The sequence below is a fragment of the Cyprinodon tularosa genome, unplaced genomic scaffold, assembly GCF_016077235.1.
Source record: "Cyprinodon tularosa strain WSP-4 unplaced genomic scaffold, ASM1607723v1 ctg40, whole genome shotgun sequence".
Taxonomy (NCBI): Eukaryota; Metazoa; Chordata; class Actinopteri; order Cyprinodontiformes; family Cyprinodontidae; genus Cyprinodon; species Cyprinodon tularosa.
The window spans coordinates 2,790,861-2,935,039 of record NW_024039119.1 but is presented as its reverse complement, the minus strand read 5'-3'; the positions used below and the strand labels follow the sequence as shown (position 1 = coordinate 2,935,039).

General features: G+C 38.2%; 2 protein-coding genes across 2 annotated transcripts; one reads left to right on the top strand and one right to left on the bottom strand.

The window, feature by feature from the left end:
* Positions 1-18,571: 18,571 nt before the first annotated feature.
* On the top strand, positions 18,572-20,782 carry il10 (interleukin 10). Its single transcript, XM_038298133.1, has 5 exons — positions 18,572-18,935; positions 19,086-19,151; positions 19,579-19,743; positions 20,197-20,259; positions 20,356-20,782. Exons 1-5 carry the CDS (start codon positions 18,639-18,641, stop codon positions 20,452-20,454), a joined length of 690 nt encoding a protein of 229 aa, XP_038154061.1. The 5' UTR covers positions 18,572-18,638; the 3' UTR covers positions 20,455-20,782.
* Positions 20,783-48,986: 28,204 nt separating this feature from the next.
* On the bottom strand, positions 48,987-112,839 carry mapkapk2a (MAPK activated protein kinase 2a). The gene is made up of 10 exons (XM_038298097.1): positions 112,079-112,839; positions 74,306-74,445; positions 61,565-61,629; positions 61,374-61,453; positions 61,157-61,283; positions 59,832-59,907; positions 59,617-59,741; positions 55,613-55,698; positions 53,875-53,955; positions 48,987-50,535 (listed from the first exon to the last, which is right to left on the bottom strand). Exons 1-10 carry the CDS (start codon positions 112,289-112,291, stop codon positions 50,404-50,406), a joined length of 1,125 nt encoding a protein of 374 aa, XP_038154025.1. The 5' UTR covers positions 112,292-112,839; the 3' UTR covers positions 48,987-50,403.
* Positions 112,840-144,179: the final 31,340 nt, after the last annotated feature.

The following is a 144,179-nucleotide window of genomic DNA, read 5'->3' as shown; positions in this document are numbered from 1 at the left end:
AAGCTGATTTGAGATCACATGATCAATACTTGTGTTGGAAAGCCCACCGAGGCATTGTTGCGTCATAGCAGATCTCAGGTATGGTTTAATGGGTTTAAGCTTGGGAATGCTTATTTCAGCAGCAGCAACTGTAACAGAAAAAGCAGCAGATATTCTCAGAGAAAATTACATGTTGGGGTAGATTTCTGTCAACGTCTTCTCATGCAAGAAGGTCAACACTCCCATGTTTGTTGGATTCTTTGATGGGAAGTTCTGCATTCCCCTTTCAAGTTCTGTGACTTCAGTTAGAGGAGATGGCCAGTCAGCAGGGCCTGTTGCATCAGAGTTTACTCCTAATGCTGCATCACCTGATTGTTCTCTGGTGGACGCAGCAGGTGTTTTTTTTTATGTTCATGAAGGTTCAATGAATGAAGATGGCCAAGGATGTCAGAAGTAGAGTTAAAGTATTTTAACAGCAGAGGAAAAAAAGGGTCAGGGAAATCATTGGGTGCTTTTTTTATTCCTGGAATCCTATTCTATTATTAGACTCTAAGAGAAGTATGATTTTTTTACCATGCTGCAAATATATAACACATTTTTTTTCCTGACCTATTTCTTTAGTTATGCTGCATTAGGCTTAGGCTTCTGGAGGATATAGGGACCAGGGGTGTAAATCACACCCATCATGGCGATTCGATTCAGTATCGATTTCCTGACCCAACGATTCGATTATTGTCAATACTCAAGAATACACCACGGTACGATTTGATTCATTGGTTCATTTTTTTTTTTTTCCACCTTACACGCTAGACAATGTTTCAAATTTGAAATAAATCAATGAAAGCTGTAATATCGTTATGCATTTTCTTTGAGAACAACAGCAAATAACAGAAGTAGAAAAGTTGCACTCCACCTATTCCTATTAAAACCTCATTCACTGAAAAATAATAATGCCCCTGTGTTATAGATTCTGAAAGGCCTTGCATCAAAAAATACTGCACAAAATCAGTGCAATGAGTGCAATGCAATACCTCGGCTCCAGATGTCCCCGCCCCCTCCACAGACGCTCCGCTGCACCTCTCCCAAAATGTAGCTGAACGCAGTGCCACAAACAGGACGCCGGCTTGCTTTGTTTTTATGACCGAAATTGTGGAAAACAACTCATGAAGTTTGACCCGCTAGAAGAAAAAGGTGCGCGAGAACGGTGGGACCCTTTTTCCACCTGGATCTCCTACTTTTTGGCCCTCATGTCGCTCCGTTGTGGAACTAAACTCGCCCCCACTTCCTCACCGCCTCGGCCATATCTAGACACATAGTGTGTGACTCAGACCACGCTTCAATATTGAGCATAGGTCTAAAATGTTTGTGTCAAGCTCACTGTGACACATTGCTGCTGGAGTATAACCAGGAAGCAAGGTAGGAGAGCAAAATAGGTTTAGCGCCACCGCAGCATGGGAGGGAGAATTACGCCCAGGAGCAAATGGATAAAAATAGACCGGAGGAAAAAAAAAAACTTGAATCGATACTCTTGCGGACGTATCGATGCATCGGATCATCGGCTGTTGGATCGATTAATCGATACAAAACTATTGTTATATACACCCCTAATAGGGACCCCTATTTCATCTTTCTACTTCATTTTATCTCTATTCTCTCATTCTGCAGAATCTGTTCGTTCAATGTCTAATGTTCTGCTCTCTCCGCTTTTTCTTGTAGTAGCTTCATCTTGTCTGTTTCTGTTTGGCTGTGACTCCATCCTGGAGAGAAATATCAGCTGTTCTGCTTCCATCAACACCTTTGTTTATAGATGTTCAAGATCGGTCTGTTTTCCAGTGTAGTCCTGTTTCAATGACTGTGACTGGCTGGATGTGCTCTCTTCATCCTCTGACATGGGAGCTGTGACGGAGCTTGACCGCCTGGCTATGTTTCCTGGACCGGGCCGCCTTTTACAGCTGCTTTTTGGATCTCTGCTTCTGTCTCCTTGAACCCCAGTCGGCCTCGGCATATGGCCGCTCACACTGAGCCTGGTTCTTCTGGAGGTTTCTTCCTGTTAAAAGGGAGTTTTTCCTCTCCACTGTCGCTACAAGCATGCTTAGTGTGAGGGATTGTATTCGAGTCAATGAGTCAATGCAATCAACTGGTTTTCTTTAGATAGAAAGCTGGTCTGGTGAACTGTAAAGTGCTTTGAGATGACATGTGTTGTGAATTAGCACTATATAAATAAACTGAATTGAACTGAATTGTCTGATACACTATTTACATTAGTTAACTACAGTATATTATGTATGTGAAAGTTGAGCTATGAAGAATTAACATTAATGATATGCATTTTAACATGAATCTAAAGTTTAACTAAAAAAATTGTAACATTGCATATATATCTCGGCTCTTTCTTAACCAATTAATTTATCCATTATCCAGATGTCTTTAATGAATATAAAAAAGTTTTTACTTCTTCTAAATGTAAATTGTCTTGTTCCATTGGCAAAATGTCTTACCTCCTCATTTCAAGAAAAAATGCACTTATTTAAAAAAGAATGACTTTCGAGTTTTTCCAGTGTATTTTCATAGAAATGTTTTAAGTCAGGAGACTCTTTAGAGTTTACATTATATTCAGTAACTGTATTCAACCTTTGAAGCTGGCAAGAGATTGTAGCCACGGCTGCCCTGGGGCACACTGACAGGATTTCATTTCAATTTATATCTTCAAATAATTATTAGAATGTGTTTAAGGTATATTTACTTTCTTTTAGTTTATGAATATTTACTATTTTAGCTCTTTTTCTAATACAGTTTTTGATTCTTTAGTTTGTCCCTGAGTGTTTGTGGTTCAGTTCTTCACGCTGTTTGCTACATAAAATATCCAAAAAACAAGCAAATATGCCTCTATGGCAGTGGTTCCCAAACCTTTTTGGCTCAAGGTACCCCTACACATTTTTCCACCCAGCCGTGGTACCCCTACACTGAAATTATTTTATTTCACATTCTCCTCTTCATTTGTGCAATATTTTTGTTATGTCAAGCATGACAGCATGTAGGAACTTTTAGAACTGTTTTATTAAAATAGTAAACTGATTGTAACAACAACAAAGATCAGCATTTTCCTAATAAACAAAATATATCCCAAATGGTGATATATTAACATAAAATTTTAGTTCCAAAAACACTTGAAATAAGTTATGCCAATATAACCAGAACATAACAAGTATGGGCCTCAAACAAATACCTGTACTATTGCAAAAAATGGTGTCTATTTCAGTTTGAATGGGACACACTGATGGCACTTTCTAAAATAGAGGGATACTCTTGTCTTACGCAGAGGCAAAATGTGTCCATTGACAGTTCACTGTGCAACCAGCGGACCTCAGTGTGTAATAAGAGACCCAGATGTTCAGATCCCATTTCACTGCAGAGGGCGCCAAATAGTCGTGTCTTAAGAGAGCGGGACATAATGCATAAGCATGCAGTGTGTCACTCTTATGGTGGGATTTCTGTCTTTTGCTTTCGTCACAAAGCCTTTAACTCGGCCCGTCATGCACGCAGCGCCATCAGTACATATGCCTGTGCACATCTGCCAGTTAAGGCCATTTTCTATGAAGTAATCATTTGTCACTCTGTATATCTCATCACCCATGGCATGATTTTTCAGTGCCTTACAAAATAAGAAGTTTTCTGTTATGCGGTCCTCATCGATGTACCTCACGTTAGCGATCAGGTGACAAACGGCACTTGCATCGGTGGAATCATCTATTGGAGGTGAAGATTTTCCGCTCTGTCTTAGTCTGTCAAAGAGACTAGCTTCAGTGTCAGCGGACATCATCAATGCGGCGTTTAATGGTGTTGTCAGAGTTGGAATCGTATCGATTATTTGGCAGCGTCTGGTCCTAGCATTATTTGAACAATGTTTTGGCATGCCGGTAAAATTAGCGATTCTGCAATGGTGTGCGGCTTTTTAGCTTTAACGATGATTTCAGCTACCATATAACTAGCCTTCTGTGCTTTCTCTGACACACGAACATGGGATGTTAACTCTGTGTGGCATTTTATGATTTTAGCCTTCTGAAGAAGTCAATGTCTTTATTTTTATAGTCCTGGTACTTTGTGTCAAAGTGCCTTGACAGTTTACTAGGTGCCATAGCGTTGTTTGCTAGCGTTTCCCTGCAATTAGGCATCCAGGTGTGGGACACGTAGCATCCCCACTCTAAGAGAATCCGTATTTGAGATAACTGTCATTGTAATGTCTTATCTTTGGCCTCTTTGCTCCCCCTGACTCTTCAGGAGTTGCTTTGGGTATGTCCAGACGCGAAGGATCTTAACTGGTTCGCTCCACAAACTTGTTCAATGTTGTTTTGTCTCCACCGCGGACACTGTCATAGCGACGCTGTCTACAAGTGATGCCGCCACGCCTCCTCAACTGAAATGCATTATTTGATAATAATTATTTTTCTGTCATTTTTTCAAAGTAGTAAAGAAAACATAAAACGAAGCCCCTTGTCCTAGAATATATTTGCCTACATCAAAATAAATTTACAAAATTGTTGTTAAAATGTACATTCAATATAAAACTCTCATCAATCTATGAAAAAATCCTGCAGCACCCCTGTAGTGACCTCGCGGTACCTCTAGAGGGCATCCCTGTAGTGACCTTGCGGTACCTCTAGGCAGCTCTCCCGTAGTGACCTTGCGGTACCTCTAGGCGGCTCCCCCGTAGTGACCTCACGGTACCTCTAGGCGGCTCCCACGTAGTGACCTCGTGGTACCTCTAGGCGGCTCCCCCGTAGTGACCTCGCGGTACCTCTAGGCGGCTCCCCCGTAGTGACCTCGCGGTACCTCTAGGCGGCATCCCTGTAGTGGCCTCGCGGTACCTCTAGGCGGCACCCCCGTAGTGACCTCGCGGTACCTCTAGGCGGCACCCCCGTAGTGACCTTGCGGTACCTCTAGGCGGCACCCCCGTAGTGACCTTGCGGTACCTCTAGGCGGCACCCCCGTAGTGACCTCGCGGTACCTCTAGGCGGCACCCCCGTAGTGACCTCGCGGTACCTCTAGGCTGCTCCCCCGTAGTGACCTCGCGGTACCTCTAGGCGGCACCCCCGTAGTGACCTCGCGGTACCTCTAGGCGGCACCCCCGTAGTGACCTCGCGGTACCTCTAGGTGGCACCCCCGTAGTCAGTGACCTTGCGGTACCTCTAGGCGGCACCCCAGTAGTGACCTCGCGGTACCTCTAGGCGGCACCCCCGTAGTGACCTCGCGGTACCTCTAGGCGGCACCCCCGTAGTGACCTCGCGGTACCTCTAGGCGGCACCCCCGTAGTCAGTGACCTTGCGGTACCTCTAGGCGGCACCCCAGTAGTGACCTCGCGGTACCTCTAGGTGCCGCGGCACCCACCCCTGCTATATGGTCTTCACTTTTGCCTTTATTTTTTACAGCTACTATTTGGGTCCCACTTTAAAGGTTGTTCGGTCAGTTTGAAAACCATGAAACATGTTTTTTCAGACAAAATAGTGAAGCTGGGTCATTACTCAGGGTGTATGCCAAAGAAGATGGCAGGAAGCCTAAAATTAATAGCAATTTTCTTTTGTATGACCAGATTTTTTTATAGTTTTGCTTTTACGTAAGTAAAATCTCCCTATAAAAATGTTTTAAGTACTTTATGACCGCTATGATGAAACCCTTGTGGGTCAACTCACTAATACAACATGGTTGCATGAGATTAGGAAGCTTGTTTGGTTTGAAGCTTTTAACCAAACTCTACCTGTATTTCAGTGATGAATAAGATTTATCCATAAGGTAGAACATAGTGACTAATACAGCTGTGTCACTTAAAAAAACACCCACCTGCTTTGGGCAATGACTAAAGTTGTTAAAATATTCCCCAATTGGTTCCCCAAAGAGCAAAGCATGCTTTCGATAATAAAACTGCGTAAATGTTAAAACTTGACTGGAATTTACGCTTTGATCTTATTAGTCAGACTGAAATTGAGGTTTTCGGCCAAGAAAAAACAAAACCTCAAGGTGAATCTGAAAGAATGGAAAAGCAACTGATGTGTGAAGCAGCATCTATGATTCTCTGGGCCTCTTTCTCCTCAAGGAGAGACCCGACATCTTGAACGCTCTGGAATACAAATAACACTGAAAAAATATCAAAGATTACAATAGACTCAATAGTCAGCTAAAGGACAGTGGTCCACTAGACACAGAGCCAGACTGAAAGAATAACTGAGTCCCCGGACTTCCTGTAGGAAACTTGTGGTGTGACCAGAGGATCAAGATAAAGAAAGGTTAGAGTAGTGGCTTCTGTGACGGCTTTATGAAGTACTGTCATTATTGTGCCAGTAAGTGTAGCAGGAGTCTGAGGTTAAAAAAACTTGTAGATTGTATTTTTTGCTGGATTAAAATTGTTACACTGGAAAAAATCGAACCCTAAATAAGTCATTATTTGTTAAAATAATTGCATTTCTTCTTGTACTGAGGAGGTAAAAGAGACATTTTGCCAGTGGAACATGATGATTTACATTTAAAATAAGAAAAACACAATTACATTGTCTTATTTCAAGTGTATATTATCAAATTATCTTATTTAAAGAGTAAAATTACTAATTCCATTGGCAAACTCATTTATCTACTCAAATTAAGGGTAAATACACTTAATTTAATGAATTTTAACTTATTTGCAGATTGATTTTCTGGTGTAACATTTAAGACATTAACAGCAGAAGTTCTCATCCAGACAACGGGTTGTTCTCATCAAAAATCTTCCGATGTCTCATTCCTCGGGGCCAGACTAAATAACACCTTTCATCTCCCATTTAGTCTGGTTTATCAGGCTACTGGACCCCATGACTAGAGAACCATCAGGGTGCCAGCAGACACAGGCATCTCTCATTAACGAGGAGCATACAGTAAAAAGGTGAAGATACAGGCCCTGCTCATACTTGGGGCCTACGATGTTCCAGTAGGAGGGGAGAGGCAAGCACTCATGGACAATTTTTTCGGCCAAACTTCAGCCTCATTGTGCGTCCTGTGTGGTGTAGTATACAGGAGGGAAATGAGGGACGATCAGCCTCTCACAACCACCTCCCGATCAGGAATCCTAAGGTCAGGAGAAAATTAAACATGTTTGAAATTCAGTCGGCCGTCATCAGGTATTCATGGACAAATCCTGCTGTTGAAGCAGAGCTACAAACCAATTTAGCTGAACCTTGCACATGTGCAAACAAGGGAGTTCTTCTTATTCCAGATTGATGAGTCCGACCAGTGGCATCTCCTGGCACTAAGTCCAACATCTGGTTTTTGGACGTGCAGTGTGAGCAGGTAGCTTCCATCAGAGCATCAGGCCATACAGTGTGAGAACAAACATTGTGAGCTGTGAACTTTTAAACCCTGCAGTTTCATTGTACAGTTTGAGTGGTAGCTGTGTGCAATGATTGAAGGTATAGCACAGTGTACACTTTACACGCCTCATACATACACTATCTAGCCAGACAAATGGCCTTTCAACAATGACCTAAAAGAACTCAGGCTTTCAGCACTTTTCCAACCTTCTGGGAGTTTGTTCCAGATAAGTGGAGCATAAGAACTAAATGCTGCTTCTCCATATTTGGTTCTAGTTCTGGATGTAAGAGTAGGCTTGAACCAGAAGACCTGAGTGGTCTGGGAGGTTGATACACTAACAACAAATCTGTTATGTATGATCGATTTAGGTGCTGATCAATTTAGCGATTTATAGACTAATAGATTAACAGAAAACTGACACACAGATACACAGGGCTTGATTTAGTCCTTAGTCATATAAGATATTGACACTAAATACACAGAAAAAAAAACAACTCATGGAGTCAAGGAAGTCTATTTAAAGACAAACGTCCTTTTTGATATAGTTGCAATATCTGTGTTGACTCAAGTTGTCATGATCTGGCCTGTTTGCTCCTCCCTAATTAGTAATTCCTCTTACCTGCCCTCTTCCTTCCCTGCCTCATTATGATTTATTCCTCTCACCTGTTTCCTCTGGTTTATATTCAGTTCAGCCTGAGCATTCAGTGCCTGATCATTGCTTGTCTTTCTGTCAGTCTTTCTGTTCAGTTTTATTTGGTTCATGTCCTGGATCCTAGCTGCCAGTGGAAAGAGGGTTTTAGTGTTTGTCTCGTCTCCTGATTGTCCACTGTTCCTCCCCCACGGAGTCCTCTGGGTTTTTGGCTCATTATGGGGGGGGGGGTTCAGTTTTTATCAAAGTAAGCCTGGCTCCAGGGAGGAGACCAGTTTAAAGTCCTGCTTCAAGTTCCGGTTCCTACGTCCTGTCTCGCTACCCTCTTCCACTGTGCCTGCCTGTCAGCACCTGATCCTGTCTGCTCCTGTGCGTGACCACCTGGTCATGCTTCTGGTCCCAGTCAGACTCTGAATCCTCCTGGAAGCCTCTGGATGCCTGGAAGTCTGGATCCTGCCACCTGTTTCTGTTCCTGCCTGATCTGGATCCTGCCTGTTCCTGTCTGTTCTGGATCCCTGACCAGGATGACCTCTGGGACTGCAGCACTAGAGACACTCGTGGTCTGGACTGTTAAACCAGGTAAGTGACCAACCCAGATAATCATATATCAGTTTATCGTGATCACTTACCTGTGTTTTCCTCCCTAGAGTGTCTGAGATTGGGTGGTGCCCCGCCCCCATCCCCCGCCTGCAGTGTCCGCGAGCCACAGCTCCGCTTTTGTTTTGTTTCATTTAATAAACCTTTTGAACTTTCCTACTGACTGTCTCTCCTTCAATACTGGGTCCATCTGTCCTCGGTTCATGACACAAGTAGGAACAGTGTTTGTCACTGGAAAAACAACAATGTCCTTATTCTCATATGTTACTCCTAAAACTCAAAGGGACAAGATAAATAATACCTCCGATAAATTTGTTATATATTTTCTGATCATTATTTAAAACTTAATTAGTTAATGAATAGGGTGCCTCAAGGCACACTGCCCTGCATGTTTTAGATGTTTCCCAGCTTTCACACACCTGTTATCAATTGGTAGCAGATTATCAGGCTTTGCTGAACTGCAATCATCTGAATCAGGTTTGCTGAAACTCAGAAACATCCAAAACATGCAGAGCATGGTGCCTTGAGGACCAGGATTGAAAAACACTGGAGTAGAGTCCCTGCTCCTACATACCGAGAGGAATAGGCTGAGGTTGCCCGGGCTTATGGTTCAGTTGCCCCTGGATTTCTTTTCACTTCAAAAGAAGTAACAATGAGCCGACTGACAACAAATAAACCTCATACAGTAGGCAAACCAACTACTTCGAGTGATGGCTAAAATACGGCTCTCTCAAATCTAACCTGTGTGGAGTTAGGAAGCTGAGACAGAGGCAGTTCTTGCAAGAAAATTTTTTTCAAATTTATTTAACATCTTCAGATGGAGAGATATAGCTCTGACTGAGGCAACCTTAGTACATACATTTATACCTTACAAAAATCCAACACACACTCGCCCCAGGGGAACCAACCCACCACCTTCATAAAGAACTTTCTAACACTTTAGCATTTGGACAAGAAATAACTTGAGCTCATCAAGGCCGTTCGCTGTTAGGTTAATATATCTTGCCAGACGGATCTCTTTAAAACAACAGTCCTCCCCTTCACGCCATGAAGGAAGCCGTGTAACTAGTTATTATCTCTCATTATTTCGTTTGGAGCCTGTGAGGCTAATAACAGGCGCATTTCAATTTTTTACTCCACACCTGTTAAATGAAAACTTTGTCTCTTTGGACTATTCAGGTTTACAAATTATTGACTCTAAATCAACTTAAGGAAAGCCTGGTGATTTAGATGTGGCAGGTCAACAGTCCTTCCAGGTAAAACGGACTGTTCTTAGCACCTATCAGGACAACAGACACTCAAAACTCAGAAACTACATTAATGTAAGTTAGTTTTGCATTAAGAGAAAACATAGACAGGTTCCTCTTGATCAGTGATCAGTTTTAGCCCAAAATTGTGATTAATTAGACATTAGACAACATCATTTTGTGACAACTGGAGGTAGAGTTATCACGTTTGGGATTGCTTTGCTGGAGTATGACCTTGTCATCATGCCATCAATATTCCATGATTTCCTAAATGCATTAAAGGGTTTTTAAGGAAAATTTGACATTACCTATAAAACTGTTGACAATAAAGGACAACAGGACACAAAAAAACTAAAACAGACCAGTAAATTCACGAAGGTCTGTCAGATAATTAGAAAATAAAAACCCCTGATGTTTATCTCAATGTGATACTGTTAGTGACGTGATACATAAAGAGAGTACAGGAACTAGAATAACTTCACCAAAGTAATTTTAAATAGGTTAATGCAGGCTTTTTCTGGAACACAAGCACCCTGAAGGTTTTCTCAATAAGGAACCATGTTTTTCATGTTTGGTTTAATGAACAAAACACAGTTTATATCAAATACTTAACTGTAATTAAACCCCTTTCATTTCAAGTTAACATCTTTTCTTAATATTTAATTCAAACTATCATATATCTATCAAGTACAACAATGAATGTAGTGTAGGTATTATTCATAAGCTATACAGTATCTGGGTGTCTTTCAAGTTTCCAAAAGAAGATTGCTTTCTCAGTAAAAACAAGAAACAGAAAAAGCATTTCAAAAAAGGCTGACGTGTATGTTAACATGTGAGCCCATTGTTTTCAAATTAGGCAAAAAATTTAAAAATGAGCAGTGTAGCACAGAGTAGAGGAGTCTAAGTCATCATTTGGCCACTTATTAAGGAGTTCGCTGCATCTTTTCTTAAAATAAGTGCATTTTTTTCTTAATTTGAGGAGGTAAGTGAGACACTTTGCCAATGGAATAAGATTTACATTAAAAATCAGAAAGAACAATTGCATTGTCTCATTTCAAGTGCACATTATCGAAATATCTTATTTTAAGAGGTAAAATACTAATTCCATTGGTAAATCATCTTATTTACCTTCTCAAATTAATTGTAAATTCAATTAATTTAAGACATTTTTTACTTATTTCTAGATAGTTTTTGCATTGTATGGCAGGTGAGAAAGGGAACGTGATTTTTTTCTGTAAATAATAGCTAGTCACAGAATAACTCAAAATAAGCAAGCAAACACATTATAACATCAGTTAAAAACCATTCATCTAGAGCACGTTGTCAGAGCAAAAATATAAAAAACACAGATAAACACAGCTGACAGTGAGAAATAGGGTAAACCTCAGACTGATGTCAGACAATCCAAGGTAGCTACAAAAAGCACTGAGGATAAATGCGGGGAACCCCCAGGGCTGTGTGCTCAGTCCACTCACGTTTGCTTTGCTACCCACTCGACCAAACTGCTCGTGAAGTTCGCAGAAGACTCCAATGTGGTGGGGTGCATCACAGACAATGACGAGGCTCAATACAGAGAGGAAATCCACCACGTGACCCGCTGGTGTTCAGTCAATAATCTTCTTCTAAACACAGATAAAATTAAAGAGGGTTTTGTGGTGGATTTCAGGAAGTCTACCAGAACAGATTCATAGAGGGGCATTGCAACATGTTAAAAACATCAACCTAGAAGAGAGGCTCCTAAGAAAGCCAAAAAGAACGTTCAAGAGTGTAAAGACAATTCTGATCCTGAAAAGCAGAACTCTCTGTGGTCACATAAAAGAGACTGCGCAGAGGTAGAAGCAGCAAAAGCTCTAACTGAATAGGTCAAGATAAAAGATGGAGCTGATGGACAGTGCTAATTTACTTGGACAGTACATTAAAATCCCTTAGCAAAGTATGCCCGCCATGGAAAGAATCAAACACCAAAATGTAACATAATTGAAAATATCATATTAATGGTGAGAAGAAAAAGTAAAGGCAGTCCTCCGGCAGCCTAAGCTCACAGCAGCATTTCAGAAGAAGTTTAGGGAATTAGATAGCACTTCATCTACTGCAGAGTAAATTTAAGGAGACAGCAAAGGATGATTTAGGCCTGATTTTTACTTGATGCATGCAAGACTTCCACGCAACAAAAGTACATCATTTTAGCACTCATCCCCCTCTGCGTTTCGTCCTTGTGCCACGATTTTCCTCACCACACACGTAGGAAAAGTTACAACTACACAGATGTTATAAAAACGATAGCTCAGAGCATAAAAGCTGGAAAAGCTGTGTTAAGGGCTTGTTATGCTTGATGAACATACATTCCACGTGTACGCAACAGATTTTATACTCTGCTCTGCGGGGGGGCTTGGTCAGCTCAAACAGCAAACTCACAACGCCACTCTCCATGAGGAAATAGAAAACACAGACTTTTACAACTATTTCAAAGCACCTTCATGCCATCTAAGAGTTCCAGTCATTTCTTTATGAGCTATATTACAGCATGTCTTTAGATGTTTACATGTGCATAAAACGCTCACCAGTAGGAGCTGCTGCTTGCTCGCCATGTTTTCCATAAATAAGGTAAAAGGAATTATTTCTATCCTTAATGCTAATACACATCTTTAAAAAAAGTGTGACTTTTCTGAGACAAGTCAATGCTTTTTACAATTTCTCATTTAAAAAGCTCTCTGACATCACCATCAGACATGCCCAGAAAATCCAAAGCAGAAAAAGTAGCGTAAGATCCCATTTCCGGTACAGAGAAGTGATAAAACGGAAAGGATTTTAATGAAGTTATATTCTCAGGAAATACATTATTGACCTTTATTACATTAGAGTTTAGTACCCTTACTATGTTTAGGAAGGGAACAACTTAATTTAGGTATATTTTACAAAGTATACAAAGTTTTCAAAGTACAAAGGCGACCTGGATGAGTATATCTGGTTGCGCATGCGCAAATGTGATGATGGTATTAATCGTACTATTTGTACGAACCAGGTAGTGACACATCCTACATCAAAGCCAGATCCCGTCCCTTGATTGGTTGACAGGACGCAAAGTGTCGAAAACTTTCCAGTTTTTGAAATCCAGCAATTGCGGCTTGACATCGACCAATTCTGTTCATTACCTTCATGGACAGAATTTCTAGGCGCAGCCAAGGTGTTGAGGGGATCCGTTTTGGTGGCCTTAGGATTGCGTCTCTGCTTTTTGCAGATGATGTGGTCCTATTGGCTCCATCAGGTCGTGATCTGCAGCTCTCGCTGGATCGGTTCGCAGCCGAGTGTGAAGCGGCCAGGATGGGGATCAGTGCCTCCAAATCCAAGGCCATGGTCTTGAGCCGAAAAAGGGTAGAGTGCCTTCTCCGGGTCAGGGGGGGTGTCCTGCCCCAAGTGGAGGAGTTTAAGTATCTTGGGATCTTGTTCACGAATGAGGGGAAGATGGAGCGGGAGATTGACAGGCGGATTGGTGCAGCGTCTGCCGTGAAGCGGGCACTGTACCGGTCCGTCGTGGGGAAGAGAGAGCTCAGTCAAAAAGCGAAGCTCTCGATTTACCGGTCGATCTACGTTCCTACCCTCATCTATGGTCATGAACTCTGGGTCATGACCGGAAGAACGAGATCGTGGGTTTCCTCCGTAGGGTGGCTGGGCTCTCCCTTAGAGATAGGGTGAGAAGCTCGGTCATCCGGGAGGGACTCGGAGTAGAGCCGCTGCTCCTCCACGTCGAGAGGAGCCAGTTGAGGTGGCTTGGTCATCTGTTTAGGATGCCTCCTGGATGAATCCCTGGTGAGGTGTTCCGGGCACGTCCCACCGGGGGGAGGCCCCGGGGAAGACCCAGGACACGCTGGAGAGACTATGTTTCTCGGCTGGCCTGGGAACGCCTTGGGGTTCCTCCTGAAGAGCTGGAAGAAGTGGCTGGGGAGAGGGAAGTCTGGGCCTCCCTTCTTAAGCTGCTGCCCCCGCGACCCGACCCCGGATAAGCGGAGGAAGATGGATGGATGGATGGATGGATGGATGGATGGATGGATGGATGGATGGATGGATGGATGGATGGATGGATGGATGGATGGATGGATGGATGGATGGATGGATGGACCAAGAATTTTGTTGGCTATCTTTGGCCTGATTGCGCAGATCATATATAATCGCTTTCAGTGCAAAATACTACACATCACCTGTGTCGGGCATTTCACGTCAACCTTTGGTTGCAAACTTGACCTCTACTTCACCTAAACACAACAAATACATAAAAAATGAAGTGTTATCAGCAGAGATCAATCATTCCACTGCTAAAGTACACATCGACCAAAATAATCTGTGACTCACTTTCTATTTGCATTCAGGAAGGTTTTTTTTTTTTTTTAATATATGAATTACTTTCACTGATTCAGCATTCATAAGGTTTTAAAAACCTTGGGAAAATTTGAGCTGTCACAACAAACGGTGCTTACTTAATTGCGGTTAACACTATTTAATGCTGCTGGTCATATGCATGAATCTGCGTATGCATAAAAACTCGAATGCATAAGAAACTAAAAGTAGCATGGAAAAAGTCAGCAACACATCCGACTACTGAATATTAAAAAGACCAATGGAACAGAAATAGGTTACACTATTTTCAACAGCGCAAAACTGATGGCACCATGGGTCAATTGAATCTGACAGAGGAAAAAGACGTTTAGTCTTTCTGCTCCATGGGTGCTTGCTCAGCATGGTTTTATTTGGGTGAAGTTCATCGCTCTGTTTTGCAGAATTGATAAGGTTTCTGTTGTGGTTTAAGGAACTTATTGTGATATTACTAAAATTAGAGGGAGTTGGTGTTATCAGTAATGAATCAACCATGATGATGGAACAGAGAATAAGTCAATATGACTAAGGAATTCTTCTGAAGTCCATAAGGTTGCTCGATCAAATGAAACTATGAACAAATATTTTTTCTGCATAACAGCCTGAAAAGCCATACTCCCTACCACAATGATTAAATATGTGATATATGACCGCACCCACGAATGTGTGGCTGTCAAAGGACAACTGGTCAAGGCTGGAGTCCACCCTTAAAGCCCTTATAAAAGTACATTATGTAGAGTTTCCTGTTTTCTGTGAAGCTTTCACAACAGAAACTAAGAAAAGCCACCACAAGCTTACACAACCTTTATTATTTTATCCTTCCTAGCGAACAATCAACATAAACAATCACCGAAACAGTTGAATGGACAAACAGTGTGAAAGTGAAAGAGGAATGTGGTGACTCTGTAGGTAAAAAACAAATGTATTTCCTCTAAAGGTAACATCATGCAAATACAATATGTAGGAGCAAAATGTGCACAGGCACTGAGAATGTGACGCAGATGGGCCGAGGAAATGTAAAGGCACAGCTGCAGAACGTTTTGCAAGTCATCAGTTCTGCAGATCAAAAGGAATCTCACCGAAGACTCCTAAAAGCTGTCAGCTGTATACTGTGAAGCCTGAAAACATTTTCTACCACTTGTGATAACGGCAAAAAGTGTTGAGCTGAATGTAATATCGGATGTGTGGTTTCCGGTAATGTGTGGGAAAACTGCTGACGGTGGATTGTTGGAGCCCGTGCGACTCCATCAGAAACCTCTTTGGTTGTAAAGGGTCAAGGAGAGACGTTGTCGATCTTTATTGATCAGAAGCGTTGCACAGAAGTCAACTGTTTGGCATGATGGGAGGGATTTAGCTTTGGCCTCCCTCAAAAGAGAGACCATTCTGCAGATCACTCCCTCTGCAGCTGGACTTTACTCTAACTGGACCACCTTTATCACTGTTTCGTAACAACGAAACCAAAACGTCTCATTACATAAGGGGGAATACGTATATTGAACACAGTGAGATTTTCAACTCATCAACACGAAAACTCTGATGACAGCAATTTCCGTGAAGAGCTGACTAAAAGTCTGCTTACTGAATTAGCTGGTTTTCTGCCCACTTCACTTTATCTGGTCACTTGATGTGTGAACACATCAACCCCCTGTCAATCGCTGCTTTTTTTATTATTCTTAAAATACACCTGCCCCCACACACTGAAACAGTTTGAAACCCAATATTTAGAAAATAGCTTTATTCAAATCGAGTGGGAGTCAGACAAATGAAATGTTCGATCAGTCACAAGATAATAACATATTGGATAAATAACATTTTCACTAAAAAGGATTTATCCCACGAACTGTGATTTATATTCTTGTCTTTTGCAATAAGTAAATAGAACATATTTGAGAAATTCCCCCCGTTCTAAAATGAAGCACTATCATCTATTATAATGTTGTACATTTCTAATGTAGTAATCAAGTTATGCCCTTCAATTATTGACATGGTAAGTTTTAGAATTGCTTTGTTTTAGTTTTATTTTTTTAAATGAAGAACATTTAAAAGAACTTCAATCTGCTAAAGTCATTATTTTCCATTCATATAATTTGCCTTATGGGCTTTCATCAGGAAGTTCAGCCTTCCGTTGATTAAAAACTATTTATTGAAGTTGCATCAGCATGAAACTGATCAGTTTCTGTGCTGACTGCTTTGTTTTACATAAAGGCTTTGCTGAAACAGACTCAGCATTGTGAGGAACTTTCCCTAAAAACATTGTTAAAACTAACAGTGAGGACGATGGGAATTATATTCCAGGGTGTTACAATCAAAAATCGAAATCTAGATACGTCATTCTTTCTTAAAATAAGTGCATTTGTTCTTGAATTGAGGAGGTAAAAGAGACACTTTGCCAATAAAACAAGACAATTTACATTTAAAATAAGAAAACACAATTGCAATGTCTTATTTCAAGTGCATTTTATCTAATTATCTTATTTTAAGAGCAAAAATACTCATTCCATTGGCAAACTTTCATTTACCTACTCAAATTAAGGGAACATTAACTTACTTTAGTACATTTTTTCTTATTTCTAGATCGTTTTTCCAGTGTAATAATGAGAAGACATATTTCCCTACTTTTTATAAAAGAATAATTAAATATTTCTTCTGAATTTATTGGACTTTGAGCTATTCCAGCACAAGAATATGCTTTGAACCGGTTCTCTTTTAGGATAAGCAGCTATGTATCCATATTCATCTTCCCTGCACTATGATGCTGATACTATTTATGTTGTCTAACAAATCTCTTCTGTCTTCAATGAACAGCTGCTTTTATACTGAAGTTAAATTTCAGAGAGGTGGACTCACACATTTAAAAATGAGGTGACTACTGAGGGAAACTGGATGTCCTTTATTTCGATAAGGGGTAGAAGAAAAAGGGAGGGAAATATAAAAACTCATGCAGCAATATTTTCAAGATAACATCTTTAGATGAAGAACATATTTTAATTTTTTAGACCCCAGTTCAACACACCTGATTCAAGGACAGAACAGAACATACCGAATCCAATTCTCTTCATCAACACACTAGATATCTATTTTAGGAGTGGAAAAAAAAGGATTGAGTTAGAAAGTCCTCCAGCATACCAAGGTCACGGCAGCATTTTTTTTGTAATTAGCCAAGAAAATTAAGTCGGCTTTTCCCAAAGATCTTGTCCAACATTGGCCTAAATCAAAGACGACAACAAGAAAGTTGGCTCAATTAGCCTCCTTGCATCCTCATTACCTTCCAACCAGTTTCGGAGAATAGATAATAATTTACTGTCTATTTAGTACAAGATGAGGAATGTGTGCTTTGTCTTCTACTTTGAAAATTTGCTGTTTATTCACCCTTAACTTTTTTTCATTGATCAAGGCTCATTCAGAGATTCACTGAACTCCATACAGCCTTTCTAAAGAAAAAACTGACAAATTCCACATTGATAAAAAGTCCTTCTGATGCAATTTGTTTCCACATTAGCTGGAGTTCAGAGTGTACTAGGCCTTTCTGTTTACTGTATTTATTTCTTAAAATAAATAACTGTTTAATAAATCTGGGGTAACCATGCAAAGGTCATATAAGAGGCAGGGTTTCCCATCACCATCAACAGAAATTTAAAATTCTTGAAAAACCAGGGTTGCATAATGTAAAAAGGCTCCAGCTGATGGTGAACAGGGCAGACAGGGTGATGATAACAGAGGATAAATGGGCATTCCATAGAGTGCAAAAAAGCACTGAGGGGGAAGGAAAATGTACTTCTTCACGTGGTTTCTCTTTTTCAAAACATATTTCTCCTTCACTTCTGCATGCAGTCATAGAACATAGTGGAATTACAAGGCAGAAAACAGGCCTGGCATCTTCACTCTCCCCCACCCGCCGTTTCTTTTCTTACGTACATCTGACACACAGAGAGAATCCAAAGCGTCATCAAACTCAAACCACAACTCAGTATTATTTCCATATTGGGGGGGACATTTTCGTTTCATATTGAGAAGAAAATACTCTGAAATATTTACTGGATTTAACCAACTAAAGCTATTTTATATCAGTTCTCTAAAACAGTTTTAAGAGAACTAAGAAATGCATCAAAAAATAACCAATTAGAGCAACTATTATAACAGTAATTACTAATATTTCACAACTGAGCATAAATAAATACTAAAACAGTGAGAAAAAAGCATTAAAAAATAAAATGCAATGCATTTAAGTAATCTAAAAATATAATTGGTTTAATATCATAGCTTAGGCCAAAGTATGGTTTTAATGATAACATTGTGGTGGGTTCCTGGATACTTTTTTTTTTTTTTTTTTTTTTATCAGACATGGGAGGAGCACATGTAAGAAAATCCCCTGTATGTATGAAACATGTTTAACCGTTTTCCTTCCTGTAAGTCTCCACCCTTTGAAAACTCTGCTATATATTGACAGCAGAAATTAACCCCAAAACATGCACATCTCAGCTCTAAAGCAACATCCTGCAAGGAGCATCTTTTTTGGGGGGTGTCTTCTTGAAAATCAAGCCGTGTCTTTAATTCCCCGAGGCTCCTCTCTGTCCAGCATCATCAGCAGCAGCAGCAACATGACTCCTGGGTCTCTCCTCCTGTGCGTCCTGCTCCTTCTTTCCGTTTCCCAATCTGCGCGCTGCGTCCCCGTCTGCAACAACCAGTGCTGCCGCTTCGTGGAGGAATTCCCCGTCAGGGCGAAGAAGCTGAGGCAGGACTATAAACAGATCAGAGATTTCTATGTGAGTAGACGAGCTGAGCAGCGTTTCCTCTCCCTGCAGCATCATTTGCTGCGCTGGAGATCTCCATGGATGCTGCGCTTTGGTTCCCTGCGCGGCTTCAAAAGCTTCTCAACAGGTTTATTTATTTCCAATTTATTTATTTTTCATCAGGAAGCAAACGATGACTTGGATGAAGCCTTGTTAGACCAGAGCGTGGAGGATTCCTTGAACCCAGCGGTGAGTTTGGCTAACTAAACGGGAACTCTCACGTTTTTAATAAGTAAATATACCAGCATGTGGGAAGCCATTAGTGCCAAGTTTGACATCTTTTAATTTTTTTTATTTTCTGGAAAATAACATGTAAAATTTTTCTTAATAGGTAGGAAACATGTTTTTTTGCTTTTATAGTGTTTCTTAATTAATATTTATTTACGACCAAATAAAAGCTGTTTATTTTTCTGCAAATCAAAAGGCATGGATTGCATAAAAGTAATTCAGAAATATTCTTTTTTTTACATTAATAACTAACCGTTGCTGCACTATAGCTAACATTTTTGCTGTCTTTATAGCAACATTATTTTCTTTGGCACTATTGTGTTCCCGTAGATCCACGGATAAACCTGCAATCCACTTACCAGACTGGTTCTGCTTTTCTTTCCTTTAGAGCCCATTTGCCTGCCAGGCCATGAACAGCATCCTGGACTTTTACCTGAGAACGGTTCTGCCGACCGCCGTGGCCGGAGTGACCGAAGAAACCACAGATTTGAAACCTCACGTGGAGTCCATACAACAAATTTTCGATGAGCTCAAGAGTGATGTCACCAGATGTGTAAGTAGCTCAGACACGTGTCCCACTCCTACGTGTAAATACTGATAACACGCATCAACTGCTGCAGAGCTTCACGTGCAAAAATGCCAAATTTTTCTCTACAATACAGAGAGAAAAAATATTCTAAATTAACCCTGGTCTACTGTTGAAATGTGCAGAACTTCCAATCCCAATTTGCTGTAGTTGTTTGGGATTTAGAATTTCTGTCTATTTAAAAGCACTTTTAATAATCCTTAACGTTTAGGTCAGCCATCTCTGCAGAGGCATGCACACTTTATCCAGTTCTGCTTACAACAGAAGCACAGAAGCAAATCAATGTTCCTCCTTTCTGTTCATTCCTTCCTGTGTAATTACTCCTTAGTCACTGCTTATTAAGCTTTTTTTTATATATATCATACCAATCCCATCAAACCCATGTGTTAACGCCTTCTCTGTACTTTCCTAATTTTTCAGAGGAACTACTTCTCCTGCAAGAAGCAGTTTGACATCAAAAACCTAAACCAGACGTATACACAGGTGAGCATCCTGAGCAAGCTTATATTGTGTCCTGCAGACCTACGATCGGCTTCTGCTTTAGTTGTTCATGTGTAATAATCATGCATTTTCTTGCAGATGGAGAATAAAGGCATGTTTAAAGCCATGGGGGAGCTGGATGTGCTGGTCAACTACATCGAGATGTACCTGGCATCCAAGCGGCTCAGAGATCATTAACAGGGATCTTTATCACCGTTTCAACCAAAAAAGAGCATAAAGTGGGGTTGATTTTTAGATTTGGGACTCACATCTATGGACTCCAACAATTCCAGAACCATGAATGTAATTATCCAATTGCTGAACATGTCTTTGTTCTGCAAAGACCTTTTTTACTTGTGTTTGTCCCAAGGACAAGATTTTCTGCTTGAGAACCTATTCTGTTGTACACAGAAAGATCGATTAACTGTATTTTTTCAGTATGGAAGTATTTATTTATTTGTACATGTCTTAAAATGTATTTACATATTTATTGTACTTTTATCTATGTTGCCAGTAATAAAATAACATGAACAAAAATGTCAAGTTCCTCTGTTGACTTAATTTATTAAGATGGTTAAACACTGCTGTCATGTGAGTAATCTGCTGGAATGAGTAACCGGGAAATAGATACTTTTTCACATCCTGCAGATTGAATACATGCAGAACCAGTGTTTAAACTCGACATGCTGATTCTCTAACCTCAAACAGGACCCATATACATCACTTACCAGCAGCAGACCGAGCCTCTGTGACGGTTTACCGTAACTGTAACTAGCCAGCCTCACCCTCATGGCATATGCACACTTGCACAAAAAACATATGCATGCAGAACGAATCTCGCTTAGTCACACACACACACACATACACACTTATAGACGAGTATGGTGTGAGCTATAAATCGGCCATATATTGCAACATGGGAAGCCGATCGCCTTATGCCTGTCAAAATGATTTCAAAATGCATGAACAATAAAATGATATATATATATATAGATATAGATATATATTAGTTTCCCTCTTTGATTCAATACACACATTTTGATATTTAGCTTTTCATATGCAATTTTCCCATGATGCACTTCCTTTATCCTGAAGCTTCGACTTGCATTTTTGTGTGAATTTGGCCATTAAAAATAGAAACCAAACGACACTGTCTTTAGTTGAAAAGGCACATAAGCTCCTCTGTCATCTAGCAGATGCATTGTTTGAATATTAGTGGCGGTATCGCTCTGACAGAAGGGTCTGTAAACTCATGACTCGGCTCGCTCTATACTTGACTCAGGGCTTTGCACTGAAACTACTCCAAGGCGTCTCTTTAGTCATATGCTGAGTCAGTGTGGGCTGATTTTGAATAGTATCATTCCAGCAATGACAGTACTTACGAAAAAGCTATCATTCATAACATCAGTCCTACAAACCGTGGCTCTTTGTTTTTACCCACGGTAACTGCAGCTTTTTTATTAGCTTTATGCAAACAAGTCTTTATAAAAATTAATATCTTTATCAGAAGTTGACTCTATTATGATCCAAGCACCCTGTATGAAGAGTTAAGTTAATATGGCCTCATGTAGCTGTTATGGAATGAGTGTGAACCTCTGCTCAGACACCAAGGCTTTCAAACCAGGGTGGGAAAAGTAGAGCTGGTCATGTGAAACTCTGCAGAGAGAGCAGCAAAGGCATCTGCTATCTTTGAAGTCCCAAAGTAGCTTGCCCCTTTTTGGTAAGGATCTTAAATGTCAAAATATAGAAACTCTTAATAAGCATCTAGAAAGTTCTGCAACAAACCTTCCATCGTTGCAGTGGAAATATTTCCTTTCTGTTTTGAAGTAAATCAATAGTTAACATTTGAGGAGAAGTTTTGTGCTGTCTGCAGAGAAAGTCTCAGTTAAAGATCCCGGATGCACAGTTGGGCTTAAATGTTTAAATACCCTCCCTTTAAGCAAAATGAGAAATTCACACTTGTGGATCAAATAAGAAAAAACAGTGCAAGTAATAATAAATGTAAAAAAAAAAAAACTAAGTTCCAATTTAGTAAAATAAAAAATTTGATTTGGAATTATGTTCAAAAAACTTATTCTGAAAAAAAAAGAAAAAGAAAAAAAATGCCTTGCTCATGAACAGTGAAACAACATACCGTCAGCAGGTGCAGAAATCTGATTGAAAATGTCCTGATCATTACAGAAAAAAACCCGATTTCACTGATTGTTGCTCAATAAAAGTGTAGTTCAGGAGCTCCATCATGCTTGGTTTGTTGTTTTATGTATATATATTCCAAGTCTATGTCATTATTTCCATTTCTTATAACTTTTTTAATCTCCATTTATTTCACTGGCAGCTGTTTTATTTCTGTCTGTAATTGAAGGGTATGTAAACTTTACAGTACAACTGTACATCAAATGTACCGGTAAGTGATGTAAAAAAAAATATATCAAAGTCGAAGAATACTCTATTTTTATTTTTTTCTGCACACCGTTGCCCCATCTACTAATTTTGACGAATATGACTTCTTCTTTACTGTGTGTATTGAAGTGAGGAAAAGCCATACATACATTAACCAGAAAAACACAACTATATTTCTAATTCCCTGTAATTCTTAGCTGTGCTTCAGTTCAGACTCTATATTCTGACATTGATCCAGAACAACAGATACTGATTTGTTTTACTTTTCTCATAATTTCTGCTTCTTGTGTCTTCTGCACCAAAGTAATCTAGCATTGCCACATTTTCAAACCACCACAGGACATGCGGTATTTACATTAATATGTGGTAATGATAGGGAGAATGATAACTGTCTGGAGATGCATAGAGGGTGTTTTATTTGTATGTTCTTTTTTGCATATACAATGAGTCTGAAGATGATTATTTAGTATTAAAACTAATGAGGAGTTTATTCCTGGTTCATAAAAAAAAGAAAAATTGCGATTGTGTGGCTGGTTTATATTTATCAGGTTAACCAAAGGAGAACTGGTCGGTACAAAATACTTTTTCCTAAAAAGCAAGAATGGAATTTATAAAACAACTAGAAAGAGCGAGTGATGTAATCTCCAAGGAGATAGAAATTGTAAATAACTCTTCATAATGTATATGTATTAAATAACCATGAGACATGACAACAGATTTTGATAGAAATTATTATCTTACTCAGATCAGAGAAGTTGCTTAGAGTCACAGAAGGCAGCTGCTCACCAACCGGTGAACATTCACTATTAGGCAAACCTAGGCAGTTTCCTAGGGCTCCAAGTTCCTGGGGGCCCCATAAAACTCCTTTTACATGTATGGTTAATGTAGCTATCACTTATTTATGCACATTAATGATGTTTTTGTCAAAAATACTTTGCTAAAGTGCCACCAGAATGCATTAAGTGTCCACCAGATTGGATCAGTCCATTTGCTGCACATGTGCAGAAAGATCCAAACACAGCAACAAACCATCTGAAAACAAATGGTGCTGGCTTTCCTAGCGCCAAATCTAGCAGCTTTTTTCTGCTACTGGAGACTTTGGCGACACCATATATAAAAGCAGCAAACTCTGTTCTCCAGAGCAAGTAGATTGGTAACCCCGCCCCCTGCTCTCCTCTATCTTGTCTGCTGCAGCTAATATTTCATCCAATTTTTTTTTTTCTGTCACACTTCATCCATGCAGGGGTCATGTGGGGTGCTGGTGCCTATCTCCAGCTGTCTACTGGTGAAAGGCGGGGTACACCCTGGACAGGTCACTGGTCCATCGCAGGGCAACACAGAGACAGACAGGACAAACAACCATTCACACACACTCACACCTAAGGAGATTTTAGAGTAACCAGTTAACCTAACAGTCATGTTTTTGGACTGTGGGAGGAGGCCGGAGTACCCGGAGAGAACCCACGCATGCTCAGGGAGACCATGCATACTCCATGCAGAAAGACCCTGGGCCAGGAGTCAAACCCAGAACCTTCTTGCTGCAAGGCAGGAGTGCTACCCACTGAGCAGATCATGAGTTGTCTTCAGTGAAAAGAAGAAATGGGTTATTTACTTTTGCTATTGGCTCTTTGGAAACACAGGAAGGAGCAATCAGATGAGTAGTTCATTCCTTTTGAGACAGCATGAAAAGTCAGCTGAGCACATTGCCAATATAGAAAAAGAGACAAAAGAAAACAGAGAGGAAAACAACAAGAAAATGGATAAGAAGAGAGGGACAAAAAGGTTGAACAAATAATGTATGCCTATTCTATTGATATTTCTGTATCTGTATAATGGGTGTGTTTTATGTGTTGTCTTCTCATTTCAGAGGGCCCCCTGCCTGCCTTTGCCTAGGGCCCCGAATTTCCTAAATCTACCCCTTCTAGCCGCGCTCACTTCTCAGGAAGTTTCCATGATTCACAGTTAAATAAGTATTTCTTATAACTCCAGTCTGCCACATCCTCACATTATCACATCATACAAAATTGCAGCTGAGGAGACATCCATGGCTCCAGCCTTATCAACATATAACAGAGTATCCCAGATAAAAACTCACTGTTAAGAAACAACTCTGCATGTGCCCCCATTTCATTTCCAAATCTCTGTCAAAGGGGAACGCCATTTTTTTTTTTTTCATTGGGCCCTTGATTTTACGCCATTACATCATGCTTTACTCACCCATATGAGTTTTGTGTCATTTGGGGCTGTTCTGAAGATATTCCGTTAGGTTATATCCAAGTAACGTCTTCCTATGGGCAACGACTTGAAGGCACAAACTAAACTGTTCATAATTTATTCTTTATGGTAAGCCAGCATTCATAACATGTAGGAGAATCACTGTCCCCCAGACATCTGCGGTTATATTATTTATATTTATATTTTTTTAAAACAAAGTGGCGCGCGTATAACGTTATCCGCGCGCTGGCTACCATTCCTTCATTCTGTCCGCTGAACTGCTGCTAGTTTTCCTCACATGCCTGGAAGATGTTGAGTGCTGCTACCACAGATGATCTCGCTCTCCAAATGGAATTGAACGATTCAGATTAGCTAGAATAAATATAAGGGTTAGAGCGTAGCCGCCTGTGGCCCGGGCTGCCTGTCACAACTCCAGAACGGCGTTCGGATGACGTAAAGTGCCTTGAGATGACGTGTTATGAATTGGCGCTATAGAAATAAACTGATTGAATTATTCTCCAGTTGATGATTAAAAGTTCAATCTGAAAAACTCACACAAGGAGAAAAGACAATTAGAAGAAATTTATTCATACAATTACTTTGTCTTTGGCGCTCAGACCTCAGCAGGAAACATAGCGCTGAATTTTGATAGATATGCATGAACAGGAGCAAAGAACAGGGCTGTTTCCCCCCAGGCCTGAAACTGGTGGTGGAGTGAAGATAGATGAAGTTGGTCAGTCTGTAGACTGCTGGTTAGAGAGACGGTCTGCTGAGCTTTATGGGGAAGATGGAATACATCTGGATAACACAGGTTGAGAGAACCTGTCCATGATGAGCAAGCATGAAGCGACAGTGGAGAGGAAAAACTCCCCGTTGGGAAGGAACCTCTTGCAGAACCAGGCTCAACATGGCGGTTTTCTGGTTCCGGTTAAGATTAGATGCGGAATGCAGTAAGAGTCCAGGAGGAATGACACTCTGATGAAGCTTTAGCTAAGATGGTGGAGGAGGGGCTGCGCACAGGAGCAGACAAGTTGTGGATCTGAGGCCTTTAAAGATGAACTTTGGATGCCGATCGACTTTCATGGAGGTGTGGTTCAAAGCTGATTGGCTGCGTCGCAGGTGGATGTAGGAGAGCAATGAGTTTCTACAGTTGAACTTCCGCCTGAATCCATTTTACTAAATTAGTTGATCATTATTTCATTAAACAATTAATCCGATTAATTGTTTCAGCCCTAGTACTATTTAGATAAACTGCTTCGGAAGACATTAGTTCTGACACATAACAAACAGGTATTATTAGGGATTAACAGACTCACACATCATAATCCTAACACTAACAAGTTTTAAACTTGTGGAAGCCCGTGTTCTCCTTTGTTATTTATATGTGACCATTGCAACCACTGTCACAAACACAATTATGCATATATTTTGCAGAAAAAAAAGCTCTGAAACATCTTATCTTATGAACGACGAAAAGTAATACATGAGTCTATCTACATTTACATAGACACAAATGACCGGATTGAAGGCCTGATTAAATGTCATAATGCAGATTCTAAATTGGATTCAGTCCAATCAGAAAGACGTTTCTTTCCAAAAGAAAGAGGGGGGTGGGGGTGGGTTGCCAGGTATTGTGATTTCCATTCTGATTGCCATCCATGAACACAACTACTCATAACCTTGGAGTAAAATAATCCCACTGTGCATGTGTTTAACATCAGTGCGATGTGTTTCTGCTGTTTTTCTAGAAAATTACAAAGTTCCAGGCATGCTAAATGGAACGGGTCCTCGAGGGCCGCTGTCTGGCAGGATTTAGACAGCTGTTTTTCATAGATGGTTGATTAATTAACTTTTGCTAAACTCCAATCATTAGAATCAGCTGTGCTTAATCAGGGAAACCTGTAAAACCTGCAGGACCGCAGCCCTCCGGGACCGACTTTTGGCAGGCCAGATTTTATCTTATCGTACGCTTGGTACATGTACAGTAAGGAAAACATCCCTACTGGACGTCCTGCTATTTGGCAAGTTCTCCCACTTAGAAGTCATGGAGGGGTCTGAAATTGTAATCCTAGGTGCATATCCACAGGGAGGGACATAAGCTAAGAAAAATCACTATGTAAAATTAAACTATTTATTTGTGTGATACAGCTTAAAAATAAGTATTTGAACACCTTTCTATCAGCTAGAATTCTGACCCTCAAAGACTTTTTAGCCTGCCTTCAAAATTCCCACCTCCTCTCTATTATTATCCTAAATTACTTGCACCTGCTTGAGGTTGTTAGCTGCATAGAGACACCTGTGAACCCCATACAATCAGTAAGCATCCAACTATGATGGCCAAGACCTAAGAGCTACATACATTCAAATACATTTACAACAAAACAACCCTTAATCTACTAGAATTAAAATGCTTTCTTAAACAAATAGGTTTTCAGTTTGCAACAGAATCAAGATCTCCATTGGTCCTGTAACGAGTACGAGGGACCATGAGCAGGTTCTGGTCCTGAGACCTCAGCCTCCGAGAGGGGGTATAAGGACACAACAAACCTCAATGTAGGAGGGAGCCTGATCCTGAAAAGCTCTGAAGGTCAGCACCACGATTTTAGACTGGAACCGATAGGAGACTGGGAGCCAATGAAGAGCTTTTAAAACTGGCATATCGAAATAGCGTAGACGAGCCTGCGGTTCCTGGGGGCTCTGGCATGGTAGCGGCTGGTGGATTTCCTCAGTCTCTCCTCTCCCCTTGGTGGGGGGGGGGCTGATTTCAGCCGCTCCTGGACGCCTTTGCTCTGGGGATCCCTTCGGGCGTCTGGGCTTTTGGGTCCCCCGGCGCTTGCCTTGGTGCTCTGGGGGGGCGGGTCTTTGGCTCTTCACAACCGCTATTGAACATTTTTCCTTTGGATAAACTTTACATGCACAAGTGCGCTCTCACTAACAACTAGAGGGGCTTGTCTCCAAGTACTTAGAGATTCACTTCCATACAGAAATCCAATATTCTTACCTTCAGGTACCACAGTATACACTCACCGGCCACTTTATTAGGTACCCCATGCTAGTAACGGGTTGGACCCTCTTTTGCCTTCAGAACTGCCTTAATTCTTCGTGGCATAGATTCAACAAGGTGCTGGAAGCATTCCTCAGGGAGTTTGGTCCATATTGACATGATGGCATCACACAGTTGCCGCAGATTTGTCGGCTGCACATCCATGATGCGAATCTCCCGTTCCACCACATCCCAAAGATGCTCTATTGGATTGAGATCTGGTGACTGTGGAGGCCATTTGAGTACAGTGAACTCAGTGTCATGTTCAAGAAACCAGTCTGAGATGATTCCAGCTTTATGACATGGCGCATTATCCTGCTGAAAGTAGCCATCAGAAGTTGGGTACATTGTGGTCATAAAGGGATGTACATGGTCAGCAACAATACTCAGGTAGGCTGTGGCGTTGCACCGATGCTCAATTGGTACCAAGGGGCCCAAAGAGTGCCAAGAAAATATTCCCCACACCATGACACCACCACCACCAGCCTGAACCGTTGATACAAGGCAGGATGGATCCATGCTTTCATGTTGTAGACGCCAAATTGTGACCCTACCATCCGAATGTTGCAGCAGAAATTGAGACTCATCAGACCAGGCAACGTTTTTCCAATCTTCTATTGTCCAATTTCGATGAGCTTGTGCAAATTGTAGCCTCAGTTTCCTGTTCTTAGCTGAAAGGAGTGGCACCCGGTGTGGTCTTCTGCTGCTGTAGCCCATCTGCCTCAAAGTTCGACGTACTGTGCGTTCAGAGATGCTCTTCTGCCCACCTTGGTTGTAACGGGTGGTTATTTGAGTCACTGTTGCCCTTCTATCAGCTTGAACCAGTCTGGCCATTCTTCTCTGACCTCTGGCATCAACAAGGCATTTCCGCCCACAGACTTGCCGCTCACTGGATGTTTTTTCTTTTTCGGACCATTCTCTGTAAACCCTAGAGATGGTTGTGCGTGAAAATCCCAGTAGATCAGCAGTTTCTGAAATACTCAGACCAGCCCTTCTGGCACCAACAATCATGCCACGTTCAAAGTCACTCAAATCACCTTTCTTCCCCATACTGATGCTCGGTTTGAACTGCAGGAGATTGTCTTGACCATGTCTACATGCCTAAATGCACTGAGTTGCCGCCATGTGATTGGCTGCTTAGAAATTAAGTGTTAACGAGCAGTTGGACAGGTGTACCTAATAAAGTGGCTGTACATGTCAGATCAAATAATACTACTTATACTTCAGCAATAAGGTGATATTTTATATGCGTAAATCAAGCGGAACACTATGGCGATAGCCGTACTGCTCCAATTGTGAAAGGAAAAACTGTTGGGCTCTTTTTTGGCATCAAGACAATTACTCTTATTGCCACATCGCCAGACAGGACACTGTTTAAAAAAAAAGAATTGACATAATATGAGCCGTTTTGTTTGTACGAGTCAGTAACCTCGCTGCAAAGTTCTGAACCTCCTGAAGACGAGATAACTCCTTTTAGTTTAGACATGAGAATAAACTGTTAATAAGCTGCTTTGTGCCTCCATGAAAAAGCATTGGCCTCATTCAGGTCTAGGGACACCACTGCTTAGAAGACAGCCTTTAAAGTAAAAAAGTTTAAAAAAAGAGATACCATAAAAAAAAAAAAAAATAACGAGAGAAAAAAAGAGCCTTGTTAAAGAGGATGCAATGCTCTTGTTTTATTTTACTGGTGGAAGTGAAACAAACGGGAGGATTGGATCTGTGGCAATGCATCTGTTCCTTTTCTAGACTTTCTAATGCAGCAAACCGAGTCCAGATCTGGTAGACGGCATCCCACAATCCCCCTCCTCACCACCCGCACTCAGTCCTTCATGTTGTGCCATGCAACTCCCAAACCATACGATAAGTACGGACAAAATTTTGATTATACTGCTAAATAGTTTAGATCATAATGAGACTTAGAGACTTAGACAGGTTTATTTGTCATTTTGTTTACATAAGTGTAAAACAAACAGAAATTTCGTTTAGAACAGCTCTCTGGACAATTTCATTTTATAAAAGTGCAGTCTTGAAAAATAGTAAAAAAAAAAAAATATATATAAAAAAGTTATATAAACATATGGCTGTACATTTACAGGAATAACTTTTTTTTTTATGAGCCGTTTGTACTTGACTGTTGAAGTGTTAGTGTGATACAAAAAGTCCAAGTGATCTTATCAAAAGGTCAACTGCAATAACCGTAATAATTCTCTGCTTAACATTTTGTGGTCATATTTCCTATACATCATGAGTCAACTATTTGACTCTAATAATAGAATTTCTATACATACAAACGTTTGCAAGTATGTATACAGGTGCTGGTCATAAAATTAGAATATCATGAAAAAGTAGATTGATTTCAGTAATTCCATTTAAAAAGTGAAACTTGTATATTATATTCATACATTACATACAAACTCATATATTTCAGATGTTTATTTTGTTTAATTTTGATGATTACAAATGACAACAAATGAAAATCTCAAATTCATCATATCAGAAAATTAGAATATTGTGAAAAGGTTCAAAATTGATGGCCCCTGGTGCCACACTCTAATCAGCTAATTAACTCAAACCACCTGCAAAAGCCTTTAAATGGTCTTTCAGTCTAGTTCTATAGGCTACACAATCATGGGGAAGACTGCTGACTTGACAGTTGTCCAAAAGACGACCATCGACACCTTGCACACGGAGGGCAAGACACAAAAGGTCATCGCTAAAGAGGCTGGCTGTTCACAGAGCTCAGTGTCCAAGCACATTAATAGAGAGGCGAAGGGAAGGAAAAGATGTGGTCGAAAAAAGTGTACAAGCAAGAGAGATAACCGCACCCTGGAGAGGATTGTGAAACAAAACCCATTCAAAAATGTGGGGGAGATTCACAAAGAGTGGACTGCAGCTGGAGTGAGTGCTTCAAGAACCACCACACACAGACGTATGAAAGACATGGGTTTCTGCTGCCGCATTCCTTGTGTCAAGCCACTCTTGAACCACAGACAGCGTCAGAAGCGTCTTGCCTGGGCTAAAGAGAAACAGGACTGGACTGCTGGTGAGTGGTCCAAAGTCATGTTCTCTGATGAAAGTAAATTTTGCATTTCCTTTGGAAATCAAGGTCCCAGAGTCTGGAGGAAAAGAAGAGAGGCACTTCATCCACGTTGCTTGAAGTCCAGTGTAAAGTTTCCACAGTCAGTGATGGTTTGGGGTGCCATGTCATCTGCTGGTGTTGGTCCATTGTGTTTTCTGAGGTCCAGGGTCAACGCAGCCACATACCAGGAAGTTTTAGAGCACTTCATGCTTCCTGCAGCTGACCAACTTTTTGGAGATGCAGATTTCATTTTCCAACAGGACTTGGCACCTGCACACAGTGCCAAAGCTACCAGTACCTGGTTGAAGGACCATGGTATCCCTGTTCTTAATTGGCCAGCAAACTCTCCTGACCTTAACCCCATAGAAAATCTATGGGGTATTGTGAAGAAGAAGATGCAATACACCAGACCCAACAATTCAGAAGAGCTAAAAGCCACTATTAGAGCAACCTGGGCTATCATAACACCTGAGCAGTGCCACAGACTGATCGACTCCATGCCACGCCGCATTGCTGCAGTAATACAGGCCAAAGGAGGCCCAACTAAATACTGAGTGCTGTACATGCTCATACTTTTCATGTTCATACTTTTCAGTTGGCCAACATTTCTATAAATCCTTTGTTTTTATTGGTCTTCAGTAATATTCTAATTTTCTGATATGATGAATTTGAGATTTTCATTTGTTGTCATTTGTAATCATCAAAATTAAACAAAATAAACATCTGAAATATATGAGTTTGTATGTAATGTATGAATATAATATACAAGTTTCACTTTTTAAATGGAATTACTGAAATCAATCTACTTTTTCATGATATTCTAATTTTATGACCAGCACCTGTACCATCTTTCATTCAAAGTAAAATGTCTTAACTAAAAAATGGGTCAGGAGCAAAAACTCAAACCACCAAATACCTATGATCAACCTGAAAAGAGATGCTAAGGTCAAAAGCATGGGCGGTTCTAGACAGGGGCCAACAGGGGCCCCAGTAGATAGTGTTATGGCCCCTCTACTGAAGACAAAATACTCAAAGAGTTTTTAAGTTTTTATGGCACTAGTGGCTTGTTATTCTGACCGTAGACTGACAGGAAATAGGGAGAGACATGCAGCAAAGGACAAAGTAAAGGAACCCGGCGTCGAGGAAGCTGATTTATACTTCTAAACTAGGTCGTCTGTGTAGGTGTCGCGGTGAACAAAAAGACGACTGCACACCCCCTTTCGCAAACACTCCGCTGCACCTCTCCCAAATTGTAGCTGGCTGCAGACAGGAGGCCGGCTTGTTTTGTTTGTGTGATTGCAGTTGGGAAAACAACTGGTGAAGTTTGACCTGCTAGAAGAACAAGGTGTGCGAGAACGCTGGGACGCTTTTTCCACCTGGATCACCGCTCTTTTTGGCCCTCATGTCCCTCCATTGTTGGAGAAAGTTGCCCCCACTTCCTCACCGCCACGGCCGTATCTAGACCCACAGCGCATAGCGCAGACCACGCTCAAAATTGAGCATAAATCACACATGTCTGCGTTAACCTCACTACGACACACTGCTGCGGGGAGTATAACCAGCCTTCAGGCTGTTCCTGGGTCGTGCGCGCTAGCCGCTGTGCGCCACCTGCATGCCCATACTCAAAGACATTCTAATGATGATCTGCTCTGGAACAGACATGGGTACTGATAGGTCCTTTGGATCGATTTCATGTTTTTTCTTTACAAATTCTGTTTTACTAATTATTTCAAAACAATAAGGTGAAAAAAAAGTGATAGCTTCAGTGGTTTCTTGAGTTCTAATTCAGATTTTATAGAAAATTGTCATTTTATGTTAAATAAAGTCGAAATATGTAAAATTCATAAGTTATGAATGTATATTGACCTAATAAGACTTAGAATTTGAATTAAACCTAATTGAATAGAAATGTCACTTCATGCAGCTCTCTTAATACATTTGAATTCCTTTGCTCTGTTTTTTATTTCATGCTTTTCTGGACCCCATGAAAACACGCTGGGCCTCTGCTGGCCCTGCTGGCCCCCTGGTACAACCGCTACTGGTCAAAAGGGAAGCTTGATTTAAAGATTATGAGTGAAATCCAATTTTGCTTGATGCAAACTGGGTTTTCGGTGCCATCGTTGGATTCTTTTCCTGACGTTTTTCCTGTGTCTTTCTACAGAACATGTAGACTCCTAATAAGGAGTGACAGAGTGGTACTTTAAGTCAGAACTCACAAGAAGTCGACCGCATTGTTGTGCAACAAGTGGAAGTCTGGGTACTTCCTGAATATGGACAGGATCTTGTCGGGGTGTGACAGTTTGTATGTTGAACAGTTTAGGGTTTTTTCAACATGAAATCTTCACTAAACCACAGAAGAACATTTAAATTCTGGCAACTCTGGACATAACGCAAAATGCCTTTGGATGTTAATGACATTTACTTGCTCTGGATATACATTCATCTCAATGAATTGCTATATCATAAAAAAGCCTATTTTGCTAAATGTGTTCTAAACCCACCGAGATATTTCAAGTAGTTATTTGTTCATTTTGATGATTACGGCTTACAACAAAAAAACCCAACATTACATTTTCTAAAGATAACGTGATATTGCAGGAAGTATTAAAATATTTAGGCCTTCAGGATCATAGGGAGGGCCGCCGGTTTCATGTAGTGCACCCCACCCCCCCGAACCGCAACATCACCTGCCGGTTTATCTTTTTTTTTTTACCCTATCGAATTGTTATTGCATTTATTAAGCAAAAGAATACAAAAATATTTTCAAATGTATAATTTTCCCTCTAAAAAACAAAGTTCTCAACAATTCATTAAAGATAAGAACAGAACAAACTAAATTAACCTCTTATCAATTGTTGTACCCGCTCCAGAGAGAAAACGCCTATTACAGACATCCAAACACCATCCATTCCAAAAACTCATTTCAGGGAGATGTTTCAGTAGCATTGAGGTAGGATCCCAGTTTTCATATGCTAAATGTATTTCTTTTTTTTTTATAAAAAAAAATAATAATTAATAAAAAAAGGTCTAATTTTTACAGCTGAATTTATCAGTTTTCTTGAGCTCTATTTCAGATTTGGAAAAAAATGGTAATTTTAACTTAAATTAAGGGGAAAATATGTAAAATTCCTAAATTATGAATGTATATTAAGCTCTTCAGAAATAGAATTTTATTAAACCTAATTGAATTGAAATTTCCCTTCATGCAGCTCTCTTAAAGGAATAGTACACCCAAAACATGATTAGCCTTCATTTTCTACTCACCCCCATGCTGAACAACACTCTGGAGTACTTTTTTGATATCTCAAATGCATCTGGAGATCTGGGAGGCTTCTTGCTGTCTGCTGACATTCAAATAATGGAGGTCTATGGCGCCCGAGGCAGAAAGCTCCATAAAAGTCCACAAAAAACGTGTCAATATTCCTCCATACTGCTCGTCCAATGTATTCCAAGTGTCCTGAGTGGGTAGCATCCAGAATTTACTCGAAACGAAGTCATTTAGAATGTTTTTAAGAGCATAAACAGTAGTGTATAGGATTTCCTGAAAGCGCGCGCCTGCAAGTTCACGAGTCTACGGAAACCGCGGCAGACCAAACCGGATGAAAGTGCGCGTTCAGCTCGGCAAAGAACTCATGCTCTTCCTCAACACTGAAGTCCTCAGACATTTTTCTTTCGTTGTTTCTTTCTTTGCACAGGTAAACAGCACTTTCATCTGGTTTGGTCTGCCGGCTTCCGTAGCGTCGTGAACGTGCAGACTCGCGCTTTCAGGAAATCCTATACACTACTGTTTATGCTCTAAAAACATTCTAAATGACTTCGTTTCGAGTAAATTATGGATGCTACCCACTCAGGACACTTGGAATACATTGGACGAGCAGTATGGAGGAATATTGACACGTTTTTTGTGGACTTTTATGGACCTTTCTGTCTCGGGCGCCATAGACCTCCATTATTTGAATGTCAGCAGACAGCAAGAAGCCTCCCAGATCTCCAGATGCATTTGAGATATCAAAAAAGTACTCCAGAGTGTTGTTCAGCATGGGGGTGAGTAGAAAATGAAGGCTAATCATGTTTTGGGTGTACTATTCCTTTAATATATTTGAATCCCTTGCCATGTTTTTTATTTCATGCTTTTCTGGGCCCCTATGAAAACAAGCTGGCTCCCTCCTGGCCCCCTGGTACACTTGGTCTAGATCCGTCACTGTACCTCAGCTTCACAAGACGTGGATATACTTTAATATATTCTGCTGTAAAATTATTCCTATATTTTCGTTTTTTTTAATCAAGGATTCAACCTCTGCCGTTTCACAGGATGCACAGCTTTGAGTGGTGACTGCCAGAGAGTAAACCGAAGCTCACCGGACTGATCCAAGCAGCTCTCTGACAACCAGTCGCCTGGAACGCTGGTTGAACAGAGCATCGCTTTGGACAGACAGGTTTCACAAGCAACTTCCTCCCCACACTCCCCTCTCTCTTGTTGTGCTTGTGCAATCGAAGTCGTTCTAATCCACACACGGTGCACGAATTATTCTATTGCATTATAAAAACACCACTGTGCAGAGTCTAAAATCCGAGATAATTTATCCGACTCGAGGGCATCCGTGAGCAAATATCTATACACTGTGTGCAGAATTATTAGGCAGTTTAGTATTTCGACCACATCATCCTTTTCATGCATGTTGTCCTGCTCCAAGCTGTATATATAGGGTGTTGAAATGACATCAATACCCTATATAGGGTGTTCTTAAATATTAGACAATTTCCTTTACTTTGGCAAAATGGGTCAGAAAAGAGATTTGACAGACTCTGAAAAGTCAAAAATTGTCAGATGTCTTTCAGAAGGGTGTAGGAGTTTGGAAATTGCCAAGCTTTTGAAGAGGGATCGTCACACAATCAAGAGGTTCATGGCAAAAGGCAACAGGGGCGAAAGAAGCGTGTTGAAAAAAGAAAATGCAAAATAACTCCCCATGAGTTGATCAAGCGTGAAGCTGCCAGGAAGCCATTAGCCACCAGTTGGGCCATATTTCAGAGCTGCAACATGTCTGGAGTGCAGAGAAGCACAAGGTGCTCAATACTAGGGGACCTGGCCGAGGTAAGGAAAGCCGAAAAAAGGCCACCTTTGAACGAGACACACGAGACGAAACGTCAAGATTGGTCCAAAAAATATCTGAAGACTGATTTCTCCAAGGTGTTTTGGTCTGATGAAATGAAAGTGAGCCTTGATGGGCCAGATGGATGGATGGGCACCAGGCTGGATCAGTAAAGGGCAGCAAGTTCCTTATTGACCCCCGACTCACACCGACTCCGGTCTTACCGTTGCGGTGCGGTGGGTGCGGCGCCGCAGTGATTCCAAGTCACCGAGACTGTTACCGAGACACTCCGGCGCTGCAGAAAATTCAGCAAGAAAGCTATGCTTGCGGCGTGCCGGAGCCCTCCGCAACAAGCTCTCGCAAATATCCTTATTTGGGCCGTGTTATCGCGTGAAGTTACGTGAACTCAAGTGAACTTCTGTTCTCGCGAGTTAAATCTCCGGACCTGTTGCCGGAGCCGCACCGCACCGTAGTCAAAAGGGCGGTGTGAGAGGGGGGTGTGCAGGAGTTGCGGTCTCCGTCGAGCCACACCGCACCGTAGTCAAAAGGGCGGTGTGAGAGGGGGTGTGCAGGAGTTGCGGTCTCCGTCGGCTCGGTAACCACACCGGAGCCAGTGTGAGCAAGGGGTGACTCAGATGCCAGCAAGGTGGAGGTGGGGTACTGGTATGGGCTGCTATCATCAAAGATGAGCTTGTGGGACCTTTTCAGGTTGATGATGGAGTCAAGATCAACTCCCAGACCTACTGCCAGTTTCTGGAAGACACCTTCTTCAAACAGTGGTACAAGAAGAAGTCGCCATCATTCAAGAAAAACCTGATATTCATGCAGCACAATGCTCCGTCAGACACATCAAAATACACCACAGCATGGCTGGCAAGAAAAAGTCTAAAAGGAGAAAAAATAATGACATGGCCCCCTTGTTCACCTGATCTGAACCCCATGGAGAACCTGTGGTCCTTCATGAAATGTGAGATCTACAGGGAGGGAAAACAGTCCACCTCTCTGAACAGTGTCTGGGAGGCTGTGGCGGCCGCTGCAATGTGGATCACAAACAGATCAAGACACAGAATCAATGGATGGAAGGCTTTACAGCGTCATGGTGAAGAACGGTGGCTATATTGGTCACTGATTTGTTTTTTTCTTTTTGTTTTTGAATGTCGCAAATGTTTATTTCTGTATTTTGAGTCGTTATATTGGTTTACCTGGTGAAAATAAACAAGTCAGATGGGTATATATTGCCTAATAATTCTGCACAGTAATAATTACCTGCACACACAGACATCCTCATCAAATTGCCACATCTAAAAAATAAAAACTTCCAAAAATATGAAAATTTGATGTTAAAGAGTCTTTTTGGTTGATTGAGAACACAATTGTGGCCCAATAATAAAAATCAACCTCAAAAATACAACTTGCATAATAATTTTCCACACAGTGCAAGTGGGAGACTCTCGTTCCGGGAGACTTGGGATGTCTGCTATTAAACACGTGCGAGAGTGTGCACGAGCCCATTTCTCCTCGTGCACACTCTGTTTAAACTATGCTAATCTAGATTTTAGTTGTATCCTTCTTTTTGTGCACCATATACCATATTATTAACATGAATGGAAAAAATAAAACTCAAAAAGATGAGATTTATGTTTAAATCCAAATCTGAAAAAGTTAGCGCCCAGAAGTAGTGTAGGATCCCATTTCCCGTTAAGATCGGACACAGACGACTGATAAAACAGAAAGGATTTTAATGCATTTATTGTCTCAGTGAATACATTATTAAGCTTTAACACATTGTAATTTAAAAAACTTAATTTAGGTCTTTTTTAGAAAATAAAATAACCTGAATGTATATCTGATTGTGCATGCGCAAATGAGCTAATGGGTACCGATTGAGCCTCCGGGACGGATCGGGAAGTGACAAGCCGATTACCATTAGCAAATATTTACCTTACCTGTTCAGAAAGAAAGCCGCACCGTGTTTGTTGCTTCTAAGCATCATCTCTTCTGTAAGTTGTTATTAACGCTGAAAAGCTTTATATCAATTTAGTTTATTTCTATAGCGCCAATTCACAACTCGCCATCACGAGGCACTTTGCAACGATGATAAAAGCAGATCATACAGTCAGACAGATTCAAAGTTTTCCCTCTAACGAAAACCAGTTGTTTACCCTAATTAAGCTTGTTTTGTTTTGTTTTTTTCTTTACTTTAATCTGAGCAATGTAACACCATTTCTAGGCCCCATCCATTGTTACTTGGATCTGGCAATAACTGAGCTCCTCACGTGACTGGAACCCATTATTTGTAAAGGAGCTAAATCCTTTTGTGTTAATGTTTGCATCATAAGCAGAAGTAACCATTTATACATTTTATAAAACAATTATCAAAGTGCTTTTTTCAGTAAAAAAATTGTTTATTCGACATCCCTCTACATTAGGGGTAACCATTTAAAAATCATCAGGGTCCAAATAAAGACAATCATTAACCAGTAAAGGTCCAGAGACATTTTTAATTATAATCCATTACTTTAAACAGAATTTAACACTGAAATAAAATGAGGTGTTTTTGCATTCATGCTATACATTGAATTCTTAAATAAATAAAAAAAATAGAATGTTTTTCCATTTAAAATCTAAATAGTTTTTTAAATAGAGAACAACAATGTTTCAGTTTGGTATATAGACAATTTCCTGACTCACTATTTTTAATAAAACACCTGAACTGACCGTTTGTTATTTTTTTCTTTCTTTTTTCTGTCTTAATGAGAGCAGTGGGCTTTATGCTGCCCTGCAAGCCTTTAAACCTGGGTTTGAATGGAGACAAAGCCATTCTAAAGCACATATCAAGGAGCTCATATTTATTTTTGATTCTGTTCATGGTGGAGAATCCTGCTTCACAGCAGCAGGTTGAGCTAAACATCCTCTAAATGTGCAGGGTCATCTTTGAGCACCATTTCACTTTTCTTTCACCAGTTCACCACAGTCCTTCCAGCAGTCCACACTTTATCTGCTCTCTTCTTCTCATCATCTTCTCCTTCTTTCCCTTGCTACAGGTTTGCCTGCTGTGTCTAAAAGTAACAGCAGCACCAACCCAGACTGACAGCAGCTCATTGGATAATTAGTATCACGTGTAGCCTGGTGCCAGACGCTGCGGAGGGCTTTACCGTATTAACAGTAGAAGCGGCGCAAGTGAAGTTACACACTGACGTTGGACAACATCCAGTAATTTATAAATGTTTTAAATCAGGTTGGGTCCGTATTAGCCAGCAGGGGGGTCCAGAACCGGACCACGGTCCGCTAATCTGTGACCTCTGGTCTAGACCCACACAGAGGAGATTTAAATGTAGTTTTATCTTATAAATTAGGTTATTTTTAAAACCTTGAATTTAGTTCAGTGAATTTGCCCCAAAGTGAAACGTTAAATCTGCAATAATTAGTCTGAGGGATTCAAGGTGTTATTGCTGCTATTTTCTGCTTACAATAAAATAATGAGAGTGGTGGCCTAGTGGTTAGGGCATAGCGCTTGCAATCATGAGGTTGTGAGTTGAAAACCCACTCCCACAGACTGCCACTTTGAGCAAGACCCTTAACCCCACACTGATCCCCGGTCACCACACAATGGCAGTCCACTGCTTGCCAAGAGGATGTGTTAAATGCAGAGGTAAATTTCATTACTCTGTACTTGTGAAAGTTTAATGACAATAAATGCTGGATAATATATACAGGTGCTGGTCATAAAATTAGAATATCATGAAAAAGTAGATTGATTTCAGTAATTCCATTTAAAAAGTGAAACTTGTATATTATATTCATACATTACATACAAACTCATATATTTCAGATGTTTATTTTGTTTAATTTTGATGATTACAAATGACAACAAATGAAAATCTCAAATTCATCATATCAGAAAATTAGAATATTGTGAAAAGGTTCAAAATTGATGGCCCCTGGTGCCACACTCTAATCAGCTAATTAACTCAAACCACCTGCAAAAGCCTTTAAATGGTCTTTCAGTCTAGTTCTATAGGCTACACAATCATGGGGAAGACTGCTGACTTGACAGTTGTCCAAAAGACGACCATCGACACCTTGCACAAGGAGGGCAAGACACAAAAGGTCATCGCTAAAGAGGCTGGCTGTTCACAGAGCTCAGTGTCCAAGCACATTAATAGAGAGGCGAAGGGAAGGAAAAGATGTGGTCGAAAAAAGTGTACAAGCAAGAGAGATAACCGCACCCTGGAGAGGATTGTGAAACAAAACCCATTCAAAAATGTGGGGGAGATTCACAAAGAGTGGACTGCAGCTGGAGTGAGTGCTTCAAGAACCACCACACACAGACGTATGAAAGACATGGGTTTCTGCTGTCGCATTCCTTGTGTCAAGCCACTCTTGAACCACAGACAGCGTCAGAAGCGTCTTGCCTGGGCTAAAGAGAAACAGGACTGGACTGCTGGTGAGTGGTCCAAAGTCATGTTCTCTGATGAAAGTAAATTTTGCATTTCCTTTGGAAATCAAGGTCCCAGTGTCTGGAGGAAAAGAAGAGAGGCACTTCATCCACGTTGCTTGAAGTCCAGTGTAAAGTTTCCACAGTCAGTGATGGTTTGGGGTGCCATGTCATCTGCTGGTGTTGGTCCATTGTGTTTTCTGAGGTCCAGGGTCAACGCAGCCACATACCAGGAAGTTTTAGAGCACTTCATGCTTCCTGCAGCTGACCAACTTTTTGGAGATGCAGATTTCATTTTCCAACAGGACTTGGCACCTGCACACAGTGCCAAAGCTACCAGTACCTGGTTGAAGGACCATGGTATCCCTGTTCTTAATTGGCCAGCAAACTCTCCTGACCTTAACCCCATAGAAAATCTATGGGGTATTGTGAAGAAGAAGATGCAATATACCAGACCCAACAATTCAGAAGAGCTAAAAGCCACTATTAGAGCAACCTGGGCTATCATAACACCTGAGCAGTGCCACAGACTGATCGACTCCATGCCACGCCGCATTGCTGCAGTAATACAGGCCAAAGGAGGCCCAACTAAATACTGAGTGCTGTACATGCTCATACTTTTCATGTTCATACTTTTCATGTTCATACTTTTCAGTTGGCCAACATTTCTATAAATCCTTTGTTTTTATTGGTCTTCAGTAATATTCTAATTTTCTGATATGATGAATTTGAGATTTTCATTTGTTGTCATTTGTAATCATCAAAATTAAACAAAATAAACATCTGAAATATATGAGTTTGTATGTAATGTATGAATATAATATACAAGTTTCACTTTTTAAATGGAATTACTGAAATCAATCTACTTTTTCATGATATTCTAATTTTATGACCAGCACCTGTATAATATCAAATTAGAAAGATAAAAGTATCTTGAAAGGTTTTTTTCCTAATGATTCTCTAAATTAGGGGTCTTCAAGGTTTTCCAGGCCAAGGACCCCCAAACCAAGGGCAAGATGGAGCGGGGACCCCTAATCATACATGTACGAAATTGTGTTATATCAAACTGCTCCTATAGTCCCTCTATTACAGATGGAGTAATGTAATGAAAGTAATGTCTCCCTGGGATTATTAAAGTATTTCTGATTCTGATTCCTGGTCGATGGGACAGGTGTTGTGAATGAAACGGTGCCCAGCTTGAAAGAGCTCCTGTGTGTTGCTGAATGTGGGCATTGATAACTGAAAGACAACTTCTGCCTCCATTTATCTGTTTACATCAGTGTCTTGAATTCATGTTAATATGTATTTAAACACATTTCAATTTGTGGAAAAAACTTTCACGACCCCCATGCAGTACCTCTGCGGACCCCATACGGGTCGCGGACCCCCTGTTGAAGACCTCTGCTCTAAATCTGACAAAAGGGCCTCATCAAAACACATCCTAAGTCTAATTTATCAAATATAAACAGCTCTAGCACATTTCTTCATAATATACATACAGGTGCTGGTCATAAAATTAGAATATCATGAAAAAGTAGATTGATTTCAGTAATTCCATTTAAAAAGTGAAACTTGTATATTATAATCATACATTACATACAAACTCATATATTTCAGATGTTTATTTTGTTTAATTTTGATGATTACAAATGACAACAAATGAAAATCTCGAAATTCATCATATCAGAAAATTAGAATATTACTGAAGACCAATAAAAACAAAGGATTTATAGAAATGTTGGCCAACTGAAAAGTATGAACATGAAAAGTATGAGCATGTACAGCATTCAGTATTTAGTTGGGCCTCCTTTGGCCTGTATTACTGCAGCAATGCGGCGTGGCATGGAGTCGATCAGTCTGTGGCACTGCTCAGGTGTTATGATAGCCCAGGTTGCTCTAATAGTGGCTTTTAGCTCTTCTGAATTGTTGGGTCTGGTGTATTGCATCTTCTTCTTCACAATACCCCATAGATTTTCTATGGGGTTAAGGTCAGGAGAGTTTGCTGGCCAATTAAGAACAGGGATACCATGGTCCTTCAACCAGGTACTGGTAGCTTTGGCACTGTGTGCAGGTGCCAAGTCCTGTTGGAAAATGAAATCTGCATCTCCAAAAAGTTGGTCAGCTGCAGGAAGCATGAAGTGCTCTAAAACTTCCTGGTATGTGGCTGCGTTGACCCTGGACCTCAGAAAACACAATGGACCAACACCAGCAGATGACATGGCACCCCAAACCATCACTGACTGTGGAAACTTTACACTGGACTTCAAGCAACGTGGATGAAGTGCCTCTCTTCTTTTCCTCCAGACTCTGGGACCTTGATTTCCAAAGGAAATGCAAAATTTACTTTCATCAGAGAACATGACTTTGGACCACTCACCAGCAGTCCAGTCCTGTTTCTCTTTAGACGCTTCTGACGCTGTCTGTGGTTCAAGAGTGGCTTGACACAAGGAATGCGACAGCAGAAACCCATGTCTTTCATACGTCTGTGTGTGGTGGTTCTTGAAGCACTCACTCCAGCTGCAGTCCACTCTTTGTGAATCTCCCCCACATTTTTGAATGGGTTTTGTTCACAATCCTCTCCAGGGTGCGGTTATCTCTCTTGCTTGTACACTTTTTTCGACCACATCTTTTCCTTCCCTTCGCCTCTCTATTAATGTGCTTGGACACTGAGCTCTGTGAACAGCCAGCCTCTTTAGCGATGACCTTTTGTGTCTTTCCCTCCTTGTGCAAGGTGTCGATGGTCGTCTTTTGGACAACTGTCAAGTCAGCAGTCTTCCCCATGATTGTGTAGCCTATAGAACTAGACTGAAAGACCATTTAAAGGCTTTTGCAGGTGGTTTGAGTTAATTAGCTGATTAGAGTGTGGCACCAGGGGCCATCAATTTTGAACCTTTTCACAATATTCTAATTTTCTGATATGATGAATTTGAGATTTTCATTTGTTGTCATTTGTAATCATCAAAATTAAACAAAATAAACATCTGAAATATATGAGTTTGTATGTAATGTATGAATATAATATACAAGTTTCACTTTTTAAATGGAATTACTGAAATCAATCTACTTTTTCATGATATTCTAATTTTATGACCAGCACCTGTATGTGCTCCAAAAACTACTTAAAGTATAAAAGTATGAAGTAACCTTTAAAAAAACAGCCAGATGCCACTATATGAATTGAAAGCTCAATTTTTCAACTATTTCGAAAAATTCTTTGAGATAAAGCTAAGGATGAGGGAGGTCTTGTTGGTCTCCATCTCCCGATTCGCTCTGGCCTGTGTCCGACCTTTCAGACATTTCCACATCTTTTTCTGAATCCAACATTGTAGCATGGTATAGATAATTCACGTTGGCAGTTTGAAGAACACCTGCTGCTTCTGATGATTTCCTTTAGCTAACCAATGAGTGTTTGCGTTATATGACTCATCTAATTACACTAGTTTTCACTAGATGTGGATGGAGCCAATGATCTGCATTGGATGGCGCACATGACAGGAAATAAATATTTATAAACATTAAACCGAAGCCAAGAGTAACGAGTAACTTTTGTTTTAAAAATGTAAGGAATAGAAAGTACAGATACTTGTGTGAAAATGTAACAAGTAAAAGTCAGAAGTAGGAAGAAAAATAAGTAATGGAGTAAAGTATAGATACCTAAAAAGTGAACTTAAGTACAGTAATGAAGTATTTGTACTTTGCTACTTGACCTCTGCTAAACTTACTCAGATGCACCTGTGCGTCTCCACTTGACTGTTGTTCTAGCAAGATGGAGAGGAGTTCCTATAAAAGGGGGCATGTTTTAAAATAATCTGGCAGCGTAGAAAAAAAAAAAAAAGAAAAAAGCCAAAACAATCAAAGCAACCACAGTAACCGCAGCATGTCCGTAAAGGTGTGCCTGATGCGACTGTTTCTGTTTTTCACAGTAAGACCTAACAGATTTCCAAAACAAGTGTGAGATAAGCATTTGTTGTGAAACGTGTCAAAGCGACAGACACACACAAAAAAAAGACACTTTCCGTTTGACAAAGTTGGTTAAAGTTTGCTCAGCTGTGGCGCTGCAGCGGGCCCGTCTGGCCCGGGTCACTCGGAGAGAGGATGTGTACGTGTTAGGGTGAGGCCGGATGGCATGCCACTTCAAAGCCACTAACACTGTATCTCACCTTCTCAGCTGAGAAGTCTCCATCCTTCACGTTTCCTCTCACATTTCAAACGCTGCATACAGCAGACACATGCCACCGTTTCCAAACAGCAAACAAAAATCTTTTTTTTTTTGCTTCTTTAGAGGAAGCTTTAGCTTATTGCATCAACCTTCCTTTAAGAGCAGCAGCGACGAGCCCCTTTTTTGTTTTTTGCATAAAAACCAACATAGTGGGCGTCCTGCGGTTTCTTGGGTTTGTAGTAAGGGGTTAGAGCCTCTACAGGTATACCTAGGGACTCGCCAAGAGCCCCACTTACCCCATTTATCCTTTCTATTACCCAGCAGATCTTTGCGAGACAGATATGACTATGGGTTTCACCACACTCAGAGCTGGAAGCTCAGAAGCCACAGATGCCCCCGTACCTGCAGAGAAACAGCCCTGCACACTGGCGGGAAACTGGCTCTAAACAGCCCGGTGTTGGCAAATGGGTGTTGAGTCAATGCCACCGCGCTGTTCTGCTGCGTAAATGCGTATATTCCAGGAGTCATACATGATGGCGCCGATGATACAAGTCTGTCATGGGGTTCGGTGCGCATCTCTGTGACAAAACCCGCAAATCCTGAGCAGACACAACAACCTGAGTCATATTTGGAGGCATGATTGAAATGACAAACTGAGCTGAATGTGGGCACTGAGGTCAATACCTGATACTTGGTCGATGTGAGGTGTCATAAAAAAAATGTTTACTGAGATTTTATGATAGATTGACACAAAATGAAACATATTATTCAGGTGAAAACATCAAAGCACTGTATAACACATCCCAAAATGGAAACCTGAAAGGCAGCATCAGGAGGGCTTCACTGGAGGAGCTGCCATAATATACGGCTCAGGTGGTAATTTAATGCGTTCCCACTCCACAAATGTGTCCTTGTGGAAATTGCAAGTAAACTGTAGAACGTCCCTCATCACAAGCAATATAAACAGCTCAGGTGGTAGAAAGTACTCTGGTCAGATGAGACAAAAACCTTTTGTCTCATCATTCAATAATGTGGAATCACATGGTGGAAGGATTCTCTTCAGCAGGGAAAGAAGTCGTTCAGTTGATGAGAAAATAAATGAAGCCGAACACAAAGATGGTGGAAGGACCGGGACCTACTTCAGGTCAGAGATGGGGTGGAGGTTCACCTTCCTGCTGCAGAAGTAACCCTGAGCATACAGCTGGAGCTGCAAACCTGTCTGCAGCACGCCTGGCTTTAGTAAATCGTTCCCCGTCAGCCCTCCTCATCAGCAAAAAGTACATGGTGTGATGAACAGTTTGCACTGAAACTGAAATCTCGATTACAATGCAAATTGTAGTTGACAATAAAGAAATTGATTGATTGACTGATTGGTTAAGAAGATGGGCTTAAATGGTCTAGTCAAAGTCCACATCTGAAGACCTAGAAAAAAAGAAAAATACATTCTCTTCATTTAAAAGCATTTCTTAACTTGAACAACACCTAAACTGCTAGACTTGGTTTAAAATTACAAAAGGGTCCTGGAGGAGGATGTGGAGGAGAACATTTGAGAGTAAATTATTCTGGGCCAGAGTAAATAAGGTTTACATGCTCAAAAATGGACCAAAAATCCCCAAATGTTTACATATAAGACCTCTTATTCATGCTGCAAAGAGGGAATTAAATGCAAGAAACTAATAAAACCATACCTGTCCTGATTGGAAAAAAAACAAAAAACAGGCGGACTCATGCAGTTTTAGACTTTGCGTTTGATGTTGGTGAAGGTTCTCAGTCATCCAGGTCATAGTCATTTAAAAAAAGGAAATAAAAAACAATCCTCTGGACTTTGTTTCCAAGTTTGAAGACGTTTAACTTCCCATGTCTGACTATTTGAATCGAAAAAGCTTCCTGGATGGAAAGCGAAACTTCTTCAAACTTGGAAACAAAGTCCAGTGGATTGTTTTTAATTTTCTTTTTTCCCTTGGATGAATTTGCCACTGCTTCATCAGCTATGCATTTCTCACTGCTCTCTGTGTTTCGAAATCTAGACCAACAGAAACAGAAACTTGGTCTTTAGTTGGCTTCTGGCTGTTTTTTTCATGGCGTTTGGACTGTCATCAGTGGATAAAAGAATGAGGTCGATACCGTTGTTGAGTCTCAGATTACCTGATATATACCAAGTGTGTGTCAGTCTCAGTCAACCAGAGCGTATTATTGTTACTAAAGAGGGGAGGTCCCCTCGTAAGAGGACGGGCCGGCTAAACACGTAAAAGACTCAAAAATTAAACATTTATCTTCAAATCTGACTGCAGGCTTTCACTGAAATAAGTGCATAACCTGGGTCTAAAAGAACTAGGACATAGGGCCGAGTAAAAACTATATACTACTACTATAAAAAAATGTAAAAAGCAACAATTTACCTCACCTTCACTTTGATGTTTAGCTTGTTGTTTTTTTCTTTTACTGATGTCATATAAAATCTAAATAGTTAAATTAATAAATGGTGTTGAGTAGTTTTGGAGGCCCGTCACAAATATTCATCTATTTTGTTCCATTGTTGCTGAAATGAACGCTTTTCAAATGGAAATTAGAAAAAAAAAATGTAATCCAGAGATTAAAACTTAGAAAAACCATATCTTTTATATTTCTTATACGGTATATATATATATTTTTTACAGACTAGTTTTTTCAAATTGCTTTTTTTTTTATGATTCTATTACAAATTGCATTTTACAGATCACATTCACTTCCATCTCAAGAGAATTTCATCGTTTTTTACAGCACTAGAGGCTTGTTTTTGTACAAAAGGGCTGATGGGACAGGGGGTACGGGGGGGTTGGGGTGGGCATGTAGCAAAGGACGACAGAACCGGTTCCAACCGGAGTCGGCCACGCAGAGAACTAAGGCCTCAGTTCATGGGTCGTGCGCGGTAATCACTGCGCAGACGATGCGCGCCCCAAACTAGACACATATGTTGGAGTTAATGTCCATACAGAGGAAAGTTCGCCCCCAGAAGGGAAGAAAAGGTGATCTTTAAAGGAAAAGTTTGGTCACATTCAGAATACAAATTTCTGAAAGTACATTAAGTATGAAATTATTACATACGTTTCGATAAATAAGGGTTTTTAATTAAGAGTAATTTTCATCTGAATGTGCTTTACTGGAGGCATCCATGTTTGTCAAAGAACACTACTGCCACCTACTGGTTTGTGACGTCACGGTGCGGTATCGGCTGTTGATCAAGTCCCAGTGCTGTATCTGGTGTTTGTCACAACGCGCTATTATCCAAGTCATTTTGAAAATATTCTCCTTCGATGGCAAATCCTTCCTCTTCAAGTTGGCAATCCAACGACGAACCCATCCGTGGAGGATCAGGAATCAGAAAGGTGAAATAACTCCCCCCCCCCCCCCTCTTTTACCCAATGTATTCCAACATCCAGCTGCCATGCGCGTGGGCATTGTCAGTTTCACTATAGCTCTGGTGAATTTCAATGGTGAAGTCCTCTGGAAATCTTCAATAATTGTTGTTGATTGCAGATGTGTCTAGTAGCTCCCAATGATTTAGCTTGTAAAGCGGGGAGAATGGTGCTAGGCTTACCGCACCGTGACGTCACTGCTGGAAGATTTCAGGAGGGAGGGGTTACTATATTTGAGCAAAAAAGGCCGCTCCCAGACTCAGTGATCGCGGACGAAAACTGTATTTTTTTACCGAATAATGCTAAATTCATTAAATCACCGCAAACATATTAGCATTAGGTGTAAATAACGATCCATTGATTTTGCCTTGCTGACCGGACTTTTCCTTTAACATGCATTTAATAACAGCCTGATTGAAATATTAAAAACTGAAATTTGCACACACAAAAAAAAACAAAAAACAGGTAGAATAAAATTAGTAAAGATAAAATATGAAAAATAAATTGGAAAAAAAAAATCTGCTCAAAGAGCAAAATAACTCCCAAAATGTTTGTTTTTTTAAATTAAAATGTTTTTTCTGGATTACATTTTTTTTTACAAAACACCTTCTCTACTTACAACAATAATGCAATAAAATTCACTCCATAGACCTCATTAATAATCGGTGCAGCCATTTAAGGGCTTCACTCCTGACTTCAGGATATTATCAATAAATTAAAAAAATTATTCAAGTAAGTAATTGTGACAGAAATTATATAAACTAAGGCAAACTAATAATTTTGCTCGTCAACAATTGCAAAACAATAATCATAAAAATAAAACCTAGACTTCTTTTAAAAGTTCATGACTCTGCACCGTGAGCCATGTACAGAAAGTCGCTTCACAAACCAAACAGAGAGTAAAGAAACAGGTTGTTTTACATGAGGTTTTTTAATCCAAAGCTGAAGCAGACAAAAAGTATGACAGGTGGAGCTGAACAGACTCTAAGACGAGCCTAAAGACAGACACATCTGTGCTTCACTACAAAAATGTGATGCTGAGGGGTCAAAACAAAAACCCGACCCAAAGCACTCTCACTGTGAGCGATTCATCCGTGTGGTTCAAATACTAAGGTGGGTGTGATTTTACATAGTAACAAAAACAAAAACCCAAATGATAAAATTATTGATAACTTTCTATGATCCCAAGTGAGTTAGGAAGTGTCCTGGCAGATTTACAACCAATCAGTGATGGAGGGAGCAGTGTGGTAACCTGCTAGAGGGTCCTCACTCAGGAAGAAGGCAGGAGGAATAAGTTTAAACACCCGCCCTCCTATTCCTTATATAAACCCCCTTATTGATGCATGACATCTTCCCAACACATTTGAAATCAACACTATCCCAAACTGACAGACATCTGCATAGCATTGACCTGAAAAACTATCTGCCGATATTTCCCAATCAGAGGGGTAAAATTGGTAAAAGCTTAAACGACCAAAACAAATAAAAAAAAAAGCCAAAAAGGGGTTAAAAGCTATTTGCAATAATAAGTAATACTCAGTAAGGCCTAGGCTATAACTGTCTTAGAAATATATGAAAAAATACAGTATCGTTTGCCTCCTCTCCGGTGAGCTACATGGAAAAGAAAAACGTTCTGTCTGACCGGCACCTATTTAGCTAGGAGAGAAGGAATACGACTGAGGTGCTCGGTCAGTGGCGCAGTTCCCTTGTTTGAGTGCATAGGCCTCAGTTTAACATTCATAAAGACAAACTGAACCAGACAGACACTTCCTGTCAGAATATAGCCAACTCCCACAGGCTGGGAAGGCAACTTTTACATTCCTCGTCAGTTCAAAATACATCTGCTAACTTTGCATGTATACGGAAAGAAACCTTTGCTTATTTCCATTTTTTTGGGAATTAGCCACAAGATAAAACATTTACGGATAAGGGGGTAAAATTTAACTACAGCTAACACTAAGGCTCCATGTTTTATTCCAACATTGGAAGCCCCTCTGAGTATGCAACCTGATATTGTGAAAAGAGAAGAGAGAGAGAGAAGGATCCCAAACACCACTTCCTGTCTCCTTCTCCTGTTCCTCTGCATTTCATAATATTTATCCGGAGTAAAAACGTCTACCTGCTCATCACCCTGCAGGGAGCAGCGTGGCGAGCTTGTTAAAATAGCCGAGTAACAAAAAAGAAAAAAAAAAAAAAACACATAGAAAACTTCAGAATTTGCTAGGAAAAATAAGACACTGAGAAAATCCATGCAGTGCGACTCGTGTCGACAATTATTGCTTTCTCCTCTCAACCTGGTGTTTAATGTGTGCATGCAGGCCCCACGCTCTCAGTGGGCAGCGGTTGTTGAGGCTTTCTTCCTCCTTTTCTTTAGCAGTGGATTGTTTGAGTCTTCGATGGTCTTGATTTTGATTTGCTCGTAGTCGACCCTCATCGTTGCCAAGGCACTGGTCATTTCCTCCTGAGAAAGAGAGCAGCAGGAGACGTCAGGCTGATTGGTTTAAATGCCAAAGTTGGGTGTTTTATACCATCATAGGCTCAATTTATTGTAGTTAAGCTTTAGAAGCACTGCAGTTTAACCTGTTTCATTGATAATAATAATACCTGTTTGACCTTAAAGCTGTGAGAATATGGATGAAGAATTAACATTGTCTTCAGACTTTAAGCTGAGGAGGAATGATGAGCTTTCTAGTACATCCTAGACCTCAGATCCTCCTTACTGACCTCCTGCTTACTATATGTGCCAGCAGTTGCGCAACTACATATTTTTGAGGTAGATGCTAACACATCTTCGGCACCCCCCTAAAGAAAATAGTTGTTTTAATGGTTATAAAGTCAGATATGTGGCGTAATGTTTGATTTATCTAAAGGTTTTTATCTGTTACTGTGTAAATCGGTTTGGCTGAAATTTAAGAACAGATTCTAGTATATCTGCAGTGCGGGGACTATAAATCTGATAGGAGTTTAATTATTTAAATGCTATTTAAAAATTTGCTTAACTAAGTTTTTTGTTGTTGATTATAACATATTTTGCAGATATATTTTTAATACATAAATTGCTTAGATTTACTTAAATCTTATATCTCTTTATGGTCACACAAATTTGTACCTTTGAAAAATGTATAAGAATAACATAATAGTGAAGAGTTAAAATATAAAGAATAAAATACTGTACTGTAAAGTGTTTTAATAATATCAAACTGTCCACCTGGATAATAAATAACCAATATCCAGCTATGGACATTTTTACAGTAATGGATATTTGAAAATAGCAGCAACATCAGAGATGTGCAGAATGACAGCAGCAGGTTATTTAACTGACTTAAGTTTCTATCATTACATTTGATTTTATTTGTTCCTGCTCCCGGTGGTTGGAACCTTTTTTCCACTCTGGTTTCTCAGGAGTGTAGTCTTTGTTCACTTTCCAATAAAAAAAAAAAAGAAACAGGCCGTTGCTCAATATGTGTACTTGTGCGTTCTCATGTGCTCGTGAAACGTCATCAGCCTTAGCCCTCGTACTGTTCCAATTCACAAGAACAGCAGTGTCACTACCCGAACCATCCCGGAAGCACGATCCAGATATACATCTGGGTCGGCCTCGATATTATTTTGTTAAAAATACCTAAATGACAAAATATGGTAAACATACTAAAATATATTGTGTTTAAGGTTAATCACGCAATTCCTAACAAAAAAAGATGCCTTAAAATCCTTTCTGCAGGACGGATCGTGCTTCCAGGACGGATCGGGTAGTGGCTGTGACAAGCAGACCGAGAACAGACAAACTCCCTGGATGTTGTTCTCGCCCCTCCCTCTTTACCCAGCGTGCATTCGAGCAGACTTGTCCGTTCTTGAGATTGACAGCTGTCCCAGCATGCACTGCAGCAGCAGCAGCTTTCAATGGAGCGCTCACAGAGCTCAGAGTATTAACTTAAAGTTCTCTTTTATGTTGCTGTTGTTCAATAAAAGTACGTTTTAACATCATTTGAGACGAGAATATTATACTTTAAAGCGTCTCTACATGGTCCCTACGATTTAATGCGTAATTTAAAAAAAAATTCCGAAGTTGAGAGGACAGCGGCAACCAGCGCTACTCTCCATAGTGCTTGCAGGATGCTTCTGAGGTCATCTGTAGTTCAGGAGTGGAATTAGTTCTAGCCAACTTCCTAGAATCGTCATTCTTGAAGCTCCCACTCTAATGAATCATTCCCTGAAAGTTTCTAAGCCACGGCTATCAGTATTAGTTGTGTAACTTATTCACAGTAACCTTTTGTAGCTCACCCCTCCTTTTGTCAGTAACCGTCTGCTTTACTAACTAATCCACGGTTTATACACGAATTATTAACTCTGATTTAATGCTTTTTAATGCTCTTGGAAATAATTTTAATGCCATCAACCCATGAGTCGAGTGTATATATAAACACATACATACATATATACATATATATACATATATGCATAGATACACACATATATACAGGTGGTTTTATATACATATATATATAACTGTGGAGGGGTGAGAAAACATATATATATATATATATATAACCACGCAGAACCAGTTATATCTGATGAAACTGTTTTTATAAACTTTTTTTTTTTTTTTTTATAAATAATTTTAATGCCACGACAATCACACTTAATTAACCTTAATGCCAGTTAAGGCATCGATTACAAAAATAATTTAATGACTGCGGAAACCCTGTAATCAGCAGCCCTCCACATGTTTGCACAGACTATTACCATAGTCTAGTACCAAACCTTTGTCTTCTTTAAATTCTTTTCATCCGATTACCTGTATTTTAGAGGTTTTATTATATTAAAGTAATGTCCCCCTATGACATACAAGCCTAGTATTAAATTTCAGTTTTGATCTGGTGATTTTATAGCACACCTATCATTGGCTAAAACTGGATTACAGGACATTCAAGGCAAACTAAAGTCTTAGATGAGACCCGAGCCTCAGTTTAGCGCGTAACGTCGTACAATCAGATAGGAAGCAGCAGCAACGACTGCAATCCGTTTCTATTATTGATGTTTTATTATGAACATTACAATAAAAACTCTTCGTTTGCAAGTAAAATCCCTTATTTGATGGAACTTTTTTAAGTTTGAGGCCAAGTTGAGAGAAAAAGTAAGTAATACTTGTTGTCTTTTGTAAATGCTGTAGATTATTTGATTACTGTTTGGAGCACAAATCAAAAGCGAAACTAAATGTGATGGATTGGTATGAGATAATGTGACCTAAATAATATTTGATCTGTTTAACAGATTATTTCGACATCAGCGTAACCGATCAGCGGTATGTGCTGCCCATTTTTTAGGTCAACCATTAAAGCTGAATTGTTTTTGTTTTTTCCTCCATTTAACTGATAAAAATTAACAGTGATAAAAGTAACACAAGTCACAATTTAAACAAATAAAAGAAGCATTTATAAAACAAATCATTAACAATGAGAAGCAAACAGGGGAAAAGTAATTTATGCCTTAATGTTATCTCCAGGCTGCTGAACGCAACTGAATCGATGATTGCGTGCACGTAACGAATGATACGATCCAAGCAAAAGATAACCTCGGCACAAAATACATAAGCTGATGTACCAGTTCAAGCGAAAAAATGCCGCTTACTTCAAGGGCGATAAAATCACAGTTGCTAAACATGCTAAAGTTGAGACCTGCCACCCCCTCATTTTGGTCGGCTGTATTTTTGAATATCTTTGATATGGATAATGCGTCTAAGCAGCAAATTGGACTCTTAACACAACTGATTTCAGATCATTAAAACAAGAGTGATTCTCACCTTGACTTCCTCCCATGCATCCCTCTCTTCCTTTAGAACCCTGCTGGTGTGAAGTGGGGTCTGGGGAACCTCCATTGATTGCTTTAGGACAGAAGAAACATCACCGCTAATGTTGGTTCAAAAACACAGATCAAAGGCTATGTTCACACTGCAGCCTGAAGTGACCCTAATCCAAATTATTTTTTGCCCATATTAGGGATGGGTGATAAGGCTAAGAAATATAATTTTCAATTTTTTTCAGTCATTTTGGACAGTTTTAATCACAGTATTAAAAAAAAAACTACCTATATATTCAGTACAAGCGCAAGGAAAAAAAGAGGTTCATTTGCTGAAATATGCAATTTATCGAACAGTCAATAACTTGTGTTGATCTTCTGGGAAGTAGGTGGTTTGTAAGCAGCAGCTTATGAGAGCCCAGTTCACATCGATATAATGCAGTTAAACACATGTACGGCTGAAGAGATCGACTGGACCAAAGGACTGTAGTAGATGCAAAAAATCAAAGCATAGTTCAACTTTTCACAGAGCGCTTTTCGTGTTTTGACTCTGCAGATCACACACTTTTAGCACGTGAAGGAAACCAGGCTTCTCTACGGTGTAAATGGGCACCATGTCCATCCCTATAGCAATTCCACCCTCTTGAAAAGACTGAGTTTTTAAAGTCGTGGGGACGCGGTTCCAACCGTCGCCGTTCCGAATTCTCCCCAGGGGGAGGGAATAAAGTGAATGTGATTGGTCGATTATCCAGGGGGCGGGATTGTTGTGGCGGAAGGTTTATAAGCATGTTTGATTGTGGTGTTTGTCTGAGACATCGTTGCTAACCAGTTAGCAACTTAGTGCTAGTAGGTTCCCAATGGGAAATTCCATTGGGACCAAGTAGCACTAAATTGGTGACTTAGAAACGACACTGTCAAGGAACGCTATGGACAGAGGAAACATGCAAGAGGAGGAGAGTTTAGTGTCAGAGGTCGTGGATGAGTCTCTTCCGTCATCCATTTTTTATTTAGAGGAGGAAAGCGGGGATGAAGATGTTGTGGAAGAGGACGCCAGGGCGGCAGAAGCTTGGTTTGGTGTAGAAGGCTTCCAGCCGTACATGTTTGAGCCCTTGCCTCGCAACGCTGTTAGCTCTACGCCTGCTGAAGACACAGACGTCCATCCCCATGAACACTGGGACGGAACTCAATGGGAAAGGAAATTATTCTGACTTCTTATTTCAACCGTTGGGTATATTAGCTGCGACACATGAATCAAGATGCTATGACCAAAAATATTTGATTGACAGATGATCGTTGATATATGATTGGCCAAATTTAGGTGTTCAGGCTGACTTATAACTAACTGGCCTGCAGAAAATAACGGGGAAAAAAACAGATTTTATAAACAAGATTTCTTTAAAAATAGAAATTTTATAACTTTTGGGACAATATCGTCTCATAAAGAGTACATTTATATACATGTTTAAGCCAGAATGATTTGACATCTAAATAAAACTTCCCTACGTCATTAAGTTTGGGAAAAATCGCTAGATGCCCTCGAGCATTTCCATCCGTGTTTACTTCTGTATAAATGCAGTTCACAGAAGGTCCCATACGTATATATTTGGAAATTTGAACGGCAACGCAAACAAAAAAAATTGGATTTAACAAAAAAATCGGAATTGAGCGTTAAGGCCTGCAGTGTGAACGCAGCCATAATAATCCTGAAACATCAACATGGGGGCTATATTTTGTCCACTTACATTGATCCATGGATGATTCATAAACTCTGTGATGGTCATCCTTTGGGTCGGTTCAGTCTTCAGGAGGGTCCGGATGAGCTGTTTAGCTGTAGACAGAAAACTTGCTTATATTAATGTTTGCAGTGGCACATTTTCAGCTCTTTCATGCAGCAATAGCCAAGGTATATTAAAAAGGTCATAGCTGGAACATTTTCATCAAAATAGTTCACTTTTCAAAATCAGTACATCCACTAAATGTCCAGAGTTTCAGAAATGATAACGGGTCAAAAAATAAATATTTACTGGCGCTTATGATCCTAATGTAGAAATTATAGAACCAAAAGAAATAGTAGGTTGTAGTTGAACCGGTCTGGTTCTGGTTAGCATTAGCGGATCTGGCAGCTAACAGAAAGGGACGAGACGGGCGAGCTCAAGTGCGCCATCCATTGGCCAGGAGGAGTAGATATCACTTAAATAGAGACACTGATAAACAGTCTGGCTGGAAATCAGCCCCTTCAGCAAAAGCATTGTACTGATCGCTTACAAAGCTGCGTCGGGATGGACACTGCCACTCCATAAAGACTGAAGATACAGGAGGAATTTTAATAGTGAGCTGCATCTTCCACAGCATGTCTGAAGTTTATTCTGGCTGGAGAGTAGAGTGAAGGTTCACCGATTGTCATTTGAGCTTCTAACCAAATGATTGCACTAGGAAAGGTAGGCAGTCTTGTAAATCCCAGAGATTAGGTAAAAATTTGGATCCTGAAGAAAAAAATGGATCCAATCCAACTTTATTTATAAAGTGCTGTAAGCCAAACAACATACCAACATTACACAGAATAAAAAGAAAACAAAAAAACGTACAAGCATTAAAGGGGAAATTCAAAATCTGAACTACAAAATCTATAATAAAATAAAAATAAAAGTTATGTAAAATAATGTATCACAGATTAAAATCAACATCTTATACAGTTTAGAAAGCCATGGCAAAGATATGAGCGATTAAAAATCAGATAAATTTAATTTGCAATGGAAGAGGTCATCCACACACCCTAGAACTGACGGGCCAATTACAACGCAAAGATTTGTTTTGAATTTCTGGATGCAAAGCAGGCGGGGGTTTTAAGAGCTGGAGACGACGAAGCTGTGCGACGCTGGAGAAAGCACAACAAGGAAGATGGCAACAACTATTGAACAGTTCTCGTTTGACTTTGCTTTGGAATCAGTTTTGGAAGGATTAGACTTAGGGTTTTCATTGAAACGTGAGCAGGAAGAGGCTGTTTGTTTACAATCCTCCATCTGCTTTCTGTCGCTTTTACTACGTCACAGTCAGTTGCGCTCATTGGTCAGAGCGTTGGCCAATAGGCACAGACATGGTTTGAAAGACATGTTGTTCTCATCAACAATCTTCCGATGTCTCATTCATCGGGGCCAGACTAAGGCTACGTTCACACTGCAGGCCTTGATGCTCAGTTCCGATTTTTTTGCGAAATTTTCAAATATTTTCAAATATATGCAACTTGTATGTGATCTCCTGTGTGAACTGCAGTCATACAACGCAAGTGTCCCGCATGCGGAGTAGAGGATGTAAAGACGTCACAGGCCAGCGTGCGCTTTTTTTCCGGAAGTAAACATGGATGGTAGTACCATCTAGCGATCTTTTCCAACCATAAAAACCCAATCTCTTCAATATGGTCAAACATAAATACTGCTCTCTGCATCATCATCCGCCATGGTTGTTGTTTGTCTTACCGCTTCTGCGTAGCAAGACGCATAATATTGACCTTTGTCGGGTATTAATGACGTTCAGGTTGGATGAATGCGATCTGGCCGTTCACACACAGGTCGCATTTGAAAAGATCAGATTCATATCGGATTCAGGACCACATAGCCAAGTGGCCTGGGTCGGATTGGGAATATCGGATCTGTGTTGTTCAGACTGTCATGAAAAGATCAGATCCAGGTCGCATATGGACAAAAAAATCGGATTTGGGTCACTTCAGGCTGCGGTGTAAACGTAGCTTAAATTACATATTTAATCTCACATTTAGTCTGGTTTATCAGGCTAGCCAACCAGTGTAATGAGGCTTAAATCAGGGTATTGTGCTCATATTTACGAGTGCCAGATAAAAGATGTGCTGCAGCATTTTGCACTCTCTGAAGTTGAGCAATTTTAGAGGCACTAACCCCTTAAATAAAGTGCATTACAGTAATCCAGCCGGGTAGTGATAAAGGCACGACTTACGGTCTCTAAAAGATAAATACAGTTGTTCTGCAAAAAGACGCTACAGCTAATTTATACACAATATTGGTTATTTTCAGTTCTAAAATATTCATAGAACTGCTTTACATAGACTGCCCTTCCTCTAACACAGCCTGCATCTATCTGCTCCGGTTGGTAGGCCTGGCAAACTGTCCAAGTTGATTTGATATAATTTTAACTAAAGAGAAATTCTGAATTAGTAAAAACAGGATTATTACTACATAAGGCAAGTTAAATTTAAGACTTTTTTTGTCCCTTGAAATAAAAGTTTAAGACCAACTTCACAATTAATCTGGTTGCGACAAATTTAACCTGACGCTTATTTTAACGCTCTGGCCCTGTAGAAATGTTTACAATTTTGAAAAACTTTCTATATAGGAAGAAAGCTAAAAACACACTAATAACAGATGTATTTTTAAAAACTGATGAATGAAATTCACAAACTTTGTTTTGATCCCTACTCAAAGTCCATAATAGCTCTGCTTTCATTGTAGGCTTATTAACCAAACATTATCCGGACATTTGGTGCTACTGGTGCATTTTTTGACGTCGGAGATGCTGTAGAGGCCTTACAGAGACAAGCGTGGAACAGAACTGAGAAATAGCTGCTGCTTTTCAGTAACTTCATTATGGCGCTTTGTTTTTCCACTCTTCACGTCTTACTCCACAGGTTTGATTCCCATCGTGTCGAGCTTGAATGAGTTCTTGCTCAAAATACGCCATTCCTCATATGCATTACCAGGTACTGTTGGGCTGGATAGCCCATTCTCATTGAATTTACACTTCCGCACGGCGCATCACTCCGAGGTCTATTTGCAACATTGTTTTATTGGTTCTGCTGTCAGGATGGAACTAATAATGGTTACAGCTAAGCCGTTCGGTAAATGTCTAAAAATTATCATGAGTTATTAAAATTTTTTATATGAATTACAAAAAAAAATCCTATTTATGACTTGGTTACAATTTTAAGACCTATGAAAGACTGATTTAAGACATTTTGATACCAATTAAGGCCTTATTTTTATATCGAGGAAGTCAATGTTTTTTTTTTTTTTTTTTTTACTTTAAGGATCTACAGGAATCCTGAAAAATCTGCAGCAGGACAAAAATTTACAACAACAAAAAAGCATCGACGGTAAAAACCTGGTTGCTGTTAATGCGCTTTTAGAGAGATGGTGCATTAATGGAATCAGAGCTATCTGCATGCGGTTTAGGAAGTAGGCTTTTTGCAGCGTTCTAGAGAGAAACCACAGGAGGATGAAATATATTATGTGGAACGCTGCGGGTGAAAAACAACACTTTGAAAAGGCTTCTTCAGTGGATTCTTCACAATGAAGAATCCACTGAAGAAGAATCCCCCAAAAAAACTAGAAAGCTGTACCTCACCTGATGACTTCAGTTTTCTTACCAAAACTAGCAAATTACTCATAAAATGAGAGCTAACTTTCAGCTCAGCAGCAGCAAAAATCGAGGCGAAACGCCTTGATCAGTTTCAATTTCTTGATCAGGCTTGAAATAGTTCTGCTGTCGTGTTTTATCTGAAGGTTTCACCTACCAGCGGGACTTTATGAAATAATTACGAAGGCATGAAATTCTACTTATGATAAAAAAATGTCACCTTCAGAAATTTTCACTGGAGCTTTAGGTGCATCATTTAAAACGATACAACTATATTGAATCACCTTTAGTACATGAATAGAAACTTGTGGCATAAAGAACCTTATTTTAGCCAATTTCTGTACAGGACCCTCTCAATTTTTACCTTCTTCAGACACCTCTGACCATTCAGGGTTGGGAAATTCATACTGCCCCATCCTTATCCTCTTCTTCATCCCAGGAGATATGGCTAGTCCATGGTTGGAATAGAAAGGAGGATACCCACACAACCTGTTGGATTAAAAAACAAAAACAAGTAAGATTAGCGAAACAGAATTATTTAAGCTGAAGAGATAAAAAGGAAAAGAATGAGAGACTTACAGAATATACATAATGACGCCCAAAGACCACATGTCGCATGACTTGTCATATTTCTCCGGGCCAAGAACCTCTGGAGCTACAAGCAGAATAAAGTTAAAACAAAGAAAATTCAATCAATATTGTATAAATGAGTCCATTCTTTTAGTAGCACGCATTAGAGAACGACTGATATGGGTTTTGTTTTTTTGACTTTTAACAGCACTTTATTTACACAATACAAACATATATACAATTGATGTAAAACAAGTGTTAGTTAAAATCACTATTATAGTAAAACAAGTGTCAGTTAAAAATCATTAAATGAGGAGCTTGTTAAAATGCAGTTCTCCATCATCTGACACAGTACATAAAATGTTTTTAAAACCCCACAACTGAATAAAATCCTCAATGTTCTGTGTGGCTCTGTGGAAGTGAAACTCCAGCCTGATCCTGACTTTAAGGTTGCACCTCCACAGAGCCACGGCGTCAAGGTGAGGTCTCTCCTGCAGTCTGTCTCTACGAGACAAATAAATAGCCAGATATTTTTGGGGCCGTTCTTATGCTACGTTCAGAACGCATTCGCTGGAAGCAGCCAAAAAGCTTCTGCCTCAAGAGCATCTTTGACACTTCTTAAGCGTGCGTTAATCAACGTTATTTTAAGCCTAAATAACATTGGTTGTTGAATGATGACTGACAGTTTGCTGCATGTCCCTCCCCCTTTCAGGTAGCCCTTTTCTTGTCACCCCAACTGTAGGAAAAACGAGCCACTAATGCCGTAAAAACCTTGTGGAAAAAATACATATTAAAAATAAAAACTGTATATTTTATATATATATATATATATATATACATACATACATACACACACACACACACACTCAGCTTTTGTATTTAGGAACAGCAAAGACCAAACTGTTTTTAAAGCATAATCAATTATTTGTGTGTATGTGGTTTTGGAAAATAAAAAAATTCTTCACAGTTTCAAATACACTTTTTTCAGTTTCAATACTTTTATAAGTGAAATCTTTCATTTCTAACTTAAAAAAAACAAACAGTTTTAAACCTTTGTTTTCTTTAGTTTCCAAATAATTTTCCATTTTGAAAATATTTATTTTGATTTGAAGCAAAATACCTTTTTGGACAGGTTTCATGGACTTAATTTAGCTCCATAGATTTGTCTGATGGGGATAATCACACCCAGCTATGGTGGGAACAATTAAACAATTAAAGCTATAGTGTCTGCACAGCAGCAGGATGTTTAAAATAGATATCCAGATTTCTGCATTAGTTCAGAAGCACTAGAAACACCGTTCTACTCTTTTTCTAACAGAAGAGCTGCCTCTTACCAACGTAGTATGGTGTGTAGCAGGGAGTATCTAAAGAGTTGTGTGAGGTCGTCTCCTTAGCAAAGCCGAAGTCTGTGAGTTTCAGGAGAGCCCCTGGCCTCTTCGACGAATACAGTAAATTCTCTGGCTGCAGGAAATAAACAGAAAACCAGCAAAAACACTTAAGAAAAGACACAATTCAAGACGGAAGAGTAAAATATCAACTTAAGTTACAAACCTTAACATCCCTGTGTGCAATATTGATTGCATGTAGGAACTGGATGGCCTCTCCTATGCTCTTCATGATATCAGAGGCCTCTATAATAAAGATATTAGGGAACAAATAAAATACTGCCGCAATATAAAGGGGCTTTCTTCTCGTTTGGTTTTCTGCCGTATGTAGAAATGGGTGTTTATGACATTATTTACCTTTCTCTGTAAAGGCCTGGTCTCCTCTGTCCTGGATTCGACTGAAAAGCTCACCGCCGTCCATACTGTAAAAGACCGAAGAAACAAGCATGAACACGCCTCAACAGAGAGATATAGTTTTAAGAAATGAAAAATAAAAGCAGGGTGAAATCGAAGGGATCTGGAAATAAATAATAATTAAATAAAGCATTTTAAATGCCACTATAATCACATTTAATGAATTCTAATGCAAATTAAGGCCCTAATTAAAAAAATATATAATTTAAATGACCCTGGAAAACCCTGTAATTAAAAACCAACAAAAAAAGAACCTACAGAAGTGAGTGATTTTGATCACACTTCAAGCAGAAGAGGATGTTAAAAAAAAAAAAAACTGCTCACGTTCCTTAAAAGAATTAAATGCTGAAAAGTAGAAAGCTCTGCTCTGTTGGATAAGTGAGGCAGGGCAAAAAAATAAATAAAAAAAATTGTCCAAATATGGTACTGCTCTTCTTTTAAGTACTTCACACAAGCCCTACTTTAACCCACCGGCTGTTTCCAAGAATAGACGTGGTGTTTTAGTCGAGACGACACCAACCAAGACCAAGGAGTACTGAGACAAAGACAGACCCAGCTCATTCTATGGTTTATCAGGTAACCAAAAAAAGATAAAACTAGTGTTTTAACTTATGGCCTAATTCTCATGTCAAAAATAACCTCAGAACTCTGAACATTCTCACTTTATTTGTTACATGAAAATATATATATAAAATGTGATAGATTTCCTGATAACAAATGTGACAACAGAGACACTTTTTTAACTGCACATCGACTTTATCAAGAGCTTCCCAGTCGTGTTTCATCAGAACGCTAAAGTCCGACAGACGCCTGAGCACAGGGGTTAATAAAAGTGTGGTTGTTGCCAGTAATAAGGGTGATTGAAGCAGCTCCCTTTTTCTCTGAATTATCAGCAAGTGTTTTTCTCCATTAAAGAGTGTGACATCTAGAAATGTACATCTAACTTCTCAGTAGGAAAGACATTTTATCGAAACCTAAAGGTGCGGTTTGGACTGTAATCCTCACTCTGACTGCTTCATGTAATATTTGCGTTGTTGTTCATAGGAGTCATGGTTTGTCCATAAAGTTTTTTAATCCAAAAACTAGCTTCTCCATAAATTCTGCAGCAGATTAGGACTTGAAAACCGTGTTCATTTTTGTGCCAAGTGTTTTTCTAGGCCTGAGCCCTCAGAGTCAGAGGTAAAGTTATCATATCCTGGTTTAAGCTGAAGCATTGATGGTTACAGGATGTTTCTTATGTTGGTAAGCCACCTTTTTTCACCCAAAAGTGACAGTTTGGGTCTGAGTTGCAAAACTTGATTAAGACGTGGCAACAGATAAGGATAAAAATTTAGCGTCTGGAATGTCCAAAAATCTCAATCCTTGGAGCCATTTTAAGATTTAAACCAAAGGCTGTCCTAGAAAAAACAACCAACCATGTAAGGCTAACCAGATCTGGTGAGAAGAGCGGTCAAATGTGGCTTGGTTCACCACACCAGATCCAATGAGGGCTAAGTCATTAGGCCTTAATAACATGAATGCATTATATCAGCCGTGTCGGAGAAGGGATCAGTCTAATGCTGCATTCAGAACAAACTTCCAGTTTACTTTCTCTCTACGGTGGATGCAGGTCGAGAGGACCTGTGCTTTAATACATTTATAAAACGGCTACAAAGTTAAAAGGGGAACGCCATTTTTTTTTACATTGGGCCCTTGATTTTACATTATTACATCATGTTCTACTCACCCATATTAGTTTTGTGTCATTTGGAGCTGTTCTGAAGATATTCCATTAGGTTATATCCAAGTAATGTCTTCCTATGGGCAACGACTTGAAGGCACAAACTAAACTGTTCATAATTTATTCTTTATGGTCCGCCAGCTATCTTCAGAACAGCTTCAAATGACACAAAACTCATATGGGTGAGTAGAACATGATGTAATAACATAAAATCAAGGGCCCAATGTAAAAAAAAAAACAGCGTTTCCCTTTAAAAAAGCTAAACTTTTACAGCTTGACACAGCATGTCAACCTAAGGGTTTATACAGGAATAATTAACTCTAATTTAATACTTCTTCATACATACATTCATACACACACACATATATAAAAAAGACGTCAAACGCGTTCATATTAACTGCCGACAGACTGCAACCATGTCCATTCCTCGTTTTTCCAGACACTCCGCTTTACGATCAACCGGAAGCAGTTCAGAGCAAATGTATTGCGATATGATATATCTTACGAAACTGTCATTTTAAATTGTAATTTTTATAACCGTATTTTCTTTTTTAAATAAATCATTTTAAATGCCACAATAGTCACATTTAATACCTTTTAATTCCAATTAAGGCCTTAATTTAAGAAATAATAATTTAATGACTTGTAATGACCACGGAGCCGATCAGAAAAGCTGATCCAGGAGTCGGCTGATCACTCCCCCTACAGAGCTGTCAGCATAAAACCTATAAATATTATCAAGATTATTATGTAAATAAAAAAGATGTAAACAAGCTAGCCTGAGTTTGCATCATAAGACAGGAGAATATTTTCCCGCTTTTTAAAAAATAAAAAGTGCACTGATGATTTAGACCTACATAATCTTAATATGTCAAAACTAGTCAGTGTTCATTTATTTTAATTCTGGTACTTGCAGTTTTTACGTTTTGAAAAAGAGCTTATAATCTCTACCAGCTAACACCCAAAGAAATCATCTGCTGCTCAGAACAGCTTCACACCATTTAAAAGCACAATCATAATGCTGCGAAACCTGGACGATGTCTGAAGATTCACTTTTCGCTTAAAAACATCTTAAAACACTTTTTAATGTGCATAAGTGTCCAAGATAAGGCGTTGCGCAGCTTTTTGCAGCTCAAAACACATTCAGTGTGAACACAGCATATGACATGGAGGAGTCTGGCGTTGGATACCTTATACTTCTTGTAGTATGAGAGCCTGTCACTGTTAATTATTTCATATATTGATGATGAACTAAATATTTTCAATATATATCGCAATTTCCAAATCACAGAGGCTCTCAGTGTTTGGTCCAGTTACATTCAACAATATTAAGACACTAAATTTCTCACTCCAGCACTGTAGGTGGCTGCATTATGCTTAAGGTAGGCTAGCAGCCACAAAGAGGGTCAGATCAATGCATACATGCTGAAATAGGAACTTTTTTACACAAAGTTAATAACAAAGTTGAAGACAAACCGGCTTTCAGAAACATCTCTATGTTTGTGGTTAGAGAAAAGGAAAATAATGATTTAATAATCCTAATTTTGATTATTGGCCAAATCATTTAACCCTAGTTATGAAGATAAACTCCTAAAGAAACAGTACTACAGATTACTACTAAGTCTCAGCAAATACCGCCAAAAGTGCAACTAATGAACAGAGTACGAGAAAACTCTCTCCAGCTTACTCCATAAGTTTCATTTAATCTTTTTGCTCACTATGACTGCACGAGTTTCAGATCAGATCATCAATACCAATTTCACATCTGTAGAAAAGGCTCGTGTCGCCAAGGACCGTTTCCTCAGCCATGAAGAGGACCCCCCTCCCTCCCCTCCCCAAAACCACAGCACGCTTCCAACTTCACAACCGGCTAAATTTTGCATTCTGAGAAACAAGACACCAGAAAGCTTATTCTGCAATGCAGGGCATCTTTTATGCAAATCGAACTCTTTTCTTCCCTAACATGGTTCAGAGGAAGGAGATATTCTTGAAGTGTCATGGCCCAACCCTCTTCCTCTATGTTTCTGAAAACTGTTGACAAATGCATGATTTTTGTTTCAAAAAAAGATGATGATTTTGATTAAAAGGTGGAGAGCGGGTACGCATTTCACACTGAAACAGCAAAAAGTTGAAACACCATCCATGAACACACACACACACACACAAACACACACACACACACACACACACACACACACACATCAACCTACACTCTTTCACAACCCATCAGCAGTGTGAACATCCTTCACCATCTGAGACGATCAAATAAAGATGGCTGACAGCTGCAATCGTCTTATAATCGCTGATAAACGTTTTATGGGGTCAACATGTAAGAGAAGTGACTTCTGGGAATTTCAGATTGGAAAGTTCGCTCCTAAAATCAATAAGGAATTTTTACAAGGAGGGTAATCATCAGAGCTGAATTTTATAAATTAGTGAAGAGACTTCAGATTGGCATTGTGATCCCCTTTGGACAACATGTCAGCTTTACAAAAACCTCAATAAAGGTTAAAGATTAAAAACCTCCTGTCAGGTAGAAGACCAACTAGGTCATCTTGCTGTTCCTCCAAGAGTGATATTCTAGGTAATGTTTTGATTTCAGAGGAAAAACTCGTTGTTAAATTGTCATATAATCTCTCAAGGAAATTAGTCATCACTTGCAACCCTCCTGCATGTGCGCCTGTCAGCGCACACGTCGCTCTTTGTGCAGAGACAAAAAAAATGCACGTGTGACAACTTAATTGGGGTTTGGTGGTTTTAAAATGCAACAAGGTGGAAATGGAGAGGAAATAACAGTAATGTTGTTTAGGGGAAATGGGTCATTTTTGCATTAAGGTCATGCTGAGTAAATTTACAATAATTAACCTGGATAAATTTCACCTTTGAACACCTAAACTTTGCCTTCTTAACTTTAATGTGTGGAGCTCAAATACACAGAAACTGAATGATCTCAATTATGATGTGGGTTTGTTTTTTGCTAAATACAGGACTGTGCTGTGAGTATAAGGATCAATCTAAGTTGACAGGAATCATGAAAACTTATGATAAATGCTCTAAGAGATGAACAAAACATCAGGTCGTTTGTTCATCACATAACTTTTTATGTTTATAGAGTAAACATTTATATATAGAGGTTTTAATTACATTATCTTCTATATGGTTTATACAGGAATGATTAACTGCAATTTAAGACTTTTTAATGCTCTTTTAATACCCTTAGAAATCATTTTAATGCCATCAACAAGTACCCATGACTCTCATTCATATTATATATATATAAATAAAACATGGTGAAATTCTTCATGTTTACCATCAACAGGCTGCAGTCATTTCCCGAATTCTTCGCTTTCCAGCCGCTTTTGTCGTTTCATTTTGCCATTCTCTAGCTTTTTATCCGATCAACCGGAATCAGTTCCGCACAAATATATTACGATATTATATATCTGACAAAAATGTTTTATAAATCGTATTGTTTTTAATAAAGCAATTTATTTAAATGCCACAATAATGACATTTAATGGATTTTAATGTCAATTAAGGCCTTAATTTGAAAAACAATCTTTAAATGACTTTTAAGGACACCCTGTTCTATTCATAATTCTTTTATGTTGCTTTGTTTTCAAACAGATGGCAGTCTTGATTTGTCATAATTTCAAAAACTGAATTGAAAAACAGGAACATTTTACTTCCAGGAATGAGTGTGAGTGAGACATTATTCTGCCTTATCCAGGACATATCCTCTGTCAAACAGGAATGATTATAACTCATCATTAAGTGTCATTCCATGAACTATGACACATTTAATGCAAAGCTGACATTATTTTCTAAATATCTTTTTGACAGAGAAAAACATGTTTTTATGACAACTTGGAAATCATGAATCATTATAAATATGTCATAGCATGTCATAAACATTTAAAAGGTTATTTAGATGTCTATGTTCACATTACACCGTCATTTGTTAGCGTCTAAACTTTGGTTACCATGACACCATTTTAATAATGACTCTTAAAGAACTTGGACTAGGTGCAAAGAGGATTTATTAGACTTTCAAATGCTTGAGTTATGTTAAATACATCTGAATAAAGGTTTATAAAAAGTAAGGACATATTTATGATGGAGTATTTTAGTTAAAGTTTTAGGGAAACGGGCGTTCCAATCGTTGCATTTCCGAATTCTCCCGAGTGGTGCACGACTTTACACAAGTGAATAAAGTGAATGTGATTGATCATTTATCAAGGGGGAGGGATTGTTTTGGTGGAAGGTTCGCAAGGACGTTTAGTTGTGACCGGTTTGTCAGAAGCATCTTGCTAACCAGTTAGCATCTTAGTGCTAGTAGGTTCCCAATGGGAAATTCCATTGGGACCAAGTAGCACTAAATTGGTGACTTAGAAACGACACTGTCAAGGAACGCTATGGACAGAGGAAACATGCAAGAGGAGGAGAGTTTAGTGTCGGAGGTCATGGATGAGTCTCCTCCATCACACATTTTTTTAAAAGAGGAAAGCGGGGATGAAGATGTTGTGGAAGAGGACGCCAGAAGCTTGGTTTGGCGTAGAAGGCTTACAGCCGTACATGTTTGAGCCCTTGCCTCGCAATGCTGCCAGTTCTGTTAGCTCTACGCCTGCTGAAGACACAGACGTCCATCCCTGTGAACACTGGGACGGAACTCAATGGGGAAGGACATGATTCTTAGTTCTTATTTCAACCGTTGTGTATATTAGCTGCAACATATGAATCAAGATGCAATGACAGTAAAAATCTGATTGACAGATGACCATTGATATATAATTGGCTGAATTAGGTGTACAAGCTGACGTATAACTAACTAGCCTGCATAAGATAACGAGAAAAACCCCCCACAGATTTTAAGACAGGATTTTTTTTCTTCTTTAAATTGAATTTTTTATTTTATTTTGGGACAATATCGTCTGATAAAGGGTATTTATATGCATGTTTAAGCCAGAATGATTTGACATTTAAATATGGTTTCCCTACAACTTTAATTTCAAGTTATTAAAAAGTATATTTTTGGTTCTGTTAATGACAAGTTGTTGCAACAAAGACTTTTTAAATAATGTCAATTTACATTACAAGTGTCAAAATTCACTGAAGGACCCTTAATAAAAGTCATAAATATTGAAAAAACTCCTTCACGTTCTTAGAGCAATTATAACAGCTTCCATGAACTAGTTAGACTAGTTGCACAGATGTTAACTTATTACAGTGGCAAATGCTTCAATATCTAAATAGAGGCTTATACTAAGTTTGGACATACACTATATTGCCAAAAGTATTTGCTCACCTGCCTTGACTCACATATGAGCTTAAGTGACATCCCGTTCCTAATCCATAGGGTTCAATATGACGTCGGTCCACCCTTTGCAGCTAGAACAGCTTCAACTCTTCTGGGAAGGCTGTCCACAAGGTTTAGGAGTGTGTTTATGGGAATTTTTGACCATTCTTCCAGAAGCGCATTTGTGAGGTCGCACACTGATGTTGGACGAGAAGGCCTGGCTCTCAGTCTCCGCTCTAATTCATCCCAAAGGTGTTCTATCGGGTTGAGGTCAGGACTCTGTGCAGGCCAGTCAAGTTCATCCACACCAGACTCTGTCATCCATGTCTTTATGGACCTTGCTTTGTGCACTGGTGCACAGTCATGTTGGAAGAGGAAGGGGCCAGCTCCAAACTGTTCCCACAAAGTTGGGAGCATGGAATTGTCCAAAATGTCTTGGTATGCTGAAGCATTCAGAGTTCCTTTCACTGGAACTAAGGGGCCAAGCCCAGCTCCTGAAAAACAACCTCACACCATAATCCCCCCTCCACCAAACTTTACACTTGGCACAATGCAGTCAGACAAGTACCGTTCTCCTGGCAACCGCCAAACCCAGACCCGTCCATCAGATTGCCAGATGGAGAAGCGCGATTCGTCACTCCAGAGAACGCGTCTCCACTGCTCTAGAGTCCAGTGGCGGCGTGCTTTACACCACCGCATCCGACGCTTTGCATTGCACTTGGTGATGTATGGCTTGGATGCAGCTGCTCGACCATGGAAACCCATTCCATGAAGCTCTCTGCGCACTGTTCTTGAGCTAATCTGAAGGCCACATGAAGTTTGGAGGTCTGTAGTGATTGACTCTGCAGAAAGTTGGAGACCTCTTCGCACTATGCGCATCAGCATCCGCTGACCCCGCTCCGTCAGTTTACGTGGCCTACCTCTTCGTGGCTGAGTTGCTGTCGTTCCCAAACACTTCCATTTTCTTATAATACAGCTGACAGTTGACTGTGGAATATTTAGGAGCGAGGAAATTTCACGACTGGATTTGTTGCACAGGTGGCATCCTATCACAGTTCCACGCTGGAATTCACTGAGCTCCTGAGAGCGACCCATTCTTTCACAAATGTTTGTAAAAACAGTCTGCATGCCTAGGTGCTTGAATTTATACACCTGTGGCCATGGAAGTGATTGGAACACCTGATTCCAATAATTTGGATGGGTGAGCAAATACTTTTGGCAATATAGTGTATTTATCATGGATTTCTTAGCCAATGTCAAGTAATTAAAAAAGTACATTTTTGGTTGCAACAAAGACATTTTAAATAACGCCAACCTACATTACAAGTGTCAAAATTCACTTAATGACCCTTCATAAAAGCCATAAATATAAAAAAAAAACTCCAAGTTCATGTTATTAATCAGTCTAATGTCAGTCCTGCAAACGCTTTCAGGTAAAGTGGAAAGTTTTACTGAAACAAACTAATTGGTCGAATAAAAACTTATCTAAACCTGCAAAGGGTAACAATCATTTTAGGCGGAACCACATTCTACAGCGAAAACTTTAACGATTTCTTACAAAAACTAAGTTATTTTTCAGGTCCCAAAGCTCATGAAATAGACATCCGAACAGGATGGGTAAAAGTATGCTATTCAATCTGACTTTATTTTAGTTATGCAGTGTTTATAGAGTGTGGTTGGTTTATACTGTAGCTTTTACAAATAAATAGCAAAAAGTTACACATATGCTGCAACTAAAGAGTTTATTTTCCATCTTTATTTCAACATCCAGTATATTTATGAGCTCTCAGTGCTGAAATCCTCCGGTTTAACGGTAAAACTGGTTTCTATGGGTCAGATTTATGATGAGGTGCGTCTATTTTCACTCGTTGGATCTGACAATATGACCCAAACAACTCACCACAGAGGGCCAGATATAATAGGTAAATTATATCTAAAAGTATATTATATTGTATTTCTCATATCTAAAAGTATATTATATTGTATTTCTCATATCTAAAAGTATATCTATATTTGAATATGAATTTAAAAGATGATTTATTTTTTACTTTGTATGTTATCCTGTTTTTCGATTTCACAGTAGTAAGTAAATATATGATTCCTCCTCTTGTTTCTATTGCTTCTAGTAGTGTTTATCATCCCTACATTTTTTATAAGACTGATTCTTTAATGATGAACTGATGGCAAATTCTGCCATCTAAAATCTGATATAACACTGACGCCAAATTGTTTTACTCCTAGACAGCATATGATAAATAAACCATATATTTTATTTGACTAGCGGTAGACCAATACATCCTCTGCTTTCAGACATGCAACACGACAATTTCACATCTCCGGAATGTCAAGTTTCTTACTGTATTTTCCCCACTGCACAAAAACTACCCTGACCACTGAAGCCACAATGTTGTGATCAGATGAAACATGTGAAGTCTGTCTTTTTTCTTTCCTCGTTTCATGTTTTCTTCCTCCATTTCTAGAGAGTAACTGACTCACTCTTCGTTGGGTCAGTATCATATTAATCAGGATGTAAAGTCTGACACAAACAGAGGTTTTTTTGTTGTTTTTTCTACCCATGACTGATGATTAGGATCAGACACATCAGCACGCCTGTGAAGCGCTTCCTTTAACTCGTGAACGGCCGCCACCTCTGGATTATTCACACGCCACATGTTTTGTGGGTGACCAGATTTTTAAGAATGATGATTAGTCCTGAAAAATACTGACTTTATTTTTCTTAGAATAGTCCCGGAAGAAAGAATGGTCACCCTGATGTCTGTGTCATCAAATCCTCTGAGTGATGGACTTTGAAGCATCTGAAGGGGAACACAGCACCCCCTGCTGGACACCCTGCAGTTTGCTTTAAGAGCCACACGGCAACTGTGGCTTTGCAGCATCTCCTGGACAGAGGCGCCCAAACAGCTTGGACTTTTACCTTCAGGTTAGTGCTACAGAAACCCACAGCAGCCACAGAAACGGTTTACATCCAGAGTCTCAAGGTCAGAACCGTGCATATTCACATGAATTCTACTATTGTTGGATTTATTTTCCCCATTTCATTTTCAACAAAATTTAAGAAGTCTTCACTGCAATTTAAGCTTGGCCTAAATTCCTTGCCTATGTGCATATAGTTAGTAAATAATGTAAAACATCTAAAAACTAAGCAAAGTAAGAATTAAAAGAGGTGTGATATCCAGCTGAGTCAAGATTTTTAATGAGGTATTAGAAACTGAGAAAGGAAAAAAAAAGCATTTTCCTCTTTAACAAGCAAATTTCTGTTGAGCTTTGAAAGTCTGTAAAAATCGACAAAAGGAAAGCAAAAGAGAAGCTGGCGAAGGTATAAGATGAAAGGAAAATGAAGACTAAGCAGAGTGGAAATAAATAAAGAAAACCCCTGTTGTCTTTTTTTTTGAAGCATTCCATTGAAATGTATGTTATTTTATGTTAAAGTTGTACGGAAACGGCCGTTCCAATCGTTGCATTTCCAAATTCTCCCAAGTGGTGCACGACTTTACACGAGTGAATAAAGTGAATGTGATTGATCGTTTATCAAGAGGGCGGGATTGTTATGGTGGAAGGTTCGCAAGCAAGTTTGATTGTGGCCGGTTTGTCAGAAGCATCTTGCTAACCAGTTAGCAACTTAGTGCTAGTAGGTTCCCAATGGGAAATTCCATTGGGACAAAGTAGCACTAAATTGGTGACTTAGAAACGACACTGTCAAGGAACGCTATGGACAGAGGAAACATGCAAGAGGAGGAGAGTTTAGTGTCGGAGGTCGTGGATGAGTCTCCTTTAAATATTCTAACATTTAAATATGACTTCCCTATTACTTTAATTAAAGAAACTGGATAAAAAAAAAGTAGGATTATCCCTCAAAACAAAAGAAGAAGAAACTAATTTATCTTAAAAAATTTAAACTTAAACCGAAAAATATTAGTGCAAAGGAAAAAGTAAGGCCTTGCGTGATTTTAAGGACTGCAGATGTTAAAATATTTCAACCATGGAGTAGTAATAAAAACATTTAATAAAAGAAATCAAATTAAATATAAACATATTTAACAAATCACGTTAATTATCAACATGGTTTTAATTCCTGGACTGTATTTCCTGCTTTTCAATGCTAAGAAGGCCCCCAAACAGATGCTATTGCAAAGTATTAAGTTTTATGAAAACTCCTCTGATATAAAATATTAGAAATGTTTGTTTTTAAAACAAAAAAATAACATAAAGCAAAAAGTTATGTTAGAGTTCATAAAGTAGAACTCTAACATTTGATAAAACTACTAACAGTTGTGCAGTAGAGGAAAGGGATGTCTGAAAAAACACTAAAGAGATTTGGGAAGAAAGTAAAAACCAATTAGATTTATAATTGACCTTTTTGATAAAAAAAAAAAAGAATGATTGTATACGTCACTGACCTTATGGATTTATGATAAAGACACATTAAATAAAACTAATATTAAAATGGATGAAGCTGCAGGTAGAGACGGAAAGCTTTAGGATATTTTACAAACTTCCCATCTAAGCCACAAGGCGATTAAATCCTCCTTGTTTACCCTAAATAACTCCTCATGGGAGTCAGTCTAAGAAAGATATGACCAAGGGTGTAACTTTGTGATGAAAGTTGGTGGGGACGCTCTAAGGGTGGGTGCTGATCGACCTACAGTTACTCCACCTAAACGCTTTCATTAGATTTTTATATTTTCCAAAAATGAGCTCAAACATATATTTATTCTTGTAAACTTTGTGGTAAACTTGGAGATATATTTTACTGCATGTTTCATATCCCAGTAAATCTGTTTCCCCTTTAAATCTGCAGCTCTCCCCTTTCTTTAAAAAGATTTATGAACCTCTTTACTAATATAATGATGCCAGAAACAAGATTTCGAGATATGTAGAAGCTCTGCAGCCTGATTCTGTCTGTGCAATAAGAAGATGTGTTAATTTTAACCTGGAACTGGGAGCCATGGTCCTCTGAGAACCCAAGCTTTTTTTAACAAGAACATTTAAACTATATTTTCTCAAGCTTCTTGCATTATTTTACTAACTTGTATAAACTTAGAATCTGTTGCTTTTTTTGCTGAAAAAGCTCCGTATGTTTAACAGATTTTTCAGTGGCGTCTCTAATTTTTTTAACCTACCTGTCTTCTAACTTTTACTTAAACATACATCAAAGTAGCAGCCATTTAATGCTGCTGTGTGTCTCTCCTCCAACCACATAGCTACTGTCTGCGCAGTAAAATGCAACCTCAAATCAGATGTTTCAAAGCGACGGATCCGATGATGTCACACTGGGAGGCGGGACATGGGAGCAGCGCAAGAAAGGAAAAAAAAGACAGACTCAAAACGCTCTGAATACAGTTAGCTGTTCCCAACTCTGTTATCTTTAGCTAAAGAAGATGAGCGGAAAGGGGCAAAAAGCAGAGATTACTGGGGGGGACATGTCCACACCAGTCCTTCAGATAGTTAGGCCTGTGGATATGCCTCAAACATAAACCTTTCAGTTAAACTCTGTCAAATTAAACCTATTTAAACTGTTTTTCTTCCATTTTATGTCACGTCAGACAACTGGAGCTAAAATCCAACATGATTTTGATATTAATATAAATTTTGCTCCAGAAAAGGTAAAAACAACATTGTACAGAGTGTAGCCAAACTGTGCGCTCACCACTCCATGACAATAAGCAGACACTTCTTGCCCTGATAGAGGTTCTCATAAACATCGATGATGCGCACGATATTGGCGCACGGCGAAGCCCTCCAGTGAAGGTCCACTTCCCTGCGTGCTTTGGGACAGTCCTGCAGCATCTGGGAACAGACAGAGAAACCATGAAGATGCACACCCAGCGCAAAAATATATATACATTTATACTGCCCTTTGAAAGCGCTAGATTACTGACAGTAAATATTAAAAAGGATAAACAGAGTAGGGAACTTTTCTTTTGGAAGGTTGAAAGGTTTTTCTCCTTTTATTGAAGTGTTTGGAAAAAGTTTAATAAGTGACCTTTTTATACCAGAAAGCAGCACTAATAAAATAGAGATAAAGGGGAAACTAATGCTTATATAAAGCTACAGCAAACCACAGGTGTGCTGTGATGACACCTGATGGTGAAACATTAAACACATGGGAGCATTTTTCTGTTCAGACTTGTGTGCAAGTAGCCCCCTCTATTGGTGGCACTTTGTCATCACATCCCATTTCAACACTACTGGATGTTTGTTTTGTTTTTTTCAGCTGGATTTAAATCAGTCATTTAACATGGTGCAGTAGTTCTGCTGACTTCAAAGCAATATAACTAAAAGACACAAACACACTTCTGCCCATTCCATAAAACCTGTTTTTTTTTTTTGGTTTTTCTAAATGGATGTATATATTATTTAGACAGCAGAGTAAACAGTGAACAGCGTCATCTGCTGACTCAACCAAAGCAAACAGAGCCATCTGTCTCCTTTATAGGAGCCGGTGAATCAAACATGGATCAGAACTACAAACATTGTTGGTTAACAGGCAGAAAAGGCAGGAAAAAAGATGCTAATGTTAAATTATAGAGTGAACTCTGCTCCACTATTGTTGCAGGCAAAGAACACATGTTTAATTAGAAATTTGGAGAAAAAAATTAAATCTAAAATTTACGGAGCCACAGAGAATCTATTTTCATTTTCAGGACTCAAATCAACAATTCTATCTTCTTTAGACCAATCAGACAAAGGGTTTTCCGTTTTTCTGTTACTGATAAATCAAAAGCTCAACAGCTTTATGTGCAAAATATATTCAAAGATACACTCAGCACAATTAACATTTATTTCAATAAGCAGAAGTAGCTACTGAAAAAACAAACAATAAGCCCCAGTCTGTCTGCTGTGTTATGTCACATTCCAGCCCAGCCCACCAGAGAACGGGCTTCATTCCACCCCGGTTCTTAACAAGACCGACCACCGCTCTATTGGTCATTCAAAGGACTGTTTAGATCAGATTTCTGATACGACCTTTAATGTAGCCAAGGGTCTTGTTTATGGCCAAAACAGCCAAGATAAAAACATTAGAGTTTATCCTAAGTAAAGCATTGAACTTGATTACACATGTTTAAAGTGTCAATGCGACATGAAAAAACCCAGATTGCTGGGAGCTTATTTAATTGTTAGCCATAGGGACTCAAGGAGGTAAAAAAATAAAAAATAAACCAAACCAAAAAACATAATTTCTCATTTTTAATTCACACACAAAAAAAACAAGTATAAAATACTTTCAGCAGATGGCACTGTTGTCCCATTGGGGAGGATTCATCTTCAAGTTACTGCCCCAAATTTCAGCTTATCTTTTTTTTTAAATATATTAAAACCATAATAATACAAATAACTGATTAATATGCAGAGCAATTATGATACACATCAGACATGTTATGATTGGATCTTAAAAAAATAATACTATTTATAGATTTTAGGGTAGCCCAATATGCATCAGATCCACTTTCCCATGGCGCAGCTGGAGCAGCAAAGACGCACATCAGAACTAAACTTGCACAAACATCAAAAAATGAAGCAGGACGCACGTTTCTGCTGCTCACGGTGTAAACGTAGCATTGGGCTCATGCTATGTTTAAAAACATTAAAACTCCCTCATTTAAAAAACATTAAAACTACTTTTTACCCACTGATCCCAGCAAATATAGCTGCCATTGTTACAGGCAAAGAAATGATAGGGTAGCACCACCCAATATGCATCAGATCCACTTTTTCCAACGCCCAGCCGGAGAAGCAAAGATGCTTCAGCCATACGTCAGAACTAAACTTGTACAAGCATGAAAAATGAAGCAGCACGCGCGTTTCTGCTGCTCGCGGTGTCAACGTAGCATTAGGCTCATGCTAGAAAAGCAGTGTCCTGTTAGCAAAACAAAGTTGGGGGGTGTAAAATGTGACATGAGGCTGTTGTCATGAGTCTGCTTTTCTGAAAATTCTGGACGTTAAACATGACGTGTCTTTAAAGAAAGGTTGTTTTATGAAATTAGAAACAAATCAAGGAATGAATTGGATAGTTGGAGTTTGAGTCTAAATGTAAAAAAAAAGAAAAAACTTGCAGTGGATGAGCCCTGATTCTGAGACACTGATAGTTTTGTTTAAGAACATCAGCCACAGCTCTTTTTAACAGGCTTTATACAGGAATGATGAATTTATTACTTTTTAATGCCCTTTGAAATAATTGTAATGCCAACAAGTACCCATGAATCTCATATTTTATTTATATTGGTATTTGCATTTTCCTCAAGCTTCTTTTCTGAACGTACAGCTTTATGATCAACCGGAGTCCCATGCAAATAAATTGCAATATATCTGACGAAATTGTTTTTAGAACCGTATTTTTTTATTTTAAATAAAGCATCTAAATGCCACAATATTCCCATTTTATGAATTTTTAAGCCAATTAAGGCCTTAATTAAAAAAATAATAATTTAATGACTTAACTATTTTTAATGACCAGTCAAAATCCTGTTTAAGAACCGAGGATAGTGAGGTTTTAGACCAAACTCCAAGGTTCAGGAACACCCCTTCCCTCTCTCTGCCCTCCATAGTATTACTCAAATGGTTTTTATTTTGTTTCTTTTAACAAAAAAAAAGTAACTTTTCTGTTTTCTTAGTTGTTTTTTCTGATTGTTTTTTATTTCAAATTAATCTTTCATGTTACTTTAATATATTTTTTTCACAAATTTTATGCTTTCAAACTACTTTTGAAGGAAAACAAAAATCGCACCAATTTAGGCTATGTTTAATAAATCAGTTGCCTCTATAATTTCTTTCATTCTTGGGAAGCACTATGTGATTTTTATCTGTTAAAGGTGCCATTTAAAAATAACAAATAAGATACTGTAACATCTATGGAGTGAGTTTTGTTCCATAATTGTTGCAAGAAGAGAACAGATTTTATAAATGGAAAATTTTTAAAAAACGCAATCGAGAAACAGTACTCTGAAAAATGTTGTAACCAAAACACAGTTTTGAGAGTTACTTTTCTGTTTTTTCAGTTTAAAGATTTCTTTTTTCATGTTTAAAAAAAAAGAAACATTTCATATTTTCAGTTTCTTTTTACTTTAGTTTTTCAGATTGAGTTTTACGAATGGCATTCTTTTTAAATAGTGTTTTACAGATTACATTTTCCTCACTTTCAACCCAAAACAAAGGCTAGCCCTTCAGTAAAAAATTGTTGTTGCTAAATTTCATGCAAACCAATAGAAATGCTTCTTAGTTTCTCACTCCAGATAAAAGGCCTTCCTCCAGAAGTAAAGAGAATGTGATCTGTAAAATGCTATTTAAAAAGAATGTAATATGTAAAAGACAACCTACAGAACACAAAATTTCAAAAAGTAGTTTGAAAATATAAAATCTGTCAAAAACATTATTAAAAAAACATGAAAAATAAATTTGAAATAAAAAAAAGAAAACAGAAAAGTTATTTTTCAAAACCTTTTATGATTAAAACATTTTCTAAAATTTAATTTCTTTCTTTTTTTATACATTTCATTTAAAAAAAGTGTGCTCTTTGATCGCAACAGTAATGAAACAAATCTCCTTTCATATTTTACTGGCCTTTCTGATCACAGAGTGCTCAGCAAAATGCAACAGCTTAAAAGTTCAAATGCCTCAGCTAAAGAAAATAAATGAATGCAAGTTTTGTCAGCTGGATGCAAGAGAGGACCAGCAATAAGCTAGTTAATTAGGTTTTTTCTTTTCTTTTTTTTTAATCAGTGCTTTTTCAATCTGCAACATTTTTTTTTTCTTAATATCATTAAAATACATAATTTGTTTAATTGATCATGTTGACCTGGATAAGTTTCAAAAGAAAGAGAGCATTAGAAGCTCCATAGCTGCATCAATTCCCTAAGGGCCGTTAGCAAAAGGCTCCACCAAATTAAGTTTGTTGGGACAATGTCTGACCTACAGGCCAGGAAGCAAAATAAAACAAAACAGATCAACCCTTTAAGCAGGACAGAAGATAAAAGGCTGCATAGCAACGGTTACCAGGAAGATGTAGTATGGAGGGTTTGGGCACACGTATGTTTTATCTCAACACCAGACATCCAGCACTGATCACCTGATCACCATAGTTTACAGCCTATATATATAAATATATATATATATCCTCACTAAAAAAAAAATATATATATATATATCCTGACTAAAATAAATAAATATATATATATATATATATATATATATATATATATATAATTATTTTTTTTTTTTTTAAACCACACAACAGTTTAAAGCAAAATTTAGTTTGAAAATAATGTGCAGGAAGGATTGAAAAGCATGTTAACACGGTAATGTAGGCTTGAGTTCATTATCTGACGCATGCATATACACACCAGGAACCTGTAAACTTACTGAATTACAAAAGACATTTACAAAACAAACATGTTTCATTGATATATATACAAAAATTAATATTAGGAACTATATATATCAAACATTATACTGGGCAAGTAAAAATTGTTTCTGAGCAAATGGAATGTGAAAGTCACTTGCCCTTTGGGCAAGTGGTAAAACTCCTTAACGTCAACCCCTGAAAATATAAATAAATAAATAAATAAATTAGGGCTGCAACTAACGATTATTTTAAAAATCGATGAATCGGCCGATTATTTTTTCGATTAATCGATGAATCGGACAAAAAAAATTTTTTATATTAACCTCTTTATTCCAAAATAAACATTTTAGACAGAACAAACAAGCACACAAGTACAGGTTGCTCATTAACTGTACTGGTGCGATATGAAAAATAAATGTTTGTGTAAAAACTACGCAAACTTACATGAGAAATGTAGCTGTACAACCACAAAATATAGGGTACTTTGTTTCATAAAGCGCAAAAAAAGACAGGCATTTTTGTTTTTTAAAGCCCCTAAGGGGTTCAAACAATAGGTCCCCCCATTTCAACAAATGAGTTTTTTTTAGACTAGAAGAGTTCTGCCTTTTAAGACAGGAAAGTATAGCTGTTAAAGTTGCTGCTTGAGAAAATACTGAACCATAGAGATAAAAATAGCCCTGTGATTCAAATTATAAATTGTATTTGGAATAAAAATGAGAGAACTAGGGGTGGTAAAAAAAAACACATCCTCCAAAGACAGATATTTACATGGGAATGTGGCATATAATTAATTGACATATTACTGATCTTGCTGGATTTTATTCTGCTTTACTTCCATAAATTGCAGGATCTTCTTTTCTTTATCTTTGCCAGAAGATTTAAACTTTAAAAGCCTTGCCCTCATAATATGCAAGTTAATTTATTTATAAAGAAAATATAAACGCTGCTTAAGCTAATTTAAATGAAATTAAAAGTAAAATAAGTAGCCAACCTTATCCCTGTCTGTAACCTACTAACACGGTAAGGAAAGCATCAGATGAGCTACCTGAGAAACTAACGTTACGTTTCCCCACTTTAAAACGAAACAAACATGGTTACTCATCCTGCTGATCAGCTCTCTTCACTGCCATTGAAGGCTCCAATGTGTTTTCTTTTCAGGTGCTGCGTACTAAGAGTGTTGCTTCCGTGCCATGTTCATTTGTTTTTACAAAAGTTGCATGTTACGACTTTTTTCACTTTACAAAGCGCAGGCTATTTTAATTATTGTGATCAATTTGCGCCGTCAATCCCGGCGCATGCGCGCTTCATTTGCAGTCTGGACGCTGAGGGTAAACTCCTCACTAAAATCCTGCGGCTCTGACTGCCGCGCTGAGAGGGATTCCTGTGGGAGAGGGAGAAAGGCGTTGGGATGGGGGAGGCGCCCCACGGCAGGCAAAAGCCGCCAGTGACACCGTAAAAAGTCGCCAGATTTGTCGCTAGTCGCTTTTTTGAAAAATAGTCGCTGGAGGGGTCTGAAAAGTCGCTGAGTTGGCAACACTGCGGTGCTGACTCGCTCCGCCATATTTTTTTTTCTTCCCCCGGATGACGGCGGGGGCGGATGACGCATTAATCGCGCGACACAACTAATCGATGATTAAATTCGTTGCCAACGCTTTTAAAAGTCGATTTTTATCGATTTTATCGATTCGTTGTTGCAGCCCTAAAATAAATAAATATATATATATATATATATATATATATAAATAAATATATATAAATAAATATATATATAGCAGCTGTTTTCACCTATGTGCGAATGATGAGTTAAATGTGTTTAGAAATACAGCATATCTGTGAAATTTTGGTGTTATTTTGACAACTTTCAGTGTAACCAACGTTTGTGTGGAAATGTGCTAAACAGAAACCCGGAGTCCAGATGTCATTCAAATGGTCTTTATGCTCATACAAAAATGGGCCTATCAGCCTAAATTTCGGAGTAGTGCTGAAATAAACTGGCATAAACCAGATTGATGCTTTTAAATGTTGAAGGTGATCACAAAAGAGAGGGACATTCAGTACAATTCTTGGAGCTGACTGGGTAAATCATCAAGTGGCGCATGCCTCCATGTAGAGCTTTTAGCTAATCACAGCAGGGGTAGCAGCAGCTGTGACGCATCACATGCTTGATTTATTTCACAACTGGTGGATTTAAAAGATAAATCACACTCTTATCAAGAGGAATATGGAAACATCTTCCCCTCAACAAAGGCAATAATCCCATCCTTTTGCTCTTTTCTTCCAAGAGAAATAGAGGATATTCCAGCTTAAACTGGCATGTTTGTTTTGTTTCTGCCTTCTGCCTCTGGATGACGTCATAAATGTCGCTGCATTTAATTGCTCGGAAGTTCAACGCTGACATACGCTAAGAGAGAACCCTTTTATTACAGTAGTGTGAACATGGGACACGACATCAACCTGATTGTTGAAGATGTTTTGTTAGTTTGTTTTTCTTCATGAAAAATGACTAACTCATCACAACATCAAATCATCATGGCAGCTGATTTGCAAAACAAAGCAGCCCATTCATCTGCACTTAAACAACACAAGAACACAAAAAAAAACAATAAAAACATCTTTCTTTTTTTCTCGTCACCTTTACTTTCAGGAATTTTTGGTTATAGCAACATTTCCTTAACATTTGCGCTTAGTTTGATGTATTTAGTGATTATTTAGGTGGTTAGAAATCATCTTTTTTGGTTTGTTTTTTAAAGGTAAATACAGCCTCAATGAAGTTTTTTTTTTTTCCTAAGAGAAGATCATCTGAGATTTCAGTTTGAAATAATGTACCGAGATGACCATTTTTTGGATCAGGTTATTCCAGAACCATTCATTAAAGCAGAAGCATAACCATTTCTAACTCCTAATCTCTATTTTCTGTTATAAAAGATTGAAAAGAAATAAGCTTCTTTGTTTCTTCAGATTGACCTTAAAATCAAAGTATGATAAACAGAGATAAACTCTTCCAACTAGAAACAATCATGAAATAAAAAACAAAAGTCCTTCTGTCCTTAAGTCACAGGCATTAATGCGAATGAAAGCAGACTCTGGTCACCTCCCTGCTGGTGTTTGTGCAGGATCCCCCCACCACCCTCCAATCATCTGTTGTTTGCCCTTTTATGCTAAACGGTGACGCTTATTGTGAAGGCGGGAAACACAGAGGCAGATGGGCACACAATACACTTCACCAAAACAAAAGTTCCTGAGCACGGGGCAAAGCAGTAGGAGGTGTGAAGGAGTTTAGAAACAGAAGACCCCCTTCCTCCACCTGCTGCGTTGAACCAAGAAAAAACTCTTGAGTCAAAACTGATTCCCCCTGTGGCTGACAGCGCAGTGGAAATAAGTGGGGGGGCTAAGATTGTGCAGAGGCAACAGGTTCAACTTGGCTCCATCAAAAGAAGGTGAGGCTTAACGACAAGCTGCCAGATTATTTCCTTTGACTTGTTCTGTGTCGACCCAGTGAAGCAGAAAATATGTTTGTGAACATATCTGTTAATAAACATCTGCTAAGACACATACGACCATCGGAACGTCTTTCTGCCTTGTAAACCGAATAAAGAAAATCATCAATCAGTAAAGGTCTGGAGACATTTTTTTTTTTATAATCTGCTACTCTAAACAGAATTTAAAACAGAAATAAAATTAGTTTTTTTTTAATCATCCATGTTATACATTGACTTTTTAAAGAAAAAAAAAAAAGGAAATAGAACATTTTTCCATTTTAAAATCTAAAGTGTTTTTTTTAAAGTAGAGAACAACAATAGTTTAGTTTTGTATAAAGACAATTTCCTGATTCACATATTTTATAAAACACCTGAACTGACCTTTTGTTATTTTCCTTTCTTTTTTCTGTCTTAATGTTCGCAGTGGGCTTTATGCTGCCCTGCAAGGCTTTTAACCTGGGTTTAAATGGAGACAAAGCCCTTCTAAAGCACATATCAAGGTGCTCATTTTGAGCCTGGATCCATATTGATTTTTTATTCTAATCATGGTAGAGAATCCTGCTTCACAGCAGCAGGTTGAGCCAAACACCCTCTAAATGTGCAGGGTCATCATTGAGCACGCCATTTCACTTTTCTGTCACCATTTCACTGCAGTTCTTCCAGCAGTCCACACTTTCTTTCACTTTTTCCTCATCGTCTTCTCCTTCTTTCCTATCACCCGGTGTAGGTCCCAGATCTGCTTGGGGTCCTGCCCCTTCTTATGACGTCAATATATGGCAATTCCACTCGGACAAACTGTATTGCACCCGTTTCTTAAAGATCTAATCTCTTTTGGAGTTTCAACATATCATTACCTATATTTTCTATTATTTTATATTTCATTGGCGATCTAAAGTAGCCGAAAGTAGAAAACAGTCAATGTCAGTCTTGAAGGAAAGCACTAAGACAGACTGAGCTCTGCCAATTCACAAGGAGGCAGAAAAAGTCTTTATCTATTATTTTTTTTTGTTCTTTTTATTAAGATCTGAAGGCATGGAAGGAAAATGGAACATCCTAAAAAAGACTTCCGTAGAGATTTTAGAGGAAGAAAACAACTACTTGTAGAAAATGAACGGTTGGTATTGATATGAATTCAAAAGTAGTGTAGCTTAATATGGCTAACTGACCAAGCTAAAAGAGGCTAACCTGTTAGCTACTGAGCGCGGCTAGCTACAGCGCTACCCAGCTTCCCCCTTTATACCAAGTTCTTGGGGTTATTTTGTTCACCATAAACAAATTTTTTTTTCAGTTTTGTTATCAATGAGCTAAAACTTCATCCGTCATGAGACACGCTAATGAACATTGCGTGATGTTATCGGTGTCTGGGCAACTACTATGTTTTACATCACGTGGTAACGTTCAGCCATTTATGTAGTGTAACGTAATTGTCATGAAGCAGGCACCCGAGCAGATCTGGTTCCTACACCGGCTTGCCACAGGTCTGCCTGCTGTGTCTAAAAGTAGCAGCAACCCAGACTGACAGCAGCTCATTGGCTAATTTGTAACACGTGCAGCCTGGTGCCGGACGCTCCGCAGGGCATTACGGTACAAACAGGAGAGGCGGTGCAAGTGAAATTAGACACTGCCATTGGAAAACATTAGGTAATTTACAAATGATTTAAATCAGGTTTGGTCCAGTTAGCCAGCAGGTGGGTCTGGATCTGGACCGCGGTCCGTTAATCCGTGACCTCTGACATAGACTATGAAAAATACCTTAGTATTTTAAAAGTTAAAATGTATTACGACAAATTTTTGTATTTGCTAAATGCCTAAAAAAATAAAATATTCTTTTATGTTGTTTAAGTTCATAAAGACAAATTCTTCTGAATTCCCATGCATTTAATCGAAAAGGTCAATCATTGTGGGCCTGTGAAAACAAAGGAGTTTGAAATTGTCTTATTATGGTAATTCAATTAAACAACAAAGTAGAAACAAAACAAAAAAGACGATAAATCAACTGCCTGATGTTGAAAGCAAAGCGAGGTAACAAAGGTGCTCGTTTTCTTAATTTTTACTGATCCCTGGACCCCTGGACCAACACTGTTAACAACTTGGACCAGATGTTTTGGGTGAATCCTTCCAGAGGTTTTTCACAACCATTAGTTTTGCCACATTCCCTTTTTACAGAGATATAACTCGCACACATTTTAGATTCTGCCTGAAAATGATCTGTGGGGTCTCTGAGATCGGGGCTGCTTAAAATCCAATTTGGTGATGTAACTTACAAGTCATTTTCAATTAATGGGTAATTCAATTAAAATTTGTTTCATCCTATAAATTGTTAACGTCCCCTTATAAAGGATCTCATTTATTATCTTAATATTAACACTAGGGCTTAAACAGCAAATCAGATTAATCATAATTAATCGATTATTGAAATTGATTAGTGATCAATATATCATTTAATGGAGTATAGAGACTCTAACACATGCCTTATATGACAGAACAACCCTCTTAGAGCTGTAATTATATCAAAATTATAATAAAAAATATAAATATTTTGCATTGGTAATTAAATAAAACATTTACGCTCTTTCCAGAACTCCTAAAGTGGAAAAGTTTTACTTTCACTTGGTTTAATTTCATAAACAATCTTCTTTAATGAACCCTTGGCTATCCGATTATTAATCGATAAAATAATCAACAGATTGATCGATTTGCAAAACACTTACGGTACTTACAAGAGTAGTAAGAGTGGAGGCATGCTAGAGTAGAGACATAAATAATCCAGGGTCAGGTCTGGATTATTTACACGTTTAAAGGTAACAAGGATGCAGAATGAGATTTCTGTGGTTCCATTTGTAAATATTGAACCCTAAATCTGTACTTTATCACCCAAGGATGGCCTAATTAACCACTTTGTTTAAAGAAGCAACTAGGAGCACATCTCTCTCCAATCAATTAATTCTGGATTACACCGAAACAGAGAGCCTTATCAGGATTAACCTCCACTTCATTGAAATTAGGCTGTAAATAGTCTGACAGTATGTCAGAGCAACATACCCTGCCAGTTGATATTAGGTTGCTTAATAAAAAAATATATATATATAAAATGTGAACCACCTAAAAGTTCTGATGAAAAGAGATGTAAAACTGACATATCTGTTTAATTATTTCTTCTCCATAGGTCGGGTTTCATCATTTGTTTTTTGTTTCTTACAACAGGAAAATAAATTATCAAAATATAATTATGTAATAGTTGTTTAAACTTCTGCATACTTTAAAAAATATATTTAAGCCATTATTTTATAGGAAAAATCCCATTGATACAAGAGAAAACAAGTGTTAAGAAAATTTAGTTTACCAATTAATAGTAAATTGATAAGGTCAATCAACTTTAGATTAATTTTTTATCTTTAACTTCTACCCCTAGATTGTTAATGTGACATTCTGAAGTGTCACATTACAGGAAACCTGGTCAAAACAACTCAAATCAACTCTATAAATCCTATAGAATTATTTTAAACATGCTTAAGGTGGCTTTTGCTCCTATTTAAAAAAAAAAAAAAAAAAGTTTGGATAAAACTAAAAATTTGGAGTAAAAAAAGATGTTTCATTTTTCAAATAAGTAAAAAATGCAAGCAAATATTCAAACTAGCTGACTTTATTTCTTTAATATCCTTGTGATGTTTCTCTAATTCTAAATCAAAGATCTTCTAGTTTTTGGAGATACGTACACAAACTCTGTAAGTTATACACAACTTTAGCTGTACAACTTCAAACATGTTCAAAACATCATTTTTTTTCCTTTCGCATAAAAAAATGCAACTTTTAATATACTATATCTTGGGTATAATGTATAGTTGACCTTTACAACTCACTACACTTGTTGTTCATGTGGACAACAAGTTTAGTGAGTCTTTTAAAATAAAGCATTTTAAATGCCACAATAACCACATATAATTACTTTTAAAGCCAACTAAGGCGTTAATTTAAGAAATAATAATTTAATGACTTAATAACTTTTAATGACCTGGGGAAATCCTTTTTAAGCATTGTGAAACTATGACCCTTCTTATTTGAAAAAAGGTTCTTTCGGCAAATTTCAACCAAAGTGCCAAACTGATTTTTTTTTTTTTTTCAACCAATTTGAGCATTAAAAAAATAATTTTCATATCTAGCTTTGCACAAATTATTTCTCAAGCACTTTCTTTAATAATATTTCGTATTTTCAGTTTACAGAATTTTGTGTGTGTATCCAGTTATTTCTCCTCTCACTCCTTTGTTAAGCAGCATCTTTCCAGCCCACCCCTGCACTTCCAATACTTCATTGAATTACTTCATCTCAATGGGTAACAAAATATTTGAAACCTTGATGGGTCACTAATTTGGAGAATTCCACCTGCGCAAAGACTACAGTGATGAATGCACATGGGGACGACATTTCTGACGTATTCTGGATACTGAGAAAGGAACTTATGATTGATTTTGGGAGCAAACACATTGATGAATAGGCCCACACAACGTACATAATCTAAAATGGCAGGCATACGTCCGCAGGAAAAGAAAAAATTTTATTTTTTTCAATTCAATTTTTATTTCTTCATGGGAAAAAAGTTTGCTTTCGTCTATTATTTCAAAACCTGATTTTATTATATAGGAAATAAAACGGGATAATCCTTTTCTATGAAGTGTTACGGACAAAATTAGAGGGTGAAAGGGATAAGGATAACTAGAAACAACAGACAGAGCTGTGAAGACAACTATGACGATAATAGAGTGTCCTTGCTTCACAATATCTTAAAACTATCTCATGGTTCACAGCGTGAATCCCCTTTAGTTCCTATTAAAATCAAGCATGAGTGAATTGTTAGATGTTGAACCTTTGACCTGACCAAGCTTGTAGGAGCTGTACATATGTGCTAACACTGAGCATGTTTACGACAGAAAATTTTAAAATTATTTCCTCTTCCCTTTGATCTGTCATCTAATATTCCCCATTAAAAAGAGCCTAAAATGACCATTCAAAAATAAATAAATAAAATACAAGCAACAGGCCTAAAAAATACTACGTACATTTGGGGGCTTCATATGTTAAGATAGTCGTGCCGATTTCTAACCTCCGCTTCCCAGATTAGTTCATTTTTGGATTTTGAGTTTCGACTCCCTCAGGGGACCACACCACAAACAAAGTGACTTCCTTCTTTGATAGACTTACAAAAAAAAAAAAAAAAACAAATAAAAAAATAACAATGATCTGGTGGTGAAGACTCTCAGTCATCCAGGTTGCAGTCGTTCTAAACATGTTTTAAAAAAAAAACAATCCACCGGACTTTGTTTCCAAGCTTGAAGATGTGTCGTTTCGCATCCAGGAAGCTTTTTTTTTTATTAAACATGTCAGGAATAGCATCGAGTTCGAGGTTTTTTACAGTAGCCCATCAACCCTTAACTCAACGCCATTCCTGTCCCATCCTGGATGGGAAGCGAAAAGTCTTCAAATTTGGAAAAAAAGTCCAGTGGATTGTTTTCTATCTTTTGTTGTATTGACTATGACCTGGATGACTGAGAATGTTCAGTTTATTCTAGGAGCAAAATGCAAATGAAGGGGATGAAACCTCTACTCTGACGCATACTCCTGTTTTTTTTATTCCTACTTGTACTAATCTATTTTTTGGGGCAAATGCGAGTAAAACGCCTGAATTGTACAGCCCTGTAACCTTGACGTGTCAAACTAAATGCAGGATGATGCATTTTTAGACAAATACATCATATTAATATTTAGGCACATACTGACAAAATGGCGTCAAAAAACTTGCTGTAGATAAACCACCATGATGTAATTATCTGAGATATGAGTGGGTAGTGAAAGTATATTAAATTATATCAGATCATGAAGATTTAATTAAAAGATAAAAAATGAAAGCAGAAAGATTAAGAGATCACCTGTTAGGTGGGGGGAATTCTACTCGCTTTAGTTCTGTTCTTCTGCTCAGGGGGGTGCATTTCTGTAGTTTTACTCACTGACAGTTTTCTGATAAAAAGTAAAAAAATTTAAATAATAATAATTCACTTGTTTTAATAATTACTGTGTTTGTGTTCGGAATTTTACAAATAATAGACTCATTATAGACTGTCAATTTAATGCAATCCCTCACACTAAGCATGCTTGTAGCAACAGTGGAGAGGAAAAACTCCCTTTTAACAGGTAGAAACCTCCAGCAGAACCAGGCTCAGTGTGAGCGGCCATCTGCCGAGGCTGACTGGGGTTCAAGGAGACAGAAGCAGAGATACAAAAAGCAGCTGTAAAATGAGGCCCTGTCCAGGAAACACACAGCCAGGCATACGAGCTAAAAGCCAGCTCCCATGTCAGAGGATGAAGAGAGCACATCCAGCCAGTCACGGTCAGAGAAACAGGACTACACTGGAAAACAGGCTGATCTCCAGCATCTAGAAACAAAGGTGTTGATGGCAGCAGCACAGCTAATATTTCTCACCAGAGTTGAGGCACGCTAGAAGAGGAACGTGAACTGATCCAGAGTCGGGGTCCAGCTTTCTTACACTGTTTAACGGCAGCTATGACGCTGATTGGATTGTGTGGTGTTCTGTTCATAAACAACAACAACTGATAAACTCTGCTGCGAAAGACGAGGATGTAATGATCAAAAAAAGAAATTGATAGGACTTACCAATTAGCACAGTAGATGGAAATAGCTTCTGTGATTAAACGCTCTGGATAGAGTAGAGTTTTAACATTCCTCTGAGAACAAGAAAAACTTGTTCAAAGTGCTGCTAACGCCACAAAGATTTTCCCACCAGATTATTGGATTACACTAAAAGCAGAGAGCGGTATCACAGTTAGCACCCGCCTCATTGAAACGAACTAACCAATGATCTGATAGTATCTTATCTGTTAATGATAGTTTTACATCCATGTTTATTGGAAATCAATGGTGTATTTCATATTTTATTCATTTTGGTGAGTTTTTCAGTAACCCAATAGGTTCCTGTTTTGCTAAAGCTTTTAAATGAGTTTAATAATGTGTAAAAAAAAAAAAAAAAAAAAGAAAAAAAGAAAAAGCTGGCAAAATGAGTCATTAAAAAAAATAAAGAAAATTAAAAAAATAATAATATAAATAGTAAGAAAATAGAAAAAAACTTACGTTTTTAAGAAAATTGTCACTTATTTAATCTTTAGTCAATCTATAAGATGAATCCATTTTAAATTAATTCATTAATCGTTAACCTGCATCCCAAGCTTGTGTTACAGGAGGAATGTTTTGTTCTCTCTACAAGCAGAAGAAAATTACAAGAAAAACCTTCCTTACCAGCTGCCAAAACCTAGTTAAAGCTCACATTGTACGATGAAACCGCAGGGTTTAAAAGTTCACAGCTCACGATGTATGTTCTCACACGATCCGATGCAATCCGATGCTCTGATGCAATCTACCTGCTCACCCTGTACGTCTAAAAACCACGTCTGACTCAGCTCCACAGTGAGATGGCGCTACACGGACTCGTCTATCCGGAAGCCAAACCAGTAGAAAAGGAACAGGGCAAAAAAATAATAATAAAAAAATCACACAGTGTATGCCCGGCATCACTATCCAATCCGTAGCAGAAGCACGATCATTTGGCTCATTTGGACATACGCAACCAGATACAGATTCAGGTCCCTATGAATAATGTGGTACGGTACTATGCTGCATATTTCTATCCTTAAATAGACATAGAATGCTTTTATTGAATTTTATTACAGTACCATGCAAGTTTAATTACAGTATACTGCGCTGTGCGCAGACATAACTCTGGTAGCCTATGTAACTTATTATGTGCTGTGCGTCGGCTCTGCTGTGACGACGGTGCATTTTTTTAACAAGTCTGAAAACAAAGTTTGAAACAAACGTTTTCATAGAACAACAAAATAGAAGATAACTGCATAGGCTACAGAAAATTAAAGCTAGCCTAGCTCTGTTTTGTGTTGCGGATCTGCTGTGCCGCATTAAGAAATCACTTAACATATTTATCCATGGTTCCCTGGATCAGAGTGTTGTCCAAGTTCACTTCTTTTTCAAAACTATGTAAAAGGTCAAAGTTTTTGAAACCAACATGCAGGAGACCAGTCTTTAAAATGCAAACTGCATTCCTCATTTCAGCTCTGGAAAGGACAACAGTCTCACATTCATAAAATGGCCAAAAATGTACACTATAAGTGGATTTCTTGATTACTATAATAGAATTATTTAAACAGCATTGTATAGAAATTATTCTTTACCAAGCCTTTTGATCTATATAAGTGGTTGATTACTATATCCGGGACCACTATAAGCGGATTCCACTGTACTATAAAAGAAAAACACAATGTCAACATGAAATTCCTAAATACTACAATTACTTACTAATCCAAAACCAAAAGAAAATTGCCATTTAAAGTAGGGTAGGATCCTATTTCCAGGACATATTGGATGCACACTAGAGAACAGTCATGGCCAAAACTATTGAGAATGACACAAATATTATATTTTCACATGATCTGCTGCCCTCTGGTTTTCATGTGTGTATGTCAGATGTTGTCACCCACACCTGTGTTAATGGAGCAATCACTGAAACAATGTTAGCTGGTCCTTTAAAGGAATACTACACCCAAAACATGATTAGCCTTCATTTTCTACTCACCTCCATGCTGAACAACACTCTGGAGTACTTTTTTGATATCTCAAATGCATCTGGAGATCTGGGAGGCTTCTTGCTGTCTGCTGACATTCAAATAATGGAGGTCTATGGTGACCGAGACAGAAAGGTCCATAAAAGTCCACAAAAAACGTGTCAATATTCCTCCATACTGCTCGTCCAATGTATTCCAAGTGTCCTGAGTGGGTAGCATCCAGAATTTACTCGAAACGAAGTCATTTAGAATGTTTTTAGAGCATAAACAGTAGTGTATAGGATTTCCTGAAAGCGCGCACATGCGCGTTCACGACGCTACGGAAACCGCGGCAGACCAAACCAGATGAAAGTGCGCATTCAGCTCGGCAAAGAACTCATGCTCTCTCCTCAACACTGAAGTCCTCAGACATTTTTCTTTCGTTGTTTCTTACTTTGCACAGGTAAACAGCACATTTCTTCTTCTACGCTTGCATTATTGGCAGAGCAGACGCTGAATGCGCACTTTCATCTGGCTTGGTCTGCCGGCTTCCGTAGCGTCGTGAGCGCGCTTTCAGGAAATCCTATACACTACTGTTTATGCTCTAAAAACATTCCAAATGACTTCGTTTCGAGTAAATTCTGGATGCTACCCACTCAGGACACTTGGAATACATTGGACGAGCAGTATGGAGGAATATTGACACGTTTTTTGTGGACTTTTATGGACCTTTCTGTCTCGGTCACCATAGACCTCCATTATTTGAATGTCAGCAGACAGCAAGAAGCCTCCCAGATCTCCAGATGCATTTGAGATATCAAAAAAGTACTCCAGAGTGTTGTTCAGCATGGGGGTGAGTAGAAAATGAAGGCTAATCATGTTTTGGGTGTACTATTCCTTTAAGGCAGGGCTGCAGTGACGTTGAAATGTGTTTTGGGGGAAAAACTTCATTTTCTAAGCAAATATTGACTTTGCAATTAATTGCTGTTACGCTGATCACTCTATAATATTCTGGAGTAAATGCAAATTGCCGTTATAAAAACTGAAGCAGTAGAATTTGTAAATATTAACATTTGAATCATTCTCATAACTTTTGGCCATGACTATACAGTATTTTCAACCATCTTCCCACTCAAATGGTCCAACTACATTTAAATCTTATGTCATTAGAAATGTTTACAGCATTGCACTGCAGACTAGACTACAGTATTTTGAACCATCTTCCCACTCAAATTGGAAGACAGTTCAAATTTTATTGTTATTAAAAATGCTGTGAACATTTTTAATAACATTAATCAGGCTGCAGACCTGAAAAGCAGAAAAAAATGTAATTTGTGCTTACTAGTAATTTGGAAGGTGTACCTAGAAAAGTGGGCAGAGAGAGAACATATAAAAAGATAACCCTGAAAAACACAAAGCAGCTCTAAACAGTTGAAACTTTTAATTTGGGCTATAAAGAAGAAGAAAAAAGCAATGGTTAAAATAAAGGTCAGTTAATAAATTATAAAAGATGTTTCCATAACATCTGTAGCTTCTATTTTTTTAAGTCTCCCTTTCCTTAAAAATGAAATATATATAATTTTACTATAGATTGTTCTAGTTACCATTCATAAAAGAGCAACGAGACAAATTATAAGTGAACCTCACACAAAGCGTGCACACAAAAGTGCTTCCCTTTACCGTTAACACCATTCAGCAGTATTTAACCACACTGCTTCCCTATAATTAATGACAAGTAATAAGCAGGAAATAACATTAAAAGACAAGGGTTTTGCTCCAGAATATGTTAATGAGGAGCAGCTTCAAAAACATTAGTATTTAAGCCTTTTTTAAAACGAAAATTATGAAGAGGCGTTTTACAGCATGAGGGTTACATCAGCTCTGTAACTATTCAACTCCACGGTTAGTTAGCAAGTTCCCTTCTCTGTCGATCAAGGCCACAGAACCACATCCTTAAAAAGGCGCTTCCGCCTACATCGAAAGAGGAAGACGGGGTCTGTGAGAGTGCGTGGATGCCTGCTCCAACAGTCACATATTTGACCAACATTCATATACAGGTTTGGTCTCAGTCTGGACCAATAACTGAACTGGCACCAAAACATAAAGCAAAGGAAGTTAACAAAGAGCTACAGAATCCCCCAAACATCAGTAAATAATAAGGACACTACTGATTTTCTATTTCAGCTTTGCAACTATGTTCTAAATTTATCTCAAACTTCTGCCCCTTTTCAAAGGCAGGGCCTACTTGCATCCGGCCATCTTGATTTGAAAAACCACTCTTAATAAATATGACAGAAGGAAGGCGAAGTAATCTCCCTCTGAGAGAAGTTGCACATAAAAAGACCAAAACTGCAGCGGTGTGAATTGGTTCAGAGCCCAGCACCAGCAGCTTTTTACAAATAAACAGGGTCTTTATCAGAGAAACTATGATAAATTAAAAAGCTGCTGACATTTAAGCAACTAATGCGGAAAAGTTTGTTGAATTATCTGACAAATGTGTGGGTTAATTTGTCTGCCTGCAATAACTTGATCCTATTTTTGATGATTTATCATTATTAAGAACCTATTTAATAACTTAGCCTTTTTATATTTAAAGTAAACTTAGAGAAGCGCCAATATAAAAATTCAGCCTATTATAGCCAGTTATTAACCCATATTTACAGTTATATTCATTTCCCTGCCCTTTATGACATTAAAAATCAGCCATACTGCTTCTTTCCTTCAGCTGAATGCAGGCTATCCAGCAAATCATCACTATCCCACTGCCAAAAAACTAAAAACAACCAAAAAAACCCACATGCAATACATAAAAACCCAAAATTTCACAGCTTTAATAACAATTACACCTTATTTAAACGGTTTATTAATGAGGACTGAACGAACGTACATATTGACGTTTATGGAAAAGAACCAGGAGGAATAAACGCCTCACATGGAGGTTTTTCCTCTTTTTGAACTGATTTATTGCCGCAGTTGTCACAACAATCCTGTTATTGTTTAATCAGCGATTATGTAAATTCAAAAAGGATTTATAATCAATGGACACAGTTATGATTCCTATGTCGCCATAAAAGCCTAAATTGCTTTGATCTCTCCCCCCCCACAAGCTTAAGGCTTAGTAGTTCACTAGTGATGAATGCAAACAGCCCAATAAATCCAGTTCCTCTTTTCTACACCTGACTGCCACTTTTGTTTACCTGCAGTGACGCTTAAAGGTATACACCCTTGTTTAAATACAGCTTTTATCGAGGTTAAAAAAAAAACTAAGCTAAACGCTACCCCCTCTCAGTAAAAACCTCCATTGTTAGTGTGACCTTTAAGCTGCGGCATCACATTTTCTACATGGTCTAGACCAGGGGTAACCAATTAAAAATCAATGGGGTCCGAGTAAAGAAAATCATCAACCAGTTAAGGTCCGGAGACATTTTTTATTATAATCTGTTACTTTAAACAAAATTTAACACTGAAATAAAATGAGTTTTTTATGCATTGGTTACCCCTGCTCTAAAATATGCCTTTAGCTGACAGAGCGACCCACTTAGAGCAGCAATTATAACAAAATTGTAAAAAAAAACATTTTGTGTTTAGATAGAAAAAGCTTTATCATCTATCAATAAGCTCTATCCAGAACTCCTCAGGTGGAAAAGTTTTAGTCTCCTTGGTTTAACTTTCTAAAAAGTCTTCTTTAAGGAACCTTTAAGAAGACTTAAAAAAAATTGACAGATTAATCATTAGTTTCAGCCCTAAACACACCTACCACCGAGTCATGAGTATCAAAATAAATGTACTTAAGTCATTTCCCTATTATTGAGTAAAGTGATAAATATTCTTATTAAATAATTATCCGGCTCTGCATCAAGCGTGATGCTGCAACTAGGTGGGCAGCAGTAAGACAAATGGGTTACGCCTAAAGTCAAGAATTGTAAGTGTCATGGTGTGGGGCTGCATGCGTGCTCCCACTGTGATCAGCAGCAGTTCCTTGTTGCTAGCATGTCCAGTGAGACACTTAGGTAATGCAGGGCAGTATTTCAACATTACAAAAACTCCTAACAGATGAATGGCTGTTTTCTTTGCGTAGCCTTGAGTCCATTATGAAAACATTAACACAGAATCCAGCTGCATGACGTGTTAAACCAGTACTGGTTACACCACCTCAGCTGAAAGTAAACAAACACTGAGAGTAATGACGAAGACTCCCGTCAAAGATTCACGCACCCAATGTTTTCTACCTCTATAAAGGTATAAAATGCTCTGAACTTTGCATTTATATTTTAGAGCAGTTATTGGAGACATTTTTACTGTTTTACAGGCAATGTTTTCAATCTACATTGGGACAGTTACAGTACAAGGAAAAAACTTCAGCAAATTATGGATGGATTTAATTTTGTCCAGATGGTTAATGGACCGACACGGATTACAAACACTTGTAGCACTAAAATTGACTTAATCTTTACCAATCATCCTGAACGGATCACAAAATCATACAATATGTTGACTGGTCTCTCAGATCATAACATGGTGCTGATAACAAAAAAGTTAACCAGACAGCGATTCTCAGCCTATTCCGGAAAGAAGGAGTTCATTGGCATTCCAAGGAATAAACAGGAACAATTTCACACTGCAATAAGAAATATGAACTGGGACATTTTACTATTGGATAATAAACTAGAAATAATTAGTCAGAAATTCACTGAATGCTTACAGACAAAAATTAATGAATTTGCAGTGACAATTAAACACAAAAGCAGAAAGTGTTCTCTTCCCTGGCTCAGTGACGACATCAAACAATTAATGAAAGACAGAGATAATGCCCTTAAAAAAGCCAATAAGTCCAAACTATCTTGTGAGAGACAAAAATTTGTTTCATTACGGAATAAAGTGACAAGACAACTACGAAAAGCAAAGGCAGACTTTTTTATCACAATTTTTAAAAACTGTCATGGAAACCCAAAAGCTATTTGGGAACAGATTAATAAATTAACAGGTAAAACTGTTCCCAGTAACAATTTAATACAGTTGAAGAACAATGGCATGCTTTTGCAGGATCAGTCTGATGTGGCACAGACACTAAATGAATATTTTGTTGATTCTGTTGAGACCATAGTCAAAAGTTTTCCTGTGAAATATAACAACATACCTGCCATTAGTTCAGAATTGTTAATTGAGCCCCCACTAAATCCAACATCTGTATCCATATCCGATGTGGAAAAGGCAATTAAACAGCTTAAGTATTCAAGAGCAAAAGACGTGTATGGGATGGACACACACGTTAAAACGAATAGGTCAGTCAATTATTGGTCCACTAACACATATCATTAATATGTCACTAGACCAAGGGAAATTTCCTGAGCCATGGAAATTTGCTAGCGTCATTCCCATATTTAAAGGTGGCAACTCTCTTCTGACATCTAATTATCGACCTATTAGCATTTTGCCAACAGTATCTAAAGTTTTTGAAAAACTGGTTGCTAAACAAATCATTAATCATCTTAATTACAGTTCCTTTCCTTTACACTCAATGCAGTTTGGATTTAGGGTTAATCATTCTACAGAGACGGCAACAAGTTATTTTCTGGAAAAGGTTAAATCCAATATGGACAAAGGAAGGATAGTGGGAGCAATTTTTTTAGACCTTCGTAAAGCTTTTGATACAGTTAATCATTCCATTTTACTGTACAAACTCAGTACATTTAATTTTTCCCCCAAATTCATTAGCCTCATTAGTTCATACCTTTCATCTCGTTCTCAAAGTGTAAGAATTGACCAATACAATTCCACCCCCTTACTATTATCAACTGGTGTTCCACAGGGATCAATTGTAGGACCAATTCTTTTCAGTCTATATATTAATGATTTACCATCTGTGTGCAAGAACTGTGACACTTTGATGTATGCAGACGACACAGCTATCTTGGCTTATGGAAAATCCACAGAGGAAGTTGCCGCAAAACTAACTGAGGCCATGTCACTGATGTCAACCTGGCTTGAGCAATCCTGTCTGCAACTGAACATATCTAAAACAGTTACCATGTTTTTTTCAAAAAACAACCTCATAAATATAGAACCTGAAATTTTAATATCTGGAGAAAGATTACAGGTCGTCACTGAATATAAATATTTAGGTTTACATATAGATTCGCATCTCAATTTCAGAACTCATATCCAAAAGGTTCGTAATAGGATTAAGTTTAGTTTAGCAAACTTCAGATTCATTAGGGATTTTCTTTCAACTGAAGCTGCTAAATCATATTTTTTCTCCATGATTTTATCCCATATAACATATTGTATAATAAGTTGGTCCAATACTCACTCTACTACAATAAAACCATTAGAAACATTATATAAACAAGCATTAAAAATACTGGATAAAAAACCTTACCACTACCACCATTGTAATATTCTGAGGAAATATCAGTTACTTACCTGGAACAATCTTATCAAATTCAAAAACATCTGTTTAATTTATAAAATCAGACATGGTTTAGCACCACCTCCACTATGTGACTTTGTACAGTTCAGATCCAGTGAGGTCAGGGTAACCAGAGGGGCAGTGAGGGAAGACTGCATCCTCCCCCAGAGAAAAACAGCCTTTGGTCAGGCTGTTTTCTCCGTAAGAGCATCTCAACAATGGAACACAGTGCCAGAAACTATCAGAGACTCTTTGTCATTCTCTTCATTCAAAAAGAATGCAAAAAAATGGCTTGTAGAGAGCCAAATTTGTGGACACTAAGGTTTTTAGTGTGTATTTAAATAATTTTACAATATATTTTTAATAATTTTACATACATTTTACTTCTTGACCATAATGTTTTTATGTAATTGGTATTGTAATTTAATCTTGTGATTTTATACTTGTGTTTATTTTTAAGGTTGCCTTTTTAATATCTGGCTGGGGGACTACCGATGAAAATTAGCACTCCTTAGCTAACTCGGGTATATTTACATTGTTTTAATGTTTATTAATGTACACTGTCCCCTTTCAAATAAACAATAAATGAAAAAATGAAATGAAATGTTTGATGTTTTTCTGTAAGATAAGAGTGAAATATTGACGGTGTTGTGATTTTATAACACCTGACAGGGAAAGTTATAAAAAAAAAAATAAATAAATCAATCAATCAGTAGAGCCTATGATCTTATTAGGTATGGAGGGAGATTAAGATTATTAAAAACGAGCACAGAGAAAGAGCAGGATCACTTTAAGCTGAATCCTTTTAAAGTTGCGAGCATGTTGGCAACTGACACCTCCAAAGGCATTTCTCCCTTTGAGCATGGAGTCAAAGCTCCCACTGTTTTCCTTTGGCCATTTAACTCTACATGCTCAAACCTCGCCTTTGTTTTGATTGGCCAGCAAGGCGGCGATGCAGCCAATCACATGTGAGGAGGCTCTTGCAGCTGCAGCTTGTAGATGTGTATCTGCTTCCACACACCTCGATCACATGGCTGCAATACCTCCTCAGGAAGCAGCAAAGTTCTCCAGAGTTCTGCTAATGACCCAGTTGTCTGACTTAGCCATGTTGAAGCAGAGACACAGCAAAAAGGTGCGAGACTTTGACTGGGTTTCCTCTAGTACAACTTAAAGCAGCACAGCATCTGGTTACTTATACACATCATTCGGGTTAAATCATATTTGAACATTATGCTTTCTGATGTTAAAAAACACCCTTTGAAACCCAGAACATGCATTTTCATCAGAAGCAGCTGCCTCTATCAGGTCAGGCAGGAAAGGTCGAGTTTTGACCTGTTGGGCCTTTTTTCTGCATCTTTTACTTCTAATTTTAAAGCCTGAAATAAAGACCAGCTAAGTTATTGCAATTTACTTTACCAAATTATTCTTTATTTGTTTACAAGCTATTTTTCTTTTAGTGCGAGTAATTAAGTGAACTAAATGGGTTTATTTAAAAACATGCTAAATGTGATCATTTCTTTATTTCATTTCCTGATTGTGTGAATAACAGAACATTTGCTCACTGAAATAATTAACTAGCGTAAATCCTCTAATATTGGCCTGTATTCCACTAGCGGCCGGGACTCCAACAATGACCGCTCTCTCTGTCGGCGGAGTAAATAATGGCCGGACTCATATACAGGCCGGGGCTATAATTGTGGAAGAGGATTAAACAGAATTGGAGGATTTTATTTTTTGTTTTGTTTTACTTCAAACTGAATGAGACAATTTGAGTGAGCAGCAAGGTGCCTAAACCTGTAAGTTGCCTTTTGTTATGAATAATCATCACCATGGAAAATATTTACAGTGCACTACGTTTGCTTTCTGGTGAACAGCGTTAAAATAACAGAATTTCGTTGGCCTTCATTGTTCTGAATTTCCCTAGCGATATACGATACCGGTAGCCTACTTTCACTTAGCCTACGTCAACGTCGCTGTGATGTTAGAACAGTTTCCGTTAACTTTTTGTCCCATTTTTTAAAAACTTTGTTTTGCAAATGGGTTTGGCCAAGATTCCATTCTGTGTATGCTTTTTTGTTTTCATATTGCCATGTAGAAAAATTGCAGCTGCTGGAAGATGTCTGAATTACCGGTATTTGTTGATAATGTTCTGTATACCCTTATGGTAACTGTACTTTTTCAATAAATGAACCTTGTATTTTATAGGTTTAAAGAGACACAAAATCTTGTTTTTATTCATTCCTCTGGTGGTCTGTTTTGCTCAAATAATTCTGGCCTTCTTTCAATAATGGACCAAGATGCACAGGAGTGAAATTAAGGCCCCGTCGTATATTAGAGGATTTACGGTACACATCTAAAAACATTAATATGGATAACAGAGAGAGAAGGCAAAGGTAAATTAATTTAATTAAAATATTAAGTTAAAGTTTTTAAAGAAAAATAAATCAATGATGACAACTTTACTTAGTAAATCTAATCTCTTTTACCAATAATCGTCTCAGACATACAGTCTAACAGGGATCCTTCTTTTATATGCAATACATGAGAATCACTAAAAACCAAGGACTAAAATTTAAATCCAAAAGATTAATCATACACTTAGAAATCTAGTTTCAAAAACGTTTTATACAGCCACATTTTTAGGTAAACACATTAAAGAGTAACTGTAAATGGAATTTATATATAAATTATTCTTATTTCAACCGTTGCGTATATTAGCTGCAACATATGAATGAAGATGCTATGACCGAAAAAATTTGATTGACATATGACCGTTGATATATGATTGGCCGAATTTAGCTTTTCAGGCTGACTTATAACTAACTGGCTTGTATAAGAGAACGAAAAAAAAACACAGATTTTAAAACAGAATTTTTTTTATTATTGAAATTTTCTAAACGTTGGGACAATATTTATTCATCTAAGGAAACCCAGCTGGATTCAAATTGCCAATTTCTTCAGAACACTAAAAATGTTTATAGGGCACTTTGAGGGCAGACCATCAACACAAGAAGCACGTAGGATGTCAAAGTAAAAGCTATTGATCTTTAAGAGATGGTTTATATTGGGCCTGATGCATTATAAGAGCATAAAATATTAAATCTAAATGGGCAAATTCAGGTCATCAAATGCACCAGTTCTGCCAATAATAGGGGATAGATCCAACCGACTACATAAACAGTTCATCATTCAGAGCATGATGGAAAATTGTGTTTAGTAAATCTAAGAAATGGAAAAAGTTCAAAGTAATACTGGCAAAAGAAAAGCCTTATTCAAAGACTGAGTTATTCCGTGACAACTGGAATAAAACTATGTCTGAGAAATACAAAATGGAGTGTAAACCGAACCTAATACACAAGATATAAGATTTAACTACATCGCAAACAAAAAACAATCCATATTTAGCTCATTATTTAACCTTAAAATGTTTATCTACAGTCAGGCTCTAAAGTTTTATTCTAGTTTTCCAAATTCTACTTTTCCCCCCGTTCAGATTCTTCGAAACCTTTTAATTTAAAACCTTATAGGTATCTATGAATACACCTCATGTCTACAGTTTCAACAGTAATAGAATAATTCAAACTAGATAAAACAGGTTTTATAAATATTTAAAAAGTTCTTTACACTCTGACAATTTTCTATGAAGGAAAAAAAGCAGCCTAAATGTTTAATAAGAGGGAAAAAAAACTTAAATTAGAAATAAACACTTTTTGAATAGTAGCTGAACAAGTTTTCTACCACTTTGCTCATTTACAAGAGATGAAGGAAGGAGCTCAACTTTTACATTTTTGATTGTAGGATAACTACCTCTGCATCAAAACATCCTACATCTGTTGCTCCAGCAACACAGAAAGCCATCTTTAAAAAAATCTAATATACAGTTTCATATGTTTCACTGATCAACCTGTAGTTTCATGGTGAAACGCTTCAATCTACATTTTTTTGTAAAACTTTTTGTAAAAAAAAAAAAATATATATATATATATATATATATATATATATATATATATATATATATATATATATATATATATATATATATATATATATATATATATATATATATATCTTAAGAATAGTTTTAAGGAAAATTGTTTCAGTTGCATATTATTCACCCTTTGAACCTTCCATAGTGAATAAATTGAATAAATGCACCAAATGAAAGATAGAAATTGTGCTTTTTGATCCGTGTACGATTCAAATACTAAAAACTGCATTTTTCACTTTTAGAAAGGATGATAATAATAAATAATACAAATTAAAAGTACAACTTGCAATGTTTTGTTTGCTTTTTTTTTATTTACGAAAGTTGTTTATTAGAGTTGCATTTCAAATAGTCAAGACTTGGGATTTTACTTTTTGAATCCTACAAACTTCAAACTAAACAATATATAATGGCTAAGAGAAAAATGTAAAAAATAAAAGGTCAGGTAAACCATTCTTTCACAGAGGCATGCTGAAGTAAATAACATTGAGAAAACATATCTAAAGCCTGGAGGGAGGAGTTTAAAGAAACATTTTGCTTCTTGCGTTAAGCCATTCAGTGATTTCTATTTCTTCAAACATGTTTAATTTTAAACAAAAATCAACTTAAAACACAATGCAGATTTGCATTATAAAACATGCATGAGTTACACTGTTGATTATCAGGTTTTAGACCTTGTTCTAAGTTAAAACAATAATTTAAATTAATCTATCATTGAAATAATTGTTAAATAATTTAGTAATTAAATGAAGGTTAACTACAGTATAGATCAAGAAGATGACTTTTAGTCAAAGAAAACTCAATCAGAGTAACAGGTTAGCAAGATGCTTCTGAGAAAACGGCCACAATCAAACATGCTTGCAAACCTTCCGCCACAACAATCCCGCCCTCTTAAAAAAAATCGACCAATCATGTTGACTTTATTCACTCGTGTAAAGTTGTTCACCACTCGGGGAGAATTAGTAAATGCGACAGTTGGAACAGCCGCTTCCCTACGACTTTAAATACCATAACAAAACATCTACAATTAGGCATCTTTTGCTATCTGACTTAATTACTCAACTGACAAATTAGCCAATCAATTAACAAAACGATCAAGCATAGAGCTCTGAAGACTGAACATTTGCTTTTTTTTTTTTTTTTTTTACATCCTTGAGGAACTGCAGTAGCCTTAGTAGGTTGGTGAAGATTAACTTTCATTTCTGCCAAACCAATTTCCAGTAACAAATAAAACCAAACAGACCTCTTAAATTTCATCTGACTAAATTATATCTGTGATTTACATCGCCTCGGTGATGAAATCAGGCCTCGTCTCTGAGAGGGAAGGAACCAACCCAGGCAGTGTCAGACCTTTTTAAAATGTAACTTTTCATTTTTTTTTTTACTTTATCAGAAAATCATAATACAAAAAGAAAAAAGTACAATATCCAGTGAACAATTGCCAGGGGTTCGATCAAAAATAATTAAAAAATAACTGAATAAAAGTAAAAACAGTAATAGTAATTAAGCAAAGCTACGCATGTAAAGGGGTTAAATAAATACTTTGAATTCAGAGCATAAAGATAAAGTTTTAAGCAGCCTTTTTGTTATTGGAGGAGGACAATGTAGAAAAATAAGTTGGTGCTTGCTTTAAAAAAGAGAAACATCAGGGTTTAACCATAATAATTTTACATTTTAGGATATAAAACTTGGCCAAGAGTAGCAAAGGATTACATAAGAAGAAATGGTCAGAAAGTTCTTTTTTTTTTTATTCTATATAAAACATCCTTAAAATAAAGTTCTATATATATATATATATATATATATACACACCTTTCCATAGAAGCCTGGTGTACTGACAGGACCAAAACAGGTGAGAGACTTAATTCAGAGATTTAATCAAAAATGACTACTGGGTTTACCCTTTTCTTGATAAACTGACCAGATGTTCGAGTTTGACAGCTATAATCTTACCTAAATATATTTTATTGTCTTTTTAAATCAGAGAAAGTACAATACAGGTGCTGGTCATAAAATTAGAATATCATGAAAAAGTAGATTGATTTCAGTAATTCCATTTAAAAAGTGAAACTTGTATATTATATTCATACATTACATACAAACTCATATATTTCAGATGTTTATTTTGTTTAATTTTGATGATTACAAATGACAACAAATGAAAATCTCAAATTCATCATATCAGAAAATTAGAATATTACTGAAGACCAATAAAAACAAAGGATTTATAGAAATGTTGGCCAACTGAAAAGTATGAACATGAAAAGTATGAGCATGTACAGCACTCAGTATTTAGTTGGGCCTCCTTTGGCCTGTATTACTGCAGCAATGCGGCGTGGCATGGAGTCGATCAGTCTGTGGCACTGCTCAGGTGTTATGATAGCCCAGGTTGCTCTAATAGTGGCTTTTAGCTCTTCTGAATTGTTGGGTCTGGTGTATTGCATCTTCTTCTTCACAATACTCCATAGATTTTCTATGGGGTTAAGGTCAGGAGAGTTTGCTGGCCAATTAAGAACAGGGATACCATGGTCCTTCAACCAGGTACTGGTAGCTTTGGCACTGTGTGCAGGTGCCAAGTCCTGTTGGAAAATGAAATCTGCATCTCCAAAAAGTTGGTCAGCTGCAGGAAGCATGAAGTGCTCTAAAACTTCCTGGTATGTGGCTGCGTTGACCCTGGACCTCAGAAAACACAATGGACCAACACCAGCAGATGACATGGCACCCCAAACCATCACTGACTGTGGAAACTTTACACTGGACTTCAAGCAACGTGGATGAAGTGCCTCTCTTCTTTTCCTCCAGACTCTGGGACCTTGATTTCCAAAGGAAATGCAAAATTTACTTTCATCAGAGAACATGACTTTGGACCACTCACCAGCGGTCCAGTCCTGTTTCTCTTTAGCCCAGGCAAGACGCTTCTGACGCTGTCTGTGGTTCAAGAGTGGCTTGACACAAGGAATGCGACAGCAGAAACCCATGTCTTTCATACGTCTGTGTGTGGTGGTTCTTGAAGCACTCCCTCCAGCTGCAGTCCACTCTTTGTGAATCTCCCCCACATTTTTGAAAGGGTTTTGTTTCACAATCCTCTCCAGGGTGCGGTTATCTCTCTTGCTTGTACACTTTTTTCGACCACATCTTTTCCTTCCCTTCGCCTCTCTATTAATGTGCTTGGACACTGAGCTCTGTGAACAGCCAGACTCTTTAGCGATGACCTTTTGTGTCTTGCCCTCCTTGTGCAAGGTGTCGATGGTCGTCTTTTGGACAACTGTCAAGTCAGCAGTCTTCCCCATGATTGTGTAGCCTATAGAACTAGACTGAAAGACCATTTAAAGGCTTTTGCAGGTGGTTTGAGTTAATTAGCTGATTAGAGTGTGGCACCAGGGGCCATCAATTTTGAACCTTTTCACAATATTCTAATTTTCTGATATGATGAATTTGAGATTTTCATTTGTTGTCATTTGTAATCATCAAAATTAAACAAAATAAACATCTGAAATATATGAGTTTGTATGTAATGTATGAATATAATATACAAGTTTCACTTTTTAAATGGAATTACTGAAATCAATCTACTTTTTCATGATATTCTAATTTTATGACCAGCACCTGTATATCAGACTTTGATCACAGTTTTTGCCATTGCTGCTTGATTTTGAACAATCTGCCTCGACTGCCACATTCTACGAATCTGGGGGGAGTGGGAGATGGACGCATTTGAAGGAGACTTTCGGATCAGAAAGCCTCCCATCGCCTCCGGTTACGCAATCAACCCAAATATGCGGCCCTCTAATGACACAACCTCTAAATCAGCAGTCAGATTTATTTATTATAAAGCAAATGTTACACTCCACTTCTCAGTGCATCCCAGAAATAGTAAATTCATGCTAATATTTCTTTACCAGAGGTGGGCATGCATCCATCTGCTGTGTGTGTTTGTTGCTCTGTAGAGAAGCTTGCCTTTCATTAATCATTGACCAGGACAGAAAGTGATCTTCAGGCGTTGCACTCAGTAAAGCAGTGTCCCGCTAAAGCCTGACATCCGTTTAAAGGGATAGTTCGGTATTTTTGACATGAATCTGTATGGCATCCCCATCACCAGTGGCATGCAATCACACTGACTTACCCCTGGCAGCGTCCTGTGAGCAGAGTTTCAATCAATTGGTTATCAATTGATAACGACGTGTGACTTTTTCCACTACAACGTTTTTGGGATGCAAAAATATCACTCTTTTGAACACATAATGTTTTGGGAAGAGAAAAGTTTTATTTCGCTGGTCCTAAAAACCTGCCGGACTACTTTCGGCTTGACCAAAACTGGACGATAACTCTGCTCACAGGACGCTGCCAGGGGTAAGTCAGTGTGATTGCATGCCACTGGTGATGGGGATGCCATACAGATTCATGTCAAAAATACCGAACTATCCCTTTAAGTTCAAGCTATAGATTACATTAAGGAGACACAATTTACACAGCGATCGTGCCGCTCACCAAACAAGAGAGAACATTTCGGTGTGAACTTGGGTGAAACCAGTTCAGAAGCAATTCCTAATCAGTTTTAGAATGGTACTGATATTCAGTGTAAACATGACACAGCAGAACCCCTCTCCTATGGCGTTTCCTTTCCACACACTCCTTTCTAAGGCTGATTTATACTCAGAAACCAGGTGGTCTGCGTGTGTCGCAATGAACATAAAATATGTCCCCGCCCCTTCCCCAGACACTCTGCTGCACCTCTCCCAAATTGTAGGTGACTGCAGACAGGAGGCCTCTGATTGGTCAAATCTACATCCGCTCTACACTATGCGCATTTCCTGTTTGGTACCTTAGCAGCTTGTTTTGTTTGTATGACCACCATTGTGGAAAATGACTCATAAAGAGGGACCAGCTAGAACAGTGAGGTGTGCGAGAATGCACCTGGGACCGTTTTTTCACCTGGATCCCCTCTATTATTTACCCTCATGTCCCTCCGTTGTCGCACAAACTCACCCCCACTTCCTCACCGCCTCTGCCATATCTAGACCCACAGCTAGTTCCTGATTGGCCCTCTTGTGTTGTGGCATGGAATAACATAGTGCAGAACATGCTTCAAAACTGGGGATAAATCAAAAATATCTGTGACAAGCTCACTGCGACACACGGCTGCAGGAGGATAACCAGCTCTCTACTGAGTGGATATGGAAAGTCCAGCATGATGAGTTTCTCTAACACCAACATCACATTTCAACAGCATGCAGTGGCAGTCCATCGTTGACCACGTTGGCCTAATTTTATAAAGCGGAATAAGTGAGAACTCTGAATAGATTCGGAGATACATCCCCACAGATGATTTTTGATTGCAGAAAGCTGGATTATCCTGAGTCAGGTTAATTACTTAAGACAATTTTTGTCATTTTGTATACATAGTGTGTGAAATGAACATTTCTATTCCATAAAGTGCAGCAGTGATCAAATGTAAACAGTGTGGGCGAAAAAAACATGGTCCAAAAACGCATTGGTATGGAAGTTCAGAGCATTTCAAGACAAATATGCTGAAAGTTACTGAGTAAATATACTCTGATCCGAGTCTGTCGCACATTTAGGTTTGGAGCAGACACAGGTAAAGCTTTAAAAGGGGTTTTTTAAACGCAATGATGCTGTAGGGATTGAAGAACAAATGCTCATTATAATCAACACGTTTGCATGCTTTTTAAATTTTGAATTCATAGATTTTTAAGCATAACCGTTTTAACCAGATACAATAATTTATCTGAATAAAATTTCAATTCAATTCAGTTTATTTCTATATTACCAATTCACAACACATGTCATCTCAAGGCACTTTACAGTTCACCAGATCATACATTCAGATTGGTTCAAAGTTTTCCATCTGAGGAAAACCAGTTGATTGCATCGATTATTTGACTCAAAGGCAATCCCTCACACTAAGCATGCTTGTAGCGACAGTGGAAAGGAAAAACTCCCTTAAAACAGGCAAAAACCTCCAGTAGAACCAGGCTCAGTTTTCAGCCCCATATTGATCATAAGACATGAGGAAAATTTCTCTGTGCTGCGCTTTGTTTTTAATTTTACCCTACAACACACACACCAATGAGATCGAGTACAAATTTCCTTTTTTTAATATATATATATAAAATATATATATATAAAATCCACGGTTCGGTTCGATTCACGGTTTCTGGTCACGGTTTTCGGTTCGATTCGATACATGTTGATTGTTACACCGAAATCCCATAAAAATTTATGAAATTAATGAAAAAATACCCCAAAAAATAATGGATTGTAATTATTTTAAATGATCCGCAAAAACCCTGGATCATTTCCGTATGTTTTGCTGCTTTGAATTTAATCATCTGGCGCATGCTCTCTAACATCTCCAAGGGACTCAGAGGGGAGCAGACGAAGCCACAGTGGAGGCTGTAGCTTTGCTTTGAGCAGCCGGTCTGGAGCGCAGCGGGGCGGAGCGGGGGTTACTGACGGAGTATGTGGGATTTCGGGGTTAGCATGACATGTTGCTGTTAGCATATACAAAACGTGTTGCACAATGCTTGCACACTGTTCCACAACTTTCTTTCCGCCGTCATAGTAGGTCACTCTAAATGCAAAAACGCTCCCATACAGCAGACCTATAAAGTGCTGCTGGCGCGTCTTCCAACTCCTGTTCTTTCCCACTCGCCAGTCTGACACAATTCTCCACAACAACTGATTTTTTTCCCCTGCTACACCCGGCTAAGCTGCTTCGCTTCTTTTTCTTCTTGTTTACTACTGGCGGTTGGCTTTGGTCGCAGTACCGCCACCTTCTGCTCTGGAGTGTAATCGCTTCCTCTATGAGAAAAAGGAGCAGCGCATGAACCGAACGAAACACACGCGAACCGAACCGAGACAGTCGAACCGAACGATTCTGACGGTTTTCATAAATCGTCCCATCCCTAGTATATATATATATATATATATATATATATATATATATATATATATATATATATATATAAGGGCTGTCAGTTTTAAAGCGTTATTAACGCGTTAACTGCTTTAGACTATAACGCCGACATTTTTTTTAACGCACGTTAATCGCGCATCAAAACAAACGCACCGTTCGCTTGTGTTCTTTATTTTTCCGCAGCGCTCTCTGTACTGTTTGTTTTACCCTCAGCGCTTTCCGTAGCTTCAGGAACGCTAAGTTTGCGGGAGAGTCCGCAGCATAACAGACCCGTGCTTTGAATGGGCAAAAATGGCCAGCAGACAAGGTATCCTGAATGATACGTTTCTTTTTTAAGTTATGCCAGAAGGTTCCCTTGACAAAACCCAAGTCGTCTGTCTATGTTGTCCAGAAGAAACGAGCGTCTCACTGGCTTAGTGCCAACAAGACAAAGAAATGAACAAAGTCATGTGGACTGCGCTGCTGCTGCACTTCCTGTTCAGACCAAAGGAATATTAAAGCATTTTGAAAATGTTCTACATGTAAAACGTTATGTTGCTGAGATGACTGCAAAGCCCAGTTATTGTAATTTCGTCTGATTTATTTATTATTTTTGTGAGTAAATTCATTTCATTTTAATTAAGTCTGTATTTCATAACGGAATGTGCACTTTATTTTTGTCCTATGTTTGAGAAAAAAACTTAAGCTTACGGAGTACTTTGAAGTAATGTTTACTGTTCTGTAGTTTTGTAAAGTTTTGATGGAAGCATAACGCCTAATTTAAAATTTAGAATTTAAACCAGGATATTTTTATTGTAGTTTCTTAAAAGTGCTTGAAAAATTATGCTAATAAAAAAAAATTTGTATAAGCATGTGTTTTTTACATTATTGCACGATTGCATTTTTAAATGGCCAAATAAAATAAATAAAATGATAAAATATGCGATTAATCTCGAGTTAACTGTTGATAATATGCGATTAAAATTTTTAATAGTTTGACAGCACTAATATATATATATATATATATATATATATATATATATATATATATATATATATATATATCTCAGCTTTCTCTGGTGTACAGGACAGTAACCCTACCTGCTGTGTGGGTAAGTAACTTAGGCAGAAATTAGACCAATCAGAAAACTTTTTTCCTCTCCAATTCTTGAATAGCATAATCATTTCCAATTTTATGTTATTTGCTGAATCTCTCATTTTCAAGTTTTCCCTCAATTAATAAATATGTTACATGGTATTTACTGAGAAAGAGTGCATCTCAAGGATTCCTTTTCCTTTTCAGACTCAATGATAGCAAATATAGTGCTTAAAGTTGTAGGATTTATAGATTAGCTGTGACATATGAATCAAGATGCCATGACCGAAAAAGTTTGATTGATAGATGACCGTTGATATATGATTGGCCTGCATATGGCCTGCAGATTAAAAAAAACACAGATTTTAAGAGAGGATTTTTTTTTTAAATAGAAATTTTCTAATTTTTGGGATAATATAGTCAGATAAAGAGTACATTTATATACATGTTTAAGCCACAATGATCTGACATTTAAATATGATTTCTCTATTACTTTAATACCTTCTGCACAGGGAGGCAAACATACCCTCTTCAAAAAGCCGTCCTGATGTGAAATAATAAAATAAAACAAAAGCACAAGGACAGGCCAAGAAACCCAGCTTGTTAAAAGCATCCACAAAGCCCTTGCACAGCTCCCGTAAACATCTCTGACTATTTGATGTGGCCTCTGATCCACTTATATATGTTTAACCGCAAAGCAAAAAAAAACAAAAAAACATTTTGAATGCTTGCTCAATAATATTCAATGTTTGAGTTCAACTGAGAGACTTTTTTTTATTATTTATTTATTACTTAAGTGACCATAAGGTGTTAAAAATTTATTCTTTAAAGTCCATCTATTGTATCTTTTCTTTAAACATTTAGGTTTCAGATGTCCACCGCCTGATGGCTGGTAACAACAGTCTATCGCAGAGGTTACTGATTAGTGGACAGTGGTCCGGACCCACCTGTTGGCTAATCCGGACCTAACCCTAACATTTATAAATTACCACATGCGTCTAAACTTCACTTGGCTGCTCCTCCTGTTAATACAGTAAAGCCCTCCAGAGTGTCCAGCACCAGGCTACACATGATCCAAATTATCCAATGAGCTGCTGTCAGTCTGGGTTGCTGCTGCTGCTGCTTTTAGACACAGCAGGCAAACCTGTACAAGCCGGGCGATGGGAAAGAAGGAGAAGATGATGAGAAGAAGAGAGCAGATAAAGTGTGGACTGCTGGAAGAACTGCGGTAAACTGGTGAAAGAAAAGTGAAATGGTGCTCAAAGATGACCCTGCACATTTAGAGGATGTTTGGCTCAACCTGCTGCTGTGAAGCAGGATTCTACACCATGAACAGAATCAACAATAAATATGGATCCAGGCTCAAAATGAGCACCTTGATAAGTGCTTGAGATTGGCTTTGTCTCCATTAAAACCTAGGTTTGAAGGCTTGCAGGGCAGCATAAAGCCCACTGCTCTCATTAAGCCAGAAAAAAGAAAGAAAAAAATTACAACAAAGGTCAGTTCAGGTGTTTTATAAAATATGTGAATTAGGAAATTGTCTTTATACCAAACTGAACGATTGCTGTTCTTTTTAAAATGTAAAATATGTTTATTTTATATTACTTAAAAGTCAATGTATAACATGGATGCATAAACACTTCATTATATTTCAATGTTAAATCATGTTTAAAATAACAGATTATAATTAAAAATGTCTTCAGACCTTTACTGGTTGTTGATTTTCTTTATTCGGACCCTGCTGATTTTTAATGGGTTCCCCCTGCTCTATCGGTTTTAATTAAATTTTAAGCCATTAACCCAGTTTGAGCGGCACCATTGTCTCACATGTTTGTGTTTAAGGCTTAATATCTATCAAATAAATTCCTTTCAACAGGAGCTGCCCCCCCAACCCGCATCATTAAGCTTGTGGTTTTATGAAACAATAAGGCAAAGCCAGAGCTTCAGATGACTGAAAACAAAATCACAGCAAACAACGAATAAGGGAACTCAAAAATCTAAGTCATCATTAAATTACAGGAAGGTCTCATTCAGAAAATATAGATATTTTGAGTCCAGATGTTGCCTTTTAAGACCTTATGGAAAAACAAACTATGAAGATTGTGATTCTGCTTTATATAAATTAGGTAGCAATCAAAGCAGTAAAAAAATCTAAATTGAGGAGCTTAACTTGAAATACACTTAATAATTGGACTTAAGCAGTTAAAACACCGAAACATAAAGTGTGGCTGCAACCTTCACATTATTTATATGCCTGTCCAAAGTGGTAAACTGAAAAAACAAGTCACTTATTTTTCTTAAAATAAGTGCATTTGTTCTTAGATTGAGGAGGTAAAAGATACATTTTACCAATGGAACAAGACAAAGTAAACTTAAAATAAAAAAACGCAATTTCATTGTTTTATTTCAAGTGCATATTATCTAATTATCTTATTTTACGAGTAAAAGTACTCATTTCATTGGCAAATCATCTTATTTACCTACACAAATTAAGGATAAATACACTTAATTTAAGAAGTTGTTACTTATTTCTAGTGTACCGAGACACCTTGGCTCGTCTGACCGCTGTGGCTCACCTTTAAAGCATATTTATCTCCGGTCTTCCTCTGGAATATTTCCACCACCTTGCCATTGATCCCAAGTCCCAACACCTGGCCGGTTATCTTGTATTCGTCCGTTATGGCGTTCTTATGGATCTGTAGGTGGGGTCTGGCGTGGAACTGGCCCGTGGGGTTCTGCTGGCCCGCCGGGATGGGAAACAGTGGCTGGTTCTGAGCGTTAGACAGCATAATGTCCAGTCTGGTTGACAGAGCTAGTAAGATCACCTAGCCGCCGCTTCTCGACAAAAAGCCGCGCCGTTCTCCTTTTTTTGACCAGATAATCGAGTCTTCCTGGCTTCCCTGTCCCCTCACAAACCGAACACGATAAAATAAAAATTAAAAAAACAAGACAAACGAGAATAATTCTGGTGTCAGTAAAAGAAGCCTCCCTGTTAGCCAATAAAAGCTAAATTAGACAGTTGTTAGCATGCTAGCTGGAGTCTATCCGCGAGCTATGCTTCTCGGCTAACCAGTGAGCTATCGGTAAGCTTCTCCATCTCGGTGTCCGCCTTCCATCGGTTTCTAAAAAAAAAAAAAAAAAAAAAAAAAGAAAACCCCAGAAAGAAGTTTTTTAAAACATATCCTAAGTCACCTATATAGGTTTGTTTCACTTTTAAAAAACAGGAAACCTAAAAGACGAATTTAAAGACGAGCGAAAGCTCAGAGAAAATAGAAAATGACAGAGAAAGTCGGACACCCACAGCATCGACAATCACACTTCAGTTTCCAGCGGAGAGGCAGGCAGCAGGTTTTAGTCCTCGCGTCATGGCCGAGGGGGGGTTTCTGTGCTTAAAGGAGAAGTACTAGAGAGGAAACCACAGAGCCACTACAGACCAGCTACAAAACACCCTTTAATGTCAATAAAACAACAAGTAAAATGTTTCCTTTTCTTTATTTTCTTTGTCTGTGTGTCACATTTTAGGTTCCCAATCGGTGTTTATTTCCATATAGTTTGGTCTAATGAAAGAAACCCACTAACAAAGATGGTACCAACGAGGGGGAGGACAGAAATAGACACACTAATCTGACCAGAGGCCTACAGGTTACCTCAAGGTTAGGACTTTTTTTTTAGCTTATGCAGAATGGTGTTTCAAAAACAAGCGAAACAAGCGATGCATCCCCATAAATTAAAATATGGGAATCTTAATATTCATGTTGCGTTATGTTCTCTGGTAATTATATGTACTTGATGATCTGAAATATCTTGTGGCAAATGGAAAAGTGGTGAAAATGCACTAAAGAGAAACTGTGTGGGAAAAGGTTAGGGTTGCTAACTGTTTTTGGCGGTTTCAGACAGGGGCCAACAGGGGCCCTTGAGGAACTAGTCCTGCCCCCCTGGCTTGGTCCCTGTACAGAAAAACATACAGTATAAATATTTTTATTATAATCAGAGATGGGTAGAGTACCCAAACTCAAGTTAAAATAACCCATCTTCACATGTTTTTACCTAAAGGTATTGTATGACGGAGTATTACTGCCAGGCTAGAGATTTTTTATTTTTTATTTTGAGAATAAAGTCATAACATTACGAGAATAAAGTTGTAATATAACATGAATAAAGTGTTATATTAAGAGAACAAAGCTGTAATCTTACGTGTATAAAGTCATAACATTACAAGAATAAAGTAACATTACGTGAATAAAGTAAAACATTGCAAGAATAAAGTTGTAATATTTTGAGAATAAAGTCTTAACATTACGAGAATAAGGTTGTAACATTACGAGAACAACGTTGTAACATTACAGGAATAAAGTTGTAACATTACGAGAATAAAGTTGTAATATTACGAGAATAAAGTTGTTACGAGAATAAAGTTGTAATATTACGAGAATAAAGTTGCAAAATTACGAGAATAAAGTCGTAACATTACGAGAATAAAGTTGTAATATTATGAGAATAAAGTTGTAACATTTCGAGAATAAAGTTGTAACATTATCAGATAAAGTCGTACCATTACGAGAATAAAGTTGTAACATTAATAGCATAAAGTCGTAACATTACGAGAATAAAGTTGAAACATTATGAGAATAAAGTCAAACATTACGAGACTAAAGTTGTAATATTAATAAAATAAAGTCGTAACATTACGAGAATAAAGTCGTACCATTACGAGAATAAAGTTGTAATATTACGAGAATAAAGTCGTAACAATACGACAATAAAGTCGAAACATTACGAGAACAAAGTTGTAACATTATGAGAATAAACTCTTAACATTACGAAAATAAAGTTGTAACATTACGAAAATAAAGTTGTAATATTAATAAAATAAAGTCATAACATTACGAGAATAAAGTTGTAATATTACGAGAATAAAGTCGTGACAATACGACAATAAAGTCGTAACATTACGAGAATAAAGTCATCAACATGTTAGGTTTATTCTTTTATACATATACATAACTTGCACATTTTAACAAACAATTCAACAACACGTTTCAGAATAAAGCTCGGAGCTCCGACCAGCAGATGACGGCCGACAAGCTCCACCAATCAGCAACCTGAGTCCACTTTGACCTGCTGTCCAATTTGATGCTGTTGCTAAAAGATTTACTTATTTGTCAAACCCGAGCCAACTAAAAAACTTCACATGATGCTCAATATTCCTCATTTTAGGGAAGACAGTGCTTCTTGTAAGAGTTGTCATAAAATACAACCTTATTCTCTTAATTTAAGGACTTTATTCTCTTAATATTACAAATTTATTCTCATAATTTTACGACTTTATTCTCGTAATGTTACGACTTTATTCTTGTAATTTTATTATTTATTCTCGAAATAGAAAAAAAAATATCTCTAGTCTGGCCCTAATACTCCGTCGTAGTATTGTAAAGGATTTTTGTTTATTTTTTTAAAAGACCCGCCCTCTCCACTTAAAAGAAAAAGCACATGCACAACCTTGTACTCGCTCCCGAGAGGGAACGCCTATTAAGATCATGTGACAGCATTTGCGAGCCCATATCTGCTCGTGTGCGCTCTGTTTAAAAGTTGCTGTTCTCATAAATCATTCAAGCTTACTGTGTCCAAACGTCCGCCCTAGCCTCTAAATCCCTCAATCCCTATATAGTGGGACTCTATAGTGGACTTTAAAGTGAACTGACGGTTCGGACAGATGGTCACTGCTTTTTTGCTCCGTTGGTCATATTACTCCTCCTTCAAATCACGGTTCCTATGGTGACAGCGGTACACTGTGACATCAAATCCCATAACACTTTGCGAGCAGAGCTCTCTGTGCAAAGCATTATGAGATTTGTCATCACATCTGGGACAGCTAACGGGACAAGCATGTAGGATGGCCTTATGTAAACATATCAATCGAATGATTGACAATTAGGAGGACCACTTATTTAGATGATCCGCCTGGAAATTAAAGATCGCCCTCTATACCTTTAAGTTAAAGAAAAAATTAGCCATTCGAGAATTTACTCATGTAAGAGTGAAAAAGTATTTGGTTTATATGCTACTGAAGTAATAAGTAACTACATAATATACAAGATCATAATGACTGATTTAATGACTTACAAAACAATGTAACGTTAAACAAAATATAAAGTCATATACAAATTCTGGTGTTTCAAATAAGGTTAAAAAAATAAACATACAGTAATTATACTCCAACAACTTTATGTGGAATGAACACTTGTCAAAATACCTTAAAACCTAAAAAAATCAATAGTATTTTAGAATACGTTAAATTATAATATACTTTTTATCGTGTTTTCAGACTCAGAAAATGAAAAATGGTAATAAACCAAAAGGCTTTGAGTAAAAAAAGCATATGTGTTTCAGATAAGCTTGTTTTTATTATGCTTAGTTACTCACAATGGGTCGAGAAGCCAGAGATGCTACTTAAGTAGTAGTTATACTGTTTCATATTTTTATTCACGTAAAGGTAGAACGTCTAATGCTTATAAAAGACTCCTAAAAGTACTTTATTATTCAAAAAGTTGTGCAAGTCCATGTAACTGTGTAAATATTACTAGTTACTACACACCTCTTGATATGTTTAGGTACATTTTTCATGAAATAAGTGTATTTTGCCTTGATTAGAAGATATAAGTTAGTAAATTTGTCAACGGAATAAGATTTACGTTTATAATAATAATTAAAAAAAAAACTCCTGTAACTTATTTCTATAAGTTAAGAATATTTCTCTTATTTGTGATGGCAAAACTACTCAATGCTTTGGGAAACCATCATAATTACTTCAAATTTAGGGCAAATACGATTATTCAAAGAAATATTGTCTTTTTGTAGATTATCTTTTTGCAGTGTAACTCTAAATAAATTCATTATGAAGATACCTGTTCACAGAAGAGAGCATAACTGATTCTTCTTGGACCAAGACACGATCACAGTTTTATATGTTAAATCAGGAGTCTGCAACCATGGCTGTTTGGCATCTTAAACAGTTTTTTCTTTTTTCTTTTCCTACGTGTTCTTCTATTTTTTTTCCGACTGTGCCCCCATGAAAAAAAATCCCCCCCTAGAACCACCACTGCCAAGTGTCCCTTAGAGAAAGGAACCTTCCATAGGACTCTAAATTAGGTGTAATGTCATTTAAATTTGTACGGCACTCCTTGAAATACTTTGAAAATCAAAACTTCAAGCCAAGAGTTTTATATAGGACTACAAATATGCAATTAACAAAAAACAATATGCACAAATATGCATATTTGAAATTAATGTCAAGAAATGGCTATTTGCCCGAATATATTAAGAAAAATAAAAAAGTGCTTCAATGAGAAATTCATAAAAACCACTCAGAGTGAAAGAAACACATTTTTGTGTTACGACATAACCTTAGAGCATTAATGCTGAAACATGCACTTACATTTTTTTTATCTTTTTTACTTAACTATCTTTTTAACTTTTCAGTTAGCTTTTTAACTTTTTTAACTTTTTTTTGTTAAGTTTTTTTTTTCTTAATAGGTAATATATAATTTGCTCATCTAATTGGTCAAATTCAAAAATAACATGTACGGCCACATAGCAATATCTTTGCTGAATGGGGTTAAATTCCGATTTGATTTAAATGATTCCTGAGTTTTTATGAACTATTTGAAACAGACCACAGTGCTGACTAATGGAAATGCTTGTGCAGAGCTCCCATGGTCAACAGAAAGACGTAAAGATATATAAAAAGATAATATAGGAGAAGAAAATAAAATATCAAATATAAAATGTTAAAAAGGACAAAAATCCGGACTATGTGCATAAATAACTTTAGCAGGGGAGGTATTATAAAGTGACAAAGAGTTGATGAGCTGTGTAAAAGATGGTGGTGTAAAGAGTCATAAATATGAATAAAGATTAATAAATAAGGCAGGGTTTTGGGAGGTGATATTTTTAACATTTTACCTAGGTACAGTGAGAAAGTATTGCACATGTGTTGGGGGAATGGCGGCCTCGTGGTTTGGGCATAGAGCTTGGGATCCTGAGGTTGTGAGTTTGAAACCCACTCCCACAGACTGCCAATCTGGCTCTCTGAGCAAGACCCTTAACCTTGATTCCCCTCTGGGTGCCCCACAATGGCAGCCCACTGCTCTCCAAGAGGATGGGTTAAATGCAGAGGTACATTTCCATTGCGAGATCAGTAAAGTTCAGTTATTCTTATTGTTATACACGTTAACCATCAGGCTGACTGTGGCAGAGAAGACTGTCAGCTTGACCGGCGGAGGCCCAATATTTAATGGAGGCAAGACAAAACTGACGTTTTGGTGACTTTGTTGAACTCCAGCTTGTTCACACCAACACCTTCTCACACTAAAAAGAACAAACAGCATGCAGAGATGGCAAAAGTACTCACTTTCCGTACTTGAGTAAAAGTACAGATACTTGTGTTAAAACATACTCTGGTAAAACTGGAAGTACTGATTAAACTTCTTTTCTCAAGTAAAAGTAACAAAGTACAGGCTTGTAAATTTACTTAAAGTATAAAAGTAAAAGTAGAAACCACTTTTTTCATGCCGTTGCCTACATTTTAAATGGATGTCTGCCAATCAGGCACATGCAGAGGGGGGGGGGGGGGGGGGGGGGGGGGGGGCTAAGGGGGCTTGAGCACCTGCCCCTTTTGCTCCATGATCCCAATGTGCCCCCTTTTGGTCCCTTTTTTTTTTTTTTGACACATGTACTGAAATTATTATTATTATCTTTTTTTTTGGCAAGAAAAACAATACAATAAGCCCTCCGGTCACATTGTTACCTTTGACCTTTTGCCGGTGACGACGCACTTGCCTCTCGCACAGTCAGATAAGGCGGCTAACTGCGGAGCTAAAGGTAGCGAATATTCCACATTACACTGTGGCCGCTGCTCATTTGGCCCTAAGCAAGATCAACCATGATCGGACGGATGGCTATTTCTTCAGTCTGCACCGCCTCTCCAATGTCAACCTGAATAGACATGTAAGTGAAACCAAATGAGTCCCATGGATGATGCAGTATTGTTTGATCTAAAACACTGTTTGCTCTGTGCTTTTAGTCTTTTACATTGAAAATTATGTTTTTTAATTCACAAAAAAACTGTTCTGTAATGATTACAGAACAGTTTTTTTGTGAATTAAAAAACATAATTTTTGGTGAAAATACTGGAGTAGGCTTGCTACTTGTCAGACAACGGAAAACTTTGAACGTTGTATAATTTCTCTACTTTAGCAAAGAGCAGCGGTTTAAACGGAGGAAAGTATAGGACGTGGCGCGCCTTTCTCTGAAGAACTACTGAACGGGAGGAGACAGCCAGGTGAGGAAAAGCTGTTCTTATCTATCGATTCAGTATTTTTATCATACAGACATTAGGCTGTTGTTCTTGTGCTATGAGCTAGCTGCTAGCTAATGACTTTGCTAGCAAAGCAAGATAACTAAAAAGCTTCCCTGTGTCGTTAATGATGGTAGGACATTCTTCAGTATTACTTATGCAATAGGGGCACATCGCCCGTCAAAAACCTATCATCTCCATAATGGATATATGTCTGATTTTCTCATTTCCTTTGCTGCATGATGTACATTTCATTTATTCTAGCGTTAGGTAAATGTATCTTAAAGGAGAACTCATCCAGAACTACCATGATAGATATATGATAGATATAATGTATGAAGCTGGTGAAAACAAAACTGCGCAGCTTATGCAAGGAGGATCGGTTGTCAGACCTTCTTTTGTTGGCAATCGAGAAGGATGTGCCAATCATTCACAGTGAGGTTAACATTTTTAAAGACATGGCTAACAGAAAACTGCTGCTGTGAACAAAAGAGAACAAAAATAGCAAAAATGCTTAAAAGTTGGAAATTTGTTTTTAAACAGTTAAATCACCATGACGGAAAATAAGTTTTTGGATCATAATCTTGGATTTAGTTTGGGGGAAAAAGAAAGGCAAGAGACTGAAATATATAAGACATTGACCTTCACTCAACACAGAAAAGATGAGACAATGAGGAAAAAAAGAAAAGAGAAACTGACAAGAAAAAACGAAGAGGAAAGATTGAAGAAAATGTATATAGGTACTTACAAAATACACTAAGACACAAACAGAGTAGGCTTTTCTCATGGTGACATGCATTAATAAAATGTTTGCTTTTGTTCTTTTTTTCTGCAGTTCTGGTTAAAGTTTGATGCAGCAGCTCTGCTTTTCTGAATGGACCGTCTCCATCTCCACTGTCAGTACAGCAAACCAGGCAGACATTCTTTTTTATAGATTACAGTACACTGAAAGGTTGCATTGTGCCCTTGTATGCATTTTTAACAGTTTAATTCTGTAAAGACAAAATATGTCTGGTGGTCCAGCTCTGATTTACATCTTTGGCTAAATTGCAGGTTTGAATATTGTAATACTTTCCTATAACAAAATAGACCTGCAGAAAGAAATTACTAATAAAATGTATGTCTCACAATTTTGTAATTTATCATTGTTCATTAAACTCTGAAAGCTATGTGACTTTGTTAATATTCTGTCCTAAAATGCGATAAGATGTGCCCTTTTTTTTTTGAGCACCTGCCCCTTTAGTGGTCTCTGCACGGCCCTGCTGCCAATAGGACTAGATCTCCGTTGTGTTCATTTTCAATCATCTCGTCGTCCATACTGCTATGCTAACGCCACCGCCACCAAGCTGCAATGATTTGCCGCGAATGAATACCGCCGAATCTGTCGATTCATCTTGTAGTGGTGCGTCAAATGCAATGTAGATTCCCATCCAATTAGATTGAATTTGGTATTGATGACGTGAAAAATAATAACGGTAACTCGATTGAAATTATTCAAAACTAAAGTAACGAGACAATTTTTTAAAATGTAAGGAGTAGAAAGTACAGATATTTGTGTAAAAATGTAAGGAGTAGAAGTAAAATGTCGCCATAAAAATAAGTAGTAAAGTAAAGTAGAAATATAAAAAAAAATCTACTTGAGTACAGTAACAAAGTATTTGTACTTCGTTACTTCCCATCTCTGACAGCATGTTATAGCAAACTTAATTTAGGTGACATGAAGGAAGGGACCATGAAAAGGGATTATTAAGAAAAATAAGCAAAATTCATATACACACAAACCTACACCAAAAAAATAAACTATATTCCCAAAGAAATATTTACATACATAGAAATCAATACAATTAAACAAATCTAAAGTCAATCACAAAAACCCATCAAATTTAACAAAACCCATCCAGAACTACCCTCCTGATCATTTTGGTTTGCTCCATGTGCTTTGCAGCACCTGGAGAGCTTCTACCTTTTGCTGCCACGCCCTGCTGAGGAGCCAAAACAGGAAAAGGTAGGTACTTTGACTTAACATAAACAGAAACCGAGGAAAAATAATTGACATTGACATTTACACTTTCTTTCACAGGCAGGATGGCCAGTCCTTCTGCTTCACAAGAATGCATGCCAAAAACATCCAAAACAAAACTACAACAAAGAGCTAAAACAACTCAACTCTTTGTTTCAACTTATTGCATAACACAAAATCAATGTAGACAGTGACAGACTGCTGCACTCTAAATGCACCAGGGAGCGTTGTCACAGATCCTTCCTCCCAGCAGCTGGAAGGCTCTATAACCACCACTGTTCCCAACAACCTCAATAAGTTGTTACATAGATGCTGCTTTTTGCACAGTTTATATCTTAGTCAATTAAATAACATGTTGCTGTTATTTTGCACGTCTCTGATTTTGCTGCTATTTTCAAATATCCATTACTGTAAAAATGTCCATAGCTGTATATTGGTTATTTATTCTCCAGGTGCAGTTTTTATAGTACAATATTTTATTGTTTATATCATAATTCTTCTATTATGTTATTGTGATACATTTTTCTAAGGTCCAAATTTGTGTGACAAATTTTTCTATAATGTTTTTGCTGTTGTAAACACCAGAATTTCCCCATTGTGAGACAATACAGGGATTTTCTATTCTATTCTATTTTATTCTATTCTATTCCATCTGAAAGTCTCAGCTAACCACACTCCACGCCAGCAAAGCCCCGATGGTGTACTCCCCAGGGTGCTCAAAGCTTGTTCCTATCAGCTGTGTGGAATATTTAGCCTAGTCTTCAGCCTGATCATGCTCCTCCAGAGAGTCCCCGTGCTGTGGAAGACATGATCCTAGTGATCCTCAGGACTAGAGATCGGTAGCACTGATGTCCCATGTCATGAAGACCTTTGAGAGGCTAGTCCTGGAGCAGCTCAGGCCCATGGTCAGGACCTTCACTGATCCACTACAGGTCGCCTACCAGCCCCGCCTGGGAGTTGTGTGACTCTGTTCAGCATCATCTTCCTGCTGAACAGAGTCTACAATCACCTGGACAAGCCGGCGAGCACAGTGAGAATCATGTTCTTTGATTTCTCCAGTGCCTTCAACACCATCCGCCCAGCTCTACTAGGCGAGAGGATGACTGCGATGCAGGTGGAGGCCCCCCATCGTGTCCTGGATTGTTGGTTACCTGACGGGCAGACCACAGTATGTACGCCTACAGAACTGTGTCTGACAGGGTGGTCAGCAACACTGGGGCCCCTCAGGGGACTGTCCTCTTCCCCTTCCTCTTCACCCTTTTCACCTCGGACTTCAGCTATTGCTCCGAGTCCTGCCACCTTCAGAAGTTCTCTGATGACTCAGCAATTGTTGGCTGCATTGAAAAGGGTGAGGAGAGTGAATACAGGACTGTGGTGGGCAACTTTGTCACTTGGAGTGAGCTGAACCACCTGCAGCTCAACGTGACAAAGACTAAGGAGCTAATAGTGGAGCTAAGGAGGACAAAAACAACTGTGACCCCTGTTTCCATCCAGGGGGTTCCTGTTTACACTGTGGAGGAGTATAAGTACCTGGGAGTGTACTTTAACAATAAGTTGGACTGGACTAGAAACACAGAGGCGGTCTACAAAAAGGGCCAAAGGCGACTATTCTTCCTGAGGAGGCTGAGGTCCTTTAACATCTGTGGGACAATGCTGAGGATGTTTTATGAGTCTGTTGTTGCTAGCACACTCTTCTTTGCTGTCACATGCTGGGTAAGGGGGTTGAGGGTTGCTGACAACAACAGACTGAACAAACTGATGAGAAGGGCTGGTGATGTTGTGGGGGAGCAGCTGGACACTGGACCACCGTGGCAGAGAGGAGGATGCTGTCCAGGCTTCAGTCCATCTTAGAAAATGACTCACATCCTCTCCACGACACACTGGTCCAGCAGACGAGCTCCTTCAGCAGAAGACTCCTCTTACCCAGATGCATCACAGACCACAGGCGGGAAATCATCAACTAATTTTATTTCAGTTTAGTATTGGAAAAACTTTTTAAAAACTTTAATCTCAGAATTCTGACTTTAATCTCAGAATTCTGACTGAATTCTGACAATAAAAAAAAGTCAGAACTCTGAGAAAAAAGTCAGAATTCTGAGATTAAAGTCAGACTTCTGACTTTTTCCCCATACTATACTGAAATAAAATTAAAAAAATCAGTTAACTTTTTTTTTTTTCAGTTGCCCTAATCCTCTTCCGTACAAGCATATCTGAAGCGTGTAACAAAAGTAATTTCTGGAGCGTATTTGGGGCGTGTAACAAAAGGAATTTCCCTCTGGGATTATTAAAGTATTGCTGATTCTGAAGTCTCACAATTCTTTGACAGCTAAAACTGAAACGCAGTACTGCCTCTAACCATTAGATGGCAGAGAGACCCTTTGTTTTAATACCAGGTTTGCAGAGTTTGTCACACAGGACAAAAAGTTCAGTATCTCACAAAAAGAACAACACAATTTATTTTAAGAAAAATATTAAGTTAAATTAAGCTGTTTTATGCTTTAAGCACACCCAGAACTGCAGTTGCTTTCTAACCCACCACATTAATTTTTCATTTCATTTGTGCATTTGTATTCAGCACAATTTTGAAGAACAACATTTTGCTGCGAATGCACCTTCAGGTCTACCAGCATGTCCACATTCTAAGATCATTTTCCACTTTATAAAACACCTAAATCCAGGTTAGTTTGGATATACATCAGTTTTCATTTATTTAAGGGTTTCACCTGTTCTCATGGTTAATAGAGCCTAATTTTTTTTTAAAGAACAGCAAAAACACTGCTTTCAATTTCTTAACTTTATTTTGGTTTATCAGAGCACAGTGTTATGTTATGAAAAGTTATAAAAACCCTGTATTCTTTTTTCTTTTAGTGTCATATGATGCACTACACATAAAATCCTTCGTTTTTAAAAATGCAGATGTGCTGATACTGGCCCCAAGCTAAAATTTCCTCATCTTCATGCCTGATTCAGTCGTTAAAGTGACAGCCTCAGTTAGCCTCAGTTTGTGACTGGTGCTCTTTGTAACTACTTTTGTAAGGTTTTGCAGCGCTCCCACATGTTTTCCCTTATTTAATGGGTTATTTATTTGATTATATAGGTTGGTAGATCAGACTGTTCATATGAATCTGGTCAAAATTGAAGAAAATATCTGCAAATTCTTGTATACTGCAAATACACTTGTGTTAAAATGCCTTTCTTACAGGGTACTAGAAATAAAAGTATGTGACACTGATTGAAAATGAACTGAGTGCTAAAGTAGAAACAAGGTGCTGTTGTGGAACATAGTGTGTATTAATCTTATCTAAAATCCATCAACATCTTTGTTTATTGATGTTTGAGAACTACCTGTTTTTCAGTGTAGTCCTGTTTCTCTGACTGATTGGCTGGATGTGCTCCCCTCATCCTCTGACATGGGAGCTGGCTCAAAGCTCGTCTGACTGCCTGGCAGTGGCGGCCGGCCCATAGGGGGCGCTGGGGCACCGCCCTCCCTGATAAGAAGAGAGAAACGTAAAATATATTTTTAGAAATTAACTCATAAATGTCTGTTTTACTCTCTAGACTGTGTAACTATAAGCAAAACAAATTATATAAACTACATTTCCCTATCTACTGTCATTAATTTGTGGATTTCCACAGACAGACTCCTACCGTCTCTGTTCTGGGGGCTGTGATCAGACTGACCCACATTTGCAGAGAATCTGTCAATCATGTACTATTGCTGGGTGAATTTAATGGCCAATCAGCGTCTCGGAACTTTATGGTATTGGGGCGCTGAAAATACTGCGCTTTTACAGGCTTCTCTTCTGAACCCAAGCGCAGGTGCAGACAATTAGAGGGAAGATGGCGAATGTAACGAGCGAGATGCAGCTTCCACCAAATTCGGTGAGATCCTTATTTATCTACCCGTTTGCCAGAAGAACATCCCTGTTGTATGATATGAACATTTCATTTCATGGTTATTGTGACTGTGACGAATCCACCTCGTCGCTTAAAACAACCTCTCTAACGTTGCGCGCCACACACACATTCCTGTTATACTGTGCTTGTGAGGACCAATACACTCGCGCTGAGATCAGTAGCTCTATTAACTTAAAACACACAAGCTGTCCTGGTTACCTGCTGGCGTATTGAGGATGCACACTTAATATTTCAGTGGGGTTAGCCGTGTGTGTGTGTGTGTGTGTGTGTGTGTGTGTGTGTGTGTGTGTGTGTGTATGTGGGGGGTGTGGGTGTGTACGTGTTTATGCGGGGACTTGTCATCTTCAGTCTGGCTGCGTCTTTGCTGGGTTCAAACCCAGTTTGGTGTAATTGAATAAGTCAATGAATCTGTGTAAAAGAATTAAGTTGTAAAAATTATTTGTTTTTGTACATCAATTGTTTGTGGAGGTAATATATGGACAAAATTGATTAATGAGAAGAAATCAGAAATAAGAGAGCCTGAGGTGAGGGGCTTAAACTATTTAATGAGGGCTGTGGGAAGAAAAGCGGCAATTTTTGTTTTCTGTTTCTTTGTTACATTGCTGGTAACTGGAGGGAGGCTGAGGCCCAGAGTATCTTGTATATGTTTAGTTTCTTTTGCACCTTGTTTTGAGTTTTTGAGCTCAATAAATCACCAACACCGGTAACCCGACTGAGACTGGATTCTTGGAGGCCAAAGAACCCCGTCACAGTGACCCAAATCATCACTGTTACTGTTATTATATAGTAAATTAAATCATTACTGTTAAATTGTATGTATTGTCCAATTGTTTATTTGAATTCTTATTCCGGGTTAGTTGGAGACATACACTAGGCTATATCAGCCCCACCAAAAATATTTTTCACCAGCCGCCACTGCTGCCTGGCTGCGTTTTTCCTGGATGGGAACCTTTTCTATGTCTGCTTCTGTCTCCTTGAACCCCAGTCTGCCTCAGCAGATGGCCGCTCACACTGAGCCTGGTTCTGCTGGAGGTTTCTTCCTGTTAAAAGGGAGTTTTTCCTCTCCACTGTCGCTACAAGCATGCTTAGGGTGAGGGATTGCCTTCAAGTCAATGTTTTCCTTAGATAGAAAACTTTGAATCAATTTGACTGTACGATCTGGTAAACTGTAAACTGTCTTGAGATGATGTGTTGTGAATTGGTGCTATAGAAATAAACTGAATTGAATTGAATTAAAAAAACAGGATGTAATTTACACACTTTAGCCTCTCGCTTCTGTTCAAATAACAAAGGTGACACAGGCATCATGTGGGGAGGCGGGGTCATGTGACCAAAGGGGAGCGAAAAGTAGTAATCACTTGGTCAAACGGTAAGTTAACTGAGTTCACTATATAGTCTCTGCTCTTTATAGTGATTGAGGGATTTAGGGGTTATGGCGGACATTCGGGCACCGCCTATGGGGTATAATGATTTGTATCTGTTTGTTGTTGTCAACTGCCACATATACAGCTAGTTACGACTTGGCAAACGACAAATGAAAATCATAAATTTACAAACACAAATCACAGCTATAAAAGTACAAATCCCAATTTAACAAGTAAAATATATACAAATTTACAGGTAAATCACAAATGTACGAGTATGAATCTACAACCCCGGGTGAAGCATTTTAAATTCATATTGGCAAACAACCATAAGGCGCATTACCGCCACCAAGTGAAACAGCTTCATCAAGCTGATTTATACTCAGAAACCAGGTCGTATATGCGTGTGTGTCGCAGTGAACGCAGATATGCCCCAGCTCCTTCCGCAGACACTCTGCTGCACCTCTCCGAAATTGTAGGTGACTGCAAAAAGGAGGCCTCTGATTGGTCAAATCTACATCCGCTCTACACTATGTGCATTTCCTGTTTGGTACCTTACCAGCTTGTTTTGTTTGTATGACCGCCATTGTGGAGAAAGACTCGTGAAGATGGACCAGCTGGAAGAGCGAGGTGCGCAGGATTGCTGGGACCCTTTTTCCACCTGGATCCCCGCTCTTTTTCTCCCTCATGTCCCTCAGTTGTCACCGCCTCGGCCGTATCTAGACCTAGAGCTAGTTCTTGATAATCCCTCTTGCGTTGTGCCGTGGAATAACATAGTGCAGACCACGCTTCAATATTGGACATAAAGCAAAAATTTGTGTTTCACTGGGGCCCCGATCCAGCACTAAAATGGTGGTATCGGTATCGGCGAGTACCAACAAATACAGGTGCTGGTCATAAAATTAGAATATCATGAAAAAGTAGATTGATTTCAGTAATTCCATTTAAAAAGTGAAACTTGTATATTATATTCATACATTACACACAAACTCATATATTTCAGATGTTTATTTTGTTTAATTTTGATGATTACAAATGACAACAAATGAAAATCCCAAATTCATCATATCAGAAAATTAGAATATTACTGAAGACCAATAAAAACAAAGGATTTATAGAAATGTTGGCCAACTGAAAAGTATGAACATGAAAAGTATGAGCATGTACAGCACTCAGTATTTAGTTGGGCCTCCTTTGGCCTGTATTACTGCAGCAATGCGGCGTGGCATGGAGTCGATCAGTCTGTGGCACTGCTCAGGTGTTATGATAGCCCAGGTTGCTCTAATAGTGGCTTTTAGCTCTTCTGAATTGTTGGGTCTGGTGTATTGCATCTTCTTCTTCACAATACCCCATAGATTTTCTATGGGGTTAAGGTCAGGAGAGTTTGCTGGCCAATTAAGAACAGGGATACCATGGTCCTTCAACCAGGTACTGGTAGCTTTGGCACTGTGTGCAGGTGCCAAGTCCTGTTGGAAAATGAAATCTGCATCTCCAAAAAGTTGGTCAGCTGCAGGAAGCATGAAGTGCTCTAAAACTTCCTGGTATGTGGCTGCGTTGACCCTGGACCTCAGAAAACACAATGGACCAACACCAGCAGATGACATGGCACCCCAAACCATCACTGACTGTGGAAACTTTACACTGGACTTCAAGCAACGTGGATGAAGTGCCTCTCTTCTTTTCCTCCAGACTCTGGGACCTTGATTTCCAAAGGAAATGCAAAATTTACTTTCATCAGAGAACATGACTTTGGACCACTCACCAGCAGTCCAGTCCTGTTTCTCTTTAGCCCAGGCAAGACGCTTCTGACGCTGTCTGTGGTTCAAGAGTGGCTTGACACAAGGAATGCGACAGCAGAAACCCATGTCTTTCATACGTCTGTGTGTGGTGGTTCTTGAAGCACTCACTCCAGCTGCAGTCCACTCTTTGTGAATCTCCCCCACATTTTTGAATGGGTTTTGTTTCACAATCCTCTCCAGGGTGCGGTTATCTCTCTTGCTTGTACACTTTTTTCGACCACATCTTTTCCTTCCCTTCGCCTCTCTATTAATGTGCTTGGACACTGAGCTCTGTGAACAGCCAGCCTCTTTAGCGATGACCTTTTGTGTCTTGCCCTCCTTGTGCAAGGTGTCGATGGTCGTCTTTTGGACAACTGTCAAGTCAGCAGTCTTCCCCATGATTGTGTAGCCTATAGAACTAGACTGAAAGACCATTTAAAGGCTTTAGCAGGTGGTTTGAGTTAATTAGCTGATTAGAGTGTGGCACCAGGGGCCATCAATTTTGAACCTTTTCACAATATTCTAATTTTCTGATATGATGAATTTGAGATTTTCATTTGTTGTCATTTGTAATCATCAAAATTAAACAAAATAAACATCTGAAATATATAAGTTTGTATGTAATGTATGAATATAATATACAAGTTTCACTTTTTAAATGGAATTACTGAAATCAATCTACTTTTTCATGATATTCTAATTTTATGACCAGCACCTGTATGGCACCGATACCATTTTGAGTGCCAAAAGTTTATTCACCCATTCCAGGTAGGCAATAAAAAGTTCTACTGGATACACTTTGTATTAGTCTTTTTCCTGCTTCACAAAGGTAGGCAGCAGCTTGACAAAGCCATGATGGCAATTATTTTACATCCAAGTAGTTTGTATTTCAAACAGATGGTATCGGTATCGGCCAATACTGCACAGCCAGGTATCGGGTATCGGTATCAGGGCCAAAAAATGGCATCGGCAAAACACTATCAAAAATATCTGCGTCATACCTCAAACAAGCTCATTGTGACACGCTGCTGCACACTGCAAAAAATTGAAATCTTAATGAGTCATTTTTGCTTACATTAAGTGCATTTTTTCTTGAATTGAGGAGGTAATTGAGACATTTTGCCAATGGAACAAGTCAATTTACATTTAAAATAAGAAAAAATATGCTTTGTCTTATTTCAAGTGCATATATCTAATTATCTTGTTTTAAGAGTACAAATACTAATTCCATTGGCAAATCATCTTATTTATGTACTCAAATTAAGGGCAAATATACTCAGTTTAATAATCTTTTAACTTAAGTCTAGATGGTTTTTGCAGTGCAGGAGAATAACCAGCCCTTTAGATTTGAACTGGTAAATTTATGTTTTGTATATTTGCAAAGTTGTAACTTCTACTCTGAAGCTTTAAACTCAAACATTTGATGTCACTTTTATTTTAGCAGCTTAAATGTGTTCATTTTTATTGACTTTTACAAATTCAGACACCTTAGCTCACATTTTTATTGACAGTTATGTTACCCCATTAATGTAATTTTCCCTTTGTTTCCCAGTCTGAATGCTGCATGTGAGTGGATGGTGTTATGGATGGAGGAAATGATCCTTCACAGCAAGATGGGTGGGACTGACACTGAGCTGTCATCTGCTGATTCACATGTTTTATATGGTGGGATGCACTACTCAGACTTAATATGCACATTTATTGCCCTCCAAATGTTGGGTTATAAAAAAGCAGGATTTGCTGTTTTTTAGGTAGAAGCTGTGCTGCATTCAGGCCAAATTAGCTAATTTCAGACAATATTTGCAGCATTAGGACACCAAAAACAGCCACAAAGAAAGAAATATTCCCAAGTGCTGGCAATACATGTTAATTATGATCATTTTTATGCTTTTTTACCAATATCTTTAAAAAGAAGGCTGTAGTGAGCATGGACGCCTGGCTCTGACTCAGAGCACGCTCCTGTGTTCCAGAATTTGTCTGCATCTGTGAGGATGAGGAATGCTCTGCCTGTGTGCAGAGCTGCTCAGTTTAGCATGTCTGACATTTTCCCTTTTTTCCCCTCCTTCCCAGAACTCCCTCTGGACTGGACGCACTCTCTCCTGTTCTAAAGCACTTATTTAAAGCTCTTTACTGGAAGAAAACATGAGGTGCATGAAGTGCAGATGCATCCACGTTCTTCTCCTCCCTGTTCTCCATTTGTACGCTTCACTCAGCGCACGTTGGGAGCAGTTATTTCAGGCTGGATAGAACCTCTCTTTCTTAGAATATTCCTCTGCCTGGGGTCTGAAACCCAAGCCGGCTCTTGATATAGACCCACGGTCAGCACTGGCCCCGATATAGGATTCTAGCACCTGGACACTCAAAGCCTCCAGCCCAACATGGGACCATTGAACCGACTCACCCCACTGTTGGAAACAGACACACATACACTCTTTGACTTACTCCTAAAATGTTATTGGGAGACAAAATCTCCTGTCTGATCTTATGATCCATTTTTAAATTGTATTCATATTACCATAAGCTATAAAGAGTCTCTTTAAATGTTGGAAATTTATCAGCAATTCTGTCAATGAAACCTGGTTTTATTTAGGTGTATTTGCAGCAGGATCTTCTCCTGACCTGCTTAACAAAAAGAAAATAATAATAATAGGATATTAATAATTGATTTATAGATTGATTGAATTATTGATATGAAAGATGAGAAATGTACTCGTAACATCCCCACAATTAGTCAAAAGAGAAGAAGAAGGTTCCAAAGAAAGAAAAAGGTGCATGGGATATATACAGTCTATACGATGCGTCCACATTGACAGGGTTTTTTTTTTCTTAGCAGAATTATTATTCAGAGTTATTGCACAGGGTGTTTACATTGGTATTTATATAGATTTATATCTATATATACAGTTATTACACTGGGTGTCAAATATAGAGAAACAGGTTATTGCAAAGGGTAGATCATGATTGTAGCAGGGATGAATGACCTGCGGTAGCGCTGCTTTTTACAAACAGGGCATTTAACCCATCACTGGAAAAAGTAAAGAAGTAAAAATTTCTTTATTTATTTACTCTTAATTGGAGTAGGTTAATGAGGTGGTTTGACAATGGAATAATAATTTTACGAATTAGATAATATGCACTTGAAATATGACAATTCAATAGCATTTTCTTATTTTAAGTGTAAATTGTCTTGTTCCATTGGCAAAATGTCTCTTTTACCTCCTCAATCCAAAAACAAATGCACTTAATTTAAGAAGAAATGACTTATCTAGATTTTGATTTTTTTCCCCCAGTGTCCCTATGGGGATGGGTTAGATGCAGAGGTACATTTTCCAAAGTGAGATCAATAAAGTTAAATTACTATTATTGTTATTATTATTATAAATATCCCTGAATATCCCTTAAGTGCGTATCATCTCCCTCCACTTTGTTTTTGCTTTACTTTAAATGACCCTCCATTCCTTCACATGTTTAAAAAAACGTCCAAGCTCATCGCAAACATTTTCCATATTAAAAGATAAATTCAAATTTTATAGGTAGACATCTATAGAGGAAGTCCAAAGACCGTTCTACTCTCATCTCTGCAACTCAACCCTCAGATGGGGGCGGGGAGTGGGCCATGGATGATGACAGGAGATGATGAAGGTTTTTGTGTATGTACCCCGGGAGCAGGTAATCATTTATTAATGCAGCTCATGTATGTTTTAGAGCAACAGTAGCTGGGTCACGTTATTCTCATGTAGTGTATTTGTCTGGTAGGGCAAACTGTTCCAAAGCCTCGTATATATATATACGTATATATATATATATATATATACGTAAATATATATATATATATACGTATATATATATATATATATATATATATACGTATATATATATATATATATGTATATATATATATATATATATATATATATATACACACATAAATACATATTTATATATATATATATATATATATTTACCAAAAATATATGCTCCTCCAGATAATAGAAACCAGCAGTTCTGGTCACATCTCAGGTCACTGGTGAATAAAACCATGTTTCGCATCTATGGAAGAAATGGTCGCTCTCAGGATCTCTGCTAATTCCAGTATGAATACTGGGATGTGTTGTCCTAAAATTTCCTCACTCCTAAATTGGGCTGGGTTTCGATAAAAATTTCAAGAATCGATTTAATTCTGATCGCTGATCTATTTTTAAAGCTGAAATACATGACTGTAGTTATGCAACTTATTAAAACTAGTAATATATTAACAAGGAACAGCTATAGTAGTGGTAATGGTAGTTACTGGCAGATGTAAGGAGAGCAGAAAATGCTTTTTTTGAGTTAAGTTAAATCAATCTATTCTCTTAGGACTTAACATGAAAACTGATTAAGAATTGGAAAATCTTTTTAAACACAGTCCTACTCCTAAATATTCTACTTTCTGTTGTGTTTTAATAGAATGGAAGCGGTTGGAAAATGGCACTATTTTCACCCTTTTTTTTACACATTATACCTTTTTCGCTGTAAAATCAATGTTTTTACTCTGCAACAGTCTAGATGTTATGGTGATGTATTATGAGTTGATGAATAAATTGGATTTTGGCGAATGTTATAAATGAATGTTGTTGGCATTCATATAGATATACTGGTGTGATACCTTAGTATGTGTTTGATTGGTTTTTGGTATAAGTCTATTTTGAATTTATAGCCCCGCATGGAGAAAACTCCACCAGCCGCCACTGGATTTGAGGCATTTGGTTCGAGACAGAGTGTGCCCGCAAGAGTCCAATAATTAGACCTTCAGTGGTTCAGCCCCCAGTGCACAGGCAAAAACTGGAAAAACACTAGAAGTGTTGACGTGTTTAATATAGTTAAATATCCAAAAGTGAACTAAATGTGAGGGCTACAATTAGAACTACTGCCTGCATTCAACACTGCCAAATAAAGGAACAAATACTTAAACTTCAGAGTTTATTTAGAGTAAACCTATCTTTGAACTACACAGAATGGGCAAAATATAAAAACACAAAATGGAAAAGTGACTAGTGGCTGCAGTTATGGCCATCAGCCCTTTATACTGCGGTGGTTCTCCACAGATCATGCAATTTTTTTTTTTCAGAGTGAATTCAAATGTTCTTTGAAGCCCTGATCATGAGAGGATGTTTGGAGACACATTAGTGAAGAAATAGCCTCATGAAAGCAAACCAATGCTGCGGACCAATATGGGATGAAGTCGTGAGCGAGTTTTGAGCTTCGGGATCTGGCAGTTGAATCCATCATCGGAAAATGTAAGGTACTATAGATCTTTCTTTGTCTTTCTGTCCCACGCATACACACCTGTACATCTGGAACAGAACATAACAGAATGCATTTGGTGCCTCTTACTCAATAAAGCTGCACAAAGCAGTCCTGCACATGCCGTCCCTAACAAAGAAAAGCAGTACATGGAAAACGGTTGGCCTCTTCCACAGCGCCACAGGACACATGTGACTGCCAGTGGAATCCACCATGGAGCTGTGGTGGACGTACAGCAGATAAGAAAAAAACTAAGAGATACAAGACCCATGATGATTAATCAGAAAAGGCTGAATTCGAAAACAAAAAAGAAAACAGCGTCTTTATTTCTTGTAATCTTCTGAGGTTAGTGGGACATCAAGTCAACTTATGTGAGCAGTAGCCCTCACGTTTTAGTCACATGGACATTCCTATCTTCTCTCGTGTCCCGCCAATAAACAAGAGACTGTTTGATTACCGGAGAAGATTATTTAACCTACTTTTCATGCCAGCTCCGCTTTTGCTCTCTACTCAGCTGTGAAGCCTGCCCCACTTTCCCGTCTGCTAATAAACAGCCGCACAGTTTTGAGCTGTCACTCAGATGCTTGTCTGTAGCCCTTATTTCCCTCTTTCTTTTTCGTCATATTATTGTAGATAAGCAGAGACACTAGTCCTGTTTCTGCTGACCCAGTCACACGTGGCTGCAGGATGCTCCAGTTATTCTGCACAGAGAGAGTCTGTACAGTTATTGATGCCTTGGCACAGGTTCAGCTTTCAAACAGACACAACAATGTCAGACGGCTCGCTTTCCCTGCGACTCACTCCAGACCAACGACCCCGTTCCGAACAGCTACAGTAGCACTGTCCAAAACAGCTCAGCACACAGAGTCCTCTCAGACAGGCTAAAAATCCCACAAAGAACAGAGATTCCAAATCCACACGTGAACTAAATTGTTGGTTGCCCTCATTTAATGAAAGAAAAAACAAAATTGCACCCAGAAATGACTTGGATCTATGCAAAATTCTACAAAAAGGAAGATCTTATCTTCAGGTACACAGAATACATGTCAGATTAAATAATACTACTTATACTTCAGCGATAGTATCTAGGTGTTACTTTATTGTATGTCTGTGTACCATGTCCGTTGGTTGTGCTGTTCTTTTTACATCTCTTTGCAGGAGATGTTTTTCCTTTCCTGTTCTACTTACATTGCAGTGTCCTTAAAGGAATAGTTCACCCAAAACATGATTAGCCTTCATTTTCTTCTCACCCCCATGCTGAACAACACTCTGGAGTACTTTTTTGATATCTCAAATGCATCTGGAGATCTGGGAGGCTTCTTGCTGTCTGCTGACATTCAAATAATGGAGGTCCCCAGCGCCCGAGGCAGAAAGGTCCATAAAAGTCCACAAAAAACGTGTCAATATTCCTCCATACTGCTCGTCCAATGTATTCCAAGTGTCCTGAGTGGGTAGCATCCAGAATTTACTCGAAACGAAGTCATTTAGAATGTTTTTAGAGCATAAACAGTAGTGTATAGGATTTCCTGAAAGCGCGTTCACGGCGCTACGGAAACCGCGGCAGACCAAACCAGATGAAAGTACGCATTCAGCTCGGCAAAGAACTCATGCTCTTCCTCAACACTGAAGTCCTCAGACATTTTTCTTTCGTTGTTTCTTTCTTTGCACAGGTAAACAGCACATTTCTTCTTCTACGCTTGCATTATCGGCAGAGCAGACGCTGAATGCGCACTTTCATCTGGTTTGGTCTGCCGCGGTTTCCGTAGACTCGTGAACGCGCTTTTAGGAAATCCTATACTCGGGCGCCATAGACCTCCATTATTTGAATGTCAGCAGACAGCAATAAGCCTTCCAGATCTCCAGATGCATTTGAGATATCAAAAAAGTACTCCAGAGTGTTGTTCAGCATGGGGGTGAGTAGAAAATGAAGGCTAATCATGTTTTGGGTGTAATATTCCTTTAATTTCCGGAGGGAGTCTTCCCAAGGGATCAATAATGTACTGTCTAAGTCTAAGTCTATATAATCTGTAAAACTCCCTGCATAATTATAATAAAGCAATTTATATGCATAAATCAAGCGGAACACTATGGCGAAAGCCGTACCGCTCCACTTGTGGAAGCAAAATCTATTGCGCTCTTTTTGGCATCAAGACAATCATTCTTATTGCCACATCGCCAGACAGGACACTGTTAAAAAAAATAATAATAATAATAAAAAGAAATAAAAAAAGGAAAAAGGTTACTACTTTTCAAACATGCTTGAAACAGGCTTGGAAAAAATGACTGCACCCCTATAAAAGACTAAAAATAAAGTAACCAAAGGGACAAGTTGAATCAAATTGTGTCCACTAATTAGCATCACAAGTGTCTATAATCTTGTAATCAGTCAGTGGGTCTATATATAGGGTAACAAGTAATAACGGTGTGTACCACACTCAACATGGACCAGAGGAAACAAAGAAAGAAATGTCTCAAGAGATTATAAAAAATATAGATTAGCATGTTGAAGTTAAAAGCTATGAGATCATTTCTAAACAGCTTGATGTTCCTCTAACTAAAGCTGAAAAATAATTCAGAAATGTAAGTTTCATGGAAATGCAGCCAACCTCCCTGGATCTGGCAGGGGGAGAACAGTGAACTTCAAGCTTTAGAAACATCAGACATTTTGAATTGAAAAAGCCCAGTGGATACTTTTTTTGGAATCACGAAGAAGTACTCCTACCTTTGTTTGCTGCATCAGCATGTTTTTTTTTTTTTAGCTATTTGTTCACTCCGTTTTGTAAACTTGAGCATCAATGACAGAAAGAGAGTGAAAGTGGGAGAGAATGGTGAGTGTTTAGGAGATTCTTTTCAGAGAGGGCGAGCCCTGAAGGATGCTAGACAGCTAAATTACGTTTAATTCTGTAGTATTGCTTTTTTATTTGTAGCAGCAGCAGTAAGAACACGCCAACAAATTGTAAATATAATTTGCAGCGATAACGTCGAGAGAGACTTCTTCTTCTTATGAAGATTTCCTGCTGAATAGGTGAATCCTGGCTCTTTGCTGCCTCACTAGTTGAAATAAAAAATTACCAACAGAGGCTTTTTCAGCGTAGATTTTGCGAAGGAGGGAGCACTGACGCATGCGCACAATTCAAAAATACAAAAACAGCTGCTGGACATATCTTCCACCACAGGACACTCTTTCTTCCTGTTAAGTCCATTCTTGTTTCATGCATTTCTTTTTTAATCATTCTGTTGCAACATGGTTATCAAAGCAATGCCTGCATTTGTTCATTTTCATAGAATTTTTATTTATTACTTTTTCTGATTCTATTTACCATTCCTTTCATTAAATGAAGGAAACCAACAATTTTTTTCATGTGTGTATTCTATATTTGACGAAAAAAAGATTTTGCAACCTTTTTCTTTCACCATTTCATCAAGTTCTTGTTTTGTGCCACTGTCTTTTTTTGTTCCTTTGTTTCATTGACCTGTGAAGCACTTTGGTCACCTTTGTTGTTTGAATTGATTGATTGATTGATTGATTGATTGATTGATTGATTGATTGATTGATTACTGCAATAACTAAAACGCCATAGTTTATGTTTCTAAAGAAGAACTAAGCAACAAAAACAGTGGAGGATTAAAGAAGCTGCAGCATATGTAAAATTCCCTGCAGGGGTTTGGATAGAAATGCTCGTCGAATGAGACATATACCAAACATTAATCGTGTGATGTCCAAATATTTTCCCCATTTATCCATGGTTTATAATTCCTCATGTTTTACCTCCCAGGAGGCCAGTGTAATCCACTAATCAATTTTGACCCAAACTCAGATTGCAAGAGCTGAAAGAGCCACTTTGTCTTTTATAATCAATCACTCCTATAGTTTATAATGTTTGTGTTTCAGAGCACATGCATATCTCTTCTCATGTTCTACACCGACTGAATGAGTTGAAGGGGGGGGCAGCTGTTACATCCTCCCTCCCTTCCTCATCCTTCCACTGCGCTCTCTGCATTAGCAGAGGTCAGCCCGGTGCTCTTTAAATCCCAGCAGTCTGATCCTTGTCACGTTTCACGTCAGCCTACTGCTCCGCTGCCCTGGCATGATGCGCTTGGCCAGCTTCGCCCATAAGACTCCATATGCTTCAGTTTGCTGGCTGTGTGACGCCATCGGTCGTCACCTTGACCTACAGTCGGCTCAGCTTAAACATCAGTCGTCACAAAGCTCTGCTGTGAATTACTACTGCACCGACTATCATATGTTCCTAGAGTCCTGTGCATTGAATATCCACACTGGGCTATTTTTAAGCAGCCCAGCTGGCCCTTCAGCCGTAGTATGTGTGCGAGGCTAGTGTGACGGCCCTTTGCCTCTCCTATGTCCTTGTATGGCTGTGTGACCCACACACGGCCGTGCCCCACTATCGCTGATTTCCATTCTTGGTGCCCAGCCTTACAGCGCTCCTCTCGTCTATTATCATGTCCCGGCACGCCTTCTGCCCCGTAGGTGCTCCGTTCCCATCCTGCACACATGTTCACACGGCCACACCAAATGCATGCTATTTGCAGAGATGTCAAAAGTACTCACTTTCCGTACTTGAGTAAAAGTACAGATACTTGTGTTAAAAAATACTCTGGTGAAAGTGGAAGTACTGATTCAATTTCTTTACTTAAGTAAAAGTAACAAAGTACAGGCTTGTAAATTTACTTAAAGTATAAAAGTAAAAGTAGAAACCACTTTTTTCATGCCGTTGCCTACATTTTAAATGGATGTCTGCCAATAGGACTAGATCTCCGTGTTCATTTTCAATCATCTCGTCGTCCATGCTACTATGCTAACGCCACCGCCACCAAGCTGCAATGATTTGCCGCCAATGAATACCGCCGAATCTGTCGATTCATCTTGTATTGGTGCGTCAAATGCAACGTAGATTCCCATCCAATTAGATTGAATTTGGTATTGATGACGTGAAAAATAATAACGGTAACTCCATTGAAATGATTCAAAACTAAAGTAACGAGCCAATTGTTTTAAATGTAAGGAGTAGAAAGTACAGATATTTGTGTAAAAATGTAAGGAGTAGAAGTAAAATGTCGCCATAAAAATAAGTAGTAAAGTAAAGTAAAAATATCAGAAAAATCTACTTGAGTACAGTAACGAAGTATTTGTACTTCGTTACTTCCCATCTCTGGCTATTTGTAACACGGTCAAAAGCCTAGATTTACTATTATTTTATTATGTTGATACAGAAAACTGCACCTGTGTTTATCAGTAAATAGTAAGACCCGAATTCTTGAACTTCAATGCACATACACTGGAAAAAATAAAAAATAAAATGTCTTAAAGTAAGTGCAATTGTTCTTGGATTGAGGAATAAGATAGGATACATTATATATATAATAGATATAATATTAGATATGAGATTAGATTAGATATAATATTATATATGTATAAATAAATAAATAAACATATATTTATATATATATACATATATATATATATATAATAATTATATAATAATAAGAAAACACAATTGCATTGTCTTATTTCAAGTGCATATTATCTAATGATCTTATTTTAAGAGTAAAAATAATCATTCCATTGGCAAACTTGATCATTACTCAAATTAAGGATAAATCCTTCTATCAGTGTATTTTGATAGCGGTTTTAGGCCCATCACAAAATTATCCTCTCATAAACCTCTCCTTTTTGTTTTGTTTTTTTAGTTTTTTTTAAAGGTGAATTTAGTCCCAACAGGGACAAAGATGGAAGAATTTCTGGCAAATCTGCACACAATAACAAATGAATTGCTTCAATTGGTAACAAGTAATCAAATCAAGTTGGTCCAACTTAATTGTTTAAATTTGTAATTTGAAAACCTAAATAAATTAAGTTAATAAACTTATTTTAGTAATTAATTATTTGATTATCCACCACTGACTGCACTACCTGCTGCCCTCTGGAAAGAGGCTTCGCAGCATCCGCTGCAGGACCAGCAGGCTCTGCAACAGCTTTTTCCCCGCTGCCATCAGACCGTTGAACTGTTGAACTCTAAACTTGACTCTGCATCATATTTCCAACATTATTTTGAACTAGCAATGTTGGTAAAACTTTTAGTAATCCTTTTAAATAGAACACAACTCAATGTTTGATTGTATTTTGCACCATATTTGTTTATTTTGCACTGCGCTGAATCTTTCCATATCAATGCTCTTTTGCACCATTACTTTTTTACTGGTTTCCTTTTCTCCTACACTATTTACATTGCCTAGTATTGCCTAATGGTAAATCCCCGGCGTCCCACGATGGCAGCCCACTGCTCCCCAAGGAGATGGGTTACAAGCAGAGGTAAATTTCTCCAATGTGAGATCAATAAAGTTCAATTATTATTATCATTATGAATCTATTCTGTCAGGATATAAAACATGGTGGTGGCAGCATCATGCAAAGGGCATGCTGTAGTTCAGCAGGGACAAGAAGTTGTTTGAGTTTATGGAAAGATGGATTAACCTCAAAAAAGGAGTAAAACTATGGAGGGAAACCTGTTTACTCCAGTTAAAGACTAATTATTAATTTCTCTACCACGTGGAATCAGTGTCAAACACATCCACATTTGCACAGAAATGGTACAAATTGTGCACAAAGTAAAAGACAAGGACAATAAAACCTTTCACAACATTTTTATTTTTTATCTATTCAGTCAGCTTAGCAGTAAAACCTGGTTAAAGCCTGTGTAAAATCCTACATTTCAGTCTGTTGGTAGCGGCTAACTCATGTTTAAAATGATAAAGGAGTTGAAAGAAATCCCCTTGATTAAAGTGCATGATTTATGATTTAGCAGAAACCTTTCAACTGACAGTATGATGACAGCAGAGAACACCTGCAGGTAAACACGTTGGAAGATTTTATTGTCACGTTTTCTTGTCAATGCAGTTATAAAAACAGCTGGTCTGTTCCTGGTTCACAGTCCTGGCAGAGACGGCTTGACTGCCGTTCTTGGACTTCTGCCCTCTTATATTTGTACCTCACTTACACAGAAAAGCATGGCTTCTTATGCCCTGAGATCCAACAATCAGTTGTTGTTCACTGTTCCTTCTGCCCGCACAGAACCAGAGGTGTCAAGTAACGAAATGCAAATACTTTGTTACTGTACTTAAGTACACTTTTTACGTATCTTACATTTTTAACACATACTCGTTACTCTTGGCTTCGGTTTAATGTTTAGAAATATTTATTTCACGTCATGTGCTCCATCCAATGCAGATTATTGGCTCCATCCACATCTAGTGAAAACTAGTGTAAATGGATGAGTCATATAACGCGAACACTCATTGGTTAGCTAAAGGAAATCATCAGAAGCAGCAGGTGTTCTTCAAACTGCAAACATGAATTGTCTATGCCATGCTACAATGTTGGATTCAGAAAAAGATGTTGAAATGTCTGAAAGGTCGGACACAGGCGAGAGCGTATCGGGGGATGGAGACCAACAAGACCTCCCTCATCCTTGGACCTATCTCTAAGAATTTTTCAAAATAGTGAAAAATTGAGCTTTCAATTCATATAGTGGCATCTGGCTGTTTTTTTAAAGGTTACTTCATACTTTTATACTTTCAGTAGTTTTTGGAGCACATACTTTTTCACTTTTACTTGAGTAAAGAGGTCAAGTTGATACTTCAACTTTTACCAGAGTGTTTTTAAACTGCAGTATCTATACTTCAAGTAACAAATGTGGGTACTTTGGACGCCACTGCACAGAAGTAGGGAAGTAAGCCTTTAGCTACGCAGCTCCTTGTGTGTGGAAATTTTTTTACAAAGAAACTGGAAGTTGACTGAGTCTTTATCCTTAAATGCTTTTAAGTTGAAAGTGAAAGAATTTGAAGCCTCAATTATTTGTAAATGTTTTCCTTGATATGTTTTTTTCTGTTTATTATGTAACACTCTAGGCCTTAAATGAATGTCTTTTGTCCAAAAGGTGTAGGTGTACCCCAGAGTCTTGTCCAGAGGAGGTCGCTCTACTGTGTTGATTCATGCGTCTGTGGAGAAGTTGTTTGGTTTCCTTGTCCCAAATGTATTTGTTACGTTTTTTTTAATCATCTTTCTATTTTTCATCCCGTTTCAAAAGATTTTGTCTTATTCTATGTTTAGGACTGCTAGAATAGAATAGAATAGAATAGAATAGAATAGAATAGAATAGAATAGAATAGAAAATCCCTTTATTGTCCCACAATGGAGAAATTCTGGTGGTTACAGCAGCAAAAAGGTTATAAAAAATGGTCACACAAATGTGGATCTTAGAAAAATGTATATAAATAAGATAATAATGAAGAGTTAAAAGATAAAAAATAAAATACTGTACTGTAAAGTGTTCTAACAATATAAAGGTGTGCACCTGGAGAATAAATAACCAATATCCAGCTATGGACATTTTATACAGTAATGGATATTTGAAAATAGCAGCAACATCAGAGACGTGCAAAATGACTGCAGCATGTTGTTTAACTAAGATAGACACTGCAAAAATCAGCATAAATATAACTTATTGTAACAACTGTAGTTGCTGGGGACAGTGGTGGTTCTAGAGTCTTCCAGCTGCTGGGAGGAAGGATCTGTGATAACGCTTCCTGGTGCATTTAGGGTGCAGCAGTCTTTCACTTAAGGAGAAGAATTGTGTTTCTGTTGTTGTTGTTCTTTCCTTTGTGTTCTCATTTTATTCCTAATTTAGATTTGAGTTGGTTTCCTTTAGTCAGTAGTATTTCAACCTTGCTTAGTATTTTCATTTAGGTTTGCTCCCTCTGAGTTATTTATTACCCTCTGCTTTTCTTCAGCTGCTCTACATAATCCCCTGATCAACCCACCCATATTCTATGTCATTCGCCACTCGTCCCTCAGTATGTAATATGCAATCAGTTGTCTTTTTTCACTACCCACATTCTTGTATTATTCTTTGACCTGTTTCTGCAGGGTTTTATCTTAAATTTCCGTCATTTTAATACCAAACTTTCCAGCTCAGCTGACCCTCTGCACTTTGTTCCTTCACTAAGTTTACTGTAAGTTATGAGCTGCAGGAATTACTTTAATTATGCCTGAATGCACGTTACAGACAATAATAACTGAGGCAAGGCCAAAGTTCTGTGTGTAAAACTGAGGCCTGTTGGTTGTTTTTCTTAATGTTTTGGATTGTTGCTACTGTGTCTCTAAATATTACGCCTTATGGCTAAAAATAGCGCTGGTGTTTTCAGCCACTAGTGACATTCAAACATTAATCCCATGCGGCGTGACTAAATTATTGATGTTCAGCTGATGTGTGTTTTCTTTTTTTATCATCCTCTGAAAATGTGCACTGAAAAAAAATAATCCAACCGCTTTTGGCATTTACTTAATCATATTATTTACTTTAACACAATTTTTTATGTCCTACCCTGCTAACATGTAATAATTGTGTTAATGTAACTAAATACGATTAAGTCGATGACAAAAACGGTTGCGTTATTTTTTTAAGTGATGTTTTATTGGGGGAAAAAAAGACTAAGAATGAAACTGAGAGAAGGAGGTTGATGTAAATTCAGGCTGTCACTTCAGCTCCAGAGGGAAACTCTCCTTCACTCCCGTCCTTCAGTAGGTCAGTGCTTTCTGTGTCAGTCGCAGACGGGAACTGGTTCTTCAAGCTCCACTATGGAAACATTTTAAGGATAACAATTTGCCAAACAGCTGAGACAAAGCAGAAGGAGAGGAAAAAGAGAAAGGGAGCGTGGAAATAACGGAGCAAACGGGACTTCCCAGTGAATAACAACTTGTAAACATAATTCAGAGATATGTGCCGAACTGGAGCCATCGTGTCCTGGAAACATTGCCTCCGATTGATTGGTTTTATATCCTCAGGGAACATGTCAGTGGGACTTTTGTCCCTTATAACATGGAAAATCAGTATTCGCCCCCTAAAACTAGATTTACTATAATAAGTAATAACTTGACTTTACAAGCAACTTCTTAACAAAGAATTACCAGTTAATATAAAGGCATTCAAAGAACATTATGCTTGGTTAACATTCGACACATCTTTGGACTTGGTGGCCTGCAGAAGAACAAAAGGGTCATTTCATGGAAATTCTTTGATCTATAATTGATTTTTGTACTTGGAAAAGCAGATCTGGCTTAAGTACAAACAAGGCAGAACATGTGACAGAAACTGATGCATCTGTGTTTACTCTGTGTATAGAAACTCATGGACACTCTTCCCGTGTCATGCATAATAATATTGCAAAAATATTGTTTTTCTCTATTATCATATTTCAGTGAAAATGGTTTTTAATAATATTTTTATACACTATCACAGATTTCAGCATAACTGTGAGACAGAATGAAGATAATTTGAAGGAAAGCTTCACATTGTAAAGAATCTCAACTAGATTTAGGTTATGGGGTGAATTTTGTTTCATAATTTTTTCCGAGCAAAGAAAATGTTTTTTAAAAGAAAAGAAATGCAACCCAGAAATTAAACGTCCTTAAGAACAAAATAAAAAAAAGTTCAGCTTCAAGAGCTAATAGGAGCTGTGAATCACAATTGGAAAAATTGGAAATTTTAAGAAAATAAAAACAGAAACTATAAAATCCCTAAAAATGAATTTAAAAGAAAAGTTTGATATTTTAGCAAAAAGATAAAATGTGAAAATAATAATAATAATATATTGGACATGATCAATTCTGAGCAAAACAACAATTTTACTCAAGTCTGGGCCATTGTACCACGTGACTATCCTTCCATCAATAACAAACCATTGTGCACCCGCCTAACTCCGCCCAGTTCTCCTATCATCACCATGTTTCACATCTGGGTTGAAGCATGGGGAGGCTTACAGTTAGTGTCAGCGTTAGTTTATGCCATAAATTTGGCACAAAAAGTTAAATCTATTGACTGATCACATTGATAAGTGATTTGTTGAAACATCTGTTTACACCCAATTTAACTGACTGGTTTT

Excerpts from the sequence above, each read along its gene's own strand:
- il10 (XM_038298133.1), top strand. The coding sequence starts at position 18,639 with ATGCACATCTCAGCTCTAAAGCAACATCCTGCAAGGAGCATCTTTTTT. Across the intron at positions 19,152-19,578 it reads AGGATTCCTTGAACCCAGCG|AGCCCATTTGCCTGCCAGGC; the intron begins GTGAGTTTGGCT and ends TCTTTCCTTTAG. Across the intron at positions 20,260-20,355 it reads TAAACCAGACGTATACACAG|ATGGAGAATAAAGGCATGTT; the intron begins GTGAGCATCCTG and ends ATTTTCTTGCAG.
- mapkapk2a (XM_038298097.1), bottom strand. The coding sequence starts at position 112,291 with ATGCTGTCTAACGCTCAGAACCAGCCACTGTTTCCCATCCCGGCGGGC. Across the intron at positions 74,446-112,078 it reads GAGATAAATATGCTTTAAAG|ATGCTGCAGGACTGTCCCAA; the intron begins GTGAGCCACAGC and ends GTCTGTTCCCAG. Across the intron at positions 53,956-55,612 it reads TGAATCATCCATGGATCAAT|CAATCAATGGAGGTTCCCCA; the intron begins GTAAGTGGACAA and ends TCTGTCCTAAAG.